This window comes from Medicago truncatula, chromosome 5 (assembly GCF_003473485.1).
Source record: "Medicago truncatula cultivar Jemalong A17 chromosome 5, MtrunA17r5.0-ANR, whole genome shotgun sequence".
Classification (NCBI taxonomy): Eukaryota; Viridiplantae; Streptophyta; class Magnoliopsida; order Fabales; family Fabaceae; genus Medicago; species Medicago truncatula.
This window is the reverse complement of record NC_053046.1, coordinates 17499004-17643182: the sequence shown is the minus strand read 5'-3', so window position 1 is coordinate 17643182 and position 144179 is coordinate 17499004. Positions and strand designations below refer to the sequence as shown.

General features: G+C 34.0%; 9 protein-coding genes and 1 long non-coding RNA gene across 13 annotated transcripts; 5 read left to right on the top strand and 5 right to left on the bottom strand.

The window, feature by feature from the left end:
- Positions 1-6658: 6658 nt before the first annotated feature.
- On the bottom strand, positions 6659-10237 carry LOC11413988 (origin of replication complex subunit 6). The gene is made up of 9 exons (XM_003613694.4): positions 10037-10237; positions 9800-9951; positions 9626-9706; positions 9409-9520; positions 9264-9326; positions 9067-9154; positions 8873-8943; positions 7219-7315; positions 6659-7129 (listed from the first exon to the last, which is right to left on the bottom strand). The coding sequence occupies exons 1-9, from the start codon at positions 10154-10156 to the stop codon at positions 7050-7052; spliced, it is 864 nt and encodes a 287-aa protein (XP_003613742.1). The 5' UTR covers positions 10157-10237; the 3' UTR covers positions 6659-7049.
- A 22802-nt stretch (positions 10238-33039) lies between these two features.
- Positions 33040-35747, top strand: LOC112422055 (uncharacterized). The gene is made up of 3 exons (XM_024784778.1): positions 33040-33088; positions 33294-34517; positions 34630-35747. The coding sequence occupies exons 1-3, from the start codon at positions 33040-33042 to the stop codon at positions 35745-35747; spliced, it is 2391 nt and encodes a 796-aa protein (XP_024640546.1).
- Positions 35748-39125: 3378 nt separating this feature from the next.
- LOC11427751 (cullin-3A) lies at positions 39126-41573 on the top strand. The gene is made up of 3 exons (XM_024784777.1): positions 39126-39253; positions 39882-39947; positions 40643-41573. The coding sequence occupies exons 1-3, from the start codon at positions 39126-39128 to the stop codon at positions 41571-41573; spliced, it is 1125 nt and encodes a 374-aa protein (XP_024640545.1).
- Positions 41574-45828: 4255 nt separating this feature from the next.
- LOC11417557 (cullin-3B) lies at positions 45829-111247 on the top strand. The gene is given in 5 exon segments (XM_039834654.1): positions 45829-46286; positions 47567-48542; positions 49347-49501; positions 57627-57689; positions 110269-111247. Coding segments are annotated over 5 exon segments (2301 nt in total). The 5' UTR covers positions 45829-46158.
- LOC11418046 (DNA polymerase lambda) lies at positions 49704-57127 on the bottom strand. The gene is made up of 14 exons (XM_003613688.4): positions 56967-57127; positions 56738-56875; positions 54329-54679; positions 53996-54074; positions 53762-53892; positions 53258-53320; positions 52847-53026; positions 52697-52750; positions 52192-52280; positions 51494-51584; positions 51025-51105; positions 50549-50616; positions 50156-50240; positions 49704-50070 (listed from the first exon to the last, which is right to left on the bottom strand). Exons 1-14 carry the CDS (start codon positions 57051-57053, stop codon positions 49972-49974), a joined length of 1596 nt encoding a protein of 531 aa, XP_003613736.1. The 5' UTR covers positions 57054-57127; the 3' UTR covers positions 49704-49971.
- On the top strand, positions 73707-79087 carry LOC11411435 (haloacid dehalogenase-like hydrolase domain-containing protein 3). Its single transcript, XM_003613681.4, has 8 exons — positions 73707-74045; positions 76094-76176; positions 77213-77296; positions 77489-77564; positions 77671-77743; positions 77927-78000; positions 78547-78640; positions 78730-79087. Exons 1-8 carry the CDS (start codon positions 73760-73762, stop codon positions 78794-78796), a joined length of 837 nt encoding a protein of 278 aa, XP_003613729.3. The 5' UTR covers positions 73707-73759; the 3' UTR covers positions 78797-79087.
- On the bottom strand, positions 79946-83351 carry LOC11408878 (kinetochore-associated protein KNL-2 homolog). Its single transcript, XM_003613680.4, has 5 exons — positions 83265-83351; positions 82170-82239; positions 81997-82076; positions 81775-81913; positions 79946-80926 (listed from the first exon to the last, which is right to left on the bottom strand). The coding sequence occupies exons 2-5, from the start codon at positions 82236-82238 to the stop codon at positions 80174-80176; spliced, it is 1041 nt and encodes a 346-aa protein (XP_003613728.2). The 5' UTR covers position 82239; positions 83265-83351; the 3' UTR covers positions 79946-80173.
- LOC11422129 (soyasapogenol B glucuronide galactosyltransferase) lies at positions 111240-113294 on the bottom strand. The gene is made up of 2 exons (XM_003613676.4): positions 112647-113294; positions 111240-112240 (listed from the first exon to the last, which is right to left on the bottom strand). The coding sequence occupies exons 1-2, from the start codon at positions 113274-113276 to the stop codon at positions 111362-111364; spliced, it is 1509 nt and encodes a 502-aa protein (XP_003613724.1). The 5' UTR covers positions 113277-113294; the 3' UTR covers positions 111240-111361.
- A 17579-nt stretch (positions 113295-130873) lies between these two features.
- Positions 130874-133488, top strand: LOC120580495 (uncharacterized). 2 transcript variants are annotated; one of them, XR_005646212.1, is made up of 4 exons: positions 130874-131178; positions 131268-131647; positions 132100-132289; positions 132448-133488. It is a non-coding gene; the product is annotated as an uncharacterized lncRNA (long non-coding RNA). The 2 variants fall into 2 exon arrangements; XR_005646211.1 differs by having other exon boundaries at positions 131268-132289.
- A 319-nt stretch (positions 133489-133807) lies between these two features.
- On the bottom strand, positions 133808-139129 carry LOC11418045 (F-box/LRR-repeat protein At4g14103). Of its 3 annotated transcripts, XM_039834838.1 has the most exons (6): positions 138844-139129; positions 137596-138017; positions 137061-137169; positions 136757-136912; positions 136400-136665; positions 133808-134412 (listed from the first exon to the last, which is right to left on the bottom strand). In XM_039834838.1, exons 2-6 carry the CDS (start codon positions 138006-138008, stop codon positions 134409-134411), a joined length of 948 nt encoding a protein of 315 aa, XP_039690772.1. In that variant the 5' UTR covers positions 138009-138017; positions 138844-139129; the 3' UTR covers positions 133808-134408. The 3 variants fall into 3 exon arrangements, 2 of the variants coding, with proteins under 2 accessions (XP_039690772.1, XP_039690770.1); XM_039834836.1 differs by having other exon boundaries at positions 137061-138017; XR_005646453.1 differs by lacking the exon at positions 133808-134412 and having other exon boundaries at positions 136594-136665; positions 136757-136817; positions 137061-138017.
- Positions 139130-144179: the final 5050 nt, after the last annotated feature.

Here is a 144179-nt window from a genome sequence, read left to right as displayed (position 1 = left end):
TAACCAATTGACAATTTTTAATACCTTGTTATCATCAAAACTTAAAAAGGTTCTTTGTGAAACACATTTTGTTCCAACATATACATCCAATAATTTGGAGTTCTTCATCAGCTTATTCATAACATGCAACTTAGTTAAATAACATTTGCCGCATAATCAAATCACATCATGTTCAATAACAGATCATTCTCAACAATTTCTTGATCATTCAATAATAATTCAAGTAAAGGAAATCAATTCATATTTCATTTCATAATCTCTAAACAGTTCATAAAAACTTCACAGTTCACAGTCAATATCTTTAATAGGTCTCATTAGTACCTAAAGTTCCTCTTCTAACCAAACCAAACATCTCAAGTCTCACAATCCTCAAAAGCATTCAGTTCTGGAAGTGCTCGCGAGGCGAGAGCATCAGCTCGCCATGGCGAGTACAAGCCAGAATCCCAACTAAGGTTGTTCTATGTTCAATCTCGTTCTAAATCATTCCCTAATCAATAGTAGGCACCTAAAGGTACTCAAAGGCATCTAAGGTTCAACTCAAAAGTCAAAAACTCAGAAAATGACATGCTCTCTGGTCATGCTCGCTGTGGCGAGTAAGGTTGCTCGTTGTGGCGAGCTACGACATGTAACTCGCGAGGCGAGGGGCTTTGACTCGCGTGGCGAGCGATGAAGTTCATCCCTCGCCGTGGCGAGGATCATTGCTCGGGAGGCGAGCGATGAATGTCGCTACGGGCAGAATGCAGTTTCTACATGAATTTCATCATCTAACATGGTTCTAAGCTTAATTTCACATCCAGAATTCATCCAAAACATATTCTAAGGTTATAGAACGGTTTCTACATCAATCTAAACAATTTTTACCGTTTGATCATCAATTTTAGAGTTTTAACCTAATTCCAAAACTTTTCCAAATCGATCCTAACTTTGTCAATTAATCATCAGAACTACAACAATTAACATTACTGAATTATTAGTCCCACTCTTACCTTGTATGAAGAAAATCGCAGCACTCTCTTGGTGATTCTTCCTTCTATGGCTTTTTCTCCCTTTTTCCAAAAACTGATCGTACGTACGTTATGTTTTTCTAAAACTAGGTTTCCCTATTTATACCTCCTCCAATTATCTTATCTTATTTATCTTTCTCCCCCAAAACTATCTAAAATCTCAAAACAGCCCTCAACATAAATATTTTTATTTTCTTATCAAATCTTATTTTATTTAACAATAAAATAAGTCTCATAATCTTATCAAATCACCAAAACACATCAAATCATCCAAATCGACTTAAATCATCTTAACTCAACAAAACTCACACATATATTATAAAAATATAATATAATCGCTTAAACTCGATTAAATAAATAATTAAACGAAAGTGGGCGTTACATCTACCACTTTCTTTGCTTTTGCCTTAGAACATGAACATTTAGGCCGAGACGGAGGTTGCTTGAACTATGGGCTCAGCAGCACCACTTGCTACTATCTAGCCAACCAAACTCATCATTATCATAGACAACATCAACTTGACCTACACAATATTCATCTCCCTATAACCACTCGCTACTAGCATTAATATCATTCAATATCACCGTATCAATCTTGTCATTACTATTATTGCGTTCTTTCAAAGTTTGGCTATATTTGATGAAAAACAAGTTCTGCAACATCTCATGTTCAAGCCTATTTCTTTTCTTGGATTGAATCTATTACAAATTATAACTTAAATGTTAGTTTAAAATAAATGATAGATAATACATTATGAAACTCTAATTCTAAAGAACATAATATCAAATATGCACATGCTCAAAAGCACTCCAATTCATCTCACGTTCGAATGAGCTACAAGTCAAAATCATTATTTTAATAGCAAGGAGCTGCAGATTTATCGCATTTGATCCATACCTCTTCCACCACTCAGTTGTAATGCAATTAAATTATTTGTAATAACATATAAGAATTATTATGTATCCAATTTTATATGAAGTTGTCATATCTCATAATTTACCTGGATGTGTATCTTTTCTTTGCCTTATTGCTTCACTCAATTTAAAGTGAAGCCAAGAACTATAAAAATTCAATTGACAAAGGATGTAGCTTCTTTAAGTTAGTTGAGGATGATATTACTAATAAAAGGAATTTGAAGATTGAGAAGCAAAAGAGAAATAACATGTAGTTGAAAGATTGAATTTGTAAATACAAGAAAATGGTCGAAGACGTCATTTTGTATGTCCGTTTGGAGATCTCTTTGGTATTCGGAAAAGTGATAATGTGTAAAAGTATATCAATTTGTATTTTGATTTTAATTAAAATTATATGTTTAAATGTTTTGCACTTTCATATAGTAACAAATTATATAGTATTAAACTATGTATTTTTTTTTCTTCAATGACATCAACAAGATAATAAATATAATAAAAATTCTCATCTTTTTAAATGACATCGACAGTATAACATTGTTATAAAAAAATTGTTTAAGATATAATTGAAAGTGAACAAGTCACCCCAATAGAGTATAAAATATATATTTGTTTTTTTGTTTTTAAAATCTCAAATTGATTGAACCAAACTAAATCAATGTGTTCTTTTTTTTTTGGTTACAAAATCAATGTGTTCTTATCTATATAGTTTTACTGAAATATTATGAAAAAGATTGTAAATATCGAACCAAGTCAATTACTTCTTTCGTATTCTACATAAATTAAGATTGCTCACTTATTTTGGAACAATTTGTTTATAAATAAAGAAGAAAGTCATTCTTATTGGTACGTATTTGTGTCTTTTCTAAACCAAATCAAACTAACTAGTTATACCTTTGTCTTTTTGTCGAGTTAAAACAGTGAAAGGTTGTGATTTGTGAGATACAGGGATCTTTAGTAGTTAGGTTTGTAGAGGATTTTTTTGACGTGAGTATTGTATTGTATGCTGGCTAATAATAATGGAATTATATAAAAAAAATAATGGAACTATAAAAAGGATGCCAAGTTTGACCAGGCAAAATGCAAATGGGGCAACTTGATTGAGTTGACAGAGAGAAGTCTCTTAGGTTATTACATACACGTTTCTTCATGGCATGCCTTCTTTGACACGAACAACATGGGTCAATGCAAAAGGAATCAATATTTATCTATTAGGAAAAGTATAATCATCATGTTTTTTAAATATAGTATTAGATTATCTTAAAAAAATTAGAGTTAAATATATTTTTGGTTCATATAAATATGTCAATTTTCCGTTTTAATCCTTTTAAAATTTTCCTTCAACTTTTAATTCCTATAAAATTTTCAATCACTACTTTTGGTCCCTATTTTTAATTTAATTTTTGTATTTTTTAATGAAATTGTGCAGAAATGTGTAAAATATTCTAAAAAAATTCCTAAAAAAAACTAGAATTTTTTAACAAAACACAAATTAAATATGAATTTTTAACCTTAAAATATATAAAAATTCATATTAAATTTATATTTTGTTAAAAAAATCTAATTTTTTTTGGAGTGATTCTTATAATATTTTTAATTTTTTCTGGAAAATTTTATTAAAAAATATGAATTTTACATATGAGTTTACTTTAAAAGAGGGACCAAAAGTGAAGATTGAAAATTTTATAGGGACGAAAAGTTGAAGGAAAAGTTTAGAGGGACTAAAACAAAAAGTTGACATATTTATAGGGACTAAAAACATATTTAACCCAAAAAACTATAGTATTAGATTAGATTAGTATGTTTCTTTAATAAATTTTTAATAAGTTCCTTAATTATCCTTCAAAAAAGGATCTATAGTATTACCTCCGTCCCTAATTATAGAACCTTTTTGAAAAAATTATGGGAATTAAGATAGTGGATATTTGTATTAAATATGTTTCTGATTACTATTGTTTTGACAATTTTATTTTTTAAGAGAGAGATGATGGTTTATGTTTTCAACATGTTATTTATTGTTGATTGAAAAAAAAAAAGATGTATAATAAATAGGGGCATGTATGTAAAGAAATAATTAATGTAGTTGAAAATAGTAAATGAGTCTTATAAGAAGGGACAAAAAAAATTCTCTAAAAGATTTTATAATTAGAGACGGATGTAGTATTAGATAATCTAAAAAAAAAACTAATAGCATTAGATTAGATTAGTATTCTTTTTTACGTATTTTACTCAAAAGTATAGAAGTTTATGTTAACCTGTTAGGGAGGAAACCAAACTTTGATGTCAGTTGTTGATCGATATGACGATAATAGGAAGAAGCTAGCGGGGTGAATAGCTTCTTGGGCTAAAAACGTTTGCAAAAGTGTGGTTTAAAAATTGAATTTTGCAAGAGCTTTAAAGATAATAGAATAAGCAATGAACGAAGATAATTCAATTACGAACGAGATGTTCAACCTTGAATTATTTCGTAGCAAGCAATTAATCAATACACACAACAATTTACTAAACATATCACTATATCAAACCAAACGTACTCTTAAATAAGAAATAACTATAAAAGTAATTACACACTTTGATATATGTGATGAATTAAGCAACAAGTTAATCTCTACTGCAAAGGTGATTAAATCGACAAGCTCTTGAAAAAAAAGTTTTTAGAATTTATTCATCCACAACACAAATAGAAATTAACCTAATTCATCATCATAAATATATATCAAGAATTGATTTGCTGAAATTTAAAGATTTAGGGAAAGAAGAACATCGAGATTTATAAAGGTTTCCCCTTTTTCGTCCTCACTATGGGTATGTCATCTCTTCGTAGAAGAAAACGTCTCTTTTACAGGCCTCTTTTGATTAAAATGTTTACAAGTGTATAATTACAAAGACTCCTTTGATTCCCAATCTTCTATGTTAATCAAGTACACTATATCCAATCTTTAAGGTCTCTTGAAATCAGCCACGAGGTCTTTGAATCTCAAGTTTGCATGCAATCCTTTGATCTTTTACTCCAAGAAATCGTCTTTGCTATGCATCCTCTTGAACCCCCACAATTACCTTTGGAGGTGAAAAGTATCTCCATTTGTCTTAGATCTTTCATGCACCACCAAGATCCTTGAAAGTAACCTAAGCACCCTAACAATCTAGATCTCAAATTCTACAATAGTTCTTAAAAAAAGTGTTTAAACTGAAGAAGGATGTAGAAAAGAAGAGGTTGGAGACTTTATAGTGTTTTTGAAAATTGATTCTATGGGTGAGAAAATGAGTGATGTATATTTAGGTGTGAGTGAAAGGAGAAAGTTTTCCTCAAAATAACACTAAAAATACGAGCTTGAATCAAATCATGCGAAGCATGAACCGATTCAATTAGTGTAAAATTGGAAATCTGGATGCTATGAAGATTGACACGAAGGTCAAGAACATTGAATTGATTCAAGCAAGTTTCAGTTGAAGAATGAATCGATTCAAAACTGCATAGGCATGCTTTTGAATCGAATCATGGCTTCCATATGAAGATCGATCTAATTTAAAGAACTTTGATACGATTCAACAGCTAGAGGCCAAAGACTCGAGGCACTGAATGAATCGAATCAAAATCCTTTTGAATCGATTCAAACCACTTAAACCAAACACCCAGGGTAGAAAATGATTGAAATCATAATTTCCAAGGTATAATTTTAATCGAATTAAGTGTTTGAGACAGAGATTAGCTTGGATGCTCTTAAAAACTTGAGAAAACTTGAATACACACTCCAGCTCGTAACATATTTGTGGATCACATATTCTAAGTGTGTTCATATCATCATATGCTTAAACATGAGTTTAGTGTAAAATCAATCCAAAACAATCTTATCATTATCATTGAATCATTTTCTCAAAGTCTATTTCTAATTAGTTTGAGAAAGAAAAGTACCAACGTACGTTTCTAGTGTGAAAGCAAAAGAATTGTAAACTATGTCGTGGTTGATAATACAGTGTAAGAAACTAATCTAATGTGATCGAGAAGAATAGAGTTGTCTAGAACATTCTGGTAGCTAAAAACTATAGCGGAAAATCTCACACGAAGTATGAGGACTGAACTAGCCTACATTGGGTCTACTAGGATAACCCTCTTGCCCTTATCTTTTATTATTTATCTTAAACACAAATCATGCACAATCACATTAATAACAATTTCATTACACGATCCAGAATGATATGGTCCTTATTAAATTAATTGCATAACATCTATCTAGAACAATCTAGTATTTAGTAAATTATTTGGCTAATATTTATCATTATATTATCTAGAACGCTTTGGTAGTAAATTAACCTAGTATTTATCATTATACTATTCAGAACAATCTGATCCTTAAATTAAGTCTGACCTCTACCAAGAATTTCTTGAGTATATAAGTTTTGTAAGTTGCAAGACTAAATTTGATTGAAACCTCAAAGCAACCAATCTTTCTTTAAATCTCTCTATGCTATCATCTGCATGTCTTTTAATTTTGTACACCCATTTATTACTAATAGACAACATCAGGAGATAGATCAACAAATTCCCATGTGCGGTTTGCATTTAGTGCTTCTACCTCATTTTGCATAGCAGTAATCCATCTAGAATCCTGACTAGCAGCATGAAAACTAGTAGGCTCAACTTTACTAGTGAGAGATAAAACATATGCTTGATGTTTAGAGGATAATGTTGAATAACTGAGAAGTTATTGATGGGATAGCTACAAGTTAGGGTTACAAAAGTCTTGAAGATGAACTGGTGTTAGGCATTCTAGTTGAAAGGTAGCATTATCCCAAACTTTGTTGGATAAATAGAAAAACCCACACACATGAATTTACAGATTCACTATCTAATACGAGTAAATGAACAACTATATGTGACTCATTTTGAAGCCAAATTCCAATGATAAAAAGTAACAGTCTGTACAGAGTTCTTGCTATAGATTAATGCTTTGGCAATTCCCCAAAAGAAAACTAACAAAATTGAGAACATTGTAAGAATAATCAACTAGGCCACTTCTCTTATGTTGCTACATAGATTAATGCCCATCTTCATGCTTTGTGTTATACTGTACTGAACTTCCACTTGAATTAACTTTCATCACAATACGAAGCAAATCAAAGAATACCACCATCTTACATCGCCTCCAACTTCTGGGTCTCAGGAGCTTCCTTGACGAAGTTGAGGCGAGTCTGCTTTGGTTTCTTGCTGGGCACTACAGAGAGTTAAAGCAAAAACAAGATTAACTGTCTAGATCTTTGGTTGAGACATGGTATAAGAAAAGTGCAAGAACTGTCTCAATACCTTCTTTCTTATCTTGTTTATTGGATGTAAGGACTGAAGATTTCCATTTCTCATAATCTTTTGTTTCCATCTGTTTCCTTTTTTTATAACTTGAAACCTGGATATACAGACAAATGACTATTTTATTATTCATATGAATTGGAAAAGCCACTATACATAAAATGTTAACATAAAACTGTAAGAATACAAGGCAACAGAACAACACAATGGTGAAAGTAAAAAATGAATCAAACAGCAGAATATTGTGGTACTGTGTTTTAAACTGACTCCCCATCATCACTTTTTAAACTAAATACAACAAGATTTTATTTGAGAATTTCTATTTAGATCAAAACAGAATGAGTTCAACTGCACTTTCTGCTGCACACATTTAAATCCACTTATCCAAACTATGCACTAGGTTTTTTCCCAGGCTGAATTGAAATTATCATAATTAAGCGGAATTGGTTTACTATGACCCTGCCAAATAGAGGCCACTACAAAGAACAAAACAATGCAACAGCTCATAAACAACTAGTATAACCTTCAAAGAGAAGCAATTGTCACTAAAATGTTGAGACATTATTATGAATACACTATACTTGGTCCAATTATTGAAAATCAATTTAATTACCTTACAAAATTGTTCAACAGAAAAATGCGATGACTGTTAATAAATAAACCAACCATAAAAAAATGCATCAAGGAGAGTACTGTGAACATCTCATTCACATAAAACTGTAAGAAAAATCAACTTCTAGCTTCCTATTATTACACATGAAGCAACTTAAATGCAAGCTTTTTATACATTTACTATTGCAGCTATCAAACTTGCTTTGATACTGTAAATATAGTTTTGCTTTGTAAAATTTAGATCTGACTTTGGATTTAAACAAAAACCATCAATTAGTAAGGATGTGCCACATCAGTGCACAGAACATCACTAGCTCATCAATCTAATAGACCCTGGTGTTTAATAAGCCAGAGTTGTAAAGGGCAATAATGCATTATGCATCCACCAACTTTGCCATTGATGACAAGAATGCATTAGCAAAAAATAAAATAAATGGACCATTTTGGGTATTCTTGCTGTCTGGTCATCAAAGAATTTCTAAAAGGATAAAAGCATTCTAAACTATGACAAAACTCCATATGTAAAGTCGATGTTTTACTCTTCATATTCTGGTTTAATTTACCGCAAACCTTGTGTTGCAGATTTCAACATTGCCTATAATCACTTCACATTAATCTTCATTTGTAGTTTCGTTAATCAAGCCAGTGTATGGATTCAACAGATAATACAAAAAATGTGGGATTTAAGACAGGGCAACAAGGGATGGTCAATAAAAAAGATCAGAAACACATGGAGAACCAACAGATAATACAAGACATGGAATTTTTCCCATAAATTTTTTTCTAAAAATTTAACTGTAAACCTCCAACAATATAGTACAGTAGACATGACCACAAAATTAGTCTATCCGCAATAAAAGAGTTCAACTTGGGTAAAACCAATATGAAATTTGGTCTATAAAGATCAGTTTCATATCCCAGTAAAAAATAACACTGATGAAAAGAACCAATTCATTGTTTTTTACAAATAATTTAACAATGTTACACCAAAACAAATTATAATTAATCATGTAAGCTTCAAAGAGAGAGTAGCCATTGATACCTCTTCCCCATCATCAGACAAATAGCCGCCATCCTCAGCTTTTCTTTTGCTTGGTAAGACATCAAGCAGATCTGCCCAAAGAAGCAGAGAATCAGAAAAGAACACGCTTAATGCAAAAACATGAATCGAAAAGCAATAACTGAATAGAACATGCTATGTTAAGCAATACATAAAACTGAAAAAGGGGTATATACCTCTATTGGTCTTCACTTCTTTAGGGTCTTTCTTTTCTTTAGCAACCCCAAAAACATCATGGCACAAGTCTTTCATAGTAGTAGAAACCTACAACACCAATTCACAATTCATTTAAAGTCATTAACACCGCTCACAAACCTAATAAACCCATCACACATTAGAGATTCATTGTACATTTTGCGTATAAAACACTTACACTAGAAAATTCAGATTCAGATGTACCACAAAGTTCAATCAGCTTAATCTTATCAACTTTTAGCTGCAAATAACAATCATAAATCATATCATTACAATATATAACCACATACTGTGTGTTTGCATTAAGATTATTACAAATGTACCTTATGTTTCTTTGCACATAAATAAAAAGCAACAGCCATAAAAACCGGACGAGTAAAATCAGCACTTGCACGACGAGCAGCCGGCAACGATGAAAGAAACCGTTCCTTATAACTACAAACAACAAGAAACCACTTCATCAAGACATCAACACATTCACATCAGCATTTTATCAAACACGTAACATACGTTATTCAAACAACAAAATCAAGAACTTACAGTTTCAGACCATCGCGAACAAACGGTATAATCCGAACACACCCAAATTGAATCGCCAATTCCCTCACATCAAGCTTCAACCTAAACACAAATTCATCATTAAAAAATTATAAAAAAGAAAACAAAAAAGAAATAATTAAAAATGTAAAAAAAAGGTTAAAAAGATTAATTTACTTGACACCAATTGTATTATGAAGTGAATTATAGGATCTAATATAACCCCTATCAGACATTCCACTAAGCTTCACCGCAGAAGATCGATCGAAAAGAACACCAAGTTTCGTCGCAGCGATTTCCATACAGATAATAGCTTTTGCAACTTCACCCTAAAAAAAAGATTGTAAGAAACGGTTATAAACAAAAATAACTGAAAACGGTTATAGAATTGTAAGTAAACAAAAAGCGACTTACGACGCCGATGATGGAGGAATCAAAGTGAACATCGCAGAGGCGACGGAGTTCAGCGGCTTTACGGATGAGAAGTTTGGAATCGGAGAGTTTGAGTTTCTTAGCGATCTCTGAGATATCCATTTTTGTTTTGTTTTTTTGGAAGTGAAGAAGGGAAATGAGATTGGCATGTTAGTGTTTTTTATTTTACTTTGTTTTTTGGGGTTTTGAATATTCTCGCGCGCTGTGTTTGCCGGGAAATATTTTTCGTTTGCCGCTTATGTAGGTTGTGAAATTTGATTTGGAATTTTAAATGAGATGCACACTTTTTATTATTAACATTAATTTGTTTTCTTCATTATTGTTTTTTCTTTCTAAAAACATATAAAACTCTAATAATAATTGATTAAACTTGACTCTTGATAATGCCTTCGTAAATATGTCTGCAACTTGATCTTGAAGTATGATGGATAATTTTTTTTTTTTGTGGTGGCCAGGATTTGAACTCTGAACCTTGCATATTTTATGCATTGTCCATATCAACTGAGTTATGCTCACGAGGACGTATGATGGATAATTTAACAAGTATACTAAATTTTCTTCAACTAATAATATTTATAAAGTTCGTATCTATAAGGATTGAAGCGTCTACTTAACAATGTCAATTTATATTAGGATGTAAAATAGGGGGATGCACATGCTCAGTTAGAAGCATGGGCGCAAGGAGGATGCACATGCCTAGTATTTATAGTGGAGGATTTCTGTAACACTCCGTTTCCCAATATTTAAAATTTCTTTAAAAGCATAACATTTATCAGAGTAAGCATCAAGCAACGGGATATCACATATAACGTAATCCAACAGTTAAATAATAATTTAACCAATATCTTAAACATTTGCAGCGGAAAATCATAAACATAAATCATAAACGTTTTGGCTCGCAGGCCCAACAAGTATCTCAAAAGAGTTTATCAAAGCATAAATTATCATGGCAGTTCACGTAAAAGAATGAAGCATGTTATAGCATTAACCCCATCCCGTTACGTATCAGAGCGACCTAGACGACACAGTGAAGGCAAGGCCACTCACGACGGCAACTGCACACTAAGCACGATCACCTGCAAGTTACCCATACGAAGGGCAACATTTTCAAGCAGAAGGGGTGAGATTTCATAATAAAATAACATTAATCAATGTAATTGCGAATCATAAATTAACATCATAATCATTCCATTATTAACTTTGCATAAATGCTAAACAGTTATCACGTAATCATATATCCAATCATTATAAACAACATAACATAATCAATGAACACTTATCACGTAATCACATATTCATTCATCATCAACAAGGCATCTTAATCATGACAATGTGACAATGCTCCTAGACTCCTTATATGCATGTGGTACCAATCGTCATCATAAGTATTAATATACTTTAATCGTGCGGAGGACAAAGCTCCTATAAAACGTGCGGAGGACAAAGCTCCTAATATTCGTGGTGAGGACTAAGCTCAATGATATGCTATGCATGGACACATATGAACAAAACATCGTAATCACTTATCAACATGCATCCAATAATTTGGAGCTAAACTTCATCATATAATTATGCACTTAGTTAAATAACGGAAGCAGCATAAACAGGTCACATAACAAGATGATATCATTATATCAAAGCACATAATTTGTATCATTATCACATCTTCTTATCTTGCATGAATATACAATACAATAGTTCATATTCAATTAATATTAATATAACTCAAACAACTCTACAGTCTGCATTAAACGACATCACTAGGTCTCATTACCAGTTAGGGGTTCACTCTTAATCAACAAGTGCGACACAGATCGCATAAACACGTAAACAAGTTCATCCTGGTTGTGCTCGCGAGGCGAGAGTACTTACTCGCCATGGCGAGTACCACTCAACTCCCAAACTAAGGTTGTTCTGGGTTCCCTCTGATCCTACACTCATTCCTAATCAATACTAGGTATGTTCAGGTGCTCAAAGGCATACAAGATTCAACTAAAAAGGTCGAAACACGAAATATGACATGCACTCTGCCTAAGCTCGCGAGGCGAGGAAGGGTTGCTCGCCATGGCGAGTTGCACCAAACAACTTGCGAGGCGAAGGAAAGGGGCTCGCGTGGCGAGCGATGAAGTTCATCACTCGCGAGGCGAGGATCATCCCTCGCCGTGGCGAGCGATGAACAGAAGCACGGGCAGACTAGGGTTTTTCTCAAAAATCCATCACACAACATGGTTCAAAGCCTAATTTTGATTCCAGAATTCATCCTAAACATATTCTAAGGTTAAAGGACGGTTCTTTCATTAATCTAACAAGTTTTACCGTTTGATCATCAATTTTTAGGGTTTTGACCTAATTCCAAAACTTCTCTAAATCAATCCTAACTTTGTCAACTAATCATCAGAATTACAGTAATTAACATTATTGAATTATTAGTCTCACCCTTACCTGGTTATGAAGAAATCACAGCCCTCTCTATGCTCTCTCCCTTCTAAGCTTTTCTCCCTTTTCCAAAAGTTTTCACGTACAATGAGTTTCTAAAATATTAGGTCTTCTCCTATTTATATCTCTTCCAAATTACTTATCTTATCTCACTTTCACCCCCAAAACTATCTAAAATATCAAAACAGCCCTCAACTAAATATTTTATATTATTTTCAAATCTTTATTTTATTTAACAATAAAATAAATTCTCTAATCTTATCAAATCCTCCAAAACTCATAACTTATCACGTCATCAATCAAATCATCAAAATCACCACAAATCATCAAAACATATCAAAATCATGCATATATTATATAATTATAATATAATTGCCTAAACTCGATTAAATAACGATTAAACGAAAGTGGGCGTTACAACTCTCCCCCACTTAAAAGATTTTCGTCCTCGAAAATTTACCTTAAGTAAACAACTCTTGATAAGACTCTAGCATCTTACTCTCAAGCTCCCACGTCAAGCTTTCACCAGTCGCTCCCGACCAAACGACTCTCACGAGAGGTATCTCCTTGCCTCTCAACGTCTTCACTTTACGATCATCAATCCTCAACGGTAAAGTTTCTACCGTAAGGTTGTCTCTAACTTGCACATCGTCACTCTGAATTACATGAGATGGATCCGGAACATACTTTCGAAGTTGCGACACATGGAAAACGTTGTGCAAATTCGAAAGATGCGGCGGTAAACCCACTCGGTAAGCCACCGTTCCAACTCTTTCCAATATCTGATACGGACCAATGAACTTCGGGGTCAACTTCTTTGACTTCAAAGCACGTCCTACACCAGTCATAGGAGTGACTCTCAAAAACACGTGGTCTCCTTCCTGAAATTCAAGGTCTTTTCTACGCTTATCATGATAACTCTTTTGTCGACTCTGCGACGCCTTCATTTTCTCTTGGATCATCTGAACTTTCTCAGTAGTTTGCTGAACAATCTCTGGTCCTAAGACCACTCTTTCTCCTGATTCAAACCAACACAACGGAGTTCTGCATCTCCGACCATACAAAGCCTCGAACGGTGCCATTCCAATACTAGAATGATAGCTATTATTATAAGTGAACTCGATCAACGGAAGATGACTATCCCAAGTTCCTCCTTGCTCAAGAACACAAATTCTCAACAAATCCTCTAGCGACTGAATTGTCCTCTCCGACTGACCATCTGTCTGTGGATGATACGCCGAACTCAATCTCAACTTCGAACCCAAAGCCTCTTGCAAACTTTTCCAAAATCTAGAAGTAAATCTTGGATCTCTATCTGATACAATGCTCGAAGGAACACCATGCAGCTTCACAATCTCTTTGATGTAAATCTCTGCCAACTGGGCAACAGGGAAACTAATATTAATAGGTAGAAAATGAGCTGACTTCGTCAACCTATCAACAATAACCCAAATTGCGTCACTCCCTCTCGGAGTATTCGGCAAACTCGTCACAAAATCCATCGATATACTATCCCATTTCCATTCTGGCACATCTAAAGGTACCATCATCCCAGCAGGTTTCTGATGCTCGACTTTCGACTTCTGACAAACTAAACAGGAATACACAAACTGTGCCACATCTCGTTTCAAACCAGACCACCAGAAAATCTTCTTTAAATCATGATACATCTTCGTAGCTCCCGGATGAATACTCAAGCTACTTCTATGACTCTCTTCAAGAATCATCTTCTTAATCTCTTCATTGTCTGGGATACAAATTCTTCCTCGGAATCTCAACACACCTTGATCATCGATTTTAAAATCACTGTCTTCAGTCTGATCTCTAGCAATCAACAAGTCCACAAACTTTACATCAACTTTCTGTGCTTCCTTGATATTTTTCAGAAATTCACTATCAATCTTCAGCATACCCAGTTTCACACTCTGAGGTGACCATTCGCAAACCAAACTCATATCTCTAAACTGTTCAAGCAATTCGAACTCTCTGACCATCATGGCGGACATATGCAATGTCTTCCTACTCAAGGCATCTGCAGCAACATTAGCTTTACCTGGATGATAATTCAAACCAAAGTCATAATCTTTCAACAATTCGAGCCATCTTCGCTGTCTCATATTCAATTCCTTCTGATCGAACAAATACTTCAAACTCTTGTGATCACTAAACACCTCAAATCTCGAACCATACAAGTAATGTCTCCATATCTTCAATACAAAGACTACGGCCGCCAACTCGAGATCATGCGTAGGATAATTCTTCTCATGAACTCTCAACTGTCTTGAAGCATAAGCTACCACTTTACCTTCTTGCATAAGCACACCTCCTAAACCCAACTTGGACGCATCACAATATACCACAAAAGGTTCATTCGACTTCGGCAAAATTAACACTGGAGCAGTCGTTAAACGCTTCTTCAATTCACCGAAACTTTTCTCACAATGGACGTCCCACACAAAAGTTTTACCTTTACAAGTCAACTGCGTTAGCGGAAGAGCTAACTTAGAAAATCCTTCAATAAACCTTCTATAGTAACCAGCTAAACCCAAGAAACTTCTAATTTCAGTAACGGACTTAGGAGTATCCCATTGCGATACAACTTCGACTTTAGACGGATCCACAGCAATACCATCTCCGGAAATAACATGGCCAAGGAAACTCACTTCATTCAACCAGAATTCACACTTAGACAATTTAGCATAAAGTTTCTTCTCTTTCAACACTTGTAAGACAATCTTCAGATGCTCAGCATGTTCTTCTTCAGTCTTGGAGTAGATCAAAATATCGTCGATAAACACAACCACAAACCGATCCAGAAATGCATGGAAGATGTGATTCATATACTCCATAAACACTCCAGGTGCATTGGTCACACCGAAAGGCATAACTTTATATTTATAGTGACCATAACGCGTTCTGAAAGCTGTCTTCTGCATATCTTCATCCTTTACTTTAATTTGGTGATAACCTGATCTCAAATCAATCTTGCTGAAAACTCGTGCACCCACTAGCTGATCCATCAAATCATCAATTCTCGGAAGTGGATACCTATTCTTGATAGTTACCTTGTTCAACTGTCGATAATCAATACACAACCGCATACTACCATCTTTCTTCTTTACTAGCAAAACCGGCGCTCCCCAAGGTGAAACACTTGGTCTAACAAACTTCTTCTCAAGCAAGTCTTCCAACTGTTTCTTCAACTCAGATAACTCGGAAGCAGACATACGATAAGGTGCCATCGAGACCGGCTTCGTTCCAGGAACAAGATCAATAGAAAACTCAACTTCTCTCTCTGGAGGCACATCAGGAATCTCATCTGGAAAAACTTCAGGAAATTCACACACCACCGGCAACCTATCAATCACTGCTTGATTCTCAACAGATAAAGAAGCCATCAATGAAAACATCAAGATACCATCGCGTTCCAGTTGCTTCAGCTGCTTAGTAGATAAAAACTCTGCACCACTTTCTTCTTCGACGGAAGAGAAATGGACTGACTTGCTAAAACAATTAATAAGAACGTGGTTGTACTCTAACCAGTTCATACCCAGAATCACATCCATACCACTCAAAGGTAGACAAACTAAATCCATTTCAAAATCACGACCAAACATAGACAAAGGACATTTCAAACATACGAGAGAAGTAGTCACCGAACCCTTAGCCGGAGTTTCGACAACCATCTCTCCATTCATATCAGACAAATCAAGACCCAAAGCAGAAACACAATCGAAAGCAATAAAACAATGCGTAGCACCAGTATCAATAATAGCAACTAAAGGAGTATTATTAATATAGCAAGTACCTCTGATCAAACGATCCTCATTCTCTGTCTGAGTCCCAGTCAAAGCGAAAACCCTACTAGTAGTCGGCGCCCTCTTAGGCTGAGTACACTGTGAACTAATGTGACCCTCTCCATTGCAATTAAAGCACACAATGTCTGTACGATTGCAATCAGCTACAACATGACCTTTCTTACCACACCGGACACACTTCTTGATTTCCTCGGGGCAGGCGTTGCTCTTGTGGCTCTTCTCACCACAATTGAAGCACACAATCTCCGCAGCATCCTTCTTCTTAGGCCGCCTAACATCGACCATCTTCTGTTTACCTTTGTCAGCGGGGGCACTGTAAGGCTTAGGACGACTCTGCTGTCCCTTGCCCTTCCTTTCATTCACTACCTTGTAGTGAGCCTTGGTATCCTCCTCATAGATCCTGCAGCTGTTAACCAAATCTTGAAAAACTCTCAGCTGTTGGTATCCAATCGCCCGCTTGATGTCGGGCCTCAGACCATTCTCGAACTTGATGCATCTCGAGAACTCAGCATTCTCAGCGGTATAGTGCGGATAGAACTTAGACAGCTCCACGAACTTGGCAGCATACTCTGTCACGGACATATTTCCTTGTTTCAGCTCAAGGAACTCGATCTCCTTCTTCCCGCGAACATCTTCCGGAAAGTATCTTCTCAGGAACTCTCTCCTGAAAACAGCCCAAGTCACAACAGCTCCCTCCTGCCCAAGGGTAGGCAGAAGAGCAACCCACCAGTCATCAGCTTCCTCGGCTAGCTGATGAGTACCAAACCGCACTTTCTGATCCTCCGTACACTGCATAACCCGGAAAATCCTCTCGATCTCCTTAAGCCACGTCTGGGCTCTATCAGGGTCATAACGTCCTTTGAAAGTCGGAGGGTTCTTCTTCATGAACGTCTCCAACATCCTAGCTTCAGCATTCGCACCGGCATTCACGTTAGGTTGTTGTCCCACAGCTTGGGCAACAGCTTGTAGAGCAGCAGCTAACACATCATCGTTTCTTCCAGCCATTTCCGAGATTCTACAAAAGTAGCAAGAACAACATAAGATAGTAATATAAATATTACTAAGACTCGACACGACTCTCTAATTGACCGGACGGACCAACCTGCTCTGATACCAATTGTAACACCCCGTTTCCCAATATTTAAAATTTCTTTAAAAGCATAACATTTATCAGAGTAAGCATCAAGCAACGGGATATCACATATAACGTAATCCAACAGTTAAATAATAATTTAACCAATATCTTAAACATTTGCAGCGAAAAATCATAAACATAAATCATAAACGTTTTGGCTCGCAGGCCCAACAAGTATCTCAAAAGAGTTTATCAAAGCATAAATTATCATGGCAGTTCACGTAAAAGAATGAAGCATGTTATAGCATTAACCCCATCCCGTTACGTATCAGAGCGACCTAGACGACACAGTGAAGGCAAGGCCACTCACGACGGCAACTGCACACTAAGCACGATCACCTGCAAGTTACCCATACGAAGGGCAACATTTTCAAGCAGAAGGGGTGAGATTTCATAATAAAATAACATTAATCAATGTAATTGCGAATCATAAATTAACATCATAATCATTCCATTATTAACTTTGCATAAATGCTAAACAGTTATCACGTAATCATATATCCAATCATTATAAACAACATAACATAATCAATGAACACTTATCACGTAATCACATATTCATTCATCATCAACAAGGCATCTTAATCATGACAATGTGACAATGCTCCTAGACTCCTTATATGCATGTGGTACCAATCGTCATCATAAGTATTAATATACTTTAATCGTGCGGAGGACAAAGCTCCTATAAAACGTGCGGAGGACAAAGCTCCTAATATTCGTGGTGAGGACTAAGCTCAATGATATGCTATGCATGGACACATATGAACAAAACATCGTAATCACTTATCAACATGCATCCAATAATTTGGAGCTAAACTTCATCATATAATTATGCACTTAGTTAAATAACGGAAGCAGCATAAACAGGTCACATAACAAGATGATATCATTATATCAAAGCACATAATTTGTATCATTATCACATCTTCTTATCTTGCATGAATATACAATACAATAGTTCATATTCAATTAATATTAATATAACTCAAACAACTCTACAGTCTGCATTAAACGACATCACTAGGTCTCATTACCAGTTAGGGGTTCACTCTTGATCAACAAGTGCGACACAGATCGCATAAACACGTAAACAAGTTCATCCTGGTTGTGCTCGCGAGGCGAGTACCACTCAACTCCCAAACTAAGGTTGTTCTGGGTTCCCTCTGATCCTACACTCATTCCTAATCAATACTAGGTATGTTCAGGTGCTCAAAGGCATACAAGATTCAACTAAAAAGGTCGAAACACGAAATATGACATGCACTCTGCCTAAGCTCGCGAGGCGAGGAAGGGTTGCTCGCCATGGCGAGTTGCACCAAACAACTTGCGAGGCGAAGGAAAGGGGCTCGCGTGGCGAGCGATGAAGTTCATCACTCGCGAGGCGAGGATCATCCCTCGCCGTGGCGAGCGATGAACAGAAGCACGGGCAGACTAGGGTTTTTCTCAAAAATCCATCACACAACATGGTTCAAAGCCTAATTTTGATTCCAGAATTCATCCTAAACATATTCTAAGGTTAAAGGACGGTTCTTTCATTAATCTAACAAGTTTTACCGTTTGATCATCAATTTTTAGGGTTTTGACCTAATTCCAAAACTTCTCTAAATCAATCCTAACTTTGTCAACTAATCATCAGAATTACAGTAATTAACATTATTGAATTATTAGTCTCACCCTTACCTGGTTATGAAGAAATCACAGCCCTCTCTATGCTCTCTCCCTTCTAAGCTTTTCTCCCTTTTCCAAAAGTTTTCACGTACAATGAGTTTCTAAAATATTAGGTCTTCTCCTATTTATATCTCTTCCAAATTACTTATCTTATCTCACTTTCACCCCCAAAACTATCTAAAATATCAAAACAGCCCTCAACTAAATATTTTATATTATTTTCAAATCTTTATTTTATTTAACAATAAAATAAATTCTCTAATCTTATCAAATCCTCCAAAACTCATAACTTATCACGTCATCAATCAAATCATCAAAATCACCACAAATCATCAAAACATATCAAAATCATGCATATATTATATAATTATAATATAATTGCCTAAACTCGATTAAATAACGATTAAACGAAAGTGGGCGTTACAACTCTCCCCCACTTAAAAGATTTTCGTCCTCGAAAATTTACCTTAAGTAAACAACTCTTGATAAGACTCTAGCATCTTACTCTCAAGCTCCCACGTCAAGCTTTCACCAGTCGCTCCCGACCAAACGACTCTCACGAGAGGTATCTCCTTGCCTCTCAACGTCTTCACTTTACGATCATCAATCCTCAACGGTAAAGTTTCTACCGTAAGGTTGTCTCTAACTTGCACATCGTCACTCTGAATTACATGAGATGGATCCGGAACATACTTTCGAAGTTGCGACACATGGAAAACGTTGTGCAAATTCGAAAGATGCGGCGGTAAACCCACTCGGTAAGCCACCGTTCCAACTCTTTCCAATATCTGATACGGACCAATGAACTTCGGGGTCAACTTCTTTGACTTCAAAGCACATCCTACACCAGTCATAGGAGTGACTCTCAAAAACACGTGGTCTCCTTCCTGAAATTCAAGGTCTTTTCTACGCTTATCATGATAACTCTTTTGTCGACTCTGCGACGCCTTCATTTTCTCTTGGATCATCTGAACTTTCTCAGTAGTTTGCTGAACAATCTCTGGTCCTAAGACCACTCTTTCTCCTGATTCAAACCAACACAACGGAGTTCTGCATCTCCGACCATACAAAGCCTCGAACGGTGCCATTCCAATACTAGAATGATAGCTATTATTATAAGTGAACTCGATCAACGGAAGATGACTATCCCAAGTTCCTCCTTGCTCAAGAACACAAATTCTCAACAAATCCTCTAGCGACTGAATTGTCCTCTCCGACTGACCATCTGTCTGTGGATGATACGCCGAACTCAATCTCAACTTCGAACCCAAAGCCTCTTGCAAACTTTTCCAAAATCTAGAAGTAAATCTTGGATCTCTATCTGATACAATGCTCGAAGGAACACCATGCAGCTTCACAATCTCTTTGATGTAAATCTCTGCCAACTGGGCAACAGGGAAACTAATATTAATAGGTAGAAAATGAGCTGACTTCGTCAACCTATCAACAATAACCCAAATTGCGTCACTCCCTCTCGGAGTATTCGGCAAACTCGTCACAAAATCCATCGATATACTATCCCATTTCCATTCTGGCACATCTAAAGGTACCATCATCCCAGCAGGTTTCTGATGCTCGACTTTCGACTTCTGACAAACTAAACAGGAATACACAAACTGTGCCACATCTCGTTTCAAACCAGACCACCAGAAAATCTTCTTTAAATCATGATACATCTTCGTAGCTCCCGGATGAATACTCAAGCTACTTCTATGACTCTCTTCAAGAATCATCTTCTTAATCTCTTCATTGTCTGGGATACAAATTCTTCCTCGGAATCTCAACACACCTTGATCATCGATTTTAAAATCACTGTCTTCAGTCTGATCTCTAGCAATCAACAAGTCCACAAACTTTACATCAACTTTCTGTGCTTCCTTGATATTTTTCAGAAATTCACTATCAATCTTCAGCATACCCAGTTTCACACTCTGAGGTGACCATTCGCAAACCAAACTCATATCTCTAAACTGTTCAAGCAATTCGAACTCTCTGACCATCATGGTGGACATATGCAATGTCTTCCTACTCAAGGCATCTGCAGCAACATTAGCTTTACCTGGATGATAATTCAAACCAAAGTCATAATCTTTCAACAATTCGAGCCATCTTCGCTGTCTCATATTCAATTCCTTCTGATCGAACAAATACTTCAAACTCTTGTGATCACTAAACACCTCAAATCTCGAACCATACAAGTAATGTCTCCATATCTTCAATACAAAGACTACGGCCGCCAACTCGAGATCATGCGTAGGATAATTCTTCTCATGAACTCTCAACTGTCTTGAAGCATAAGCTACCACTTTACCTTCTTGCATAAGCACACCTCCTAAACCCAACTTGGACGCATCACAATATACCACAAAAGGTTCATTCGACTTCGGCAAAATTAACACTGGAGCAGTCGTTAAACGCTTCTTCAATTCACCGAAACTTTTCTCACAATGGACGTCCCACACAAAAGTTTTACCTTTACAAGTCAACTGCGTTAGCGGAAGAGCTAACTTAGAAAATCCTTCAATAAACCTTCTATAGTAACCAGCTAAACCCAAGAAACTTCTAATTTCAGTAACGGACTTAGGAGTATCCCATTGCGATACAGCTTCGACTTTAGACGGATCCACAGCAATACCATCTCCGGAAATAACATGGCCAAGGAAACTCACTTCATTCAACCAGAATTCACACTTAGACAATTTAGCATAAAGTTTCTTCTCTTTCAACACTTGTAAGACAATCTTCAGATGCTCAGCATGTTCTTCTTCAGTCTTGGAGTAGATCAAAATATCGTCGATAAACACAACCACAAACCGATCCAGAAATGCATGGAAGATGCGATTCATATACTCCATAAACACTCCAGGTGCATTGGTCACACCGAAAGGCATAACTTTATATTTATAGTGACCATAACGCGTTCTGAAAGCTGTCTTCTGCATATCTTCATCCTTTACTTTAATTTGGTGATAACCTGATCTCAAATCAATCTTGCTGAAAACTCGTGCACCCACTAGCTGATCCATCAAATCATCAATTCTCGGAAGTGGATACCTATTCTTGATAGTTACCTTGTTCAACTGTCGATAATCAATACACAACCGCATACTACCATCTTTCTTCTTTACTAGCAAAACCGGCGCTCCCCAAGGTGAAACACTTGGTCTAACAAACTTCTTCTCAAGCAAGTCTTCCAACTGTTTCTTCAACTCAGATAACTCGGAAGCAGACATACGATAAGGTGCCATCAAGACCGGCTTCGTTCCAGGAACAAGATCAATAGAAAACTCAACTTCTCTCTCTGGAGGCACATCAGGAATCTCATCTGGAAAAACTTCAGGAAATTCACACACCACCGGCAACCTATCAATCACTGCTTGATTCTCAACAGATAAAGAAGCCATCAATGAAAACATCAAGATACCATCGCGTTCCAGTTGCTTCAGCTGCTTAGTAGATAAAAACTCTGCACCACTTTCTTCTTCGACGGAAGAGAAATGGACTGACTTGCTAAAACAATTAATAAGAACGTGGTTGTACTCTAACCAGTTCATACCCAGAATCACATCCATACCACTCAAAGGTAGACAAACTAAATCCATTTCAAAATCACGACCAAACATAGACAAAGGACATTTCAAACATACGAGAGAAGTAGTCACCGAACCCTTAGCCGGAGTTTCGACAACCATCTCTCCATTCATATCAGACAAATCAAGACCCAAAGCAGAAACACAATCGAAAGCAATAAAACAATGCGTAGCACCAGTATCAATAATAGCAACTAAAGGAGTATTATTAATATAGCAAGTACCTCTGATCAAACGATCCTCATTCTCTGTCTGAGTCCCAGTCAAAGCGAAAACCCTACTAGTAGTCGGCGCCCTCTTAGGCTGAGTACACTGTGAACTAATGTGACCCTCTCCATTGCAATTAAAGCACACAATGTCTGTACGATTGCAATCAGCTACAACATGACCTTTCTTACCACACCGGACACACTTCTTGATTTCCTCGGGGCAGGCGTTGCTCTTGTGGCCCTTCTCACCACAATTGAAGCACACAATCTCCGCAGCATCCTTCTTCTTAGGCCGCCTAACATCGACCATCTTCTGTTTACCTTTGTCAGCGGGGGCACTGTAAGGCTTAGGACGACTCTGCTGTCCCTTGCCCTTCCTTTCATTCACTACCTTGTAGTGAGCCTTGGTATCCTCCTCATAGATCCTGCAGCTGTTAACCAAATCTTGAAAAACTCTCAGCTGTTGGTATCCAATCGCCCGCTTGATGTCGGGCCTCAGACCATTCTCGAACTTGATGCATCTCGAGAACTCAGCATTCTCAGCGGTATAGTGCGGATAGAACTTAGACAGCTCCACGAACTTGGCAGCATACTCTGTCACGGACATATTTCCTTGTTTCAGCTCAAGGAACTCGATCTCCTTCTTCCCGCGAACATCTTCCGGAAAGTATCTTCTCAGGAACTCTCTCCTGAAAACAGCCCAAGTCACAACAGCTCCCTCCTGCCCAAGGGTAGGTAGAAGAGCAACCCACCAGTCATCAGCTTCCTCGGCTAGCTGATGAGTACCAAACCGCACTTTCTGATCCTCCGTACACTGCATAACCCGGAAAATCCTCTCGATCTCCTTAAGCCACGTCTGGGCTCTATCAGGGTCATAACGTCCTTTGAAAGTCGGAGGGTTCTTCTTCATGAACGTCTCCAACATCCTAGCTTCAGCATTCGCACCGGCATTCACGTTAGGTTGTTGTCCCACAGCTTGGGCAACAACTTGTAGAGCAGCAGCTAACGCAGCATCGTTTCTTCCAGCCATTTCCGAGATTCTACAAAAGTAGCAAGAACAACATAAGATAGTAATATAAATATTACTAAGACTCGACACGACTCTCTAATTGATCGGACGGACCAACCTGCTCTGATACCAATTGTAACACCCCGTTTCCCAATATTTAAAATTTCTTTAAAAGCATAACATTTATCAGAGTAAGCATCAAGCAACGGGATATCACATATAACGTAATCCAACAGTTAAATAATAATTTAACCAATATCTTAAACATTTGCAGCGGAAAATCATAAACATAAATCATAAACGTTTTGGCTCGCAGGCCCAACAAGTATCTCAAAAGAGTTTATCAAAGCATAAATTATCATGGCAGTTCACGTAAAAGAATGAAGCATGTTATAGCATTAACCCCATCCCGTTACGTATCAGAGCGACCTAGACGACACAGTGAAGGCAAGGCCACTCACGACGGCAACTGCACACTAAGCACGATCACCTGCAAGTTACCCATACGAAGGGCAACATTTTCAAGCAGAAGGGGTGAGATTTCATAATAAAATAACATTAATCAATGTAATTGCGAATCATAAATTAACATCATAATCATTCCATTATTAACTTTGCATAAATGCTAAACAGTTATCACGTAATCATATATCCAATCATTATAAACAACATAACATAATCAATGAACACTTATCACGTAATCACATATTCATTCATCATCAACAAGGCATCTTAATCATGACAATGTGACAATGCTCCTAGACTCCTTATATGCATGTGGTACCAATCGTCATCATAAGTATTAATATACTTTAATCGTGCGGAGGACAAAGCTCCTATAAAACGTGCGGAGGACAAAGCTCCTAATATTCGTGGTGAGGACTAAGCTCAATGATATGCTATGCATGGACACATATGAACAAAACATCGTAATCACTTATCAACATGCATCCAATAATTTGGAGCTAAACTTCATCATATAATTATGCACTTAGTTAAATAACGGAAGCAGCATAAACAGGTCACATAACAAGATGATATCATTATATCAAAGCACATAATTTGTATCATTATCACATCTTCTTATCTTGCATGAATATACAATACAATAGTTCATATTCAATTAATATTAATATAACTCAAACAACTCTACAGTCTGCATTAAACGACATCACTAGGTCTCATTACCAGTTAGGGGTTCACTCTTGATCAACAAGTGCGACACAGATCGCATAAACACATAAACAAGTTCATCCTGGTTGTGCTCGCGAGGCGAGAGTACTTACTCGCCATGGCGAGTACCACTCAACTCCCAAACTAAGGTTGTTCTGGGTTCCCTCTGATCCTACATTCATTCCTAATCAATACTAGGTATGTTCAGGTGCTCAAAGGCATACAAGATTCAACTAAAAAGGTCGAAACACGAAATATGACATGCACTCTGCCTAAGCTCGCGAGGCGAGGAAGGGTTGCTCGCCATGGCGAGTTGCACCAAACAACTTGCGAGGCAAAGGAAAGGGGCTCGCGTGGCGAGCGATGAAGTTCATCACTCGCGAGGCGAGGATCATCCCTCGCCGTGGCGAGCGATGAACAGAAGCACGGGCAGACTAGGGTTTTTCTCAAAAATCCATCACACGACATGGTTCAAAGCCTAATTTTGATTCCAGAATTCATCCTAAACATATTCTAAGGTTAAAGGACGGTTCTTTCATTAATCTAACAAGTTTTACCGTTTGATCATCAATTTTTAGGGTTTTGACCTAATTCCAAAACTTCTCTAAATCAATTCTAACTTTGTCAACTAATCATCAGAATTACAGTAATTAACATTATTGAATTATTAGTCTCACCCTTACCTGGTTATGAAGAAATCGCAGCCCTCTCTATGCTCTTCTCCCTTCTAAGCTTTTCTCCCTTTTCCAAAAGTTTTCATGTACAATGAGTTTCTAAAATATTAGGTCTTCTCCTATTTATATCTCTTCCAAATTACTTATCTTATCTCACTTTCACCCCCAAAACTATCTAAAATATCAAAACAGCCATCAACTAAATATTTTATATTATTTTCAAATCTTTATTTTATTTAACAATAAAATAAATTCTCTAATCTTGTCAAATCCTCCAAAACTCATAACTTATCACGTCATCAATCAAATCATCAAAATCACCACAAATCATCAAAACATATCAAAATCATGCATATATTATATAATTATAATATAATTGCCTAAACTCGAATAACGATTAAACGAAAGTGGGCGTTACAACTTCTAATTGGGTTTGAGCTAAAAACACGGGCTAAACCCACAAAAACGAATAAAATGACAATTTTCACCCCTGCATTTAAGTAGACGTGTCAATCCTTGTTGAATGAGTGTTTGTCTTTTCGCATTTTTAATTGTGCTAACGTGAATAAATTATAAACAGTGTTTTATATAAAATTTTGATTAAAATTTTAAGTACAAATATTTGTGACTTTCAAATTATAACAAATCCGAAAAAATCATGTTTATCTTTTTCAATAACAAGAATAATTTAACAAATATAATATAAATTTTTATCTTTTTTAACACCACCAACAATACAACATTAATATAGAAAAATTTGATTAAGGGTATAATTAAAATTTAAAAAAAATCAGCCCATAATCTCAATACCATTCATGTATAATATTGATAATATTGTTCATATTGTAGTGAGATATTTCATATTTTAATGAGATTTAATTTTTTTAATTAAAATTTAAAATAATATTATTAAAAGATAAAATGGTAAATAAAATAGTTTAAATGAAGGGTAAAGTAGGTAATGAAAAAGCCAGCCTAAACTCATATATTTTTACACTAGCGAAAGACGGACACGACTTTTTATTGCGCTAACCTAACGTTTGAAAATTATGAACGTTATTTTTTTTATAAAATTTTAATTTTAATTTTGATTAAGAGTAAAAATATAAATGTTTTTTTTTTCTTTCAAATTATAATAGATCAAACTAATCATGATTATATATTTCAATGATACTAACAATATAACAAAAAATATAATCTAAATTCTAATTTTTTTAATGACAACAACAACAATCTTTATTCCTTAAAAAAAAAATATTTATTATAGAAAGGCCAAACTACACTTTTCGTCCCCTAAGTTTCAAAATATTGCGATTTTGGCCCCCTATTAAAAAAATAGCAAAAGTAACCCATGTTTAGGAAAATATGCTCTTTTGACCCATAACATAAGGGAAATATACTTTTTGACCCTTTATCTTTACAAAAAGTTGAAATTATGGCCCCTTTTTTGGGATAAGTGGCATGTTCTCAGCAATTTTGGGACGAAATGGATCAAATTTTCATTTTTTTCCAATAGGGGGCTAAAATCGCAAAACTTTGAAACTTAGGGGACGAAAAGTGCAGTTGAACCTTATAGAAAAAGTTGTTGTTTAGGGATATAATTGAGATGATGGAAAAATAAATATAGATACACTCATCAAGTTTGTTACATTTTTTAAATGATAAAGAAATCAACAAATAACAACTAATTTTTGTGGATTTCAAATGTAACAAACTCAACAAAAAATATTAATCTTTTTCAATGACAACAATTATATAACAAATATAACAAAAATATTTATCCTTTTTAAAAACAAAAATTCTTATCTTTTTTAATAACATCAATAATATAACATTGTTATAGTAAAATTTGTTTAAGAGTAGAATTAAAATAACAAAAAAAGTAAACCCAAATTCATGGAAAATTCCTAATACCTTTATATATAGGATGGCTAGTATAGATTAACTTGAATATTTTTATCAACTACTAAAAGAAGACTGGTCGAGGTTATTCGAACCCTAATCAATTTTAGGGTTTTCGCTAGAAACAGAAGATGAATTTTCGAGTCGCAAGTGATCCGGAATATTTTGACAAGAATTGGAACATTCTAAAACATGCAATTCGTGAGATATTCAAATGCTACCACAACGCTAGGCATCTTAGTTTCGGAGAGCTTCACAGGTTCTTTCTCATGATTCCCATTATTGCTTCATCCAAAGCTTTGTCTTCGTTTGATCATAATGTGCTTGTCTTTTAAGATATGTACTTGTAGTAGTTGTCGTTGGATTTTGTTTAGGGTTTTTGAAATTATCGATTAGTGCCTAATAAAGCAAATTTTCAGAAATAATTGGAGTAACATATGGAAATCTATGAAGTGCATGCACACGACAGACATACACACCTACACGTTAACACAACAATTTAATAAAATAGATTAATTGAATATAATTACATATGTCAGCGTCATGTCAGTGTCGTGTCAAACACATGTTAGGTACCCAATAAGCCTTCACTCACAAGCATAGTTACATATTACATGTTTGGTAGTATGAGGATATAAAGCTTCAATACACATCTGTTTGTAGTGCCCGTATTACCTAACTTTTATCCAATAAATGTCTTTCCAACTACGGAAACTACTCAAATACGATCTCTGCTCCGGCACTCAAAATTTCTTAATATTTAAATAGTGCGAAAAAGTGTAAGTATTAAATAGCCAGTTGCAACAAACTAGTGCCCACTTACCACGACATTTTTTATATTCTCTTTTCTTTCATTTTGTTTATCGATGTTAGTTTGCAAGAGATATTCTCTTTCTCTAAACTTGAAAGAGATTTTCTGCAAACTCTATTTGCACCAAAGGTTTTCCTATATCTTTTATCTCCTATTCAACCTCTACTTCACCTACTTATCTCGGTTAGCCTCGAGGAATTATCGGAGAATTTGTGCGAACCAATTCACAAAAGTACCACGAACCGGTACACAAATACTAGTTCATGGTTCATAGCATATGTCAAGATAATTATAAGACTATGATCAGAAGCATCGGAGCTACATAGATGAAAATTGATGATGTTTTGTCCTTGGTTTTCAAATGTTATTCTGTTTAATTTTTTTTTATCATAACTGTGCTTGTCTTATTAGATATGTAGTTGTAGTAGTTGTTGTTAGATTTTTCTTCAGGGGTTTTTGTAATAAAATGGTGCCTAATAAAGAAACTTTTCATAAGCATTTGAAAGAACTTAGGAAAGTTGATGATGATACGGACGCGATAAGGACACGTCAACATTGCTAAGTTGCTAATGTTAAAAAACATAGGACTCCGATACATACATACATTCATATGCACATGTGCGTGCGTCCAGAGACACACATAATTTTCTTGTAGGGCGTGCGCGCACACACAAATGTGTGCAATGTGTGTCGAAGCAAAGAAAATAAAAGTTTTATTAGGACACTCATGAAATTTTTTACATGAAATTTGAGTTAAAATGCTACAAGCTGTGATTGGACATTCATTATTGTCCTAACCTTGATTTACTATCTCACACAATCTGAAATAATGAATCATTTTGGCATATAAGATGATCTTGCCAGCTATATAAACATTTTCCTATGGTACGTTATGTGCATATCAAATGGATGTTGTATTTATTTTTTTACTTTCCATCATTGCATAGCGACAAATTTTATGTTTCTAATATTTCATTGTCTTTATTTTGTGGATACAGACATGCTTATTATATGGTTCTTCACAATTTTGGTGAGAAGCTATACTCTAAGCTGGTTGCTACCATGACTTCTCATGTCAAAGAGATAGCCAAATCTGTTGAAGCCTCTGAAGGAAGTTCCTTTCTTGAAGAATTAAACACGAAATGGAATGATTATTATAAGGCATTAGAAATGATTAGAGACATTCTGATGTACATGGACAGGACTTATATCCCAAGCACCAAAAACAAACCTGTTTATGAACTTGGTTTGAACCTGTGGAGAGAAAATGTTATTTATTCAAACCAGATAAGGACTCGACTGTCGAATACGCTTTTGGAGTTTGTACTTAAAGAGCGTGCCGGGGAAGATGTTAACAGAGAACTGATTAGAAATGTTACAAAGATGCTAATTGATTTAGGTCCTTCTGTTTATGAGCAAGTATTTGAGACTCCTTTTCTGCAAGTTTTAGCTGAATCTTACAAGGCTGAATCCCATAAATATATTGAGTTTGTGTAGTTGCTTTAGTTGGAATCTTATTAAGGAAACATGTTGCAATTTTAAGTGCTTCTCCCTAGTGTGATTCTAGTAAGTTAGAAATAGAAATCATACTTCTTACCATATCTTTAAGCATTTTGTTTTGCCTTTCAACAACACCATTCATAGTAAAAAAAAGTTTGTATAGTGTGTTGTGAGACAATACTGCATTCCTTTGGGAATTTAGCAACTAGTCTTGGGTGTTGTTCACTTGAATTATCGTATATATATATATATTTTTTTTTTTTTATCAAATTGAACCATCATTTATTTTTAAGGAAAAAAAAAATAATGGTTCAATTTGATATCTACCACAATTTCATTTGACACAAGTCTTTCTAGATACTTTAAGAAAATAAATTACATATTTTGATACTATTTTTTTAATAGTACAACTGTTAAGTAGGGAACATTTTCAGTTGCCAGGACAATATAAGGGAGTTTGAAACATCCACAAATTAGAAGGTTTGTAAACCTCGACTAACCGGTATAAGCATGATAAAAAATTATTATGCCACTTTTAGAACAACCGAAAATTAAAACCATTGAAAAATTGTTGAAAATCTTGCAAAATGGACTTGTGATTTTTAAGTTTTTCCGGTGGGTCACTACACCACTTTACGGGGATTTCGATCTACCAAAAATTAAAATAGTCGCAAAATTGTTTAAAATCTTGCAAAAATAGACATGTGATTGTTAATTTATTAATTTTTTAGATTGGTCGTGGCCCACCATATCCCATGAAGGGCTTTGTCGTCGCACATGTGTGGCTAGGTATCAAAGTTTATGTTAACCCCCGAAAAAACCAAATTAAGAAACATATCTTCCTTAGAATGCCACGCATAACAATTAGAGGAATGCTTCTTTTCATGCCCTTAAGCTCCACAAAAGAAAAAACTATCATCATCTGATTCAATCAACTTTTGTTGTCTCTTTTGAGACATTGTATTTGCAGTTTCCTTATTCTTGCACTTTATTGAATTAAAGTTTGTCAAAATCTAGCGTATATATCTTAGACTTTTTGTTCGTGAGTGACAAACCTTTTATCAAAATATCTTAATGAAATCCTTAACTAATAATTATCTTTTCAGATAGTTGGCCCTTGAATCTTCTTCATTATCATCAAGAACGTGCAATTTGACTTCTCTCACCTTTCAATTTTCCTCTTTATTTGAGAGATACTCTAATCCACAAGAGGTAAAGGAAAATCAGACCTTAATGCAATGTCGATAACCATAAATATTTACTTTCTAGAACTTAAAGTTTATGCCATTTAACAAAGTACTTGATGTTGACAGTAATATCCACACGATCATTTATAACTAAATAGAGAACAACAAACAACCACAATATGCTCCAAATAAAATTAATAATAAATTGAAATAAAGGTAATAAATAGGAAAGTACCCCTCCCTGAATTATAAAATCTTGCAAATAACCAAACACCCCCCTCCCAAAAAAAAAAAGAAACGACAAAATACCCGTTAAAATTGTTAAACGTTAATCAATTTGATCCCTCAATAAGTTTTCTCTGTTAGCCAATATGACATGGTTGTTGACTATCTACGCAACACTGCCGTGTGGTCTGACAGGTTATGCAACTTAATAAAAAGCATTTTTTCAACTTTTTTTTTAAAGCAAATTTTTAATTTTAGAGAGAGAGAGAAAAAAAACACAAAGTGGTGGGGTATACATTGGTTCCATCCAATAAAAGAGTGAGGGGTATAGAGTATTCAAAAGTGAGTGTTGCTAGTATTCCTCGTGTGTGTGTATATATATATATATATATACACACACACACACACTCCCTTCCTCCCATTATAAGTGAGCTTTTTGCTCATTTCGCATATATTAAGAAAAAAATGTATAAGTGAAATAGAGAGAAAAATGATTTTTTTTTTGTTGACAAAAATAAACGATATTCATTGAATCAAATTGATAGAGTACATCGATACAAAACAAATCCAAATTCGCTAAAAACAAAAAGGATGAATCTGTGAACAAACTCACAACATCCATGTTAATAGCATAAAACGGCAAAGTACCTATGTCTACAAATATGACTAGTATGACTATATTCATGTCTCTGGAACACTCATTTCTCCGGATCTGCAACATTGACGACGCCAAAGTTATTGTCATTGATCAGATCTGTACTTGCTCAAAGCTAATCTTTCAACCTGAATCAAATAAACGATGCACTAAGACGGGAAATAAAAAACACACCGCGCAAAGACAGGAAATCAAAACAAATATAGTCATTCAGAGACGACGAAATCACAAAAACAAACGAAAGAAAACAGAAAAGATGTGAAATCACTTATTCAATTAGGATAGAAGGAAAAACAATTCGGAGGGGTGATTTTTGGGTCAAAATTGACCCTAAATCACTCATCTGAAAAGAAGAAGAAGAAAAGGGTGACGACTAGGGTTTGAGAAGGAGAGAAGAGAGAGGAAGAAAGGAGATGACTCCACTGAGAGAAAAATGACTTTAATTAGTGTCTTGTCAATTATTGATGCATTTCTCAATATCATAAATGTAAGGTATAATATATTGAATTGAGAGTAATGAAAGTAGTATTAATTAAAGTTATAATTGAAAAAAAAATTAATATTATATTAAAAAGTAAAATGAATAAAAAAAAATTTAGACAATTTTTTTTCTCCAAATAACTTACTTATTATGAAACAACTTGAACTCACAAATATTTCAAGGGGTAATATAATTGACTAAGAGAGTGACAAATTTCAATGGGTGTTTTGTCTGTTAGTTTCTATCATATTTTTATGCCATGAGTTAATTTATCATAATGTATGCATTAATCTGTCGTAAGCATTGTCTCATAGTGTGAGCGTTAATCTTACTAAGTAGTATAAAGTACCTCAAAGTACTATAAGCATTATGGAAAAGGATTATGTCATGTCAAAACATATTGTTCAAAATTCAAATCTTGTTATTAACAAATAACATTTTTTTTTAATGTTTTTCCTATTGTAATTATGTTGCACATGGTCTTATATCAGCTGTGTAAGAAGTGAAGCATGGATTCACACACAAATATTCAGGGGCGTAGCCCTTCGTATAGGAGGGGTAGCCTTTGCTACCAAAAAAAAAAATATTTTTGAAGTGGTTGGTATGTATTTTTATTCGGTTATCTCAAATAATAAATATTGAGCTATCCCAAACAAATTTCGTTGCAAAAATTAGCATAAATAATAAAGTAAAAAATTACTACAAGATTGATAGATTTATTTGTATTTGTTTAATCATTTTTCCACTCATTTCCGCGCTTCAGAGGGTACTCGACCTGGAATTCAAGGTTTAAATTTTTGGAAGTTGTCTTATGCTCAATCAGGTAGTTTAATTCGTCCTTTCTCTCTTGATGAAGTTAAACAGGCTGTGTGGGATTGTGAGAGCTTCAAAAGTCCCGGGCCGGATGGTATTAACCTTGGTTTTATTAAAGACTTTTGGAATGAGTTGAAAGATGATTTTATGAAATTTCTTCTCGATTTTCATCGTAATGGGAAGCTGACGAAGGGTGTCAACTCCACTTTTATTGCTCTAATTCCGAAGGTGGCTAGTCCACAGAAGCTTGGTGATTTCCGACCTATTTCTCTTGTTGGTTGTATGTATAAAGTGTTGGCAAAGGTTCTTGCAAATCGACTACGTTCTACTTTGAGTTATGTGGTGTCTGATAATCAATCCGCTTTTGTGAGAGGCAAACAAATTCTTGATGGCATTCTTATTGCTAATGAGGTAGTCGATGAAGCAAAGCGTCTGAAGAAAGATTTATTACTGTTCAAAGTTGATTTCGAAAAGGCTTATGACTCGATTGATCTCAATTATCTGAATTCTGTGATGCTTAATATGAATTTTCCGACTCTTTGGCGGAAGTGGATAATGGAGTGTGTTGGAACAGCTACTACTTCGGTCCTTGTGAATGGGTGTCGGACAGATGAGTTTCCTATTCAGAGGGGGCTTAGACAGGGGGACCCTTTATCGCCTTTTTTATTTTTACTAGCGGCAGAAGGTTTTGATATATTGATGAAGGCTTCAGTGTCGTCAAATTTATTTAATGCTTATGGTATTGGACCTCAAAGTGAAATTAAAATTTCTCACCTACAGTTTGCTGATGACACTATCATTATTGGAGAAAAATGTTGGTTGAATGTTCATACCATTCGGGCGGTATTATTATTACTTGAAGAGGTGTCCGGGTTGAAGGTAAAATTTAACAAAAGCATGTTGACAGGTGTAAACATTTCTCATAATTGGTTGACGGAAGCGGCTTCGGTGTTGAACTGTAAAACTGGTACAATTCCCTTTATGTACTTAGGATTACCTATAGGCGGAGATAGTAGAAGACTCAGTTTCTGGAAACCGGTAGTGGACCGTATTGTTGCTAGATTGTCATCGTGGAATAATAAATTTCTATCGCTTGGTGGTCGCTTGGTTCTTCTGAAATCTGTCCTATCCTCTCTTCCGGTTTACTTTCTTTCCTTTTTCAAGGCACCTGCAGGTATAATTTCTTCTATTGAATCTATTTTAATTTTTTTTTTGGGGGGGTTGTGAGGTCTCTAAAAAAATTTCTTGGATTAAATGAGATTCTATTTGTTTACCTGTGAATCGAGGTGGTTTGGGGGTGCGGAGGTTAGGTGAATTTAATTTATCTTTGTTAGGGAAATGGTGTTGGAGGTTGTTGATTGACAAAGAAGGCTTGTGGTATCGTGTCTTAAAGGCACGGTACGGGAAGGTTGGTGGTAGAATTCAGGAAGGAGGGAGAGAGGCGTCCGGTTGGTGGAGTATGTTGTGCAAGGTGAGGGATGGAGTAGGATCGGGAGTAGGTAACTGGTTTGATGTTAATGTTAGGAGGGAGGTAGGAAATGGTAGTAGCACTTTCTTTTGGACTGATAAATGGCTAGGTGGAGTACCTTTAAAGATTCAATTTAGTCGTCTTTATGATTTATCGGTGCATAAGGAGTGTTCGGTGGCAGACATAGAGCGTTGGAGGTGGGTTGAGGGCGGCAATGGGTGGGTTTGGAGACAGCGGTTGTTAGCTTGGGAGGAGGAGAGTATGAGGGAGTGTATCACTTTACTGGATAACATTGTTTTGCAGGTTCATATTCAGGACCGTTGGCGGTGGTTACTAGATCCTGTTCATGGTTATAGTGTTGGTGGGACTTATCGCTTTCTCACAAATTCTGAAGAACAGGTGGCTAATGACGTTTTTATTGACGTGTGGCACAAATTGGTCCCGACAAAAGTGTCGCTTTTTGCTTGGCGGTTGCTTCAAGACAGAATTCCTACAAGAGAAAACTTGGTGCGTCGTCTCATTCTTCAACCAAACGACAATTTGTGTGTTGGAGGGTGTGGACTATCCGAAACGACGGGTCATCTCTTCATTGGATGCGAATCTTTTGGAAGTGTTTGGGTTTTACTTGGTCACTGGCTTGGGTTTTCTTTTGTTCCTCCAGGCTCTATTAAGGATCATTACATTCAGTTTACTCATTTGGCGGGTTTGCCTAGATCTACTTATGTGTTTCTTAAGGTTATTTGGCTTGCTTGTGTTTGGGCAATATGGAAGGAGCGAAACAACCGCGTTTTCAATGATACGGTTATTGATCCGTTACATATTGTCGAAAAAGTTAAGTTAAATTCTTTTCTCTGGCTTTCTTCGAATATTGAGCCTATTGCTTTTGGCTTTTACGATTGGTGGAGACATCCCCTTTTTTGTATGGGTGTGATTTAAGTGTTTGGACCTTTTTGTTTAGGTGGTGGCATTTTTTTTTAGGTGTTGTGGTGTTGTAACAGATATTAGAGAATTCATCATTTTAGCACACCTTGTGCGGGATGAATCACTCTGTTTTTGAGTAATATATTCTATTTTGATTTGTTCAAAAAAAAAAAACAATAGAGAAACTTTTTTCAACAATAAAAATTATCAAGACAATAGTCATTGACAAACTAAATGGACAGTGAGTTTCTTGCAAATAACTTATTTATTTACATTTGAAAAAACATTATTAATCTATTATTAAACAGTCAATTATTGATGAAATTGGGTTCTTGAAACGCATTTCGCCCGACGTTTCTAAATAGCGATTTTTATGTTAAGTTTCTAAGATTTGTTAATTTTAGTCCTTAATTTTTTGTTAGAGATTAAATTCAAGACTAAAAATACTTTGTTTTTGTAAAATTTTAAAAAACTGATAAAAATTGAATAATTTTTATTAAGGACTAAACCTAAAAAATTATAATTTATGTGACTAAAAATATATTTTATCCTTAAAAATATATGTTCGTTTTAAAAAAAAATAAATCTTCTTTATAGTTGGCCCCTGCATTTTTGCGAGCTTCGCCGCTGCAAATATTTAAGCTATGTTTTTTAGTTATTTTCTTTGTATTTGGAGATAAATAAGAGGTCGTTTAAAGGAGTTGTCAATGATTTGAGGAATATTTTGTATTGTTTTGAGTCTTTTTAGTGAAAAATCATGTAAAGTAGCAAAACAAGAAATCACATCAAGGTTATGAATAATGAAGATCAATGGTTATTAGAAGGTTTTTGAAGACAATACAAGTTGGGGAAAATTCATCCTAAGTTCCAAGGCATTTCAAGACCGAAGAACGCTCGAAAAAGGGACGAAAACTTTCGAACATGAGCTATTACCCTATGCGCCCTTGCGCATGAGACAACATTAGCTGCTGTCTCATGCGCCTCTGTGTGTGAGTCCATGCTTCCCATGCATGGCTGCGGCCAAAAATTGTTGTTTTGCTTGTTTTCTAAGTTGGATCAATGAAAATGTCCACTATTAATCTCTTAAACCCTAAGTAATGATGCACTATAAATAGAGAGTCTTGCACGCACTTTTATTCATTCAAAAAGTTAGATGTACAAGGCAAGGCTTAAATATCAGAGCTTCAAGGCAAATGATTTCCCTCCTCCTCCTCTGGTTCTTTCTAGGGTATGTTATTCTATTGTTTTGTAATGATGTGTGCTTCCATGTGCAATTAAATTGTTGATCTATCCTATCCTCGATCACCCGATCGGATTGCTTTATGAAGTCGTGAGCCAACCATAATACATTCTCCTCGATCCCAATCACTATCCCCCCGTTTTGTGACACCCTGGCTAGAGCCCCAACCATCCCGTTAAATCTCACCGTTGGCGAATGCGAGAACAGACGCGGTGGCCTTAGGTTGAACCTATGGTTGCCACCTCTCTCTCTCATAGTTTTTGGAAAAAAATTATAAAAAAAAAGTTTTTATGTACCAATATGAGAAAATTGATATGAGTAAATTCTAAAAAACTCATGATTTTTTTTTCTTTCAAAATTATATCACCACTAATTAAAGTAGTGTTTCTATCATTTTTTTTTTCATTTTATATGCAAATCACAATAGATATTTGCACTACATTCGTTGCAAATTTTATGTGTTTGCTGAAACAAATTTTTATATATAAATATGAGAAAGATTTTTTTTTACACAATATGAGAAATTTATGAAAACTGATGCTTTTTTTCAACATGTCAATATTAACGTACAGTTGAGCACATCAACATTAATTAATGTAGTGTCACCATTACGTGCATATATCTGTGAAAGAAAATTTCAGTTTATTGATTTGAGAAAATCAATATAATAAAATTTTAGAAACTCATGATTATTTTTTTAAAATATCAACATTAATGTAGTGTTTATATTAAATATTTTTTTTATTTTATATGTAAAACACTTTTAAATATTTGCATGCACTCGTTGATGAATTTATGTGCTTATATATGTGGAAGAAATTTTTTTATGTATTGATATGAGATAATCATTATGATAAAATTTTAAAAACTCGTAATTATTTTTAAAATATCAACATTAGTATAGTGTTGCTATTAAATATTTATTTATTTTATATTATATGTAAATTACTGAGATTAAGAGATTAAAAGAGATAAAAATAAATTGTTCTTTTGTATCTATATTTATGGTATAAGAGATGAGAATAAATTGTTTTCCTATATTAATGGCATAACAAATTAATTTATTTATTTGGAAAATGGTCATTAGACCCATAAAATTAAAAAATTATAAATTTAATTGAGGTTAATTATAAATATTATCTCGAGGAGATAACTACTTCAGTGTTTATACTCCTTCAGGTTCTCTTAATAAGAAAAATAAAAAAAAAACATTAAAACCAATACAATCAATAATTGTTACCACTTTTAAATAATGTTTTTACAAATATACCCTCGTAAAATTTTATGAAGTAATATATCCACTAGTATTAAAATGATAAACATTGAATGAGGACTAAAGAAAGTCTTTTATGTAATAAATACATCTTAAAAATTGTGACATTTTCTTATAAATAGAAACTTATATATTTTCGGACTTCGGCCCTCTTTGTAATAAAAAAAAAAAAAGAAACTTATATATTTTAACCAAGTTGCTTAGTTTCTAGTGGCAAGGAGCCCCTTCCAAGGACGTACTCGGGGAGTACCGGGTTCAATTCCCAGGAGGAACAACGCTTCGCATGCCTCTACGCATGAGCCAGATTAGTCGTCCGTCTTTTGGTGGGTTGGAAACCGGTGCGAAAGCCAAAAAAGAAAAGAAACTTATATATTTTTTAAAATTTTCTTATATAAAGTACAAGATGGAGTAATAAATAAGTGAAGCAGTCCCCGTGAACTTAGCTCAATTGGCAGGGACACTGCATAATTTATGCAGGGTCGGAGTTCGAACCCCAGACACCGCACTTCTCTACATCTAAATGTGTGAGCTCCGACTACTAGGCTACTATAAAAAAAATAAAAAAAATAAATGAAGGAGTATCTTAGAAATTGTGGCCCACAATTAGACAAGGGACTGACGCGTAACATACATGTTGTCAAATGAGGCCAAACCCTTCTAGTTCTAGGTTATATTCCAGCCCTAACCAAAATACATAAAAAGAAACCCTAAGCACGTTTCGCATAGCTCATCGTTCCTCAACTTCGTCTCTTTCAGTAAATTCTCTAAAACAATAATATTGTTCTTGTTATCAATCTTTGTTACAATCCTTCAATTTGAGGTTTTTTTTGGAATCTGAGTAAGAAGAAAGTTGCGTTCGAGTTTTTGTTAGAAAGAGAAGATGAATTTTCGAGTTGTAAGTGATCCCAAATATTTTGACAAGAATTGGAACATTCTACAACATGCCATTCGTGAGATATTCAAATGCAACGACAACGCTAGGCATTTTAGTTTTGCAGAGCTTCACAGGTTCTTTCTAATGATTCCCATTGTTGCTTCATTGAAAACTGTCTTCGTTTCATCATAATGTGCTTGTCTTTTAAGATATGTACTTGTAGTAGTTGTCATTGGAATTTTGTTTAGGGTTTTTGAAATGATGGAATTGGTGCCTTATAAAGTAAATTTTCAGAAATATTTGGAATATCCTATGGAAATCTATGAAGCACATGCACGAAAACCGGACACACCGACACTAACACGTTGACACTAGTAACGATTTGAGAAATTAGATTAATTTAATATAGGGAAATGTTAACGAGTGCCCCCGGGTACTCTTTAAGCACTTAAAATAGTAGGTTTTTAATGAAAAGTTGTGTAGTAATTGCATTGAAAATTGTAACAGTTGACTTTTTAAGAGAATAATTACTAAATTTAGGATGCTTAAAAGTGCCCGGGGGCACCCGTTAACAAGACCCTTTAATATAATTACATGAGTCGGTGTCGTGTCAATGTCGGACACTAATACATGTTAGACACCAAACACACATTCGATCAGAAGTGTGAGTTCTACATATATGAAAATTGATGATGATATGTCTGTAGTATTCAAACGTTATGATGTTTAATTTTTTAATCATAACTGTGCTTGTCTTTTAAGATATGCAGTTGTAGCAGGGTCTTTTGAAATGATCAAATTGGTGCCTAATAAAGCAACTTTCCACAAGTATTTGGAAGAAAATAGGAAAGTTGATGATGATATAAACATGATAAGGACACGTCGACATTGCTAAGTTGTCAATGTCAAAATACACAGGATACCGATACATACATACATGCACTTTCCACACACACACACAATTTCCTTGTAGCGCGCGAACGCGCAGGCGTGCACACACACACACAGATGTGTGTGCAAGGTGTGTCGAAGCAAATAAAACAAAAGTTTTTTAGGATAGTTTTCTGAATAATCTGACATGTGTCGTGCGGGTGTTATGGGACATGCCTAATTATGGGAGTGTTTGTGCTTCATAGATGATATATATGTCAATAGTTTTCAGCTCATTTGGTAAGTTCTTCCAAATTTTTCATAACTCATAAGGTGCTTTCATATTATGCAGAGTTTACCCTAATTTTCTCTTTGATTAAAGAAGTAAATTAAATATAAGGTCTTATATGATAAACACTGGTTGAATAATTGTTTCATTAAGATAGTTTATCTAAAAGCAACCTTTTCTCTTTTGCTTTTAAGGATTGTTTGAATTACATATTCATGTTCATTGACTGGTGTACATGTTTATCTTGCTGCTTTATCAAGTAGGAAGATAGATATTTATTCAACAGAGTTGCATCAATCTTATGAAGCTTGAGTTAAAATATTATTGTTTCTAATATTTCATTGTCTTTATTTTGTGGATTCAGACATGCTTATTATATGGTTCTTTACAATTTTGGTGAGAAGCTATACTCTGGGCTAGTTGCCACCATGACTTCTCATCTCCAAGAGATAGCTAGATCTCTTGAAGCCACTCAAGTAAGTTCCTTTATGGAAGAATTGAACACAAAGTGGAATGATTATTATAAGTCGTTACCATTTCTTAGCGACATTCTGAGGTACATGGAAAGGACTTATATCCCCAGCACCAAAAAGACACCTGTTTATGAACTTGGTTTGAACCTGTGGAGAGAAAATGTTATTTATTCAAACCAGATAAGGAATCGATTGTCGAATATGCTTTTGGAGTTTGTATTCAAGGAGCGTGCCGGGGAAGATGTTAACAGAGAACTGATTAGAAATGTTACAAAGATGCTAATTGATTTAGGTCCTTCTGTTTATGAGCAAGTATTTGAGACTCCTTTTCTGCAAGTTTTAGCTGAATCTTACAAGGCTGAATCCCAGAAATATATTAAGTGTTTTGACTGTGGGGATTATCTCAAGAAAGTTGAGAGGTGCTTGAATGAGGAAACGGATAGAGTTCATTACTTGGACCCTAAGACTGAAAAGAAAATTATTAATGCGATCGAGAAGGAGATGATTGAAAATCCCATGCCTAGATTAATCAATATGGAGAACTCTGGGTTTGTAAACATGATTTGTGGTACTAAATATGAAGATTTGGAAAGAATGTATAACTTGTTCCGACGTGTTCCTAATGGTCTCTCAAAAATAAAAGACGTGATGATCTCACACATTCGAGTGTCCGTTAACAAGCTTGTTATTGATCCAAAAAGGTTGAAGGATCCTGTTCAATTTTTGTGGAGGCTCTTGGATGATCTCACCATGCTCAGGAGGCTTGCTTCAACCCATATAAAGATTTTCTTAGTCTTAAAACTTGGCCTTCATTTCCTTTGACTACAATCCTTGTGGATTCTCCACATAGATCTCTTCTTCAAGTAAGGTATTTAGAAAAGTAGATTTCACTTATAGTTGAAACATGTTTCACCCTTTTTGTGCAAAAAGAGCTATCAAGGCTTCATGGTTAAGCCTTGTGCATCTCTATTGAGCCATCTTGATTAAGCTTTTTTAATTGACCCGTTTAATTTCAATGATATTTTTTTCCATGTGGACAATCTACAAGCTCCTAAGTATTATTCCTCTCGATAATTTTAATCGTCCTCCATTACCTTGACCAATACTTCTTATTTTGATGCAACATCATAGTTTTCAGGCTCAAGCATGGCCATGTTGCAAGTTATATATAAGTTGTGAATACGGAAAAAAAAACTCACACCAATACTTTGATACGTGGAGCAAAATTAGCAACAACTAAAACTCAAGTGATTAAACAAGCATAAACAATATAATAAGGTAAAAGGAGAAAGAGAAGAAGAACACAACAATATTTGTTTACTTATTTTGGTCTAAATTGACCTACTTTGTGTGAGAGATCAACTCTCTTGGTCCATTAATCGAAGATTTCACAAAGAGATACAAAGGGTTATAAAAAATTAGCCTTAAAAAAGTTCTATACGAAACAAATCTTAATTTGTATCCTTTTCTGAAATCTCTTCCCTTAACCAAGAGACTCATGATTAATTTATCCCCAAGGTGTTTCCCAACCCTAGTTTATATACCATAATGAGAAAAACATTAGCCTCTTGATATCCTGAGGACTCCCCTCACTTTTGCTTTTTTTCGATATCTCTTTTTTTGATATCCTAATGATTCTCCATTTTGCTTAAAAATAAATGAAACACTGTGTATATATATAGGGTTTTGTTAGAAGACACATTTTATAAAGATGTCTTTTAGTAGGTTATTCTATGAGCATTTGCTAAAAGACACCACTAATTTTTATGAAGGTGTCTTTTAGCAAAGTTATAACTAAAAAGTGAAAATCACACCTTAAGGTGTGGATTGCTAAAAGACACCTTAATGGGTGGCTTCTAGCAAAATTCATATATATATATATATGAGGAATGCTACAACACACCCTTCAATTTATATGAAGGTGTGTTAGCATAAAACACCTTTTTGTTAGGACAAAACTAACCAACATTCCTTTTTGAAAATAAGCCAAACTGAAGGGCAAATATGTAATTCAGAGATTATTTTTAATATTATTATTATTATTCCAGTTATTCTCTCCCTTCTCGTCCAAAAAAAAACAAAAATTAACTTCTTCCTCAATCAACGCAGGTGCAAGGAAAGAAAAAAAATTGGGGTTTCTCACCTAGGATCACTGTATTTTAATTCTCTAATCAACACCAAGTTCTCTCATTATTCAATTGTATGTATGCTTTCATTAGACACTTTCCTTTAAACAAAAAAGAAACTATTTTTTTTTTAGTGTTTTCATGGAAGAAAGACCAATCGAACCTAAGAAAAAATATACATAAGATAAGAGAGGTGTTCCTGTTTTGGAGAATTAGACATCAAATTTTTTCTTTAAAATTGTCCTTTTCTTCTATATTCTTTCTCGTTTCTGACTTGTACGTCTGAAACCCATGAGAGCCTAACGGAGTGATGGTGGAGGGTGGAGAGAGAGAGAGAGAGTGAAATTTACTCCAGAGAAGAAGGGACCTTCAAGAGTGGTTGGAATGGAGCAGTTTGTGAAAGCAAAGAATAGAGGAAGAAGATTGAAAAGGAGAATAACCGGTAATAGAAAATGATAATAATAATGTGTAAATTACATATGTGCCCTTCATTTTGGCATGTTTTCAAAAAGAAATGTTGGTTTGCTTTGTCCAAATAATAGTATTGGCCTCCTTATTTCTTTTTAAGTCTAGGCAATGTGGGATTTCTTATATATATATATATATATATATATATATATATATATATATATATATATATATATATATATATATATATATATATATATGTATATTTTCAACTAACACAAACAATTTTCACCTTGATTGAAAATGATACATCTATTTCCATTGTCATATTCCACTTTGTGCCACTCTGACTGGAGCCCCACCCCCTCCCGTTGAATCTCACCGTCGACGAATGCAAGAACCTAGAGCCGCCGCCTCTCTCTCTCTCTCTCATCGTTTTTCGAAAAAAAAATATAAAAAAAGTTTTTATGTACTGATATGAGAAAATCGATATGATAAAATTTTCAAAACTCATGGTTTTTTCTCTTCAAAATATCACCATTAATTAAAATAATGTTTCTATCAATATTTTTTTTTTTCATTTTATATGCAAAAGACCGTAAATATTTGCACCACACTTGTTGCGTATTTTATGTGCTTATATTTATGGATCAAACTGACTGAAAAAGGATATTCAAAGGACCAAAAAGATTTTTTTAAGAGTTATGGGACTAAAATGACAACAACAAATAAATTAGGGGACCAATTAAAGAATAAATTAACCGAACAAGTTTTTATATATAAATATGGAAAAAATATTTTGGACACAATATGATAATGTTTTAAAAACTCATGACTATTTTCAACATGTCAATATTTTTTTTTTTTGAAGGAGAATGTCAATATTAATGTAGAGTTAAACATGTCAGCATTAATTATGTAGTGTCACCATTATGCACATATATATGTGAAAACAAATTTTAGTGTATTGATATGAGAAAATCAATATAATAAAGTTTTAGAAACTCATGATTATTTTTTCAAAATATTACTTTTTTATAAAAAATAAACGATATTCATTCATTCAAAATTATTGAGTACATTGTTACAATATAATTTCAAATTCACTAAAAACAAAAGGGAAGAATCTGTGAATAAACGACTATATTCAAGTTACCAGAATACTCATGTCTCCGGATCTGCAACATTGATGACGTCAAAGTCATTGATCGGATATGCATTTGCTCAAATTTAATCTTTCAATCTGAATCAAATAAACACCGTACTAAGATGGGAAATCAAAAACACACTGCACAAAAACGGGAAATCAAAAGAAACAGAGTCGTGCAGAGACAACGAAATCACAAAAACAAACAAAAGAAAACTGAAAATATGTGAAATAACTTATTCAATTAAGATAGAAGGAAAAACAACTCGGATTGGTGATTTTGGATGACCCTAAATCACCCCTCTAACAAGAAGAAGAAAAAGAAAGGGGTGACGACTAGTTGTACTTGTTTTTTTTTTATTAAATATATATTTTAATTTTATATGTAAAACACTTTTAAACAAATTTGCGGCGCACTCGTTGAGGAGTTTATGTGCTTAAATCTGCGAGAAAGAATTTTTTTTATGTACTAACATGAGAAAGTCGTTGTGATAAAATTTTGAAAACTTGTGATAATTTTTAAAATATCAACATTTTTTTTTGTTACAATATCAACATTAATGCAGTGTTGTTATTAAATATGTATTTATTTTATTTTATATGTAAATTACCGAGATTAAGAAATTAAAAGTGATAAACTATTTTTTTTTGTATCTATATTAATGGTATAAGATATGAGAATAAATTGTTTTCCTATATTAATTGCATACCAAATTAATTTTTTATTTGTAAAAGGTCATTAGACCCACAAAATTAAAAAGATTATAAATTTAATTGAGGTTAATTATAAAATTTTTCTCGAGGAGATACCTACTTCAATGTTTATACTCAATCCGATTTTTAATATAAGAAGAAAAACCAAAAACCATCAAAACCAATAAAATCATTAGTGATCACATGCTCCCACCATCCGATTTTAAACTGATTGAAAAGACCGGGTGCATCATAAGGCATAAGAATAGCAACACCAATCCACCTAAAAATATGATTCCAAACATCCCAAAAACATTACAATGTAATAATAAGTGAGCACATATTTCCACCATCCGATTTTTAATATAAGAAGAAAAACCAAAAAATCAAAACCTATAAAATCATTAGTTATTACAACGTTTTAAATGTTTTTACAAGTATACCTTCATAAAAACATATGAAGTATTAAATGTTTCCACTAGTATTAAAAAGATAACATTAAAGGAGGATTGAAAAAGTCTTTTATATAGTAAATACACCTTAAAAGTTATGACTTTTTTCTTATAAATAAAACCAATTTTTATTTGTTTAAAGTTTGTTATATAAAGGACAGGATGGAGTAATAAATAACTGAAGGAGTATCTTACAAATTGTGGCAACAAAACATGTTGCCAAATCAGGCCAAACCTTGCAAAGACTAATCAGGTCTAGGTTATATTCCAACCCTAACCAAAATGTATAAAAACAAACCCAAAACAACCTTACGCATAGCTCATCGTTCCCCAACTTGGTCTCTTTCAGTAAATTTCTAAAAAAAAAAATATTTTGTTATCAATTATTGTTACAAGACCATCGATCTTTCATTGCTCTTCAATTTGACAATTAACAGGTGATTGATTGAGGCGTAACATAACATGTTATCAGATTTGCAAAGACCAGTCTAGGTTATTCATTCCAACCCTAATCAATTTTAGGGTTTTTTGGAATCTGAGTAAGACGAAAGTTGTGTTCGAGTTTTCGTTAGAAAGAGAAGATGAATTTTCAGGTTGCAAGTGATCCGGAATATTTTGACAAGAATTGGAACATTCTACAACTTGCAATTTGTGAGATATTCAAATGCTACCACAACGCTAGGCATCTTAGTTTCGCAGAGCTTCACAGGTTCTTTCTCATATTCCCATTTAGATATGTACTTGCAGTAGTTGTCGTTGGATTTTGATTAGGGTTTATGAAATGATCAAATTGGTGCCTAACAAAGCAAATTTTCAGAAATATTTGGAATATCTTATGGAAATCAATCAAGCACATGCACGAAAACGAATACACCAACATTGACACGATAATACTTACAATTTGAAAAAAATAGATTAATCCAATGTGATTACATGTGTCGGTGTCGTGTCAATGTCGGACACCGACACCAAACACACATTCGATCAAAAGTGTGAGTTCTATATAGATGAAAATTCATGATGATATGTCTTTAGTTTTCAAATGTTATGCTGTTTAACTTTTTATCATAACTGTGCTTGTCTTTTAAGATATGCAGTTGTAAGTAGGGTTTTTTTGAAGACACGTCGACATTGCTAAGTTGTTAATGTCAAAATACATAGGACACCGATACATACATACATGCGCTTTGCACACACACGCGCACACACACACACAGATGTGTGTGCTAGGTGTGTCAAAGCAAATAAAACAAAAGTTCTTTTAGGATACTTTTCTGAATAATCCGACATGTGTCGTGCGGGTGTTATGAGACATGCCTAACCATGGGAGTGTTTGTGCTTCATAGATGATATATATGTCAATAGTTTTCAGCTCATTTGGTAAGTTCTTCCAAATTTGTCATAACTCATAAGCTGCTTTCATATCATGCAGAGTTTACCCTAATTTTCTCTTTGATTAAAGAAGTAAATTAAATATAAGGTCTTATATGATAAACACTGGTTGAATAATTATTTCATTAAGATAGTTTATCTAAAAGCTCCCTTTTCTCTTTTCCTTTTAAGGATTGGTTGAATTACATTATCATGTTCATTGACTGGTTGTACATGTTTATCTTGCTGCTTTATCAAGTAGGAAGATAGAGATTTATTCAACAGAATTCCATCAATCTATGAAGCTTCAGTTTTGTATGCAATGAAATTGAAGTTTGTTCAAGTCACTCATGTTGAACAAGTTGCTAATTATACCATGGTTTTGCTAATAAAATTAATTAGGAAAGTGTAGTCATCATGTGACAAGAAAAATGTGCAGCTGCTAATAGGGGAAATAAAATAATCTTGTGTACGACGCGATTTTTGACATTTCTTTGCATGAAATTTGAGTTAAAATGTTACAAGCTGTGATTGGACATTTAATCAGAGTTTGTGGCAACTTTCACCTTGATATGTTATTGTTTCTAATGTTTTATTGTCTTTACTTTGTGGATTCAGACATGCTTATTATATGGTTCTTTACAATTTTGGTGAGAAGCTATACTCTGGGCTAGTTGCCACCATGACTTCTCATCTCAGAGAGATAGCTAGATCTCTTGAAGCCACTCAAGGAATTTCGTTCCTGGAAGAATTTAACACGAAATGGAATGATTATAATAAGTCGTTAGCATTTCTTAGGGACATTCTGAGGTACATGGAAAGGACTTATATCCCAAGCACAAAAAAGACTCCTGTTTATGAACTTGGTCTGAACCTGTGGAGAGAAATTGTTATTTATTCAAACCAGATAAGGACTCAACTGTCGAATACGCTTTTGGAGTTTGTATTTAAGGAGTGTGCCGGGGAAGATGTTAACAGAGAACTGATTAGAAATGTTACAAAGATGCTAATTGATTTAGGTCCTTCTGTTTATGAGCAAGAATTTGAGACTCCTTTTCTGCAAGTTTTAGCTGAATCTTACAAGGCTGAATCCGAGAAATATATCGAGTGTTGTGACTGCGGGGATTATCTCAAGAAAGTTGAGAGGTGCCTGAATGAGGAAACGGATAGAATTCATTACTTGGACCCTAAGACTGAAAAGAAAATTATTAATGCGATCGAGAAGGAGATGATTGAAAATCCCATGCTGAGATTAATCAATATGGAGAACTCTGGGTTTGTAAACATGCTTTGTGGTAATAAATATGAAGATTTGGAAAGAATGTATAACTTGTTCCGTCGGGTTCCTGATGGTCTCTCAAAAATACAAGAAGCGATGATCTCACACATTCGAGTGTCCGTTGACAAGCTTGTTACTGATCCAAAGAGGTTGGAGGATCCTGTTGAATTTTTGCAGAGGCTATTGGATGACAAAGATAAATACGACAAGATTATAAACATGGCATTTAGTAATGACAAGTTTTTCCGGAATGCTTTTAATTCCTTATTTGAATTTTTCACTAACTTGAAGTTGGAAAAGTCATTGAAGTTGGAAGCTTTTTAGAAACTTCCTCTACGTCTTGGAGTGTGAACTATCAGAACTGCGAAGTATTTGAAATAAACTAATTGCATACTCAGATTTTTTGAGTTGGTTGGTTGGGGGAGATATAATTTGTACAAGTTTAGTTTTTGAACTTAAACTCAAGTCACAATGGATGATAAATTGATAATGGAAGGTTCAATTATATGTGATGCCAGTTTGTTGATTCTTTTTATGTTCACTCAATTAGATGTTTTTTCTTCTTCAATTTTGTTTATTAAGTTCCTCTACATTTTGTTCTAGTTGTAATGAAGGAAGATGTAATTAACCAAAATATTATAAACCTATTGGGACCATCTTTGAAAACAATATTTAGGCTAACAATAACTTTGAATTGAAGAACTCTCCCTCTCCAACAAATAACCGGCCCTAGTTTTTCCCACCTAACATCTCTCTTCTATTTTCTTTATTGAGATGAGATGGTGTTTGCGGTCTTTGTTGACCCGAAATCACCCCTCTTCATCTTTATCTCATCGTTTAATCTAAATAAACGATTTTCACATAGATCTAGCTTTCTGTATCATAATTTTATCGTCTCAGTGTGACGTTGATTTGTTTGTTGTTTAGGTGCAACATTTTTATACGGTGTTCTTTTGGTTCACGTTGATAGATCAACTTTTATCAATTTCACTAAATCCACAGGAAGAAAAAATCATGAGAAATCTTGGAAAACTACGATAGATAAACCACGGAATAATGAGTCCAATGTTAAGGGTTCATTCAGAACCTGTTACATCAATTTATTCCGCCTTTGTCTAGGGTCTGAAAATCCACTGGAACAACAATTCATATGCCAGCTATATAACTCATGTGATAACAGATTCTGCTGTAAAGGAAGAGCAACCATGGAAAGTGAACATGGAATTTGCAGCAAGGAAAGCTGTTTCTCCCCAAGCTTCTGTAGCTGACGCAACGCGAATTGTAAAATCTGCAGATGTCTTAGTTTACAAAAAATATTAGAACACCATATTGTTGTCGGTTTGTTTTGGATTTCTCGTCCACTCTATACATTTTGTCCTTTCTATTAGAGTGTTTATAATAGTATTTAATTTTGCTTCCACTTATCAAATATTACTTTGTTTAAATCTGTGGCTTAACATTGAGCCTAGGCGAATCCCAAAAGAAAAAAGAAACAGCATTCATATCATTGAGCTATTTGTGTACACAATCTTTTGAAGATGACACCAGAATTGTAAACTTGTATCCTTCCTACATATATATTTACATACAAAGCAACACCCAATGAAAAAAAAATACAGATTGTACCCAGACGAAAAACTTTTGGCTCGACATACCATAGCCTACAATGCGGGCATAACAGACCGTACAAAAATCTTGCAAGAGACCCCTTTCCAACATCAAAAGAGGGTATTGTACCTCGAAATTAGAGATTTCTTTCATGTGGTTCAAGCCAAGGAAAGCCCAAGAATTCAAAAACCTCCTTTTCAGTATACAACTTCATATTTGCAGTACCTTTTGTGCCCTGCAAAATCAAGCATATCAAGACAACATCGTTCTAATCTATTTTGTAATTTAAAAAATATATGAAAACATAAAATACATCATACCCGTTTGCCACCAGAACCCTGAATAGCTGGAAACAATCCTGTATCATCAAGACGGAATCCTTTAGATTCTGCTTGCTGTCTCAACCTGCATTCAAACACCCAAGAGAAAAAGCAACATAACTCAACTATAGATCACAACGAAATCAATGAAATAGATATATATACATGAAATTCCATCAAATCGGTAATCGTAAGTATGGTTATTGAAGCAGCCATTTTTTAAAAGAGGGAAGAGGCAAATGTAGGGGTGACAAAAAGGATGGATTTGGATGGTAATGAACGGATCAAAACAATTCATCAATCCATTAAAAATTATTTTTTAAAAAAAACCAATCCAATCCGTTTCAGCCACAATGATAATGGAAAGTTCAGAGTAAAAGGAAGCGAGCATACCTCCTATTTAATACATCATTTCCGGTCCAAGCTACAAGTCCAAAAGCATATATCTCTCTTGGGTAAACCTGCCAAAACATTAAAATCCATCATATACACGTCTGAGTTGTGCATAGCTAAGAACTATGGATGTTAAAAGTTGGCCAAACAACAAAGTACAACATAAAACGTGAGCAATTGAGAACTGCACTAACATTTTATGACGGTATTCAATGGTTTAGTGCTAAGCATTTGACAATAAGAGAATAATTGAAAAACAATACTAAGGTATGATTGGTCACAGAAATATCGTACAAAAACAAAAATTAAGAAAAATTGAAAAACAATACTAAACTACAACAGTACAATACTATGTCAGAAGTTACGAAATCTACTAAAGAAATTGTTTAAACTCCAATCAGCCGTCATCAGACATTCTATGAAGAATTTTCTTGAAACTTATAATAAAGAAATTTATATACAATGCTATATGTCACCTTTAAATCAATACGATGCCGTAACTCCCGTCCAGGATAGGTACAAAAACCAAAGTATGTATCAACACCAGAATCAGTGCCCTGTGCATACAAGGAAAGGTTATTGCAGAAATATCCACCAGATTGACTTGCACAGAAAAATATTACTAGATATTGAATCAGTAAAATGTATATTTAAGCTATAATAATTTTAAAATTAAAGGAAGATAGCCCTATCTTAAATAAGGATTACATTATGAGATGCTTATAGAATAGGATGATGGTTTATGTCAGATTCTCATGGTGTATAGTACAAAATAACAGATAATAACATGCGCCTTATTTTAAGATTATCAATTTTCAATATGTTAAGACATTCATGTAAGTTCTGAATGCAAGAACACACTTATTTTAGATGTTATCATGAAAGCTTAGTTGGCCAAATAAAATACCATTTGTAACACAGACAATATGAAGAAGCTAACAATACCTCTTCACTGTGAGTACTATAAATCAAATCCTCCCTCAGGAAACTCATATCCTTTAAACGCTTTACAAACTTGGGCAAAAACCCTTTGTGACTGCAAGATATTAACAAATCTAGTGAGCCTCTTAGCTAATGTTCTACAAGTAAATGAGAAGTGCAGAATGATGGCTGACGATCACATTTTCCTAACCACAAGAGCGAAGGGATAGTCATTGCATGGTTTATACATTTTTCCAATAATGGAGATGAAAAGGGACAAGATACATGAAGGAAACTTCAAAATTACAACTTAACTAACCTATTTAACATTTCATAACACGACAACCATTCAATCTATCAGAGCAAAAACTGTATATAAAGCTAGCTTACTTCTAAAGGAATCTTTAAGAATTCTGTGTTACCAAGGGAAATTTCGGCTGCATGGTACCAACAAAATATTACCATATTCTATACTGGTAGTTTGACCTTATAACCTTAAGAGAGGGAGTTCAAATTCGCTCAAGGACGGATGTAAAGTGGTTAGTAGTGTCACGTTAAATAATAATAATTCCTACCGTCCCCAATAGAAAAGAAAAAACAAAAAAAGACAAAAGGACATATATGAGTTGATTGAAAAGCATACTTTCAGTTGAAATTCGAAAACCACTACATTTAACTGCATATTTCTCGGTGAATACACAATATAGAAAACAAAGCAGTACCTTGTTCCATCTGGATGTGTTACAATGATATCAATGTCCCCGCAGGTAGCTTTTCCACGTCTATATGATCCTCCACAAATAATCGTAACCTAAATGAATTAGTAGCAGAGTAACTCGGTTGTCAATGGCACGCTTCATTTCCGGCTGAAGTAGCAACAAATAAAAAGACTTTGGTGTATGACTAATATAAGAATTATCAGAAATTTTTAAGTGAAAGCATGAACTGAAATACGTGAGGCAGTAGATTTTAGAATCTAGGGATCCCAAATATATGAGTAACATAATGTAAATCACAAAAATTGAGAAGTACGATTTCAGACAGAGGGCGGAAGTTTGAGATTGTAGATTTCTTAATAAAGCTTGAACCATTCATCATCTTTTCTATATTATTTGCGTCCCAAATTATGTTTGACATATTTCATATAACAAATTCTAATAAAAAATTCATGACAAGATAGAAAACACATATCAAAACTCAGTTTATCCAAAATTTTGTAGTGCTCACCCCAGGCAAAACATTCCCCCCAACTTTCTGCAAAATCTGTTCCATCTCTTGAACCTATCAAATCAAAAAGAGCATCAGTAATTTAGGGAAAAATAAAACGAGTACGTTTTTTGCGAAATAACAGTGTATAAAAGGTACCACCAGACAGACCTCATGGCGTGGAATTCGATGCCTGATATCATCAAAGTATTTCAACCCTAACTTCTGTGCATTTGTAAGTGAATCATCGTTCCTAAGATCATCTAATGTACGATGTCCTTTCTCATACAACTTCAGTGCTGTGGCTGGACCTATACCCCATACTTCTCCAAATAAGGATATTGTTTGCACCTATTGTTGAATTGAATCAGATTGAAGACAATAAGGCAGCAAGGTTGCAATTAAAATGTCAAAATATACAAGGTTTATTATTTATGGAATATATGCTATTTCCTATTACATATCGAAAACCAATAAAAGATAACATTAAAAAAAATTCAATCAGTAGTACAGTAAGACGTAAGTTATAAAATTAAACAAATATGATGCAAAAGTGTTTAAAAAAGGCCAAGGAAATAGTACCTTTTCATCAGTTTCAAAGTGTTCCAATTTCGATAACTTCCCAGTAGTGATTATCTCCTGAATCTACACAGCAGAAACAATTGTTTGTCTATTACCTGACCCAACAAATCCCTCACTAATTACATAAGCACAAATGTTTATTGAGGACTAAATTCATATGTTTGTATTAACATTGGAGAGTCATTCCCTTTACAATGAATAAAATAAATTTTAAAAAACTGACAAAAGAAAAAAGTAAATAAGAAGCATAATTGAATATTAGAACCAAACAAACATGTCACTATAGCAAACATCGTTTGATAACCTAAAACAAACTTTCTAAAAGTCCGTATCAGACAACAAGGATCATCGGACAGCTAAAAGATATTATTAAACTAAAAATAGCTGAAATTTTAGCCGAGGAGGATCTAATAGAAGAGAAGAACCATTAAGTTATAGCAAATTGTCATTCAAACAAGCATCCACAGAGTCAAGACAGAGTGTTTAGTCACAGAATTCACTTACATGATCCTCCATTGATTTTCCAATTGAAGGGAGGTTTTTTATCTGGTCCGCACTTTCAATTTTAAATGGCAACTTCTCAATCACTGAAATAGCCTTGTAATAGCTAAAGGATCTCCGGTCCTCACCCAATGCTTTCAAACATCATTAGCACAAAAAAACAAGATCATTAGAATAGCCGGAAAAAAGAAAAAAGAAACAACACAGCAACCTGTTGGAGTTATATGAGCCTTATACCTCTATATATGTTCACAAGTTTCCCGAATATCTCTATAATTTTCTTGTTTAGGTCAGGTGGGCAGTACGGCAAGGACGACTGCAGTGAGCTCGCCATGATTGATAGATAAGTTTCAACAAGGAATAAAAATTAGAGTATGAGCTTAAAATAAATAAAATTTCATGAATGCATTATGCATGTGCTTCAAAGCCATTTACATTAATTTCCCTCCAATCTATAAATTATGATTTTTTTTCTTTTCAAGTTTATACTATTCAGAAAAGCTAGAGCAAAGTTTTGGATGAAATATATTTAAAGAAAATAATCTTCAACTGTAGGGATAAAGATCTCACTGCCGCATTTTCAGAATCAAGGTGTTGCGGTCTGCTGTCTACACAATTTAAATGCTCAACTTCACCATGACTGCTTGCCGTGTTTGCTAATGAAAGTGGTGCATTTTCTCTTCTATCTTCATTACTTTTAAGGTTTACAATTTCAGCATCCTCAGAAGATGATTTGATCTTCTTATTTTGTAACTGCTGAGGTTCACTAGAAAGGCTACCATCAATTGGCTCAGGATCCAACGATGTGTCAATTTCATTGATACCTTCACCTTGAGGATCCAACTTCAGTACATACAGATCCTCTGATTCTTTCTCCCCTGATTTTAAGCTGTCTTCCAGCCACTGATAAAGGAGAAGTGACTGCAAAAAGCATCATCAACCAATAAAAATGAAAACATGTAATGTAAAATCCCATTGCGACCCGGACTCCCCAACACTCAATAATTTAGATTATGTGTTATTTGTACATGGCTTCCCTTTACTTTGATTTCAATCACTAAGCTTATTCATTTTCTCAGACTCTCTTTATTTACAAGAGTGAAACCAAGAAATACATTTGGAACATGCTCTGAATTACAAGGTCTTTATTATGAGAGCAACACAATAAGTTTCAATAGTCAATGACGCATAAAACAAATTTTAAAATATGGGTCTTTTTTGTTGGTTGGCCAAATGTAAGGGTATTAGTCATTTTGGTCCTTCTTTTGAAAAAATATAAATCATTTTGGTCCTTGAATGTGTAACGAGTAGTCACAACAATCCCTCAATTAATCGAAATATCAAAATAGTCTCTGATTGTGAACTATGTTAGTCAAAAGAGTCCTTGATGTTAAAACAATCCTTCAATGTTGACACTGACTCTTTTCTTATAGGGACTGATATGGCAATAAGCAGATACTTATAGGGACCAATATGACATTAGATAAGTATACTGAGGGACTAACTTGACAATACTAATGGATCATTACAACGTCAAGGACTACTTTGACTAACAGAGTGCACAATCAAGAACTATTTTAGAATTTTGATACATTGAGAGACTATTGTGTTAGTTTTTTTCCTCTTCCACGTGAGCTTATTTTTTGAGTCAAAAAAGAGTTGTTGTGGATTGCTATTCTTAGGGAAAAATACTTGCTGAGTTAGTCCACTACTTTTCCCACAATCTGATGCACACTCCTATAGTAACTGAATAGTGCTAAAGATCAGCTGATGGGCAAGGCTCTATAAAAGGGAAACGTAGCAATGGTTGGAGGTTAGTATTCTTAATTTGTTTTCGCTTAATGGTTTAAATGTGTTGTTTATGTTGGTTAACATGTTTAAATCGATTAGAAATATTTGCATTTGGTATAGAGCAATTTGCAGATTGAACAGCTGCATAATTCAACAAACATGCTCGTTAACCACAATTGAGACAAAGTAAATAAATTACATAGTTTACCAATGCAAATCACGCTTAAATATATAAATCTAGTGACACAACACCTGCCTGAGGGCTAAAGTTTTAGTCAACTAGATATAATCTATATAATCTGAATCTAATTAGGTAAAACTTTAGCCCACTGGCAGGTGTTATGTCACTAAATTTATATATTTAAGCATGATTTGCATTGGTAAACCATGTTATTTATTTACTTTGTCTCAATTATGGTTAATGAGCATGTTTGTTGAATTATGCAGTTGTTCAATCTGCAAATTGCTCTGATACCAAATGTAAATTAGTTCTAATCGATTTAAGCATGTTAAACAACATAAACAACACATTTAAACTCGTAAGCAGAAGCCAATTAAGAACACTAACCTCCAACCATTCCTAGGAAAGAGCACACTCCTCCTCGAGGTCTCAGGTTCGATTCTCCCTAGTGCCTTTAGCTTCTTCAAAAAAAAAAAAAAAAAAAACTCACTTTTCCATTGTGTAGTTTTCTATAGAGAGAAGAGTACCATGAAACAGAGTGAATGCATTTCCCTTCTAAAGAGCCCTGTCCATCATAGTCTGGAAACGTGGGCTGATCTTTGGCACTATTCAGTTACTAGGAGTGTGCATCAGATTATGGGATAAGTGGGCAAAGGAGTGGACCAACTCAGCAAGTTTTGTCCCCTAGGAATAGAAATCCACGACAACTCATTTTTGACTCAAAATTTTGGCTCACGTGGAAGAGGAAAAATCTAACAATATTCCCTACACATTTAGGGACCAAAATGACTATTAACCCGTCGTTTTAGTAGCCTTACCCTTTTGCCTGACCCTATTTATTATTTATCAGAATTTGGGTTGGACCTAACTCAACCTCGGGCAACAGAATTGCTCTCGCTTATAAACACATTGTAAAGTCTCAATGCTACATATATATATATATATATATATATAAGAACTCAACAGGGAATAAGAATTAGAGAAAGTTAGAAGTTAAAGAAGCGAACCCCTTTGAACCGTGACAAACGTTGGCTATCAAATTCATGTAAAAGAGTATGTGAATCAACAGCAAAAACATGAGTAACCCGTTTTGAAAAGCGGTCCTCTATAACAGCACCCATCTGCACCATTCTCTGCTTCCAAATCTTACAACACACAAAATGAAAGAAATTTGAAAAAAGCTACAAACTTTGAAACTGAAAATGAAAGATAGAAAATGGATTTTGAGAAGAAAACCTGTAATCGACGTGCTTGAACTCCTTTGGAGACAAAGAAGACAACCATACCAGAAAACATTCCATTTTGCTCCGCTTTTTTCTTCATCTGATGCTTCTTCTAAGTGACGACATTGAAGTTGATGTAACTATGTTCTGTTCTAAGTTCTTGTTCCTGTCACACACGTGTGGACACTACATAGAGAATAATAAATTACTCATCGGTTCCAAAATAATTGACTTATTTAAAAAAAAAAATATTTCCTCTCACGGTGAGTGTCGTTTAAAATTTTGACATACTTCCTCCGTCCCTAATTATAAGAATTTTGAGAATTTTTTTTGTCCCTTTTTATAAGACCCTTTTGTTATTTCCAACTACATTAATTATTTCTTTACATACATGCCCCTATTTATTATACATCTTTTTCTTCAATCAACAATAAATAACATGTTGAAAACATAAACTAACCTTCTTTCTTAAAGGATAAAATTGTAAAAACAATAGTGATTACAAACAACTTTAATACAAATATCCACTATCTTAATTCCCGTGATTTTAGCAAAAGGGTCTTATATATAGGGACGGAGGGAGTACATATTAAAAAATGAAATGAAATAATCATTAAACATAACATTTTTATTAAACTGCCCTTACTTTATAATTTTTTTTTAAGTTGTATAGAAAATTGTGTGAGAGAAAAGTTGAAGTATTTATTGAGGATAAAGTTAGACGTAAAAAATTAAAGTTTTATTGAAAACGTAAAGTGACATTCATTTTGAAACAATTTTATTTGACTAAAGTGACACTCATTTTAAAACGGAGGGAGTATTATTTTCAACTCCGCACACTAGTTAATAGTTAACTAGTGATTGCTTGCCTACCAATCAAATTTCAGGGCGCGAGTTATTGACACAGAGGCGTGTCAGTGTGTTTCTGGTTGTGGCCAGGTGGAGGATGCTCGTCATTTGTTTTTGTTGTGTTCGTGCTTCGAGTCACTGTGGCCTTTATAGTGCGGTCTTGGATTGGTTTCGATGGTGTAGACCATGATGATATTTTTGTCCATTTTATTCATTTTACTAATTCTACAAGTGGTTTGAAATCGAGGAGGTCCTTTTCGCAATTAATTTGACTTCTTACTGTTTGGGTTTTATGGAATGAAAGATATGCCAAATTATTTAAACAGAAAGAATGCTCTTTAGTGCAGCTTTTAGACAAAGTAAAATATAACTCTTTGTGGTGGTTGAAAACCAAAAAGGCTACTTTGTTTTTGGTGAACACATGTGGTGGTCTAGTGTCGTGTTTAGGCATTTGATAGATTATATTTTTATGACTTGTGAACTGCTTCTTTTCTAGTGATCTTTACGGCACACCTTATGCTGTGGAGATTACTATTGCAGTGTTAATATAATCAATTTTTGTTTGTTCAAAAAAAATTTGTCTTATTTTTTATATAATTTTTAGTGATAAACACATTATTAAAAAAAATTGATAAATATTTGTTATGTACTTTTACGTGCATAAATTACATATATTAGTGCTTTTTCGTACCGTGGAGAATACTATTGTAGTGTTAATATAATTCATTTTTGCTTGTTCAAACAAAAATTTGTCTTATTTTTTATATAATTATTAGTGATAAACACATTATTAAAAAAAATCTGATAAATATTTGTTTTGTACTTTTACGTGCATAAATTACATATATTAGTGTTTTTTGTACTGTGGAGATTACTATTGTAGTGTTAAGATAATCCATTTTTGCTTGTTCAAAAAAAAATTGTCTTATTTTTTATATAATTATTAGTGATAAACACATTATTAAAAAAAAAAACTGTACTTTTACGTGCATAAATTATGAAATTTATCATTGAAAAATATTTGTCTGACGTTTTCTTGATATTAATCAATGATAAATATTTATCTTATGTTTGTGTAGGTATCAGTGATTAATAGTTGTGTAATATTTTCTTTTTTAATTTTATCAAGGACAAATAATTGTGTAGTGTTTTTTATGTATTAATATAACATATTTGTCTCATGTCTGTTATGTATCAATAACAAATAGTAGTCTAGTGTGTTTTTTTAGATTTTTTAGTGATATATATTTCTTATATATTATATTTTATGTATTACGAACAAATATTTGACCTAGGGTTTTTTCTTTATATGTGAGAAACATATGAATAAAAACATATGTCTCATGTTTTTTATACATAACAGAAAAATATTTGTCCTATTTTTTTATATTTATCAGTGATGAATATTAGTCTTGTGATTTTTTTTATATTTTTTAGAGATTAAAAATTATCTGTTTTTTTTATAAATAAACATTCATCTCTTGTTTTTTTAATGTATCAATGACAAATATTTGTCCAATGAATTTATTTATATTTATTAAGGACAAATATTTAACTCAAATTTTTATATATATCAATGTCAAATATTTGTCCTGTGTTTTTTTATGTATCAACTACTAATATTTGTGCGTTTTTATATATTATTAGTGATAAGTATTTGTCCCGTGTTATTTTAATATTTTCTAGTGACGAATTTAACCGAGGATAATTATGAAATTTTGTTGGAGTACGATTTTTTTATAGTAGTAATAGATTATAATTTAAATGTTCTCGTGAGCTTAGCTCAGTTGATAAGGACGATGCATAATATATATAAGGTTCGGGGTTCGAATCTCGATCACCACCAAAAAAAGATTATAATTTAAATATCAAAAACTGATCCAAGCTAAACCGAATAAAACTAGATCAAATATTTTTTAAGAAATCATCCAAACCGAACCGCAAGTATTTAAATTTTTGGATCTGATGACTTAGGAAGCAAGTAATATTATTATTTTTTTAAACCAAAAAGGGAACCACTACTTTGCCATCATTTTCCACATTTCAGCTGAAGAATCCATTGAAGAACAATTGACAATCTGAGAGAACCAGCTCCAAATGTTCCTTGCATACCAACAATCAAACATAATGTAATTGATTGTTTCTGTAGCCTCGAGGCACAAGCAACAAATTGATGTAATTGAACAACCTCTGAGCATTAAGTATCATCCGTGGGAAGCTTGTTATGCATGAATGACTCTCCACACATTAACATAAATTTTGAGGGATGGATACTAATATTCCAAATTAACAGCCTTTCTTGAATTGTTAACTCATCATTTGTAACCTGAAATCTGAAGCTGAAACTGCACTTGCTCAACTTTCTCTTCAGCTTTTTTGACTTGCTCATGTATATTACCAAAAGAGTTCATGTTCCAAACTTTTAATTCCTTTTTCAACAGTTTCAATTTCTTATTGAAAATAACCATTGGACAACCTATGACATGAGTGTTCCAAAAGTTTTCAATGATAGCGTTACAGTCAGGATGGCTAGACCACATTTTATGAAATTTGAACTGAGAAGCAAAATTAGTTTCCTGAAGTTGAAAGTTTAAAATAATTGGGTCATGATCTGATTTGTGCCGAAAAAGAGTGGAACAAGAGATAGAAGAGCACATATCCATCCATTTCTGTTTGCATATAGCTTTGTCTAGTCTCTTTTCAGTCAGATGTGAACCAAAGATTTGGAGCTAAACTATCTCTATCATCAACATCGAATAACTTTAAATCAACCTTGCAAGCCATCTAGTAGGAAAAGATTTATAGTGCATCCAAGGCTCAACAATCAAAACAAAATTAGGTTTATTTACAGTAATTAACCTTTTCAATGCTAAAGGGAAGTTAGCCAAACCTCTAACATTCCAGAAAAGACACTTCATGGTGGAACAATTTTACTGCCTACCATTGACATGGTACTATAGTTACTTTTCTGAGCTATCTTCTTTTTTTGTGCCTTCTTTGCTGATCTAGACAAAACTTCTTGAAAGCTATCAGTTGTTGAATCATCATTGCTAGTACTTTTGTCTTTGCAAGCTATCTCATCATCTTTTTGTTTCCCTTCCAACTCAGGCATATTCGCTCAAGATTCATTCAAAAAGTCCATATCCTTTTGAACAACATCATAAATGATCTCCTTGTTTAATTGATTAACTTCATTATTTTCTTCCTCAGTATTCTCATTGTCTTCAATTTGTGTGGCATCCACAAACTCAGACTTGTACCATCTGAGTGATTACCATTCTCTGAATGCATAACTGGCCTGTCATCATTCAGATGATCATTTGCATTTTCTGCATTCTTCAACTGTGAATTGTTCTGCCTATCGATCTACTCATCTACTTATTTCTTCAAATTATCATCAATTTCTATAGCTAACGCATTGTATCTAATTACCATATTGTTTAACTCTTACCATGCCTCTTGATGAAATTTGAGCATTTGTTTCCTTTTCAGGCAAGTTATCTAACTCTGCGTTATTTTTGTTTGATGTACCCTCCAACTCCACAATTTCAATAGCTTTTCCCTTTCCTTTTTTTGTTATCAGTAACAATTACATAAGCTTGCTTTGGCTCCTGTCTTGTTGTTCTTCTATTTCTTTGTTTTTGGCTCTCTATCTTGAATTTCCTCTTCATTGAATTGTACTTTCTTACATATTTCCAAATAATGACCCACCATTTTGCAGTGAGTGCAGAAATCTAGAAGGTTATCATAGTCTAGCTCAACAAAAAATGTGAAACCTTTCCTTTCAACTAACACCTTATATCTAATAGGTTGTGTTAAGTCCTTATCCACTAGAACTCTCACATATTGGCCAAAAGTTCGTTCAAAAATTGGTTTACTAGCGACATCATCAGTACATATAGGATTTCCTACGTTGCTCGCTATAGCAAATAGGATTTTTGGGCGCCAATATTCTTGTGATTAGCCACAAAGCTTGTCGCAAACGCAAACTTGCGCTGATGTATTCTTTTGTAAATTTATTAGGATTAAAATCTCTTGACCAAGTGAATAATTTAAGATAACCAGGTTCCAATTTCCATGAATTTATAGATCTTACTCTTCTAACATCTTCAATGTTTGAGAATGAAAATTCATAGAATCCCTTACTAAGAGAGGTGATTCCCCATCTAGCCAAAAACAGTGGTGGTAAAGAGCATCAACATTCACAATCAAAAAGCATAAACATATCAGATGTGCATATATACCCTTAATCCAACAACCCATAAAAGGGGTAAATAAAAGAATCAAACTCTAAAACTTATAAAATATGCTTCCAATTTTATCATTCCAAAGGTCCCCAAATCTCATGACAAATATACCTATATATTTTCAAATGCAAGCTAGGATCAAAATCCTAAAATAATTGTAAACAACTCATCTTTTATAAGGCTAAATTGTATGTTAGATATCTTACTTTTATTTTTAGTTTTAAGTTGGTCGTCTATGTTGAAAAAGATTCAAATTGGTCCCAAGATTAGATAAATTTGAAGGGGAATATATATACTCGAAACCAAGCCAAATTCTCAAGGAAACCCACTTATTCATCACCTAACTTATAATACTAATTTTATTTTTATTTTACTTTTGTTTGGTATAACTTGATATGATCATAATTGGAGTAGCATCATGTACATGTCACATCCATTACTAGATAGCCTCGCACATCATCACATGACATTATTCGAAGAAATCAAAACCAGACATATTTGCAAATTAAAAAGCTGAATTCATTACTTTTCAAGTAAATATCATTGCAACGAAAAGTTGAAGTCTCAATATGCTTAAAACCTAGATCGCAATTTGCACTAAAAAGAGGAAAACAAAGCACTCTAAAAAGACTAAAAAGAGAGGAAGCAGCCATTGAGAAGGAGAGATTAGGGTTTGCTTGCTTGCTTGCAGGAGAAGATTGTTTGTTTGCTTGTTTGGCGGTAGGGAAATCGGAGGCCAGAGATATATATATTTCCTAACTTGGGTAAGTAGAAAGTACTTGCTTGATTAACAAGAAATTAAAGATAATTGTGAATTTCTAGCCATTATTTGACCCAGCAAAATATAATAAAAGATCTTATAAAAAATAAAATAGTAAGAAATTATTATAAAAAGAGAAGTCAATGATAAGGGATTGCTTAAATTTATTTATATAAAAAATTATGGGTTAATATATATATTTTTTAAGGATTATGGGTTAATATATGTATATCCCTATAATATCAGTGGTTTCTAGTTTACTCCCTGCAATATTTTTTGTTAAGATTTCAACATTGTAATTTAAAGATTCTTTGATTTTGGACTTTCATGATATCAAAATTTAAAATTTAAGGTACTTTCGCCCCCTGTAATTTGAGAGAATTTTGGTTTACCCCTCTGCAATATCGTCGATTTTGTACGGTCAAAATTCACAAAGGTCCAAAACTAAAGAACTTCACTTTATACTATAGGGTTGGAATCTAAGCAAAATATTTTACAAGGGGTTAACTAAAAACTAAGAATATTATAGAGGGGTAAACAAATATTAACCCAAAAATTATCATCACGCCACCGTTTGGTTTGAGCTTATTTCGACCTTATGGAAAATAACTTACGTAAATAAATAAGCTTTTATTTTAATTTATAAGCTTTCATAAACGATTTTTTCATAAACTACCTTAAAAACTTATAAATAATACATAAACACCTATTTATTTGCATAAGTTGTTTTATATAAGCTCTAAAATAAGCTAATCCAAAAGGACCCTAAATCTTTATTTGTGAGTTTGTAGGGGAAGGGATGGGAGGAGTTTGAAAGAAAAAAAAGGGAAAATGAGCAAGTGGAAGAAATATATGAGATTGAGTGGGGAAGGCTTTGGAGGTTCATTTTTCTTTATAATACTAAATCCTCCTCATTTGTGGGAACTCAAAAATGGTATGGAGGAGAGTTTTGGGGATTTTGGAGGATTTTGGAGGGTTTACATGAATTCTTCAAATTTAATCTATGTAGTTATAATATTCTTAAAATTGAAAATATATTAAGCATAAGCATTAATTTATCATTCCCTAAAAAATTACTCTTTCAAAAAATGTGAAAGATTTGACCATTTACCACTATATTTCTAAATCTCCAAAGTCTTCCATTCCCCTCCCCTCCAAAGCCTAAGTGAATTTGATAGTGGTCAATTGCTGGAAGAAAAATAGATTTTTCCTTTCAGAATCGAAACTGACAACTGTAACACGAAAATGTGAAACAAAAGAAGATTTTGAGAAACGTTACTTTTGCATGAAAGAGGAAAAGGGATTGTGAAGTTCAATCTGTTGACTGTGAAGTTCGATGATGAAGTTTGATGGATCTGCGATTGTGATGCTCGTTCGGTGAAGATGAAGAAAGGGTGATGCTCGGTGGGTGAAGTGTGAATCTTGACGGTGAAGTGAGAATGCGCGACGATGGAGGAGGTGGTGAAGTGAGAATTGAATGTGTGACACGTAATAATGAGATTGTTGCTCTTCTGTCAATCTCCATTATCACTAACCAAGACCTGAAGAAACGCATACCCGATTTCTCTTTACGATGTTTTATTGTTGCTGTTTGGTTATATGCAATGTGGGTTCAACCTAATTCATGCAAATACCAATGCCATTTTTTCATAACTATTAACAATAGTAAAACCGTAAAATTTTCAACCAAGTATAAGTGTTGACTGTATATCAAGAGAACTTTATTATTCCCATTGCATATAATATTGGATAGTATAATTGATTTGTTGATATTACAAAACTAGCTCTAACTGAAAATTACAATTACAATTAGAACAGTCAAACTGCACATTTAGAAATAACAACAGTAAGCAACCCCTACTATGCTTTCTTCTCCAAGGCATTAAAGTGCCTGTTAAAACCTAAGGCATATGAAGATAGGCTAAGCAACTTACCCGACAGTGTTATCCTTCATATTTTGTCATTTTTAAACACCAAAGAAGTTGTTCGAACTTGCGTTTTGTCTACAAGATGGAAGATACACTTTTGATACTACATTTCGTGAAATCAAGAAGCAAATAAACATGAAGACACTAGTTGCTTCATTTCATGACATCAACCTAAAGACTTTTGCAGCAGGCTTAGCCATCTTCCCCATTTTAATACCTGTTCAAAATCTAAATTCATAAGTAAATTCAATGAAAAATAGATGAAAATAAATTAAAAAAAAAATATCAAATAGAAAAAAAATATATAACATGTTATCAACCATTGATTAAACTATGCCATCGAGATTTATTAAATCATTCCTAAAAAAAGATGCATTCAATTTAATTCAAATAAAAATGACGCTACACCTTGAAATAAAACCAATCAATTCAAAACAAACTATAATAGATGAAGAATATTACATCTTAAATTCATAATTATAATACTTTTAAGACAAAATCATATTTTCATTCATGTGTACCTTCTTTCATATTTAATCAAAGAAATCACACTCGTCGGAAATTAGTTTTGGACATTGTACGAGTGCACGACAAAAACAATGATTTCCATTCGAGTAATCCTGAAATGTTAGTCAATGAATTAGATTTTGTCGCCTTGTTATAGATCTAGTAGAGAACAAAATTGAAAATAAAATCATAAAAAAGAAGCAAACAACAAAAACATAGATATAATCAATGGTAAAAATAGATGAATGCCCTTAGATTGAACATATATATAGAATTGATTTAACTGAAATGAAATCATAAAGAATGTATCTCCCTTACATATCAAAATCAAATCAATGTTGCAAATAATATGTGTGAGAATATTTACGAATGAGAGAAAGTGAAGATGGGTGGAAGCGTCGTTGATCGTTCTATGAAAGTAAACCTAACAACAAATTTATAAGGAGTTCATTGGAACAGATTTTGATATTAGGTTAAGTTTTTAAATTGTAGATTTTAAGGGTCGGCCCATTACAATTGAGGCCCCAGGTAGATTATAAAATAAGGCCTTTTTTTTTTTTTTTTGTCTAGTAGCCTGGTGGCTGGAGCTCACACAATTTAATTGTGGAGAGGTGGAGTATCCGGGGTTCGAACCCTGACCCCTGCATATAATATGCAATATTCCTACCAACTGAGCTAAGCTCACGGGAATAAGGCCTTTTTTGATTAATAGTTATATTTAAATAAAAGATTTTTTTTTTATATTTAAAAAAAATCCACAATCATTAATTCAATTATGATAATTGACCATGGGGGGTTAGCTATAGCGTAATAGGCTATACTCCCTCAAATAGAATTATCTTCAATGGAGGGAAACTATGAGGAACAAAAAAAAATCATTGTACTAGTGTACTACCAAATAAGTTGAAAATTATTCTTCCGCAATGTATCTTAGATAATCACTCAAATTTTGTACCAGGACGGCCGATTCTTGATAATGCCTTGGTAGCAAGTCATCCACCTTATGAAAACTAAGACCCGTGGTCATGAGGGGTGTGTGTCACTGAAACTGGACATCACTAAAACGTATGATCACATGAATTGGGTTTTTTTTTAAGCAGGTAATGATTAAAATGGGTTTTGATAACAAATGGATTCATTGGATGAGCATTTGTGTGTGTGTGTGTGGAGTCTATGGACTATTATGTGTTGGCTAACAATGAAGTCATCTGGCCAGTTATCCCTGGGTGTGGCCTCTGTCAAGGGGACCCTTACATATGAATGAGACAAAGAGAGGATGGATGCAAAGAATGTGTGTGAGTATATATATGATTGAGATAAAGAGAGGATGGGTGCAAATAATGTGTGTGAGTATATATATGAATGAGACTAACAACACATTAACTTATGATTTTCAATGCAAACTTATGATTATAAACTTAAATAATATTGGATAATGATATTCATGCAATTCACAACATGTTCAATCTTAAACTTTATAAAAAACTATAGAGTAAAACATAGTGAATCCTAAGCTTTTCAAGTAACTATTACAGTGAAAAGTTAAAGTCTCTATATTAAGTTAGTCACTATCAAAATCTTATTCTTCTTCTCTACAATCTTGAATCTTGACATTAATCTTCACATCATTGTTACATTCCTGAATAAAGGAGAGAGTGGAGGAGACTAGGGTTTGCGGCCATTATATCTGAAGGTCAACAATTGTGATGTGATGTTCAAGGTTGAGGCTTCTAATGATTGGTATAATTTGAGATTTCTACAATAGAAAATTTGTGGTGGATAATGATAGAAGTTTGGCAAATGTACCAAATATTATCGAAGTAGTAAAAATATCGTTCTCACAAGGACTGATTTTAATCTCAATAATTCAATTACATTGTAAACTAAGATGTATAAAAGTTATTTTGTTTTGCCACTAGGCAGTTGATTGATTTGTTTGCATAAAAGTAAAGACATAAAATAAAGATTGGTTTCAAGAATAAAAGAGAGATGAGATCAGGTCTTTTGAATTATCTATGTTCCCCTAATTGGTATACTGCACCTATTCTATGTATGATTCACTAGTTCCACGATAGTTAACAAAATAGTCATAATCAATCCCTTGAGTTAGGACCCTCTTCTAAGATTACAACCCCTAATTCCTTAGGTGGTCTAATAATCTTTGAAGGTTTAAGCACGTTAACCTAATATCACTAATAAAGGATTATCGATTCCTAGACTAACCATGTTTATTAGAACAATTCAATTAGATCTAAGTCGAAAGCTATGGTCAGTAGTCATTCGTTCTCACTAAATCATGTTTATATTTGATCAGGATATAAAAAGCATTAAGAACAATTGAATTGAATAAAAACTAGATTGTCATTCACAATAAATAGAGTTTCACAGCAACATGGTTCAATTAGGGTTACAAAGAATCATCTCAGACCTAATCTCTAAGAGATTTAGCTACTCATAATTGAGTTTACAAATAGCATAATCAATGAAAGAATTAAAACATACATAAACTGATAAAGAATGGAGGAAATCGCCCCGTTCTTCAGTCTCTAGGTCTACAAATCGCACTTTCACTCTCCAGAATTCGTAACCCTTGTTTTCAGAATAGTCTTCAGCTTAAATAGGCACAGAAATTCACCTAAATCGTGCCACGTTTTTAGTAAATTGTGACACGTTTTTCCTTGTGTAACAAACCACCCAAATTAGGGTTTATGAAATTGTGTCACGTTTTTGCCATCGTGACACATTTTGTTAATGTCGAATCAAACTTCTTTTGGCTTGTTGAAATCGTGTCACGTTTATACCAAATCGTGGCACGTTTTTGGCTTTGCTTCAAATCTTCAATTTTCCTGTTTTTCGCTCTTAATCATGCTCAAAATAGTTGTGAACTCCAAGATACTTCAGAAAATTACATTAAAAATTACGTAATGACGAGATGTCATCAGATAATTTGATTGAAACTAAACTACTAGATTGGTGAAAATATGAAATTGAGAGTTTGTGTTCATCAACACTCATGGTTTTTGAATTCCCTTTCTCTGACACGATAAGGAAGTTTATAAATATTCCAGTCTTATTTTTCCATTCATGATTTGTTATATTGTTCAGTTCAATGCATGCATACTTTGGTTGGAGGGGTTGGCATATGGATTTACACTATATACGTAATGAAGGTATTGTTTTGAAGTTTGCCTTGATTGTTAGAATGCAAATATTGAAATAACAGTTAGAAAAGTAGCATTGACATTTTTCCTCTATTTAATAACTACCTCTAACTTAAAATTACAATTACAATTAGAACATTCAAATTACACATTTAGAAACAACAAAAATGAGCAACCCCTATAATTGCTAAGCATCTCATATGTTCTTGCAGAAATTTCTTACTCTTCTACTATCACATGCTTTCTTTTCCAAGGCATTAAAGACGCTGCTAAAACCTAAAGCCAGAGACACTACTATCAGCATACAAGAGGACAACATCAAGAGACTACTTGCTACATTTCATGACATCGACCTTTGTGTCCTCAGACTTTTGCATTTGTAGTGCCAATTTGTTCGTCGAGAACAAACTCCACCTTAGCAGCGGGCTTAGCCTCTGGCAGTACAGTGTAGCTCCCCTCGATATAATGCAGCCAAACCTGAATGTTGTTACTCCCCACCTGAGAAACTGGCAAGGGGTGTTGAAGCCCTGCAGTTCGACGAGAGAGTTCGTTCAGTGCCACAAAAAGAGCGTTGACCTCTTCTTTAGTGTACCCTTGGCCTCCATTTCCAGTACCAAGTCTTGGACCAGCTCGACCTGTCTGACCTGTTACATGAATACATAATGTAGAAAATTACTCCTTATAAAATTCATTTTCTAAAAAAATTGGAAAAAATTGATGAACATAAATTAAAAAAATATCAAATAGAAAAAATATATAACACGTTTTCAACCATTGATTAAATTATGCCGTCAAGATTTATTAAATCATTCCTAAAAAAAAAATGTATTCAAATAAAAATTATAATACGCCTTGAAATAAAATCAATCAATTCAGATCAATCAATAATAGATGAAGAATATCATATTCTAAGTTCATAATTATTATAATTTAAGACAAAATCATATTTTCATTCATGCGTACCTTTTTCATATTTAATCAAAGAAATCACACTCGTCAGAAATTAGTTTTGGACATTGTATGAGTGCACGACAACATCAATGATTTTCATTCGATTAATCCTGCAATGTTAGTCAAAGAATTAGGTTTTTTTGCCTCGTTATAGATCTAGTAGAGAAAAAAAACTGAAGATAAAACAATAAAAAATAAGCAAACAACAAAAAATTAAGATATAATCAATGGTAAAAATAGATGAATGCCCATAGATTGAACATATATATAGAATTGATTTGATTGAAATGAAATGATAAAGAATGTATCTCCCTTGCATATCAAAATTCAATGTTGCAAATAATGTGTGTGAGAATTTAAATGAAGGAGATAAAGAGAGGATAGATCTGATCCAAGCGCCGCTGATCGTTCTATGAAAGTAAACTTAACAACGGATTTATAAGGAGTTTATAGGAGCAGATTTTGGTATTAGGTTAAGGTTTTAAGTTATAGATTTTCAGGGCTAGCCCATTACAATTTAAGGCCCAAGGTAGATTATAAAATGAGACCGTGTTTTTAATTAATAGTTATATTTAAATAACATTATCATATTTTTCTTAAATTATATTTTTTAGGCTTTTTAAGATCCATAGTCATTTTGGTAAAAAAAAAAAATCCACAATCATTAATTAAATTATTGTGAATGGGCTTTAGTCCTCAAATAGAATTACCATGAATGGAGGGAAACTATGAGGAACGAAAAAAAAATCATTGTCTTAGTCTGCTAGCCAATAAGTTGAAAATTATTCTTCCACAATGCATCTTAGACGATCTCAACTTTTGTATCAAGGCGGCCGATTCATGATAATGTGAAATTCTAGCGCGTTAGCTTTTAAATGTTTTATATGATGTTTCAACACCAGACACAAAATGGATGTTGAGATTAATGTTTAAACATTGTGCTAACAATAACAAACATAGCAAGATAAAAGTAAAGGACATGAAGTAAAATGCATAGGAGTTTGTTAACCCAGTTCGGTGACAAACACACCTACTATGGGGGCTACCAAGCCTGGAAGGAAATTCACTAGTGTTGTCCTTGTTCTAAGTTCTCAGCAAATTCCAAATTCACAACTTATAACCTAGGACCTACCCATATTGACTTCAACCTAGGAACTCCTAGATCTGAGATTCCATCTCACTTCCACTCAATCACACACCCTATGATTCTATGATTACAAACACGATGATGAAGTTACCTTCAAACACAAACTACCTTCGTGCTTCAAAGCTTAGGAGTAGTATACAAACTTACAACTCAATAAAACACAGTCCTTATCATGTATCAAAGTGACACAAGAAAAGCTCACGGTAAACAATGACTCAAAATCCTAAAAGCTCTAATATCAAATGACGGCTTGAATGATGAATTAGGTTTTGCGTCCTTGTATAAATACTCTGAAGCAATATGGGCTGAATAGACTTGTTGAGCTTCAGAAACATTGTAGATCCACGAGCTAATCCGCTCCACAAGAATCAAGAACAATCAGGTCGTCTCCTAAAATGTCGGAACATCTTTAGGAACAACTAATGCACATCCAAAGTTTCCTAAAAAACTGTCACTACTTTAGGAAATAATCACATAGCTGATTCTGGACTAAAAACACGCGTCTTGGCCAACAAGTAAATAGGCGTGGATTCCTTAAATAGATAAAGCACACGTATATCATGGCACATTAACAGGGAACATTGAACTGTGCCAACATGTTGGAACATCGTATCCAACATCATGCATGAATATTTGTTTTAGCAATAATGAAGCCAATATACAAATATCCAACATAATGCCATGGTAGCAAGTCATCCACCATATGAAAACTAAGACTCGTGGTCATGTGGGGTGTGCATCACTGAAACTGGACATCAGAAAGCCGTATGATCATATGAATTGGTTTTTTTTAAGTAGGTAATGATTAAAATGGGCTTTGATGACAAATGGATTCATTGGATGAGCATGTGTCTGGAGTCTGTAGACTATTATGTGTTGGTTAACAATGAAGTTGTTGGGCCAGTTATCCGGGGGCGTGGCGTCGGTCAAGGGGACCCTTACATATGAATGAGACAAAGAGAGGGTGGTTGCAAGCGTCGATGATCATTCTATGAAAGTAAACCAGCTAACAACAAATTTACAAGGAGTTCATAGGAGCATATTTTGGTTTTAGGTTAAGTTTTGAAGTTATGGATTTTTTAGGTCCGACCCATTACATATTGAGGCGCAAGGTAAATTATAAAACAATGCCTTTTGTAATTAATATATTTAAGTAAAATTATCATATTTTTCTTAAATTATATATTTTTTTTGTTTTTAAAGATCCATAGTCATTTTGGTAAAAAAAAAAAAGAAGTCCTTAATCGTTAAAGCAGATATGGCGCAAAAGCAGATATGGTCCGGTATTCCCTTGTTCCCTGTATTGGTTATGTTCTTCATTTCTCGTCTAGCAGAAACTAATCGAGCTTCGTTTGATCTCCCAGAAGCGGAAGCTGAATCAGTTGCAGGCTATAATGTAGAATATGCGCGGGATGCGATCCTTAATAGTCCACTATTGGCGGAAGCCAATGTCCCGGGGTCCCGGGGACTCATTCTGACTGAAACAAGGGGTGGGTCTTTACCAACTGTAAATGACCATTGGGTGTTAGATCTAGGGTTAGGGTAATAGGCTATACTCACACAATGTTGCAAAGTAAGGTATGAATTCCGGCTAAGAGATGAACGCATATTTAGTGTCTGACACCTCTCAAATAAATTTATATTCAATGGAGGAAAACTAAGAGGAAAAAAAGTTATTGTAATGGTTTCATTTCAATCAATAATAAAGTTAATCCATTCATTTTTTATTGAGACAATGTTCATCTTAATTAAAAACGAAAGTTTCTAGTTTTTGTATATATCATTAATTTTAATTTTGAATACCAGTAATGCGAGATCGGGACATAAAATGACAGACATATGTATATTTATGTTCCAAGGAAGGTTGCAACAGGTTAGACACCCGACGATGATCAATGTGAAAATTTACAGAATTTGGCATTGTAATCACAATCCCATCACCGATCAAACTCTTCTCCCAAACATAAATATTTACTCCCGAATCAATCACATTGTGAAAAATAAAGTATATTGCTTTGAAAAATCGCAAGATTAAACGGACTAAGGTTTTTAAAACCCATTCCTCAATCAATCTCAGACTGGTCAACAAGCTTTGACGGGTCAACAACCTGTGACTTTTCAGGCTGTGTAGTCTGAAGTCCCTGAACCATCTCCCAACCTCTTCCCCTCTTTGGGATGTACCCGCTTTGCCTCTCCTTCCGGTGGCTTTGTGTCATCCCACGCCTACCACCAATCATCTTAGATGAATCAATAGTGTCCTGATCGGCCATATCAACACAAAAAATTAAAAAATTAACATCATTTCCATAACCTAGTCAAACACATTAAAACTAAACTAAACATAAACATAATCAAACACATTAAAAGTACAACAATGAACATCATTTTCATAATCTAAAATCATTCAATATAATCATCATTACAATAACATTTATGTCCATCATTTCCATAATAATCTAAATATCATTCAATAATTAACATACACTTAATCATTTTTATACATTTAATCATTTGTGTCCATCATAATTCTCATAACCTAAACTAACTAAAAAATCAATATACACTTAACCAAACTATAATTAACATCATTTCTATCATTTCCATAACCTAAACTAACTAAATAATCAATATAATTTTCATTGAGGCATTTGATCAAACACTTTGTATGCAAAGTATAAAACATATTCAAATTGTGTTCATTTGCCACCATTCAAAACCACATTATGATTTAAACAACATAGGCCACAACTACATTCATTTATCAATAAATAAACTACACATGCAATGATGAAATTGTCAATTCATTTATCAAACCTAACCACATACAAACTACTCAAATTTTTTAAAAAACTTAACCTAAACAAATTAACATTAACATTGCAATGATTAATGGTACTTACCTGTGATAATGTGGGGATGATTGTCTTGCAATTCGTGAAAATGGAATTTGAAGAGAATTTAGAGAGAATTTGAAGAAAAGAGAAACTGCAAAACTAAGTTTATGTTTCTGCATATGTTCAGCACGCCTCGGCAGTTAACTGTAACCGGATTTTTAATTCATCAGCAGTTACCGAAGAAACATTTACGTATTTGCCTCAGCCTTATAAAATATGTGCACATCAATTTTCAATTTTTCGAGGGATTAAACCGGAGAGTTTGTAAATTTACGGAGAGAAAAAAACATATTTTAACCCTTGAAAATAAATCGTATTAATCTTGGTCTACCTAGTACAAAACGAACGAGAATGACAGACAAATGGGTACTTCTAACAACACAGTCATGATGAGATGCTCTCCCAGCAACTCCCTCTTCAAAGCTCTGAAACCCAATTTCCGAAATTCGAATCTTGTTCCCAATTCATCACTTCCATTCTTTTCTTCAACACAGATCAACAAAGGAGCATCAAGGTGCTCTCATAGTCATAGTCATGGTGGTGGGACTGGGAGGGCATATGATGCATTGCTGTTAGATGCTGGAGGCACCCTCTTACAATTGGCCAATCCTGTTGAGGATACTTATGCCACTATTGGATCCAAATTTGGTTCGTTACTCTGTTCACTCATTGCTCGATCAATTATAGCTTATGAAAATAGCTTATAGTTTAGATGAGAACAATTTGATTTATTTTATCTTTTCATATGGACATAACTTATGATGCTATAAGCTACAAATTAAGTTGTTTATCAAATAGGCATAGATAATAGCTGATAAACTTTAGTGAATAATTAAGAGATTAAATTTGAAGTATTTGATAATTGATAAGTTAACATAATGAATTAACTCATAAATATATAGTGAAGACCCAATATGATCGTTCACAATTTTGTCACGGCCAAATTCAGTATTAGACAAAAAATAAACTTAAATTAGTCTCTAACATTTTTATACTGGGGACAAATTAGTCCCTCCGAAATAATGAGTTAGGGACTAATTCAGTAATTTGTCATCGGTACGAAAATATTAGGGACTAATTTGGGTTTGTTTTTTGTCAGTTGGACCACTAGAAAATTGTGAAAGATGAAGGACCCGTTTGGTTGGCTTATTGTTTAGCTTATGCAAATAAATAACCTTTTATGTTAATTCATAAGTTCTCACTAACGAAAATCGTATCTTCATAAGATGTTTTTTCATAAACTACAATGGCAAGCTTATGAATAATACATAAAAGCTTATTTATTTGCATAAGTTCAAAAACAAGTTAATTCAAACGGGTCGCAAATTGTGTTTTCATTCTAAATATAAACCGTCATAAAGTTAGAAAAAATGACATGCTATAGGTTATGACACAATATCTAAAGTAGCATTTAGAACATGTTTTAATCCAGTGAAAAAAATGCTATAAGCTCGTGGGTGAAGCACGAGAGGGGAACTGTGTGGCTAGAGATGTTATCGTATCTATTTTTTGACTGTCATATAGCTTCAATGGTATGGTGTGGAGTAGTGAAATGGTCGGGGGTTATCTCTACATTGCATAGGGGCTGTTGTGAACATTTGGCTCAGTTTGATGGTGAGGAGATTAAGTTGCTGTAATGGAAATGGCTCAAAAGTAAGGTTAAGGGATTCCTTTTGGCTATTAACCAATGGTGTGAAAATCTGCTAGAGTAACTTGGTCTCATGTAAGGTTTTATCGCACAGGAAAGTGTTGCTATGGTTTTATTTGCTTTCATTTGTCAAGAGGTGTTCGATGGATTGCCTGCAGTTGAATGAATTTGGAAAGAAAGGAATGAGTATGCGAAGAACAAAGAAATGAGTGTGAACTGGTTGAGGAGATTAAGTTGCTGTGATGGAAATGGCTCAAAAGTAAGGCTAAGGGATTCCTTTTGCCTATTAACCAATGGTGTGAAAATCTGCTAGAGTAACTTGGTCTCATGTAAGGTTTTTCGCACAGGAAAGTGTCGCTATGATTTTATTTGCTTTCATTTGTCAAGAGGTGTTTGAATATATGGTGTGACTTGGGAGATCTGATGTGCTGTTGTGAACATATATTTGATTCACCAACTAATTTCTACTCGGATAGTGGTTTCAAAAATTCCTGGTGCCCTGTTATATCACATGCAGGTGACATTTTGAGTGAATCAAGAACCTGGAGTTTGCGGGTGCATTTCTGATTTATAGTTGCTTGTGTGATGACTTGTGGTGCATTAATGTGGGCAATATATCATAGTTCATATGCGGCTGCTGGTGTGTTATTTTTTGTTGAATGAATCTTCTTTTGCCTTTGCAAAAAAACAACTTGGTGGTTTGACCTTGCAAACAGAACCTAGTATGAGATAAGAATAGAGTGTTCTGTTGAATGTTCTATTGTTATTATCTCAAATCTGTTATCATTCAAAATAAGATAAGAGAAAATTTATAGAAAATATATGTTTATCATTTGTATAGTTTGTTAGAAAAAACCGGCTTGCAAGGTGAGAGACTCTCCTCGGTTATAAACACGTTTTCAAGTCATATTACATCTAATGTGTGCCTCTTAACAAATATACTCATTAATAAGAGTTGTTATATCGCCACACCCCTTTATTGTCAGCATTTTCCTTCTATTATTATTCTTTTTGGATAAATGTATTCATTTGTTATGTCTGGTTTCAGGTTTGACTGTGAATCCAGCTGAGATAAAGCAGGGATTTAAGAGAGCGTTTTCTGCTCAATGGTCTGAAAAACTACGATATCAGGTCTAAATGCTCTACCATTGTTATATTTTCTTGTAATTTCCGCATGATTGCCCATCGTCATTTTAAACCATTATTTCCTCGTCAATTTTTGTCAGAGCTTATTGTATTATGAGTAATTGACCTGAACCTATAAATTTGGTGTATAGAAAATGTTTTTAATGATGTCAACAGTTCCTATAAGCTTGCTCTTTTCTATAAGTGAAAATAAGAGGTAAATTTTGAAAGTTTATGGTAAGTTGTAGTGTGGTTGTATGTAGACAATATTGGTCGTAATGATACTAGTATGAGGAAGGTTACTGTTTTATTAAATGATAATATGATCAACTCCCAGTGTGTGACGTTGGAGGAATAGTAACCTTCAACTATACCATCCATGACAATGTAGAAGAAAGAGCAGAAGGTTAACAAAGAGATGGAATTGATGTAGGGAAAGAAGAGAAATTCACACCACAAATCATGCATGCGCTCTTCATTTCGCTCCTCTTCCTATATATACCCAATTCAAGTCACTCCTCTTAATTTCATCTCTCAATCGGGAGTTATTTAGCCTTTGGCTCAAGCCTCTCCTAGCTCCCAAGATTTCCAAAAATTTCTCAACTGAGTTTAGATTCCAATACTTATTTTCTTGGTTGTTTTTGCTTCATTTGTCTTTAGGCTTGTCCTAGATGGCAACTTCATTACACCGGCTTATTGTCATTATTGTCATGTTGTACCAGAAAAGATTCATATGATAGCAGGACAAGAAAAATTAATGTTCTCACAGTTTCACCAGAATCACTACAAAGGAATTTAACTATCATGATAGGCAAAGTGATAACTTGCTCAACTTCTGTGTCAACTTGCTCAATTAACTCTCTGGCCAAATTTGGGTTATTAACATTCCAGTATATTCAAGTCGCTGATTTTTCATGTTACATTAGATACTTTCTAACATGAAACTTAGTTACAGTTAATTTCTAACATGAAAACAGATATCTGTTTGGTAAATGGCATTTATTATGGCAATTACATGCACTCTTTGTTGTATTCACTACAGGGTGATGGGAGGCCATTTTGGAAATTTGTAGTTTCTGAAGCCACCGGTTGCGGAGACGAAGACTTTTTTGAGGAAGTTTATGAGGTAACCTTTCTAGTTCTGTTTTATTTGTCATTCGTTCATTTCCAATCTACGAAAATTCAATCAGCTGGAGCTAATTTATCTGTACAATGCTTTGATATTTATGAAGTAAATTGCAATTTCTTTGTTTTTCATCAGCTTCTTTTCAACATAACTAAAATATAAAATGATCTATTGGTTTTGAAATTGTATCAGTACTATGCAAAAGGTGATGCATGGCATCTTCCCAACGGAGCTTTTGACACAATGACTCATCTCAAGGATGCTGGAGGTCAAATAAATTAAATATTTAATTTTTCCTAAGCTATTTACATTACATGTAAGTTTTGTACATTCTTTGAAGTTAGTCCTTGCTAACGTGACAAACAGTGACACAGTTAAGATGGCTGTTGTGTCCAATTTTGACTCTCGCTTAAGGAAGCTATTGAAGGATCTTAACGTTTTACATCTGTGAGCATTAGCCATTCCTTCAATATGATAATACTAACTACATTTCATTATTGGACATTATATTTGCATCTTTGGTGAGGTGTTCATCTAATATTGTTTGTCTAACCGCATACTTTGCAGAAAAGTCTGATGAATGTATCATTACATGGTTTTTAATGTTTCGTTTTTTGGTTTTCATATCAGATTTGATGCTGTCATTATATCATCAGAGGTTGGATATGAAAAACCAGACCAAAGAATATTTCAAGCTGCTCTAGGTATTTCTTAGCTACTGTTGTGCAAACTTCATTTGTCAAAAAATATGTTAACTGTATATGCTCTGTTTCTTCCCCGGGAAGGGAGGGTTGAACCAAAACAAATGTTTCACATATTACCTCCTTTCTTGGCATTCCTTTTTTTTTTCTTTTTCTCTTCTTTAAATCATCACAGCTTGCCTTTCTTCCTGGCATTCCTTAAGCATATATAAAAGTACATTACAGACGTGTCTTGTTTTCTTGTGGAACAATAACAAAATATATTTTTTCTTAATGTTTTCCTCATGTTGTTTTTTAAAGTCTCGCTCTTTCAAGGGTTTCTTTTGGCTTCATTTTGAATCCCCTTAATTTCTGATAATGCCTCAATAACCATGCTTATCCCACTAAGCTGTTTATAATATAAGGATTCAATAAAACAAAAAATGGATCAGATATAAATTAACGGTTATTGGGTAATACTTAAATATTTGCTGATGTGTTCTTGCAAGATTTAATTGTGGCAATAATGCTTCAGTTAGTTAAGTCTCAGTGCCAATGTTTTCTTTGTAGATCAATTAAATGTAGAGGCTGGCAAAGCCTTACACATAGGAGATGATCAAAAGGCAGATAAATTCGGGGCCAATGATGTAGGGATAGATTGCTGGTGAGAGCATTTTCTTGTCTAAAGTGATTATGGCTTTCTAACAAATTTTTATATCTTAATTACGGTTCTAAATTGATATGTCAAAACAGGTTATGGGGCACTGATGTGAAGACATTCTCTGAGATACAAATCCGCATCCTTAATCCAGAGGCATAATTTTACTTATGGCTGTCAACAGACAACAGTATCAAGAGTTTTTGTGCTGAACATTGTGAATGTTGAGCTGAAAAATGAAAGCAATAACCAGAGGAGTCTATGTTATCTGCATTATTTGATCATCTCTTTTGTAATTATTTTTGACAAATCTGTTTAGCCCACACATTCAACTCACAAGTGATGACAGATATCACACAAAGAAGTCAGAATCAAATGGGGGAACTTAGTTGACAATTTGTATCGGTACTATATCTAGTCTATTAAAATATACAGTGCACTAGATTAAATTAACATAAATTGTCTAATAAACTTCTAAGAAAATCTTATCCTTTTGGGGAATCAAACGCACCTAATACTTGTTGATTAAAATCTAATAATTGTGGCAATAATAAGAGTTCCTCAGACCTTGATCGTTATACTAAATGTATTAGGTGCGTTTGATTCGTAAAACAACAAGTATTGGATAGAATAGTACAAAACTCTACTTGGGATTGATAAAAAATAATATCTTTTATGTAGAAAATAAAAAGCGTGTTTTGGTATTTTTGATAGCCTGTACTCTTGGACACAACCAAATGATTGAGATACTAAATGATTGAGATATGTAATCTAGAATGTCTGATCTCAAATCAATGATTGAGATATCTAATTGTGTGAAATTGTGTCACACAACCAAATAACTGGAAAGATGTGTTTTGGAGGCAATGATATTATTATGTTAAGGGTCTGTATGGATTGACTTAATTCAACTTGTTTACTTGCATAAGTTTTATGACACTTTTTGGGAGAATTTTTATTAATAGCTTATGACATTTTTTCATAACCTTTTTTCAAGCTTATTTCATAAGTTGTTCAACATAGCTTATGAAAACAACTTATAGTATATACAAAAGCAATTTAACTTTAATTGTTCATTTACTATAGAATAATAGAAATAGCTTATGAAAGCGTATACTTAAGCACTTATCAAAGTAAGCACTTGTTTTATCAGCTTATCCAAAAAGGTTCTAAGTGATGAAGATAATAAGATAAAACAGGATAGATATTCATTAATAGGTATGAATATGTAACGAACTAGTGCACCATTTAAGAAATGGAAGATTGAAATAGCGGATTCCCAAAACCATAACAGCATCAAAGATCACAAAATCAATAAATATATCAGATGTGCATATATACCCTTAATTCAACAACCCAAAAAAGGAGGTACAAATAAAAGAAGCAAACTCTAAAACTTATGGAATATGCTTCCTCAGGCACCAATTTGAACATTTCAAAGGCCTCCAAATCCTATGAACACTACACCTATATATCTTCAAAAGCAAGCAAATAATTTTTCAGTTAGGATCAAAATCCAACAGAATAATCGTAAACAGCTCATTTTTGATAATTTAGTAGCCTGGTAGATCTTCTAACAGGAGAAGTGAAACATTTTACTGCAGTTTTCCCATCCTTTTTAAGCATCATGTGACTTTTCTTGGCAATGCTTCTTGTCAGCACCCTACTACTACACAATTTACCAGTTTCCTTTACAATCTTCTTCTTGGTACGTTTCTTATCCATGCGGTCACTTGATAATATGTCAAAATCCAATTTCTTTGCGTAAAGTGGAGACCTAAGACTATCAGGCTCATGGGTAGGATCAAATTCAAATACACTCATAAAATATTGACTATTTTCAGCTGCAGCAACACTTGAGACTCCATTTTCACCATTAGAAATCATGTCAACCTGCGGTTGAGACAAATCAAGACTCGCAATGTTGTTATTGCCTTCCGGTTCCATATCTTCCTGCTGAGACAACTTAAGACCCGCAATGTTGTCATTACCTTCAGGTTCTATATCTTCCTGCAAAGTTCCATCAGCTGCTTTTTTGTGGGGTGAAGCATTTGAGAATCCATTTTCACCATTATAAATCACACCAACATGTGGTTGAGACAACCTAAGATTCGCAATATTGTTGTTACCTTCAGCTTCCTGTGAGGTCTCATCAGCTGTTTTTTTGTGGGAAGAAGTATTTGAGTCGTCAAAACCAGTAACTTTATCCACGTTTTCACATTCATTTTCTGAACTATGAGCTGAATAATTTTTCCAATTGTGTGGAAATCCAACCGAGAAACGGCGACATACCTGTTGAAAGACATTCAATATTTCCAGAAAATTAAATGCGTCAATAACAGACACAATCACACACAAGGGTATTTATTCAATCCATTGAAGATTATGTGTATTTTGTTTCGCTAATAGAATTGATTTTGTCAAAAGGTATAGATTTGGGTTCCTGTCAGACAAAATTGTCGGACTCTAAATCTCATGCACGTGTGTGTGCCTCTGCCTAGTTTCACATAAAAAAGTTAGCAAAAATATAGGAGTTTGATTTCTACCAAATAAAAGTGATTGATTGATAAACCTCAATTACGGTGTCTGTGGAACATGAAGCAAACACATGTTGTGATAAAACAGTAAATTTGGCGTAGAATTAAAAATTTGACACAGCTTTTGCATCAAACTTTTTTTAGAAGTACAAACATGTGAACATAAATGAAATTAACTTCAAACTCAATTAAACCAAAACTAATTCTAAAAATTTAAGTGTATGTTTAAATTCACTTTTAAGAGAGGCCTAAAGTGATTCCAGACATGTTTAAAATATTCTTATGTAGAATCACTTATGCCTCCAAAATGAATTCTAACTCGAAGCTGAAATTTATAGCTTTTGCTTCCAAATTTGATTTTTACTCTCAAACTATGATTCAATTCAGTTTTACTTGAATGCATCAAAAGTCAAAACACACAATGTTTTACATACAACTCAATTTTAATAAAAAATCAATTCATTTAAAATCAAATTATATCAAAGGACTTACAGCAAAACCAAACACACTAGTTATATTCAAAATCAACTCTGTTAGAAGCTAGTGCAATCAAACGAGCCTAGAGAAGGGTCAAGAGGAGTGAGAAAGAAAAGGGTAACCCACCTCAGAAGAAAAACCATTTTGAGATGTACGTGAAGCGTTGATCAAACCGTGAAACATTACAGTGATGCCATCTTGAGTCTCTACAACATTGGGTTCATGTCTCTCTACAATCACTGAAGAAAAAAACATTCTTTCTCTCCTGCATGCACCAATAGTCACAATAAGTAATTACTCAAACAGAGAACCAATCAGAAACCTAAAAATGAAAGTAAAAAAAATTACTCCATTGAAGCAATGCCAGCAAGCGCTAAACCCTTGCATTGGTTTGGAGGTTTCACAAGCCACCATTCATGTAAGAAAATCTACAAAAACAAGCAAGTAGCTTCATGAGTGTGTATACTGTGAATAATTTCGTGAAGAATAAGAAACAAGAGAGAAGACTGAATGGCAAATACGTGTTTAGATTTGAAGATTGAGTTGGAGAGGGGTGTAGTGGTGGATCGTATTGGGGTCTTGGAAGCCATTCTGATTTTCTTGTCGAGGAGCAGTTTTCTTTCCGTTATCTCTCTTTTATTTTTGCTTAGCTTCTCGCCTTCCCTTTTGTAGGAAAATTTTGCTCCTAAACATGTTCAACCATATTTTCATTTCATAATTAAACAATAAATAAATCTTATAATTTGATTGATAAAAAAAAAACATAATTATGAAATATTACTCCCGCCATCTCACAATAATTGACATATTTGCTTATTTCGCACATATTATGAAGGTATCATGGCTTATGTATATTTGACATTTGAAGTGACACTCGATATATTATAGTGTACACTTGAAATGTGTATAAATGCAAATGTAATATATAGAATAACTAAACGATGCCCAAAACAAGCTTTAACAATTGACGCACATGTACTATTTACATAGTCTTAGACACAAATCATGACAACTTGTGCCACTGAGTTCATGAGATTAAGCATTGATACATGTTCATATCGGCACAAAAGAACAAGTATTACGAAACTCAAAGAAATGGGAACAAATGAGATAATGGTGTTTTAATAGACATCATATGACATGATGAGAATTGAAACAACTCAAGTTGTGTGTCCCATTAACTAGAGAATCAAAATCTGGTATCACTAATACAAAATTAAAACATAGTGCTGGTAATGTATTTTTTTTTTAAAACTCGGTATCCGGATCAATTTTGAGACCTTGAGAGGATCACACTCCAAGGTCCCAAGCTAACATTACCGGGCCAACTCAAATGGGTTGCAGATGTAACTAAAAAACATTAAACTCTCCTTTGCCCAAAATTGGAATTATAATATTTCTGATCATTTTTACAGTCACAAATATAACAGCAGCAAAAGAAAAACGCAGAATATGCTAAATTGAAACAGTTGTATTATCAGAATTTGAACAAATTCTATGAGGACTTTCAACAAACATGATAAGTGCATAAAAAAAAAAAGGAACGGGGAATCTGAAAATGAATCAGTTTAAACAGAAGACATGGGTTCAATTACGAAACTAAAATTAAGAATTACCTTGTGTTATTTATTGTTGTTTCGGAGGCTTGTGATCTTGAAACTCTATGAATGAATGGAAAAGAGACCCCAATTGCGTTTGGGTAATATATGTAGGGAGCGGAAAAGAAGAAAATAATAAAAGCGGGAAAATACGACTAGTTCTCCTAGTTTTTGTTATTTAGGGAGAGAAACCGATTTAGGATCCATCAAAAAAACTAAAATAGTCAATTACCCTCCTGAAATAGTAAGTTTCGTCAATTACCCTCTTGAAATTAACAAAACTTCAATTACCCTCTTGAAATTGCACAACGTTGATCAATTTACCCCCTCCGTCAAATTTTTCTGTTAGTTAACATGACGTTTTGCAAATACCCCCCTGAAGTTTTGTACTTATGTGCAAAATGCCTCCTGAACTTAAAAATTTATATATTTTTTTCTTATCCTTAAAAGTGACTGCATTATCACTAAATTGTGGAGCATATTAGCTAAGTTTTGATGGTATACAACCATATATGTTCCTTTAAACAATCAAACATTAACCATGTATTAGAGTCTAACGATATGAAAGTCAGCATAGTAAAGTACAACCACACTTGTCAGATGGAAAACTAATACATGTCAAACATAATGAAGCACATAAATAATATATGATTGACATAACCAAGAATTAACAAGATGTCAGAGTATATGGCCTTGCTATTGCTAATTTTAACCACACCAAAAATTTCACTTCCTTTATATTGTGAGCGGTGCACACCATCAACACACTTCTCTCACTTTCAAGAAAAAATACATAAACTTGTTACTTCTCTCACTTTATAAAGAATCTTGAAGGAATCATGGTCTTCTTCTCCCGTTAGGATTCAAAGAAATGGTAATAATATTATATTATGTATATTTCATTATGTTTTTTTAAGAGAATAAAAAAACATGATAGCCATCATCCTTTTGATCTCTAATGGGGTTAAGGACAACTTGAAAAGGAAAAAACAACATCTGATGTTGGAACAAAGAAATACTTTTATGTTTGTTTTATAAATATTTTTGAGTTTTGAACATTATTGTAGGGTTTACCAAATACTGCCTATTTCTTCTACAATACTGTCAATATATGGTTGTATATCGTCAAAACTTAGCTAATATGCTCCACAATTCAGTGATAATGCAGTCACTTTTAAGGATAAGAAAAAAATATATAAATTTTCAAGTTCAGGGGGCATTTTGCACATAAGTGCAAAACTTTAGGGGGGTATTTGCAAAACGTCATGTTAACTAACAGAAAAATTTGACGGAGGGGGTAAATTGATCAACATTGTACAATTTCAGGGGGGTAATTGAAGTTTTGTTAATTTCAGGGGGGGTAATTGACGAAACTTACAATTTCAAGGGGATAATTGACTATTTACTCAAAAAATAAAGAAACCAATTTAGGGAACCAATTATCGTAAAGTGATACTCCGCTCCAGTCTTATTTATAAAAAAAAAAAAATTGATCAACAAAAGTTGTGTTGAATTGTTTAATCAGATGCATGAAAAAAAAAATCCAATAAGTCCAATAAATAATTCTTCAAAAAAAAATCCAATAAAAAAAATAAAAAAAAGTCCCTAACAAAAACTGGAAAATATTGAAAAAAAACTAATATAAAAAATTGGAAAAAAATCAATATAAAAAACAGGAAAAAATAAAAACATAAATATAAATTAGACACAGGCATCTTCGGACCACCCCTATCACCGGACCTTCGCTACTCACCATCGACGGACCACCATCGTGCACCGCTGCCCGATCACTAGAGCTTCATTGTGGCTAGCCGGAAAATTGACCGGAGCTCCACATTTGCCGCCGCGGAGCTCCATCGTGGTCAACGTCGGCGATTCCGTTGACCACCAACAACCACCACCCTTACATTTATCTTTATTTAAATTAATATATATTATTCAATATTTTTTAATATTAAAATTATTGGGCTTGGCTGTGTCAAAAAATCAGCATTTAGCTTGGAAAATTGCTTTTCTGACATAGAATACTTCCTGTTGACACAAGTAAATGACCAAATTACCCCCAGCGGTAGTTAACTTTTTATTATGATTTTACGTGTTTTAGTAGAAAAATCAAAATAAATCGAAAGTTATTCAGAATTCTACGAAAACTTTATAGAAACCTCTATAAAAATACATATAGATGATCTGAAAAGTTTCGTAACATTCCGAATAAGTCTCGATTTTTTTTTTCCGACCGAAACACGCAAAATCGCAATTGAAAAAATAAAAAAAAATCAACATTTATTCGGAATGTTACGAAACTTTGCACATAATCTATATGTATTTATATAGAGGTGTCTATAAAGTTTCGTAGCATTTCGACTAAGTGTCGATTTATTTTGATTTTTCGACCGAACCATGCAAAATCGCAATTTTTTCAAGTGCGAGTCCGAAAAATTGTCCTAAAGGTTAAACTTTTTTACTCTTTTTTGCACTCATGTTTAGAACAAAAAAATAATATCTCCCACAAAAAATTTGAATTTTTCGACAAGGGACGGATTAAATATGAATTTTTAACGTGCCTAAAATTTAAGATACGAAAACATCAACCTAAAAATTGAATTTTGAGTTGTTTTTTTGCAGACACCTCTATAAAAATACATATAGGGTGTGTTTGGTAAAATTAGCTATAAGCTAGCTGGTAGCTGATAGCTGAAAAGTTAGCTGATAGCTGGAAGCTTATGGCTGAAAAGCTAGTTGATTGAAATTAAAGTGTTTGGTAAAATTAACGTTTAAAATGACTGATAAATATAAAATGATAGAAAATTACACATAAGTTTAATATGTTTTTTTAAGGACATATATTTAATATGTTATGAACTATATTTATAAACATTTTAAACTAATATATTTATTATAACAATTTTAATTTATTTCAAAGTATTTTTTGTCTTTAAAATGATAAATGTGATATATAAATTTAACTAAGATTATATTTAATAAAATTTGTATATTATTACAAAAATATTTGAATGAGACCGTATAAAAAAATATAAACCTCAAAACATATTTTAACAAACAGGAACGTTAAAAAAACATCAAATAGAAAGAAAAAAAAAGTGAATAACGCAACCGTAAAAAAAAAATAAACACAACGTGGGTAGTTTTGTTTTCTTCAGTGGGTAGTTTTCTAAAATAAAAGATGATATAAAGGACAAAAATGGAAGAAAATATAAAAAGCTACCAGCTATAAGTTAAAAAGATACTTGAATTAGCTTCTCAAAAAACGTTATAAGCTCATGAGAAAAGCTTGTTACCAAACACGTCACGTTTTCATCCAACGAACTTATAAGCTAATCTAACAAGCTATAAGCTAGCTTATTTATGTTACCAAACACAGCCATAGAGGATCTGCAAATTTTCTTAGTATTTTGAGTAATCCTCAATTTATTTTGATTTTTTTACTGAAACGCGTAAAATTGCAATATTTTTCTAACTGCACACCCGTAAAAGTTATATAGAGTTTGAATTTTTTTCATTATTTTTTGTACACATATTAAGAACTTAAAAAAAACATTTCCCGCAAGAAAAATTAGAATTTTTCGATAACGGATGGATTAAATATGAATTTTTAATGCGCCTATAACTCTAGAAACCAAAACATCAAAACGTCGACCTTGAAATTGAATTTTGATCTGGTTTTTTGCCGATAGCTCTAAAAAAATATATATAGAGAGGGTCTGTAAAGTTTCGTAGAATTCTGAATAAGTTTCGATTTATTTTGATTTTTCGACTGAAACGCGTAGAATCATAATAAAAAGCAGCAAAGGCAGCGGCAGTTAACTGCTTCTGGAGGAGCCAGCGGCAGTTAACTGTCGGCGCATATGCCAGAGGCAGTTAACTACCGACGGGGGTAATTTGATCATTTACTTGTGTCAATAGGAAGTATTCTATGTCAAAAAAGCAACTTTCTTGAGCTTGGGTTACCAAAAAATTGGGCTTGGTTGTGTAAAAAAATCAATATGAATTGTGCTCATTACCGAAATGGATTCGCTCATTCCCAAAGTAAATGTCCAAAATACCCCTACGCATGTTAATTCACGCAATAAAAGTTAACTCACGCTAGTGTTAAATTTACATGAGTTAACTCACGCTGCGTGACTTAAATCACGCAGAAAAATCACACACTAAAACCCGACGTGAGTCACGTTGGTTTTGTTTATCCAACTTAACAATTGTTTTCCAACGGGGTTTGCTTGTAGAATAATAGAAAAGAAGAAATAGATTTCTTTTTTGGGGTTTGCTTTGTAACTCTATGATCTTTTGCTCAAGTAATTCAGTTCGATATATTATACTGTGAATGTGAATAGTTGTTTTCAATAAATGTTGGCCTCATAGTTTTAAAACTCGACTCGGTCATCGATTCGGTAGGGGTATCGGGTCACTGGGTCAATGGTCGAACCACTGGATCAATGGTCGAACCACATGACTGAATCGGATTAAATCGGATAACTCGGTTAAATGACTCGGTCTTAAGATTAAATATTTATAGGTATTTAACTAGATTAAAATACATATCAAACTAGATTTATACTTTATAAAAAATTAATGTTAACTTGTAATTGTCAAAAACATTACATTGCCTTTTAAAAAATATAAATATATAATTATTCACAAATATATAAATAAATAACATTGCTTTATATTTTTGGTTAGACACTTTTGTAATTGCAGGTTCTTAGAAACATTACAATTGGGCTTATTTGAGTAGCCCATTATACACCACAAAGTGAAAACCTAAAGATATAGCTATAACACAAACCATGAACATTAGCTGCCGCATGGCATAACATAGCAACAATACAACTTTTCTTTCTCATTCCATTCTATGCTTGTTTGAGTCTTCAATGGAGCTTTCAACAAAAATCTGCAAGGGAATTCGTATGCGGTTTCAGTTACTTCTCTCTTTCCAATCGCAGCTTAAGACCAAAATCCCCAAACCTTTCTTCTTCCTTTTTTTTTTTTCTTTTTTTTTTTCTGAGAATGTTAAACATTGGACCGGCCGGTTCTTTAAACCGACTGAGTCATCGGTTTTGATCGGTTTTTATCGAGTCTGATTGCATGACCGATCCAATGAGAAGCTCGAACCGGACACCTCACCAGTTCACGGTCGGACCGGCCGGTCCGGTCCGGTTTTTAAAACTATGGTTGGCCTTCTATATCTATCTATATCTATATACTAATAAGAAAATAAATGTCCCTTGAATTTATCATTTTGCCCTTATAAGGGGCAATTTGGTAATCTATTTATTGGTTGAGTTTTTTTTTTTTTTGAACAATGACCTATGAATTTTCATTTTTGCCCCTAACCAATTTTTTTTAATTATTTTCTAATTTTTATATTTTTAACTTTTTCAATTTTTTTTTATCTCAAATTCAGTTGTTTCTACATTGCCGTTGTGGGAGATTAAGATATCGTTTGACCCGACATTTTTCAAACTTCTCTACATTTTTAAGGAGAAGTTAGGTCAAACACAATATCAATTAAGTACTTACTAAAAAAAGTACTTTTCTTGAACGCATAAAATTGAATGGAATGAGCTTTGACCAGAAGATGTTCAATGTTACTTTAAAAAACTACTTCTCGACAATTTATTTCACAAACACCTCTTTTCAACTTATGCCGGGAACCTTTTCTTTATTTTTTAATATTATATATATATTTGTTGAACAATGGCCTATGAATTTTCATTTTTGCCCCTAACCAATTTTTTTTAATTATTTTCTAATTTTTATATTTTTAATAACTTTTAATTATTTTCCAATTTTTATATTTTTAACTTTTTCAATTTTTTCTCCCAAATTCAGTTGCTTCTACATTGCTGTGCTCCCTGATTTTCGGATATCAAACCATTAATTGATTTGAATCGTCAATCTTTGAACTCTCAATTTTTATTCGTGGGAATGGAAAAAATGAGTAAAAACCCTTATCGAGACTTTGGATTCGGGGGTTGGTTTCGAATAGGGAAGGTATTAAGCACCCTAAACGACTTCGGTACTCCGAAGGAACCGTTTACCTAGATTATCTTGTGCTAAATTCATTCGCTTACTTGAAAAATTATTACCTAAAAATCTAAGTGAAAGAATGGAAGGAGAAGAAGTATGTTTTTGGTTATTTTTATTTGATTTGGAAGGACAAGTCCTCTGCCTACGTACCCTTTTGGGAAAGGGATCAAAACCGACGTAGTTCCACTCAAAAATTTCTTTGGTGGGTTAGGTTGATTTTAAGATTTTTGAAAATGGTTTTAAGAAGAGAAAGAGGCCTCAAGGCATGAGATAAAAGAAATGAGTGAGGTTGATTGATTTTAAATTTTGAAAATGATTGAAGTTGAATTAAAATTGATTGAGAGTTTGATTAAGAAAATAAAGGAAAAATGTTATTAAGAAAATGATTTTGAAGTTTTGCATATTTGATTTTTTGATAAAATGATTTTTCTAAACTAAAGGTGAAAACTAACGTAACATCGTAGAAAAACGAGCGGAAAGCGGTAAATAAATTGTGGTAGTGTCGGTGCTTGTGTTACCTACATTATTACATCAATTCCTAAATACAACCCTAAGGCCTTTATGCCAAAATAAAATGCAAGAAATAAAACTTACATCAATTTCCTATTTATACACACTAAGTCAATGACAAAATAAAATGATGAGAAAATTAAATGTGCATGCTATGATTCAAAACAAAGATTAAATCGTTAGTGAGCATAAGAAAATATTGAGATGAAATGAGCAAAAATTAAAATGAACATGTGGAAACAAATAATAGACAAGAAATTAAGAGATGACATGTAAAACTAGCTAGTAACAAATAAAAATAGAGTAAATAGTCAATTACCCCCCTGAAATTGTAACTTTCGTCAAAAACCCCCCTGAATTTTGCAAAATGTCAAAAACCCCCCTGAAAATCCCTCCGTTAATTTCCTCCATCCAACATGCTGATGTGGCCATTAACTGCCACGTGGCACTGACACATGGTCAAAAAAGTCATGCCACGTCATAGGGGGGTAATTGACTATATTTATTTTTTTTTTGAAAAAAATCTGATTTTTTTTTTTGAAAAAAATCTGATATATATATTTTTTTTTAAATCTGATTTTTTTTTTCTTTTCATAATTAACATTTGTGCCACCCACTGAACATGCAAATACCCCCTGAAATTAAACATTTATGTGCAAATACCACCCTCAAATTTAAAATTTATGTAGCAAATATCCCCTCAAATTTATAACTTATATGCAAACATCCTTTCCAAATGTAAAACTTATATGCAAATTACACCTTGAATCATAAAACTTTAATGGTTAAGTAAAACTTATTCTTAATCTATAATTTACTATATCTCTAATAACAATAAAAAAGAAAAAAAAATCACATCTTTAAAATAAAACAAAGGGGGAGAGGTTATTGGTGCATGAATGGATGGTTGTGTGTAGGCTCACGTAGAATTGTTTTTTGGCCAAGAGCTTGGGAATATTTCTAGCTATGCTCCTTCAGGGGTTCCCACGCAACACACCACTAGTTCTCTATCTGTTAAGGCCTAAGGGTGTTGCTTGAAATGATGACAAATTATTGCCATTACACTTTTGTTGTTGGAGAAAATTTAACTTCCCGCTGTAATTACACTTTGCCATAACTACCAAATTTACCTTCATATATTATATATATGTCTTGGTCAAATCCTTGTTAATTTTTTTTTCTGTAGGATCTGCAATTATTTGCTCTCAAAACACAACATTTTGATGCATATGCATCTCTGTTTCCATGTTATTTTAAAGATGTAATTTTTTTCTTTTTTTATTGTTATTAGAGATATATTAAATTATAGATTAAGAATAAGTTTTACTTAACCATTAAAGTTTTATGATTCAAGGTGTAATTTGCATATAAGTTTTACATTTGGAGAGGATGTTTGCATATAAGTTATAAATTTGAGAGGATATTTGCTACATAAATTTTAAATTTGAGGGTGGTATTTGCACATAAATGTTTAATTTCAGGGGGGGTATTTGCATGTTCAGTGGGTGGCACAAATGTTAATTATGAAAAGAAAAAAAAAATCAGATTTCATTCAAAAAAAATAAATATAGTCAATTACCCCCTATGACGTGGCATGACTTTTTTGACCATGTGTCAGTGCCACGTGGCAGTTAACGGCCACATCAGCATGTTGGATGAAGGAAATTAACGGAGGGGGGTAATTGACAGACGCTTGACAATTTCAGGGGGGTTTTTGACATTTTACCAAATTCAGGGGGATTTTTGACGAAAGTTACAATTTCAGGGGGGTAATTGACTATTTACTCAATAAAAATATCATATATAAAGACACAATAAGCAAGAATTAAGAAACAAGGGAAGGAATGAGCCAAGAAAAAACAAGTAAAATGGATTTTAAGACTTGGAGGTTAAAATGATGGAAAAACATTTTTTAGAATTTTGAAGTGTTAAAATATGAAGAAAATAGAGTAAAAGTATTAAAAAAAAAAGGGTTAATTAAGTTTTTAGTCCCTATAAATATACACAGTTTTGTTTTTAGTCCCTACAAAATAAAATCGCAATTTTTAGTCCCTGCGACATTTTCCTTAAGCATTTTAGGGACCAAAATTGTTGATGGAAATTTTTTACATGGACCAAAAGTACTGATGGAAAATTTTATAGGGACTAAAAATGATGATGGAAAATTTTATAAGGACTAAATAGTGTGATTTTATTTTGTAGGGACTAAAAACAAAATTGTAAATATTTATAGGTATTAAAAACTTAATTAACCCAAAAAAAAAATGAAAAGACAAATAAAAACAAAGTTTGGCTCAGCATGATTAATTCTGGACCGTTGGATTAATCCAGTGGTTCAGATTCAGTCACTGGATTCATCACAGCCACTGGATCTAAGATCCAACGGTTAAACAAAACAGAACACAGAAGGCTGTAAACAAAGAACACGCGTGTGATCTAACAGAATTATCACTGACCGTCAGATACGAGATCAAATAGTCTAGATCTGAAGATGTACAAATATCACCATGGATCACACATACAGGACCGTTAGATTAAAAGAGGAGGAAAGATCTAAGGGTTCAGAAAGAAGGGAAGGAGGAACCAGATGGACCGGTTCGGTTCAGATGAACCAGACCGGTTCGCATATGCTTATAAAAAATTTTTGAACCGGTTTCCTTCATTTCTTCCTTTCTCCCTCTCTCTAAACAAACTTAGTGAGAGAAGGTCTGCAAGTGCAGCCTTCTTCTCCGACGAGTTGCTTGAAAGCCGGCACGGCGGCGCCACCGCGCCGGGAAATCCAAACACCTCTGTTTAAAAAAAAAAAAAACTTCAGATCTAGATATCCTTTTTCTTCCTCTTTCCAAAAATCTACTTAGTTTTCACAAACAAACAACCTAAACTTTTAGATCTAAGTTACAAGTTTCGAAAATTTTTGTTAAAAGAAGGAGGAAGAGAAAGGATCACTACCTCAATATTTCTGGAGGCCGAATCGGTTCCTCTTCACTCGCGGTTCAGATCGGTTTGTTACTTGCCTCTTCGCGATCTGGTTCAGATTGCTGCTTGAACGGTCCGATCTAGCTTAGTCCTTCCATTGTTGATGATATACGAGCCGAAGCTTGATGTTGATGTTGTTGTTGGATTCGTGAATCAGTGTTTACTGGATTCACGATCTGAAATGTTTGTGTACGAAGGTTTTATGGCATTTTCACAGATCTGGAGATATTCCAGTGTTGTTCTTTGGTTTGATCTGAAAAGAAACGAGAGAGAATTGGATTTTGGTGTTTGCTGGAATTTTATGGGTGAACATTCATGAAATGTTCATGATGTGTTCATGAGTTTTTTATTTTATTTTTGGCTTTTGATTCGGAAAAGTGGAAAGAGAAAGGATTTTTGTGTTTGTGTAATATTTGCCGCATAATTTCTGACTGATTCTGTACAGTGATTGATTGGTGACGTTTTTTTTCTCTCTCAACAGTGCAGCAGTAAATGCTGCTATTTATATCTGACACATGTAGGGTTCTGGATCAAATTGACTACTAAGCTTCTGACACGTGGACATGGACCAAATGACTTTCAAGAGGACTAAATTGGACTTTGTAGAGACTTAATAAAAAATAATATGAAATAGAAAACTTGATTTTGAAAAAACGTGACTTAATCAAAAAACGAAAAGAAAAAGAAAAGGAAAAAACTAAAGAATATAAAACAATAAAGAAATTAGATAAGTGGAATTAAAAATAATAAAGATAAAGTGAATGAATTAACAAAAAGTAAAATTGTCCCTTTCGGAAACCAAATGAGGTACTTCAAAGTAACCTCTCTGTCGAAATTTCGTTTGAAATGATTAAAAAGACGCGACTTCTAAAATACGATTAGACCTTTTAAAATGACTTGACTGTTATGACTAAAAAGACTATAAAATGCGTTATAAAAATGCAGATGAAGTGATTCTAATTGTTGTAAAAATGCAAGCGGGGACTTAAATGCAAGATAAAAGTTTTTAAATGATTAAAGACGAAAAACACGAGTTCTAAATGGTAAAAAAAAACGAATACAAGAGAAAGTGGACTATTTTAAAATATGGACAAAAAAGATTTTAAACGATCCAAATTTGGGGTATGACAATTGCCGTTGTGGAAGATTAAGGTATCGTTTGACCTGATATTTTTCAAACTTCTCTACATTTTTAAGGAGAAGTTAGGTCAAACACAATATCCATTAAGTACTTACTAAAAAAAGTACTTTTAGAACAAATAGGTTAAATCTAGGGTTAATATTGCATCACCGATTAACATTTAGAAATAAGAGATGTCATTTTGCACAAATTAAATCTAGGGTTAATATAATTTGTTTAGTAAAATTAAAGAGAAAAATTAGGAGCGATTTGTTTATTTTGATTTCCCTAACAATTAACGTTAACATTTTGATCAAATTAAACAGGGTTAATTAAATAGGGTTAATAAGTAAAATTAAGCAAAGAAGTTAGGTTAATTCAATGGCAAAATTTTGCGTCCGGGTTAACTTTAAGAAATAAATTAAAATAGGTTAAGTATAGCAAGACGGGTTAACATTTATAAGTAAGAGATTAAGTTAAGTATAGCGAGACGGGTTAACGGTTATTCCTTTCCAAAAAAACAGCATATAATTGGGAACATACTTTTATTTTACTTTAGATAAACATTAAATGCAAAAGTGTGGAGGGAAAAATTAGGTTAAAATTAGAGATGACATTTTGCATAAATTAAATCTAGGGTTAATATAGTAAAGTCACACGAAAAAATAGGTTAAATCTAGGGTTAATTTTGCATCACGGGTTAACATTTAGAAATAAGAGATGACATTTTGCATAAATTAAGTCTAGGGTTAATATAGTAAAGTCACACGAAAAAATTAGGTTAAATCTAGGGTTAATATTGCGTCACGGGTTAACATTTAAAAATAAGAGATAAGAGATGACATTTTGCATAAATTAAATCTAGGGTTAATATAGTAAAGTCACACGAAAAAAATAGGTTAAATCTAGGGTTAATATTGCGTCACGGGTTAACGTTTATAAATAAGAGATGACATTTTGCATAAATTAAATCTAGGGTTAATATAACTTGTTTAGTAAAATTAAGGAGAAAAATTAGAAGCGATTTGTTTATTTTGATTTCCCGAACAATTAACATTAACATTTTGATTAAATTAAATAGGGTTAATACAGTAAAATTAAGCAAAGAAGTTATGTTAAATCTTGGGCAAAATTTTGCATTCGGGTTAACTTTAAGGAATAAGATATTATAATAGTTGTCATGTTATTTTTTATGTAGTGTTTTAGGCTCTATGTTGCAAAATTTTGGTTTACGCAGCTTTGATTTTCACATTTATAAAGGACAATAATTTTCTGTAATTTATAAGATTTCTCATTCGAAACTATATTTTAAAAAAATACGTTATTCAACCCGTGCTTAACTAGTTTTGACAGGAAAGAAAAAAAAAACAACACGTAGAAGAATAACAAATTATTTTAAAATGATATAGTTAGTATATATGTTAGTGGCGGTTAGTTTGTGGAGGTAACAATACATCATTTTCAAAGAAATAGATTCACATTTTCGTAGAATCAAAGAAATCAACATGGAAACAATCGTTAAGTTGGATAAACAAAACCAGGGTGAGTTAACTCACGTTGGGTTTCAATGTGTTTTTTTCGGCTTGACTTCGTGAGTTAACTCACGTTTCCATTTACATTAGCGTGAGTTAACATGTGTAGGGGTATTTCAATCATTTATTTTGGGAATGAGCGAATCCATTTAGGTAATGAGCAGAATTCAATCAATATTGGTCATGGTAAAATAGAAAATAGGGGCTTTCATCACACAAAAAAACAATCTATTTGTAACAAAAAAGTGTTAAAAATAAGAAAAAAATAATTTAAGAAAAAAAAAGAATTTATATTTTAATACATGGATCGGATGGGTATCTTATCCATTGACAATATAATAATGGATGGATTAGATTTTTAAAAGATATTTAGTATATTGTTAATGATTTTTTTTTTTAATCTATCAATTACAATCTAATTAGTAACTGGTGAAATAAACTGAAAGCGAGTGAACCCTAGCAGTAATTACTTAGGACGTGACATAACTAATATTGAGTAAAATCTGCTGAAATCAGGATATAACTAGTTAATAATTAAGGAAACAAGTGACTTCACGACTTAAATCTGCCCGGTAACTCTATTCTCCTCACACCTTGGTAAGGTAGATGCTGATCGCGCTGCCCATTTGTAGAACTACCGAGAGAGAGAGAGAGTGTGTGCTATGTACTCCTAAGATTCATAGATGGTAAAACCTTTAGGAACACCGGTCATTATACCTTCGGAAATTTAGGAACGTCAACTTAAGTTTATGTTTCAATTATCCCTGAGGTATTAAGACCCCACACGTAAGGATCACCGTGTGACCAACAAGTGCAACTCAATAGGCGGAGGAATAGACCAAATTCAACCAAGAGAGTAAGACCCCACATATAAGGATCGTCGTGCGACCACCAGGTGCAACTTGACAAACTGATTAGGTTACCACGTACCGACGGACTCATCACTTAGATAGTCTACTTAGAATAACTAAACGCAACTTGACTGTTATTTAATTCCAACAAATGATGGGGGGGATTCAAAGAATGATAACCGCGGCTAACATTTCTGCAACCAAAACAGGTAATATGTTGTATTGCAAACAGATAAAAATTACAAATCTCTTAACCTTCAAATCTTTTATATTATTTTGTTCTAAAATAAGTAACACGAATTGTTTGGACGAACCAACAATTTATGTGGATATGATAAATATCACTTTATTACATCGTAAGCGATTTGGTATACTTGCCTTATCCGACCATCACAGAACTCATGAGAGATAATTCCTACTTCATCACAAAGAGGATGTGTACCTTTAGTGGTTATGACTTTGCTGGTTATTGCAAAAAGATTTTATAAATAATTTTGCGCCTTCTATTAAAGAACATAGCTATTAGATGACCATCAATTGAAACAAAAAAGACATCTTTCATTCATAAACAAAATCCAATAACATATACATAAATGTAATGTGCTCCTTAGTGGCGCAAAGTTCTAGGAGCAATAATTGTTCGAGACCTCAAAATATCATAGACATACTTTTTAGAAGGTATCAATAATACAAAATTTATTTATAGTTTTTCTGTCAACTAACAAGGTTTCCAATTCAAAACAATATTATTCTTTGAAGCATCAAATATGTAAAGAGATGGCATTACCTCTAATTTTTATTTCATGTGAAAACTCATAAATAGTAAAGATTATAATCGTAAATCATAATAATAGAATTTTATTATCTTCACATGTTCAAAGTTTAGATGAATGAAAATATCTACTATATCATTTACCATAAACACAACATCGATTATACAAAACATATAGTATGGACCATTCAATCTAAAAATAAAGTTTAATTTATCATGCGAGGTTTCATTACAATTAATGACTACTCTTATGTTCAATCATAAATATATATGATTGATCTTTCAAAATATTCTTTGATATTATTCTAATTTTTACTCAATTTAACTACTTTAGGAGCACGTTCAAGAGGCATAATTAATTTTTATTTTATTTGTTTTGGTAGAACATATACTAAGATCTAATAGATCTTATATATTTGAATTGTGGTTAAGAACTCAACCACAAACCTCTATATATCAACAATGAGCAAGGAAAATTATAATTTTTGCAATCCTTTAAAGATATTAAATTTTAGTTCTTCAATAACTATATCTTAAATCATCATAAATTGTGATAAAAAAAACATTTGTTGTTTGAACGATCCTTCAAGGATGCTTCAAAAAATAATTAGTTCTTCAAGATCTGTATTACACAAGATCTTCAAATCATCAAGAGCAGTTCATTCTTTACACAATCTTTGAGGGACTTTGGATATTAATTCATTTTTTATTTATTCTTTAAAGCTACTTAAATTGGTTGTTTTTAATTGGAGTCACATGATTATTTTATTTTATTTTATTTTAGAATGACTTTCCCCAAGAAAATTAAGATGATTAAATAATCTAGGAACATTTTTAGTACTTGAACAATTCATTAATATTTTAATCACAATTGATTTAACCAATGAACAATCCAAATTATTAGTAGTAGTTCTATGAAAACACACAATAATAATGATTAAAAGTGGAGTATATGCCAGCCACATTTCGGGAATGACTCTCAAAAAAAATCAAACAGTGAAACCAGTGAATATATCTATATATGAGAGGCAAGTATAAATCATTTGGATTAGTGAGCAAAAAGAATTAAGAAAAATTCTTCTAGACCTTTATCAATTTTTCCTATTGCTTTGAGCATGACAGTTGAGGTAAGTAAATAATTCCTTAGCATATGAAGTGACAAATACATATAAAGTGACAAAAAAGAGGTACTAGGTAGGAAATTAACATAATGAGAGAGAAGAGAGTGGCGATCAGTTTACTATTCACCATCATCTTCATCTAGCCTTTCCTTCATCGCAGGTAACCTCTTAACCTCAAACCAACCCCAGTTTTTCTTCTTAGTTTCACAATGCAAACTTATATTCATTCTTGGAAATGTCTTGCAAACATAGATCCACCGATTGATTCATCCAAAACCCTTGATAAATCTGACCCATTTGTTCAAATCCCTAGACCTGAAACTCAAATTAACAACCATGAGTCAGTGACTCTCAACCGTAGCCTACATGTGAACCAAAACAAAACTACCCCATCAAACAAGCCGACCCAAACATTTGTCCAACCCAAAACTTTTGCCCAGGCTCTGTCAAACAATCATCTTTGTGATATTCCCTCATCACAACTACCTCAGCCTGTCATCAAAGGAGACAATCTATCCATTTCAATCCCAGAAGAAGAATATGAAGCAGGTATGGCATCTTGCAAACTCAACCTTCATGCCAGGGTCATATGGCCCAAAGGGGCAACCCCTCTTACTGTTTTTGCTTTGAGAAATTGTCTGTTGTCTGTTTGGAAGAATTTAGGTAAGTGGGGGGTTTCCTCAATAGGAAGAGGATACTATGAATTTGTTTTTTCCAGCTTGGAGGATGTAAAGAGAGTTAGATCAGTTCCTTTTTGGAATCTTAATCCAGGTGTCTTAAAGCTTTTTGCTTGGTCTCAAGATTTTAAACCTAATTTACAAAACAATTCCACTGCACAAGTATGGGTTAGGTTACACGGCCTTCCACAGGAATATTGGAGACCAAGGATTTTCTTTGCTATTGCAAATAGTGTTGGAACACCTATTTGCACAGACTCAGCCTCAACCAAGCCAATGATAGACAGAACATTTGGCCAATATGCTAGAGTTTTGGTTGATATGGATATTACAAAGGATCTAAGATACAATGTTTTGGTAGAAAGAAAGGGTTATGCTTTCTTTGTGGAATTAGAATACGAAAATTTACCTGATTATTGTGTTCACTGCAAGAAAATAGGACATGATGTGGAAATTTGCAGATTTGCTATTAAAACTGTACAGGCCAGGACAGCTTCAAAGCTAATTAACAATGAACAAAAAAAGGTTCATGTTATAGCTAGAGATGGGAGAAAAAATCAGGGCAAGAATGTTGAGAATCCCATAATTGTTGAAGAAGCAGCTTTGAAAGAGGTAGAGGTAATCAACAAAAACAAGGACAAACAAAAGGATCCTGCTGCCGAAGAGGGAACTAGTGGAGTAAAAAACATGGGTATACTGCTGCAAAAGAATCAATTTCAAATTCTACAAGTTAACGAAGATCCAATCAGTCCAAGAGCCGTAATGAGAAGTCAAGATCAGAATTTAGAAAAAGAGATCAATGATGAATTGGAGGAAAGAGTAGTTAATGAATCAGTGCAAGACTCAAGCTCTCAAGGCTCTGAGTTTGTTGATGCTACACAATTTCAAATTCTCAACAATGATGTCAATGATCAAGAAGATGTTGAAACTAAACTTCCAACTCCTGAAAGAGTTCAAAATGACATGGAATTTCTCAAACAGTCATGGGCCAATATAGTGGATGATACAGCCGCTGAAGACAGACTCTCAGAGGAACTAGAGCAGCGACAAGCTGCAGTTGAAGAGGAGCAACAACATATTTTTGCTGAAGACTTTCAGCTAGTTACAACAAGAAGTCAGAAAAAAACAGCCAAAAAGAAGCAGAATCTGAAGACTGTTCAGCATCAAGCCAGAGCCAATAAGGTTTTTTATCAAAAACCTTTCAAATGAAGTGTTTGTTCTGGAATGTTAGGGGTATAGCTAATCACCCCTCAAGATTAGCCTTAAAAAGACTAATTATTTTGCATAAGCCTGACATTGTAATTATTTCTGAACCCTGGATGTGCTTCAATACTTTCCCTAATAGATGGCATTCTAACCTTAACCTAAAACTTTTTGCCATGAATTCTAGACCTAATCATCTCCCTAATCTCTGGTGCTTTTGTAAATCCAACCTTGACCCTATCCTTCTTGCTACTGATGATCAACAGGTTACCTTCTCTTTAACTATAGATTCCAAAGTAGTGGCCTTTACAGCTATCTATGCATCAACCAGTTACATCAAAAGAAGACAATTATGGTCCTCTTTGAATTCCCTTCAATCACAACATTCTATTCCCTGGTGTTTTATTGGGGACTTTAATGTTGTTATTGGATCCCATGAATATAGAGGTTCTTATCCTCCTGCCAGACTTCCAATGGAGGAGTTTCTTGGATGGTCAGAAGCTAATAATCTCTATCACATTCCCACTAGAGGTTCAGAGTTTACTTGGTCAAATGGGAGGAGAGGAAATAGAAGCACTGAAAAAAGATTGGACAGATCTATCTGCAATCAATAATGGTTAGATTTGTGTTGTTCCCTTTCTTGTTCAACTTTAACAAAACACAAATCAGATCACCATCCCCTTTTACTTGAGTTCCAAGTGACCCCAGTCAGTTTTGCTTCCCAATTCAAATTCCAACAAATGTGGGCCCTTCACCCCGATTGTAAAGACATTATCACCTGTAGTTGGAATTCAAACATTATAGGCTCCCCTATGTACATTCTTAATTCCAAGCTGAAGAACCTCAAAACCATTTTGAAAGTGTGGAATAAGGAAGTCTTTGGAGATGTGCACGCTGCTGTGCAAACTGCAGAAGATAATTTGAATCAAATTCAGAATGATATCAACTTGCAAGGTCCCTTTGACACCCTTCTAGATGCTGAGAAATTAGCCCAAACCAACCTCGAACTTTGCTTGAAACAACAAGAAACCTTTTGGAAAGAGAAAGCTAAAATCAATTGGCACTTAGAGGGTGACAGAAACACAAAATATTTCCACAAAATAGCCAAAATCAAATCAACCAGTAAACTGATCACCACTCTGCAAGATGGAGAGAATACACTTACAGATACTCAACAAATTGCAAATCATATTGTTAATTATTATAAGTCTTTATTTTGTACTAACTTTGTTTTGCAGGACCAGTTACTTGTAGACGAAGTAATCCCTAAACTAATCACAGATGACATAAATGCAGTTCTCACCACTCTCCCTTCATCATTGGAGATCAAGGCAGCAGTTTTTGGTCTAAACAAGGATAGCGCTCCTGGTCCTGATGGGTTCGGTGCTTTCTTCTTTCAAAATTATTGGCAGATTGTCAACAAGGAGGTTGAAAATGCAGTATTGGAGTTCTTCACAAAAGGATGGATTCTTCCAGGTTTCAATTCTAATATCATTGCTCTGCTTCCAAAAAATCCAAATGCCACTTCAGTAGATCATTATAGACCAATAGCTATGGCAAATTTTAAATTCAAAATCATTTCTAAGATTTTAGCAGATAGATTAGCTCAGCTTATGCCAAAGATCATCTCTAAAGAGCAAAAAGGTTTTATTCAAAATAGAGACATTAGAGACTGCCTATGCATTGCCTCAGAAGCTGCTAATTTATTACATAACAAATCTTATGGGGGTAACATTATGCTAAAGATAGACATATCCAAAGCTTTTGACACTTTAGAATGGCCCTTCTTAATTCATGTTCTGAGAGCTTTTGGTTTTAATGAAACCTTCTGCAACTGGATTGAAGTTATTTTAAAGTCTGCATATCTTTCAATTTCTGTCAATGGAAAAGCACAAGGTTATTTCAACTGTACTAGAGGGGTGAGACAGGGAGACCCTTTATCCCCTCTTTTATTCTGCCTGGCTGAAGATGTTTTGAGTAGAGCGATTTCTAAATTAGTTGTTGATGGAAAGCTTGAACTCATTAAAGGAACTAGACATGTTAATGTTCCTTCCCACACTTTTTATGCTGATGATTTGATGATATTTTGTAAAGCCAAAAATGCAGGTATCTCAAATCTTAGAGATTTATTTATCAAATATGCATTGGAATCTGGTCAAGTGGTGAATTGTGCAAAATCAACAATGTATCCTGGCTCCATTGCAGTTTCTAGGATTCAACAACTCTCCACAATGTTAAACTTCAATATAGGATCTTTACCTTTCAATTATTTGGGGGTGCCTATTTTCAGAGGGAAACCAAAAGTTTCTCATCTTCAACCAGTAGCTGACAAAATCAAAGCAAAACTATCTGCTTGGAAGGCCTCCCTTCTCTCTATGGCTGGTAGAATTCAACTCGTTAGATCAGTAATTCAAAGTATGTTGATGTATAGTATTTCAATATACTCTTGGCCCATGTCTCTGATCAAGGATGTTGAAAAATGGTCAAGGAATTTCATTTGGAGTGGAGATGTGGATAAGAGAAAGCTTGTTACAGTTGCCTGGAAGAAAGTCTGCTTGCCTTTCTCTCAGGGTGGTTTAAGTCTGAGGTCCATTAAAACTCTCAACACATCAACAAACCTTAATCTTCTCTGGAAGATGTTGCATTCAACAGATGATTGGGCAATCTTGTTGAGATCTAGAGTTTTGAGGTGCAGAAAACCAATTCAATACCACATTTACTCCTCATTATGGAATAGCATCAAAGAGGAATTCAGTGATATCAACAATAACTCTATTTGGCTCCTTGGTAATGGTCAAAATATCAGTTTCTGGAATGATAGCTGGTGTGGAGCACCCCTTTCTCAAGCCTTAAGCATTCCTGATGCAATATCAGTTCATTTATCTTCAACTGTTAGTGATTACATTGTTAATGGTGAATGGAGTATTCCTGAAACTCTTTGTCAAATGTTTCCTCTTCTCAGTCAACTTGTGCAACAAGCTACTATCCCACTGGAAGATAAAGATGATCAATTAATTTGGAAGCATTCAGCTAATGGTTTCTTGGACCTCAAGCAAGCTTATGTTTTCAAGAGAAATAATAATGAAGATCTGAAGTGGCCAAAGTTAATTTGGAATAAGGATATTCCTCCCTCAAAGTCTCTTATGGTCTGGAGGCTGATGCAAGGGAAGATTCCTACTGATGATAGATTGATGGATAGAGGCTGCCAGCTGGTTTCCATGTGTAACCTCTGTTGTAAGAATTCTGACTCTTTTATGCATCTCTTCTTTTTCTGCCCTTTTGCTTTAAAATTGTGGTCCTGGTTATCTGCATCTTTAAGTATGAATATGCAATTTAGAGACATGGATGACATTTGGAACTTTTGTGAAAGAGCTTGGTCCACACAATGTAAAATTGTTATCATAGCTGCTCTGATCAATTTACTTAACACAATTTGGTTTGTGAGGAATGAAGCCAGATTCAACAACAAGTTAATTCACTGGAAGTCAGCCATTTCAATCATTATTGCTAACACATCTCTCTCTGGTAACTTCACTAGCAAGGCATCTAACAATTCTATCAGAGACTTCATAATTTTAAAAACTTTCAATGTCACAATTCGTCATCCAAACGCTCCTACAATCACAGAAGTAATCTGGAAGCCTCCTTTGTTTCATTGGGTTAAGTGCAATACAGATGGAGCATCATTGGGAAATCCTGGTTTAGCCTCTTGTGGTGGTGTTTTCAGAGATTTTGAAGGTACCTGTATGGGTTGTTTTGCTGAAAGTTTAGGTATTCTCACTTCTTATCAGGCTGAATTATGTGGGGCCATGAGAGCTATAGAAGTGGCGTATCAGAAACATTGGAACTTTCTTTGGTTAGAGACAGATTCTATGTTGGTGGTTCAAGCTTTTAAGAATTCCACTCTAGTGCCTTGGCAAGTCAGAAACAGATGGAACAATGTTCAACTTAAATTAACTAATATGAATTGTATAGTTACTCACATTTTCAGGGAAGGAAACCAAGTAGCTGATTCCCTCGCAAACTTTGGGCTGTCTCTGGATCACTTTGATTTTTTGGATCATATACCTTTGTTTGTTAGGGAATCCTATGTTAGGAACAAAATTGGTTTACCTGAATTTAGGTTTTCTTCCTGAGGGAGTTTTTTGGTTTGGTCCCCTCCCTCTTCTTTGTTTCCTTTTCTCTTTTAATCTATCCTTTGTGGGTTGCTAAAAAAAAAAAAAAATACATATAAATTTTGAGCAGAAAAGAATGAATTTTTGGATCGGAAGAACAGAACAACGACATGATGATGAAAGTTAAAGGTTGTATATTTTCAATTAAAGATTTGAATTCATTTTCATGTATTTAAAGTTTAGAATCAATAAATTATATCACAAACATGTATACAACACAACAAATAATATCAAGAAGAACAAGTAAGAATCAATATTACCTCATATTGTTAGAGTTTGGTGCTGATAACGTGATATGAAACTAATCTAAAGTATAATTTGATATTGTAAAGTATAGAAGAATAGAGAGAAAGGAATAAAGAGAGAACTCAGTATATTGTATTACTTCACAAGTGTGTCATTACACTAAAATATAAGTCATATTTATTGGACACAAATGAGCAAATAAATGATCAAAATATTTAAGGACCACTAACCATATATTCACTTATTAAGTTTATAGGAAGGTGAAAGATCAAAGACGGACTTCCACTAAATTTATTATAACAAATTCATAACAATATGAACCATATCAAACACTTTAAAGAACTACCAAAGTAACAAAAAAAAAAAAACACTTTAAAGAACTTTTTTTTGGTGGCAAACCTAAAACCTTACATATATTATACATTGTCCGTACCAATTGAACTATGCTCACGCGGATTTAAGGAACTTATTTTGATTTTGATTTTTTATTTTTAAAATAGATATCAATCATTGAATATAGGATGAAGCTTTTGAATGGCTGAGATTTCAGGTAATGTGATTCACTAGAATTCTATTTTTTAAACATATAGAGTGATTTAAAAAATTCAATTGATTTTGGAATCACATTTAATAAAGGGTATTTTTGACATTGTTGGAAAAATTATATGACCCAACATGTCAATTTTTTTTTCTTCTAAGGACTAAAAACAATATTCGGTATATTTATTGGGACTAAAAACTTATTCAACCTTCCTCTCTATTGACCATTCAACTAATAATATTTGGATTGTGTGGAACGAACACAATGGTATACTTATTGTTATTAGAAAAAGTATTGTTTACAAATTTAGAAAATATCATTCCACAGTTATTAGAAAAAGTAAAGTTTTTGTTGTTATTGTGGCTTAAAGTTAATAAGGTCAATTTTGTTTATGGCTCGTGGTTGAACCCGTTTAGGTGCTTGGGTATCAATTAACCTTTTTGTGTATTCCTGGATTGACAGCTTATAATTATATGTGGTTTCCTTTATACACTTTGTGCTAAGGAGATTACCCTGTCATTGCTAATATAAGTTATTGTTAAAAAACCTAATAATATTCAATCATTTAAAAAAAAAAAACTCACATTCAATCTACAGTAAAAACGTTAATATATTTTCAACTACCACTCATTATATAAAGTCATTATATTAATGTCTTATTGTTGAACAAGTTGGAAAATATTGTCTATATACTCTAGGTGGAAAAATATTATTTTATTTAAGAAGGAAATCACAAAATTGACTCTAAAATTATTTAAGAGTTGTGTTATTTGAACATCCATTTATATGACAACTTTTGAGACAACCAAAATTTTATAAAGAAAATGAGGTATTGACACAAAAACAATAGAGAGAGAAAATAAAAAATTAATGTAAACATGAGAGAGAAAATTGTCACAATAATTATCAAAAAATAGTTGTTTAAATATTATTTCTCATTACTTAAATACAACTAACATGCAGGTAACTCCCTAAAAAAAAATAGTGATATTTGAACATCCATTTGAGACAAACAACTTCTTTTCTCTCTCCTTTCATTAGTAAAAATAATGGAGAGAGAAAAAGAAAGAGTGAGAATAAGAGTATAACGTGAGTATGAGAGAGAATGTTGTCAAAAAGTTATCATAAAGTGGTTGTAGAAATACACCATCTGATCACTATTATAAGCAAAAATCAACGTTTTAGATACATTCATTAAATGATGTATGTAGTCTGTATTATAAACCGCATACATCATTTAATGAATGAATCTAAAATGTAGATTTTTCTTATAATAGTGACCGGAGGATGCATCATTTCTAAAAAAAAATAAAAAATGCAACACTAGTATCTATTGTGCCAACCACCAACAAACACATGTCAATTTAGTTGTTAAAAAAAAAAAAAAAAACCTTTTATATGATCTCCTATAGTAAGGGATCTATTGCCCTCTCCTACCGTAAACGCCGCCTAATAACATTATATAGCTTTAAAATGGTTATCTTTTCTTATTTCAGTGACCAAAATTTGAAGTAATTTATTTTTCTTATATTAGTTACTAGCGTATTTTTGTTGATTTTACCATTTTCTCCTTGGTTTCTATTAAATATAATTTTTTTTAGGAGAATATTGAATAAGAAAAAAAAAAAAAAAAAAGGAAAAAACAAGAAAAGTGAAGGAACTAAGCCCTTACAACCATAATATCATCATTACCATGCTACCGCTGCCAACTCCTTTCTATATGAGAGGGTGTCACACCCCAAACCTCATTTTGAAATATAATTGAAAATATCACAATTTTAGAGCATAAATACACATCGGTAACCAGAAATAAATAAAACTTGATTAACTTTAATTTGTTTTCAAAGCTGAAGCTCAACGGTGCCACATTTTACACTCTTATATAATCACTGGAGATCGAAATCGCCTAAGTCACAAAATGGAACTATGGCCTAAGCCAAGTGATATCCTAACAAATTAAATAAAATATAATCTTATAACAAAGTTGTCAAAATCGAGACTTTGTTTAAGGTCAAAAGAGAATAGCAAAATCGTAAAATCGCAATCAAAATCAAAAGATTTTACTCAACTACTTTTGTTAAATCAATATAGGGTACCAAAATAAAAAATCGTAATCAAAATCGATGGATTCTATGGAAAGTGGGAAAATTTTTTAAATCCTTTCGTCGCTCAAATTTCATGCAAAACAACAACACTGTGTTACGAGATTGTTTTATATTCATTATTAGGTCCCTACCACTATTTTCAGTTATTACGAAAAAACATCCAAAACATCAGGAATACAAAAATAAATTGAATGCTTCCTTTCCAAATCAAATTCTGATTTTTTTGTTGTATAGCAAATAAAATATGCATTATTTCAAATTTTAATAATTTACAAAGGATCGTCCTCGTGAGCATATGTAAGTTGGTAGGGACATTGTATTACATAGCTTAGTTGGTAGCTTATTGACAACGTTTGTGTGAATTATAAGTTATTTTAGGACGGAGGGAAAATGACAAAAATTAGAAACAATGTCTGTAAGACATATATAATGAAGCTCACAATGCCAAAGATTATTAGGCATGACATTTGCTAGAGTTACCTGAAGTTTTTTTTTTTTTTAAGAAGAGTTACATGAAGTTGAATTCATGATCTCTAGTGTGTGAATTTTTAGCTGCCTTTTGCCACTTCGTCTACAAATTAAAAAGAAGAATTATAAACATTAACTAATTTCTCTAGTAAATTTATAAAAACAATATCAATTGTTAACAATACTACATAATTTTAATGATTTCTGTGATTGAGAAGAGACGGCGGGTGAAGTGTTATTGCCAATGGTAGGGATGGTGGGTGATAATTGAGCAATGAATCACAATTAGAGGAAAATCAAACCACTTCCGATGGAGGAAATGTTATGGGCAGTGGCGGCAAATGGATGGATCAAAGGAGAAGAAGACGATGCACATGAGGGAGGAAACAAGAAAGGGATATCAAACACCACAAAGGGGAGAAGAAACAAATCCATTTTATGGTCTAGTCGCACGAATTATGATCTCACATATGCGAAGTTTTCACATCCTCGCACACGTGCAAGAAATGTGTTTTTTGAGTACGCATGTGCGGATGTTTATGATTCCCATGTAAAGTGATTTCATTTCGCGCCGCGAAGCTTAATATTGTGGGGTTTTTTGAAGTGTTGGGACAGATTCAATCCCATTTATTTTCATTATAATTTCCAAAAGAATATCTTCATCAAACTCTAACTTTCATTCTCTAATTTTCACACCTTTGAAACCACTGTTGTTCTTGATCAAACTCTTGCCGTAGGAAACTATCTAATGGTCAAATACACTAATCACATTATCTATTATACCTCATATCGTCCATTGATAAAATTTATCCCGTCTCTTTGAATTTCACGTTATTGAATATCACCCGTTTTATGAATCTGAATCATGCCTTTTGTGTTCAAAGATTCCATGAGGCAAGGATTATGTCTAGGAAGGTCAATCCATTCACCAATACATGTAGCTTTGAACTTCAAGAAGAATTTAGAAGCAATTAAATCCTCATTATGAAAGATAATTCAAAATACGACATTTTTATAGTATAAATACAATGCGGGTTTGGCATGTTTGTGGGCATTGGATATAGATGTTTCTAATTATTACCCTTTGGTGTTGAGATATTCTTGTCAGATTTGGGGCCTAAAACCTTTAGCTTCAATAATGTAATGTTTGGTTGGATCATCCTGGGTTTTCTGAGATTGTTGCTCGGAGTTGGGGTTTTAGAGGGTCAGTAGGATGGATGGTTGTTATCTTGAGAAAAAAATTCAAGAGACTCAAATTCGAGATGAAAAGGTGGAATGTCGAGGTTTTTGGTTATTTGTGGTTTAGGAATTAACAGTTGGTGGATCAGATTAAGATCCTAGATCTAAAGGTTGAGGAGGAGGTTCATATTTTGGAGGAAGCAAATTGTAGGATTAAATCATGTTCTGATTTAAGGGTTTTATTAAAGGTCAATGATGCTCAGGTGTTTCAAAGATCAAGAGCTTGTTGGTTGAAGGAGGGAGATAGGAATTGTATTTATAGGTTGATTTTCAAGTGGGTTTGGGTTGAAAAACTGGGCTTTTTCACCAAATCCGCAACCACAAAACAACCAAAAAGTTGGAAAGTTTTACTCTATACCCATACATTTATGCCCTAATATGGGCTGGGGACAGGGGCGGGGGCGGGGGCGGGGACGGGTGCATGGAAGTGGGGGCGGGGACGAGGATGAGGATGCTTAAACCCAGCCCCACCCTGTTGCCATGTCTACCTTTTAGTCTCGATAAATGGTGATTTAGTGTTTCACTTTTAAATATAAATATAGAATACCCACATATCGGCAAAATATATTGGATTGACACCAAAATTAAAAAATAAATAAAATGATATTTCAGAAACATATACAATCACAACACTAATGATCTCAATTTTGAAGAGCTTCACAGGTTCTTTCTCATCATTTCCGTTGTGTTGTTGCCTTTTGGAAAAATTTGTGTTCATGGTCTTTTAAGACATGTAGTAGTTGCGGTAGTTATCATTGGATTTTTTTAGGGTTTTTTTTAAATGATCAAATTGGTGCCTAATAAAACAAATTTTCATAAGTATTTGAAATCACTTATGAAAATTGATAATGATGCTTGATATGTCTATAGTTGCTTACTTTCATAATTAAGGCCTCCAATCAGACTTAGTCATTAGCTTATTTGAGTTCAAATGTAACTACTTTCATTATTGTCCTCCCCCTTGTTTACAAGTTTCAGCTGAGTTCTACAGGGCCAGCTGAGTTCTACAGGGCAGAAACTCAGAAATTTATTGGATGTTGTGATTGTGGGGATTATCTCAAGAAAGCTGAGAGGCGGCTGAATGAGGAATTGGATAGAGTGAACCATTATTTGGATCCTAGGACCAAAGAGACTATTGCTAATATGGTGGTGAAGGAGATTATTGAAAATGACATGCTTAGATTAATCCATATGGAAAATTCTGGGTTAGTAAACATGATTTGTGGTGATAAATATGAAGACTTGGGTAGAATGTATAACTTGTTCCGTCGTGTTCCTGATGTTCTCTAAAAAATATGTGACGTGATGACTTCACACATTCCAGAAAGGTTGAAGGATCCTGTTGAATATGTGCAGAAGCTCTTAGATGAGAAAGATAAATACGAGAAGATTATAAACATGGCATTTAGCAACGACAAACGCTTTGAAAGGGTCTAAGGGGGGTTTGCGAGGATGATTTGGTGATTACTCTTGACAAGGTGATGATGCTATTCCAATACTTGCAAGAAAAAGACTTGTTTGAGAAGTATTACAAACTGCATCTGGCAATGCGGATTTTGTCTGGAAAAACAGTTTCTGATGACGCTGAGAGGAGTCTCATCATTAAGCTCAAGACAGAATGTGGATACCATTTTACCTCAAAATTAGAGGGCATGTTTACAGATATGAAAACTTCTCTAGACACAATGAAGGACTTTTATGCCGACCACCCTAAGTTAGGTAGTGGTCCTTCACTTACTGTGCAGGTTCTAACAACAGATATGTCGGCACTTAGTGAGAAATTTCGGTCGTATTACCGCAGCAATCATACTGGAAGGAGACTATATTGGCAAACTAATATGGGCACAGCAGTCTTAAATGCTACTTTTGGGAAAGGTCAGAGACATGTGTTAAATGTCTCCACCTATCAAATGTGTGTACTCATGCTGTTTAATAATGCTGATAGACTAAGCTACAAGGAAATTGAGCAAGCAACTGAAATTCCAGCTTCAGATTTGAAGAGGTGCCTGCAATCTTTGGCTTTGGTTAAGGGAAGAAATGTCCTGAGGAAGGAGCCTACGAGTAAAGATGTTAGCGAGGATGACGCATTCTATGTTAATGACAAGTTCAGTAGCAAACTGTATAAGATAAAAATAGGAACTGTAGTTACTCAAAAGGAATCTGAACCGGAGAAACTAAAAACTCGACAAAGAGTTAAGGAGGAGCGGAAGCCGCAGACTGAGGCAGCAGTAGTGAGGATTATGAAATCTAGATAGAAACTAGATCAGAACAATCTTATAGCTGAGGTCACAAAGCAGTTGCGGTCGCGATTCCTTGCAAATCCAACAGAGGTAAAAAAACAGATTGAGTCTCTCATTGAGAGGGACTTTTTGGAGAGAGATAACAGTAACAGAAAACTGTATCGGTATCTTGCTTAGAGTTGGTAAGCTTGTTTATTCAGTATGCTTTTTTTTTTGTCATTAAGATTATTTATTACAGTGATACAAATAACTGCATTTTAACTGATCCATTCATTCCTATAGTGGAAATTTCTATTGGCCTAATAAAACACCATTTAGTCTTTGATGTTTGAGCGACTTAAGCTCATGAATTAGTTGCATCAAATTGGCATGAGAAGACCCACCAACAAGTATAGCTTTCTTTGCATCCTCACTCAAAGCTTTGGATCTTGATCTCATCTCCTCAGATTCTTTTCCATTTTCCATCACTAAAGCAATAGCCTTTTCAATTTCTTCCCTTTTCACAACCTCACTCCCAAACTCATTCCAATTTCTCCATTCTTTAGCCCCAACAGAAACCCCAATTCTCAACACATCAATAATAATCTTCTCATTAAAAAATTGATCAGCAAACAAAGGCCAACTCACCATAGGTAACCCAACTTTAATGCTTTCCATTATTGTGCTCCAACCACAATGAGTCACAATTCCTCCAATAGCTTTATTTTCAAGTATCAACATTTGTGGGGCCCAACCCCATATCAAATAACCCTTGTTGTTTTCTTTCATTCTTTTCTCAAACTCCTCCATAAAACCTTCATCACCTTCTTTTTCATTAATATTCTTACGAACAACCCAAATGAAATTATGGCTTGAAGCTTCAAGTGCATGAGCTATTTCAATGAGTTGAGATGGTGGGAACTTGTTTAAGCTGCCAAAACTTACATAGATAACAGAATTCTCTTTCTTGGAGTGCAGCCATTTAAGCAAGTCACTATTTCCTTCTTCTACTTTTGCCTCTCCTCTTTCTTCCTTATCAGAAACATCTTGATTTGCCCATAATGAAACTGGTCCTATGCCCCAGCACTTTGTTCCAAATGCATTCTTGTAATGCTCCTCATAAGCACCCTCGAAATCGGAAAAACTATTAAATATTGCACCATAGCTTCTTCTTGCTGAATCATTGAGCGCCTTCATAACAAAAAAAATTGAGTGATCAATTAGCACAATGTCGCATTATATAATCATTCTCCTTGCATTTTTTGTTGCAAAACCATTCATGATTCTTTCATAAGGTTCATTAAAAATTATTTTTAATTGAAATCAAAACAGTAATATTTAATATAATCTATTGTAAGACATAGTAGATCACAGATAAGATTTTAACACAACAAATAACAACTTGCATTTATATATCAAATAAAAATATTCTTTGAATATATTTCCTAAAAACACTATTAAATAAAATTTCAAATTAAGTGATCACCTTCACTAGACATGGTTGGTTTTTTCAAATAACAACTACCAACTTGCATTTATTCAAATAAAAGTTATTCTTTGTATGAAAGTATATTAAAATTTCAAGGTAAGTGATCACCTTGATTATCATTCCATACATGGATGGCTTTTTCATCCAATCTGGTAACTGTGATCTAGACATCTCAAACTTATGTGGAAACCCTACGATTGTGAACTTATCATAATCAGATTCCACTTCGTTGTGAGCTCTATGTTTTTCAAACAAGAGCTCGGCACAGCGAGAGAAAATGCTCGCAGGAGAGAAAACAATTCTTGGAATACCTAACTTGCTTGCAACTTCCACAGTCCAAGGATGACACAAGTCACTAACTATGCAATCAACTTCTAACTCCCCCAACAAGTAATTCTCTATTAGCGACTGTAGCATTACGAACCCCTCTTGGAATTTCGCAGCTTCTGTAAGAGGAGTATCAGTGTTGAAGGTTTCTGTTACAACTGAAAGGTTGACTTGCTTGGCTGGAAACTCCAGAACATGTGTTTTTATGGGTCGACCGCGATTGAAATCATGGTCGATAGACTTTTGAAAAATCCCAGCATTGCCTGCAGTGGTGACTATGGTGGAGTCTACGCCATGCATGGCAAATAGCCTTGCCATTTCAACCAATGGGATGATGTGACTTGTAGCTGAGAAGGGAATGAAAATAACCTTTAGGTTTTTGGCTTCGGCTTCGTGAGACTGTATCGCCATTTTATCTCTTTGGAGGTTGGAGATACTGCTTCTGATGTATATGATGAAGGTGAAAAACACAAGAAGGGGGGGGTTGAATTGTGTTTTCTTTTTCTCTTAAAAAAAAAGGATTCTTCTTCTGATAAAACTTCAGAAGCAGTTTGATTGCTTCTGATGAAATGATCAGAGTCAGATTGCAGCGGAAAAGAACAGAGCAGAGAAAAGAAAGACAAAGACACAGGCAGTTATACTGGTTCCTTCCACAACACGGAAGTAGTCCAGTCCCCCTTGCACTTCCAAGGAGATTTCACTATAATCACAAGATTACAACTGCTCAATACTTTCAAAGTATGAGACTTCACAAAACAATGCTCAAGCACACACGCAAGAGTCTTCCAATGCTCAAGCACTAAGCAAGAGACTTCTAATGCTCAAGCACGCAGGCAAGAGACTTCTAATCAAACAAAAATACAGAGAATTGAGTTTGAATTGAACACTTGATATACAATCAGTGGTGTTCACAATACAATACAGAAAAGACTCTAGACTTTGAATTTCTAAGATGTATCAAATCAGTGCAGAAATTCAGTGTGCTTTGTAGAATCAAATTGACAGAGTTTTGGCGCTTTTGAACTTGTGTATCTCTATCAAATCTTCAAGTCTTCACTCCTTTATATAGAGGTGTGAAAGAGACGTTGAGATAATCAGCACGTCTAAAGAGTCGTTTGAAATCCTTTGATTATCCACCAGTGATCCTTTGCCTGATTTGGGTGTAGTCCTTTGAAGGATAAACTTCAAATTCATTCCCATCTTGAGTGTACAAATTCTGCAGGCATGGCTGTTGTTTTGTCTTGTAGCGTAGACAGAAAACAGAGTAGTGGAGGTAGTGGTTGTACACTTGTACTTTGTCAACTCTATTAATGAGAGACAAGTGCAGAGTGCTTTCCATATATCCGTTGATACCTCCCTTTCAATTCTTCGTTCTTCTTTGATAAGACTGAATTGAGAATCAGCAACTTTCTCTTCAGTTTGATTAAAGGATCAAATTTAGCTTCTGGTGAAAATATTGCTTCTGATGACTTTCTGCTTCTGATGACGTCATCTCTTCAGGAGCAGTTTAGCTTCAGGAGCAGTTGAGCTTCAGGAGCAGTTTTCTTCAGATGCTCAGAATTTCTTTTTCTTTCCATTGTTCTTCCAGGACCTATCAAAATAACTTGAGTAGCTTTTGGTCCTGTACACTTGAACAATTATTAGTAATAACCAATTGACAATTTTTAATACCTTGTTATCATCAAAACTTAAGAAGGTTCTTTGTGAAACACATTTTGTTCCAACAATCTCCCCCTTTTTGATGATGACAAACAATAGTATTTAAAATGTTCAATTGTTGTTGATCTAATTAATAAGTTGACTTCTTGGGACAGAGGTTTGTAAGCTCCCCCTGAGTCCAATAGATCTTTAAGGTGAGGTTTGTAAGCTCCCCCTAAGTTCTATTCTTATTAATTAAATTTCAATAAAATACTCATAAAAATCAAATCAGAGGTATTTAAAAGAAATTTAGAAGTGGTTATAGTAGGGCTCAGTGCCTTAACAAATACTATACATTTACTCCCCCTTTTGTCATCAACAAAAAGAGTAGAAACAAAAGAAAGAGTATCAGAGCAAAACAAAACAAAAGAATAAACATATAACTTTTAAAGATAGTATTTCAGAGCAAGCAGCATTGAAAACAGTAAATATCATCAGAATTAAAGCTTGTAAAACATATTGAAGGTGAAAAAGCACAAGATTCAGAAACAATGACAATATATATATAGAAAGAAGGATTAAGATACAAAGACACAGCTACTAAGAACAAAAGTAAAAAACAAGCTAGAGTTGGGTGTGCAACTAAGGTTGGGCTTGCTTATACAACTGTTCTAAGAGATACTTGATCTGATCATCCTTCTTCTGAAGTAGCTCATCCTTTTCTCTCATTCTTCTTTTGTATCCAGCCTGAATTCTAGCAGCCCTAGTGATGTACTCTTCTTCTGGATAGAAAGGAGTGATGTCCAGCAGAGGCACAAAACTCAGCTCTTTCTCCTTAGCTGCTTCATGCATATCATCCAAAAGCTTCTTCAGCATAGCAGAGTGAGATGACACACATTTAGTTCTAAGCTGATCCAGCAGCTCATCAAAGCTTTTCTGTAGATCCATCCACTGATCATAATAGTGAATAGGAGGTGCAGGAACTGTTCTGCGAAGAATCAGTGCCTGAATCTCATCACTAAGTCTGATCAGTTGTTCCTCTATATACTCAGACTCCAGGATATGGTCAGGGATGGGTGAAGGTTCAGTTTGAGTTGTATGTGATGTGGAAGGTTTGTCAGAGGTTAAGTCTATTATAGTGGGTGAGTCTGGTTGTTGTTGTTGTTCTGTTGTTTGGTCAGAAGTTGTTTGGTCAGGAGCAACTTGTTCAGAGGCAGTTTGCTCCTGAACAGTTTGCTCAGGAATGGTTTGGGTTTCTGTTTGGGTTTCCAAGACAGTCTTTTCAGGAACTGTCTTAGAGGCCTTAGTGGGTGTTGGTTGCATTTCACCACCTAGATGTTTTTCTAAGTTGTGAAGGGTTGAGTATTCTTGGTGTTGGGGGGTTTCTGAAGTAGTTGCATCTGAAGCTACTTCAGAGGCTTTTTGTGTGGTTGAGTTTGTTGTAGGTTCTGGGTTGGGTTGAGTTTGTTGTACACTAACAGGTTCAGGATTATCTGGATAGAGTGGATGAGTAGGAGGCAAATTGAATTTCTCACAAAGTTTAATTCTATTCTTAGAAAATTCTATTTGAGTTTGCTCCCAGTCAAGTGTTCCTAAATCTGTTAGTTTGGTAGGTTTGGTTTTTAGAAGCTTGTCTATGTGTTGGCTAAGGGGTTGGTCATCTGATTCTGTTGATGATGAAGAGGGTGAAGAGGGTAGAGATGGAATCTGAGTATTAGTTGGAGCGTTAGATGGATTACCTGAAGACTGAGCTTCTGGATGAACTGCTTCTGGAGCTTTTGAAACTGGATCTGATGAAGTTGCTCCTGAAGCTTGTTTATTCTTCAAGGCTTGAGAAAGCAGAGTTGCTCCATACTGAACTGTTTCTAACTCCGATGCTAAAGCAGCAATGTCAGGAGTAGGCACATACCCTGCAGCCTTGAGACGTTCATCCCTTTCTTTCTCAAACACTTCCTTCAACCTTTTCTTTTCTGCTATCTTGGATGCAGAAACCTCTCTAGCGTACTGCCTCATTTCTTCAGTCATTTCAAAACTGGGCATGACTATGGGTTCAGAAGTTGCAGTCCTTTTTGCCTTCTTAGGGCTTGAGTCTTCATCCCAGTTCTCTTTCAGTTCTTCCAGCATTTGTGCCCTTCTTCCTTCAGCTGTCTTCAGATTTCTTGTTAAATTAGACCTTTTCCTTTTGATGGTCTGAAGAGCAGCTTCTCTTTTATTTTTGGGACTTGGAGGCTTTTCAGAAGCAGCTTGATCAGAAGCAGCTTGTTCTAAACCAGCTTGTTCAGAAGCAGGCTGTTCTGCTGTTTCTTGAGTACTCCTTGTCCTTTTCTTGATAAGAGGGACATCATCCAAATCCTCCACTTCCTCAAGAATGGTGGACATAGCAGATTTTACCTTCTTAGCTTTCTTATGCTTCTGAGCACCCACCTCAGTAGCATTTTCAGCAAGGTATTCTTCCTTGGTGATCTGCTTCTTCTTAGATTTTCTGCTTTTGGCCACAGGCAGCTCACCACCATACATTTGGTCAGGAACATCCTTCAAGCTGATTTTCTGGTTATAGGTTTTGTAGTGATCCATGATATATGCCCTTTGAACCTCCAAGGGATCTTGTTTGCAGATGGGAGGAAAGTCTGGGATAAGATCTGATTTGGCATCAGAAGGTTTCAAGTCAGTAGGACTCTTCTTCACATCTTTTGCTTTAATCAGATGCATAGCCCTTAGAGTCTCACCATTGATAATCTTTCCTCTAACAGTTCCCAACTGTTCATCTGTGAAGATCTGAGCTTCTTTCAGCATCTCAATAATTCCTCCCTGATGGAAAATCTCAGAGAGTAGTCTTCCATAGGGTACCCAAGACCTTTTATTCAGTTGACTCTCTCTGAGTTGATGAACCATATGTCTGAATATGTATCTGGGAATATTTGCCTCTACACCCTTTAAGACAAAGTGTAAGAGGATTTTATGTTCCAGAGAGGGCTGATCACCACCACCACCTTTTGGTAGTAGGTTTTCGTTCTGAATCTTCAACATAATCTTTGTCTTGGTGTTCATGTCAGCATAGGCAAAGTCCTTTACCTTGTTGTAGAGAGTTTTGTTAACAATAGCATTCCAGGGGCTGTCCTTTGGCTTTGAAATCCCAGCCTCATGTTCTCCTTCTGCTGGTCTTCTGATGACAAAGGCAATAGTGTCCTCAGTGATCCAGACACGAATTCCCATGATGCTTGATCTTATCTGGGTTTTGGAGAAAGTTTCCAAGCCCATTTCCGCTCTAGACTTCCCTTTGAGTTCAGGATTGAGAAGAACTTTTTCATCTTCTTCAATCTTGGCGGCTTCTCTGTCGTAGATGCTGGCTCTAACCCAGAAATGACGAACCAGTGTTTGATAAGTTGGTCCATTTAGAAGATTGAAGTACCTTCCCAGACCTTGTTTCTCGTAGTACTTGCCAATGTCACAGTCGTGAGCGGCCAAAGAATCAAAATCCACCGGACTTTCTGATTGAATGTTTAATTCCCATTCCTCCAAGGACATGGTTCTTCCCTTTATCTCATAAGCAGGAGCTTCTCCTTGTTGTTCGTTTGATGATGAACCAGATGCAGAACTTGAAGAAGCCATTGATATGAAGTGGTTTTAGGGTTCTAAAGAGTTTTTGAGAGGATGAGAGAATGTGCTTACTTACACAGAGGGTTGAGAAGAAATTAGAAAGTGTTTGTTGTGAAGTGAGAAGTGTGTGAAATGACTTAGTGTTTTTTATTAAAACGTTTGTAATTCAGAAGGGACAAACAAACACAGCATTAATGACAAATTGGGGGCGCGTGTAAGTATGTTAAAAAGCGAATAAAAACATCATTGCCCTTTTTGTTATACTCCAGTACAAATAAACCACGTCAGAGACTCTTCAGAAAACTACCTTTTGGGTAATGAGACAGCTGTTACATAAAGTAACTTCCAACGTTCCCACTAACCAAGCTATTCAGAAGCAAAGAATAACACTTCTGAAGTTTTAGTGCTGACGTCATCTTCAGAAGCACATTTTCCTCAGAACCTCAGTTAAGAGCTTCTGATGAACCAAAATGCTCCTGAATAAACTTCAGAACCAAACTTCTTATTCAGAGGCAAGCAATTTTTCAATCAGACACAAAATGCATGTTCAAATTTTTCTTAATAAAATCAAATCTTTCAACAGACAAAGGTTTTGTAAATATATCAGCCCATTGATGTTCAGTATCAATGAATTGTATATCTAAAATTCCTTTTTGAACATAGTCTCTGATAAAATGGTGTTTGATTTCAATATGCTTGGCTCTTGAATGTAGAATTGGATTCTTTGACAAACAAATAGCAGCAGTATTATCACAATAAATGGGAATACTGTTAGCATTGATCTGATAGTCTTCCAACTGATGTTTCATCCAAAGTAGTTGTGTGCAACAACTTGCAGCTGAAATGTATTCTGCTTCTGCTGTAGACATAGCAATAGTTGCTTGTCTTTTGCTTGCCCAGGATATCAGATTCTCTCCCAGGAATTGACAATTTCCACTGGTTGATTTTCTTTCAATCCTATCACCAGCATAATCAGCATCACAGAATCCAATCAACTTATAATCTAGGGATTTCCTATACAGGAGTCCAAGATTAGTTGTTCCTTTCAGATACCTGAAGATTCTCTTAACTGCAGTTAAATGAGATTCTCTAGGATCTGATTGAAATCTTGCACACAAGCATACACTGAATAAAATATCAGGTCTAGATGCAGTGAGGTATAACAGAGAACCAATCATACCTCTGTAAAGCTTCTGGTCTACTACTGTTCCAGTATCTTCTTTGCTTAAGGTGCAGGTTGGATGCATTGGAGTGTTCATCATTTTACAGTCTTCTAGCTTGAACTTCTTCAGAAGCTCCTTTGTATATTTTGTTTGATGAACATATACTCCTTCTTTACTTTGGTTGATTTGAATTCCCAGAAAGAATTTCAATTCTCCCATCATACTCATTTCAAATTCATCCTGCATTAACTTAGAAAATTCTTTGCAAAGAGATGCATTAGTAGAACCAAATATTATATCATCAACATATATTTGCACAATCAAAATATCTTTCTTAAGAGTCTTTCTGAAGAGTGTTGTGTCAACTTGTCCTCTTTCAAAATCATTTTTAATTAAGAAATTACTTAGTCTATCATACCAAGCTCTGGGAGCTTGTTTCAAGCCATATAGTGATTTCTTAAGTTTATAAACATGGTCAGGATGCTTAAGATCCTCAAACCCAGGAGGTTGTTTAACATACACTTCTTCTTCAATGACTCCATTAAGAAAGGCACTTTTGACATCCATTTGATATAATATTATGCCATGATTAATTGCGTAGGATAGAAGTAACCTGATTGCTTCCAATCTTGCAACTGGAGCAAATGTTTCAGTGTAATCAATGCCTTCTTGTTGACTGTAGCCTTGAGCAACAAGTCTGGCTTTGTTTCTGGTTACTTCTCCTTGTTCATTCAGCTTGTTTCTGAATACCCATTTTGTTCCAATAATGTTCTTCTGAAAAGGTTTGGGTACCAGATCCCACACGTCATTCCTTTGGAATTGATTTAGCTCTTCTTGCATAGCTAATATCCATCCATCATCTGAGAGAGCTTCTTCAACAGTTTTAGGCTCAATTATTGAAAGCAGTCCTATCAATGATTCTTCTTGTCTAAAATGTGATCTTGTTCTTCTAGGACTATCTTTGCTTCCAATGATTAGCTCCTCAGGATGTGAAGATTTGTGCTTGAATTTAGGTTGAATAACCTGCTGAGTGTTATCTTGAAAGTCCTCAGAAGCACTTTCATTCTGTACTTTTGGGCTAGGTTCTGCTTCTGAATTAGACTCAGCTTCTGGAGTGATTTCAGCTTCTGGACAAGATTCAACTTCTGTATACTTTTCAGAATCAGAAGGTTGATCAGATTCTGATGCATCTTCAGAATCAGTTGTACCTGCATTACTTTCACTTTGCTCTGAAGTTTTACTTCCAGGCTCTCTATCATCAAATTTTACATGCATAGATTCTTCAACACATTGTGTTTCTGAATTATACACTCTGTATGCCTTTGACCTTTCAGAGTAACCTAAAAAGATTCCTCTTTGAGCCTTGGCATCAAATTTCTTCAGATAGTCTTTAGTGTTTAAGATGTAACAAGTACATCCAAACTGATGAAAGTAAGAGATATTGGGTCTTCTTCCTTTAAAGAGTTCATATGCTGTTTTCTCCAACATAGGTCTGATATAGATCCTATTTTGAATATAACATGAAGTATTGACTGCTTCTGCCCAAAAATGTTTAGCTAAGTTGTTTTCATGGATCATGGTTCTGGCCATTTCTTGTAAGGTTCTGTTCTTCCTTTCTACAACCCCATTTTGTTGTGGAGTTCTAGGAGAAGAAAACTCATGGAGAATCCCATGTTTTTCACAAAAAAGTTCAAATGGCTCATTTTCAAATTCTCCACCATGATCACTTCTGACTTTCAAAATTTTCAATTCTTTTTCAGATTGTATTTGAGTGCAGAAGCTGCTAAACACTTCACATGCATAGTCTTTACTTTTAATGAATTTTACCCAAGTCCATCTGCTGTAATCATCAACAATGACTAATCCGTATTTACTTCCATATAAAGATGCAGTGTTAACTGGACCAAAAAGATCAATATGGAGTAATTCTAAGGGTCTGGAGGTTGATACAATGTCTTTAGATTTGAAAGAACTTTTCACAATTTTCCCTTTCTGACATGCACCACAAAGTGCATCTGAATGATAATCAATGTTAGGCAATCCTTTGACCAGTTGTAACTTGCTAATTTTAGAAATTAATCTCCAATTAGCATGTCCCAACCTTTTATGCCATACCCATTTTTTATCATTCATTGACAGAAGGCAAACTACCTTCTGATCAGCCAGATCAGAGAAATTTATTTTATAGACATTCTCAACTCTCTTTCCCTTGAATGTAATGGATTTGTCATCCTTGTTGACTAGTGTGCAGTTGGTCTTACTGAACGTTACATCATACCCATTGTCACAAAATTGACTAATGCTCAATAGGTTATGCTTCAGACCATCTACTAGCCACACATTATTAATTGAGATGGAGGAATTACCAATAGTACCTGTACCAATGATCCTTCCAGTTTGGTTGCCACCAAACTTCACTTCTCCTCCATCTTTCATTGTAAGGGTAAGGAACAAAGCTTTCTCTCCAGTCATGTGCCTTGAACATCCGCTGTCTAGGTACCATGACCTTTGTTTCTCTCTTGCCCTTAAGCACACCTGCATTTTTGGCCAATTCAGATTTAGGTACCCATATCTTCATGGGTCCTTTTGGGTTAGTTTTGGAGGTTTTACTTTTCCTCCCTTGTACCTTAGGGTGAATGCTGAGTGGCTTCTGATCATTCAATACTTTAGGTTTGACACCTTTTGGTATTGTTTTCTCAGAAGCAGTAGCTGCTTTGTTCTTCTGATCCTTTTGTTTTGGAATTTTAGATTCTGGTTTAATCAGATTCTGATGAACAGGTTCTGATCTTTTCAGAATTTTAATCTTTTGACTCTTAGGATCAGATTTTGTCATTACCTTGATCTTAAGATTCTCTGGCTTTGATGTGATCTTAGCCTGTGAACCTGAAGCTTCAGGTTTTGACTGAACAGCAGTTATAGCATTTGTACCTTCAGGCACAAAGGTGGATTTCAATCCATCCTTGATACAATCACAGTAGCTCTTGAGACTGTATTCTTTGGATTTCTCCTCAGAATATCCAATCCCTTTGCCTTTGTTCTTGTATGTGCTGTAGATCATAGAAGCAACTTTGCTTCTGTCTATTCCAGCCATAATAAAATCATCCAAGGCAATCTCATGTTTATTGCCTGAACCTTTATCACATTTTTCTTGTAGCTTCTGACAAAGACTCTTGAGTCTATCTTCATATGTTGTTGATATGAGGTTAAACCCTTTGAGTTCTTCTTCAGAAGCTTTCAGTTCCAATAGAGTTGATTTTTGTTGTTTCATCAAATCAACATATTTTTCTTTTAAATCTGTCAACTCATTGGTTCTGTGTTCAAACAGTGATAAAAGTTCTTTTAGAGAATCAACAAGTTCTTGTCTAGGGATTTTGGAATATACCTCATTTTCATCTTCTGAATCTGATTCAGCTTCTGATACTGCTTCTGATGATACTGTTGCCACTAACCCAACGGCTGCCTTAGTATCATCATCAGCTTCTTCTTTATCAGAACCAGATTCACTATCCAAATCTTCCCAGGTCGCCATCAAGCTCTTTTTGATTTGCTTTCTGAATTTACTGGAGTTGAAGCTTGATTTCTTGGATTTGCCTTTAAACTTCTCCTTCTGAAGATCAGGGCAATCAGCAATGAAATGACCAGGCTTCTTACAATTGAAGCATCCCTTCTGATCTTCTTTCTTGAAGTTCTTGTAGCTACCTCTCTTGCTCAAAAATTTCTTCTGCTTCCTTGCCAGATACTCAAGCTTGTTGGACAGCATAGCCATCTTTACAGATTGATCTTCATCAGAATCTCCATCAGGTGATTCTTCTTCAGATTCACTGGCTTTGTAGGCTTTGGAAGACTTTGAGGTCTTTCCTTTAGATGGTAAAGCAATGGATTTACTCTTCTTAGAGGTTTCATGCTCATTTAAACTCATTTCATGCACTTTGAGTGAGCTAACAAGATCTTCAACACTTAAAGTATTTAGATCCTTAGCTTCCTCAATAGCAGTTACTTTGGGTCTCCATCTTGAAGGTAAGCTTCTCAAAATCTTACTAACATGATCAGAAGCAACATAGCTTTTCTTCAGTATCTGCAATCCAGAAACTAAAGTTTGAAATCTTGAGTACATTTCTTCTATACTCTCATCATCCTTCATTCTGAAAAGTTCATACTGATGAACTAGCATCAAAGCTTTAGCCTCTTTCACCTTCTTGCTGCCTTCAAAGTTGGCACATAGTGACGCAAACATAGCCTTCGCAGTAGATTTGTCACTCATCTTCATGTATTCAGTGCGAGGTATAGAAGCCACAATAATCCCTCTGATTTTGTGGTGCTTCTTGTAAAGCTTCTTCTGAGCAGGAGTATGTATTTTTCTATCTATAGCAGCTCCTTCTTCATCTAAATCCAGGTCATCAACTCCATCTTCCAGTATGTCCCATAACTCTTCATCTAATCCCATGATAAAGCTGTACATATTGGTTTTCCACCAAGAAAACTCTTCTGGATCTCCATTAAACCTTGGAGCTTTTCCAGAGTCTGTTTTCTTGTCAGCAGTATCATAGTCATGCTTGACACTTGTGTATTTTGGAGTAACTGATTCCTCATCTCCAGACATGTTTTTCTAATAGATCTTGAACTGTAACACGGTTAAGTGCTGTGATAACAGAGCAAGCTCTGATACCAATTGAAGGTGAAAAACACAAGAAGGGGGGGGGTTGAATTGTGTTTTCTTTTTCTCTTAAAAAAAAAGGATTCTTCTTCTGATAAAACTTCAGAAGCAGTTTGATTGCTTCTGATGAAATGATCAGAGTCAGATTGCAGCGGAAAAGAACAGAGCAGAGAAAAGAAAGACAAAGACACAGGCAGTTATACTGGTTCCTTCCACAACACGGAAGTAGTCCAGTCCCCCTTGCACTTCCAAGGAGATTTCACTATAATCACAAGATTACAACTGCTCAATACTTTCAAAGTATGAGACTTCACAAAACAATGCTCAAGCACACACGCAAGAGTCTTCCAATGCTCAAGCACTAAGCAAGAGACTTCTAATGCTCAAGCACGCAGGCAAGAGACTTCTAATCAAACAAAAATACAGAGAATTGAGTTTGAATTGAACACTTGATATACAATCAGTGGTGTTCACAATACAATACAGAAAAGACTCTAGACTTTGAATTTCTAAGATGTATCAAATCAGTGCAGAAATTCAGTGTGCTTTGTAGAATCAAATTGACAGAGTTTTGGCGCTTTTGAACTTGTGTATCTCTATCAAATCTTCAAGTCTTCACTCCTTTATATAGAGGTGTGAAAGAGACGTTGAGATAATCAGCACGTCTAAAGAGTCGTTTGAAATCCTTTGATTATCCACCAGTGATCCTTTGCCTGATTTGGGTGTAGTCCTTTGAAGGATAAACTTCAAATTCATTCCCATCTTGAGTGTACAAATTCTGCAGGCATGGCTGTTGTTTTGTCTTGTAGCGTAGACAGAAAACAGAGTAGTGGAGGTAGTGGTTGTACACTTGTACTTTGTCAACTCTATTAATGAGAGACAAGTGCAGAGTGCTTTCCATATATCCGTTGATACCTCCCTTTCAATTCTTCGTTCTTCTTTGATAAGACTGAATTGAGAATCAGCAACTTTCTCTTCAGTTTGATTAAAGGATCAAATTTAGCTTCTGGTGAAAATATTGCTTCTGATGACTTTCTGCTTCTGATGACGTCATCTCTTCAGGAGCAGTTTAGCTTCAGGAGCAGTTGAGCTTCAGGAGCAGTTTTCTTCAGATGCTCAGAATTTCTTTTTCTTTCCATTGTTCTTCCAGGACCTATCAAAATAACTTGAGTAGCTTTTGGTCCTGTACACTTGAACAATTATTAGTAATAACCAATTGACAATTTTTAATACCTTGTTATCATCAAAACTTAAGAAGGTTCTTTGTGAAACACATTTTGTTCCAACATATGAATGAATGAATTTAAAGAGTAAGAATATGAATGAATGTGAAGAGTAAGAACGTAGAGAAACTAATTCCCATAATAAAATTATTTTTCTGAGTTTTTTTTAAGAGAAATGTTGCACATGATTTCTATTAAATTAGGAAGTGTATAATAGTAACACATCCACGTGATGGAGAAGCTTTTGACCTGTTCTTACATTTTTTTAAATGTGTATGAAGATGGATGAAGGTGAAGAAGAGTCTATTTTGTTGGTTGATAAGAACACTTATAGTTAGTCTATTTTGGTGCTTGTGATGAAGAAGAGAAACTTCATTTTTTGGTGGTTCACTGTTAGATTCAATAGTCTTATTACATGATATAAGAGTCTATTTTGTTTCAAAATAATCAAAAGGTTAAAATTAAATAAATTAATAAGATCTAATGTAGGAAACCTACAATGTTAGTATACCTTGGACATTTTTAGTTAAAATTAACAATGTGTTGTCCGACGGAAAGCATATTTGAAGGACTAAAACGAAACTTTTAATAATTACGAGACCAAAACGAAATTTAAGATTCTTTTTACAATACAAAATTAACTACATTTCTTAAGATATGTAAAAATATCAAAACGACTTATAATAAAATGAAATGCTAAAAAGTGTCCTTAAGGCACTGCATAAGAGGATATAGATTTTTTTTTTTAAGAAGGATAAAATAAAAATATTGCATTGAAAAGCAATGAAAAATAATGAATTTAACTTTTTAAAAGTTAAAATATTATTGAATTCAATACAAATCTATAATAAAATAGTTAGAGTATGCAATACATACGTTATGGTTAACAAGAACATTTATAGTTATAGACGGACCTTTCTTCAACCTCGAGAAACTTGGTTCCAGACCCAACAACCAAAGACCTTTCTTAAAAAGAAAAAAATTATAGTAAGACTTGGTACCATATGAATATGAAACATAAATAAAAGCAGATTCTCAGAACCAGATTTCACTGTATAAGATTCGGCCAATCAGAAATTTATTTTTTTTGTTCAAGGTCAATGAGAAATTTTGTACTACCTAGATTTATTGATTATTTAATGTTGCATGCGACCCACGTTAGTACATTTTATATTTCTGAGGTACTTAATTAATGCTTTCCTTCTTCTTTATCTCCAAAAAGAAAATAAAATACTTGTTTGAGGAGTTTTTCGAAACAGAGGATTCGTCAACAAAACAATTTTTATAAGCAAAATAATGTTCCATGCTGATCGATGTGTCTATAGTTTTTAGCTTATTAATTTTCATAAGATTCATGTGCTTGGAGTACTTGTTAAAGAGAAAATATATGATGAGTTTTAAGTTAAAAGTTGTTTTCAAAGTTTTAGTGTGTTGAATACATAATTTCTAAGATAAAATGTCTTTTTTAAACGTTTTAGCAAGTGTCCTGGCGTCATTTGTTATGCTTTTAGTTAATATATATAGGGATTTGTTAGAACATACCTACTAGTTTTTATGTAGGAGTGTTTTAGCAAGTTATAACTAAAAATTTAATAAATACATCTTAAGGTATATGTTGCTATAACACACCTTCTAAAAAAACAAGTGGGTGTGTTCTAGCAAATCCTATAGGCATTTGCTGGAATACACCCACTTATTTTTTAGAAGGAGTATTTTAACAAGTAAATAACTAAAAAGTGGTTAAATACACCTTAAGTGTAGCTTTGCTAAAAGACTCCCACATAAAAACTAGTGGGTGTGTTCTAGCAAACCCCATATATATATATATATATATATATATATATATATATATATATATATATATTATAAAATAAACTCAAAAGTAGAAGATTAAAAAAGAAAAAGATGAAAGTTTTTGTATTATTCTCTTCACAAGTGTGCATTTACACTACAATATGAGCCCTATTTATAGGACACTACAATATGAGTCCTATTTATAAGATACAAAATGAATAGCTGAGTGATCAAAATAATTAAGGTCCACTAACTATATATTCACTCACTAATGGGGGTTATAGGAAGGTGGAAGACTAAGGATGGACATCCACTAAAGTCATTTATTCATAACACTCCCCTTTGCATGTCCAACATGATATGCCTCATTAAAACTTTACTAGAAAAAAAACTGAATGGAAAAAAATTCTAGTGAAGGAAAAAGAATACAATATCCTTTTAATGATACACTGATTTCTCCCCCTCAACAATACAACCATCTCTGAGTCGACGAAGACCACTTTTTTGTATCAGTTGTTCAAAAACTCTGCTTGGGACTGACTTTGTGAAAATATCTGCAAGATTATTACAAGAACGAATTTGTTGAATGCTTATATCACCATTCTTCTAAAGATCATGCGTGAAAAAGAACTTAGGAGAAATATGTTTTGTTCGATCTCCTTTAATGTAACCTTTCAACTGAGCAATGCATGCAATATTATCTTCATAAATAATTGTTGCATATGTTCTCCCGATAGATAAACCACAACTCTCTTGTATGTGTGGAATTAGAGACCTTAACAAATACATTCTCGACTCGCCTCATGTAGTGCTAAGAGTTCAGCATGATTTGATGATGTTGTTATGGTTTGTTTCACGGATCTCCATGAAATGGTTGTACCTCCACAGGTAAACAAGTTACCTATTTGTTATATTCCATTATGAGGACCTGACAAATAACCTGCATCTGCATAACCTGTTAATTCAAATTTTGGTACTTTTGAATAAAACAAACCCATGTCTATTGTACCTCTAAGGTAACGAAATATATGCTTGACTCTGTTCCAATACCTTGATAGTAGATTGACAGATATCAGGACGTGTATAATTAACAAGGTACACTAGTGCTCCAATTGCACTTAGATATGGTACTTCAGGACCAAGTATTTCTTCACCCTCTTCTTGTGGTATGAAAGGATCTTTCTCCACATCCAGTGATCTAACAAACATTGGAGTAGACAATAGATGGGATTTGTCCATAAAGAAACGTTTTAATACTTTTGCAACATAAACTTCTTGATGCACAAATATTCCATTATTCAAATGCTCAATTTGTAATCCCAAACAAAATTTTGTCCTTCCCAAGCCCTTCACCTCAAACTCTTTCTTTAAACAATCTATAGTCATTTGTATATTCCCTCTTTAATCAAATATTCACTGACGTGATTATACCACATGCGCCCTGATTATTTTAGCCCATATAAATACTTATTCAAGTTGATGGAATAGTCTTCTCGAGATCTAAGACAATGTGTCTCAGGCAAATTAAATCGTTCTCGGAGTTTCATGTAAATGTCACTATCAAGTGATCCATATAAATAAGCTGTAACAACATCCATCATGTGCAATTTGAGCCCTTCATGTGCTACAAGACTAATTAAGTACCGAAAAGTACATTCATCCACTAGAGATGAATATGTCTCATCAAAATCAATTCTAGGTCTTTGTGAAAATCCTTGGGCAACAAGCCGAGTTATGTATCTCATAATTTCACCATTCTCATTTTGTTTTCTCACAAAAACTCATCTATATCCAACGGGTTTAACACCTTCAGGTCTTCAGACTACAGGTCCAAAAAACTTTTCGCTTGTGAAGCGTGATTAATACGATTTAGCAGCAAAACGAAAGGTTAGGACGCGTGGAGCAAAATTACGAGAAGATTTCGAAAGAGATTGGTACGTAGATCGAGGTTGCACAATGCAATGAACAAAACATTACTCCGACAACGTCGCGGACACTATGTTCGTTTTAACGAAGTAACCACGAAATAGGGATAAGCATCCAGGTGATTCTGAAGAAGGAAGCAATAGCTGGTCCCCTTCTCATCGCGGTCGTAGAGAGGCTCCACTACCGCGGCTAAGCCGTAGATCCTCCCCGCCATAATCATCGAAGACACGAAAAGTATTATCTTGAGTGGCGTCGTTGTCACCACAAACTTGTCCCATTTACGAGAAGGATAGTAAATTTCTCATACCACGTGTCATCGAGAAGTCACCAAAACTACAATTTTATGATTGATCAGGTGATCGCGACAAACATGTAGAACATTTGACACCGTCCTCAATTATCATCAGGCGCTGGGACCGATCAAGTGTAAACACTTTGTGCTCACACTGAAAGGTGTTGCGATGACTTTCTTAGAATTGACGAACTAATATTTATTTATTTTTTGGGTAAGATTATTTATTACTGTGATACAAATATTGTGTCCGGTGAAGTATGTAAAGAATAATTGATCAAGGTTTACATGGTTTTTAGACATCAAATCCCAAATCGAATAAACCTGAAGTCAATTTCAATTTGCAACAAGTTAACTCCTTGATTGTAAGCAAAAATACACCCTACAAATTATTGAGATTTACATTCAAATCACTTACTTATTCAAAAAGAACAAAGAACATGCTTATTGGCCTTATTAATTACCGTTAAGCCTTTGAAGTTTGAGCGACTTAAGCTCATGAATTAGTTGCATCAAATTGGCATGAGAAGACCCACCAACAATTATAGCTTTCAATTCTTCTTATAAGATATCTCAATTTCATACATCAAGTCATGAAACTCGGCTTCAAAGGAGGTGGTGTTATGCATATTGACCGCAACCTAAATTTAAGCATCCTCATCCCTAAAAATCCCACTACAAGTTGCAGGTCGGAAACAACCCTTAATAGAACCATCAATATTACACTTGACCCAACTAAGGATGGGGGATACCATAAAACCGCCTTGATGCGAGAAGCATTAGGCGCATGATCCTAGACAAAGAAAACTCTTAAAATCTCAAATTCCTACATGTTAGAATAAGAATGTGCATTGGTATGATCCCAGACAATAAAGTGTTAGAACACCCTAAGTTAGCAGTGGTCTTCGAATTAACTTTGAAACCATTAAATAATTGCTTGTTTCTACATTACCATATGATATTTATCACATTGATAATGGCTGAATGACCACCACTTCACATTACGATGACCAAGATTTATTACAAAGCTCATTCACAGTATACATGTTACCGGTGTCCGTATGCATGTTGAAAAGGTAAATAATCTAACATGAAAATTGACCTGCAAAATCACAATCGAAAAAACAAATGATTGTTAGATTCTTCATGCTTGCAACGCGAGCAAGCAACACATGGGGTTGTAACCTTTAACCGTTAAATTATCATCAATAGGAACTTTGTAATGAAACAGCCTCCAAAATAAAAGAGATTTAGAAGGAGGAATAGAAGAACTCCATATATTCTTAGCCCAAGACACCTCGGTCACCAGAGGCTTTTGAAATAGATAGACATCCTTGAAGCACATCTCTTGTTGTGTAGCAAATGGAAGTTAAAAATTTCGCATTGCTTAGAAAAATAGAGTTTGGGCACTCTCAATGCCTTAAAGTTTCGAGTAAAAATTTGGTGTCCAAATCACTGGTATGGTTATTATGGGCCTAACGCGTGGATGATCCCTCGAGCTCTCCTTGTGACCCAACAATGGTATCAGACCGATGTTCAATAAAGTTTCAACCACCTCCTTGTTTCAAAAATCTTCTTGACAAGGTGTTTGTTGGTGCCTTTGACAATGGCGGTGCAAGAGTAAGTCTACACAGATGAAAAAGCTTCCACTTGAGGGGTGAGCAAGATGAATGAATGGACTCTTACTTTAGAGAAGATTGTTGTTAGAAAGGATGAGTAAGTCTATGAATGGATGGACTCTTTCTTTATAGTTTCTACCAGTTGAAAGCCAATAGTCAACTCTGTATGTGCTCTTTGAATGGTCAACCATATTGCTCTCTGTTCATTTTGCATTCTTCTAAAGTGCCTCATGTCTTTAACAATTCCATCTTTAAGGTTTCCTATATCCCTTGTCCACCATGCTTCTTTCATGACAACCAAGGTATTCCCCAGTTCCCTTCTATTGGAATTCTAATCCCAAAGGGATTAAGATTGTTCGCACCGAGTTGCTTCCTTAGATTACTCAGTGCATTGTCAAGATACTTCAGTAAGTGTTGTAGAGTCACAAGTTTCCGTTTTTTTTTTTTGTTATCATTTAGAAATGATAGCTAACCCATTTCTTATTTTTCCAATTAGCATAAAAAATGCCTACCAAGCTCAAGAGATCCAACCTAACTAGCCTTCTTGCTAAGGCTGTAAGGACAAAGAAGTTTCCTGCCAACTTGAAGAATTAGTGTGATGTAGCTGAGAATGACGCTCCTATTGCTGCTTAGAATAGGTAGGAGAAGAAGCGAGATGTTGTTGTCGAGGTGATTGGAATTTCTATTTTAGTTTTTGAAATGAAAAAAGACAAAGCAGGTCCAAGATATTTTTGTTTTTACTAATAAGGTCCAGGACATGGAAACACGTATTATATTGTAAACGCCTGATCAATAATTGATTTTTTTCAAATGAAAGGTATTATGTACGTATACCGCGCCTAACTCATTCTTCTCTTCAAGGAACCGGCTTATAAGGTGAATAATGTTACTTTTTATAAACGTTAATTAGACTATTTTACAATACACTTCTTCATGCCCGGATCTATTGGGTTCGATATGTGTATACAAAAGGTAAGGTGGTCTGATGGATAATCAATGAGGGACATAGTTTTTTTCCAATAAACGGCCAGTTAAAGACTGTGTTAAAAAGTTTTTAGAATTAACACAAAAAAAAGTTTTTAGGATCAATTTCATATAAACGAAGACTTCTTTTCGATGTGATCCCAAATTCCACAATGCCAAGGAAAACATAAATAATTGGCATTGCAGACTTTCGGGTTCACATCAATAGTGTAAAATACATCAACATTCTCGGCAAGTTAGCTTTGGCTTTTATAATATCAATGGCTAGTAGTAGCATCCAAAGTGTCTCTTCACCCGGTGCTTTCAGTAGTTGATGAAAATATCTGAATGTATTGAACTATCAGGACAAACTGTTCTACCTATTTTCTATGACGGGAGTCCATCTGAGGTACGAAAGAAAAACGGAAATTATGAAAAAGCTTTTCAGAAGCATGAATCAATGAAGCAAGATTCAAAGAAAATTTAGAGGATTTGCAAATATGGAGGGGTGCCTTAACTCAAGTAGCCAATCCCTGGCTGGAATATAAAGGATCAGTAAGTTGTATTTTCTATGTTAGCAACAAGATAATCAACACTTTTAAGTTTATTACTAAAACCTTACACTGTTTTGTTGAACTGCTTTATCATTTTGTAGTTTTTGTTTGGGGTTGTCATGTCATGATTTGGTACTATTTCTCTCCTGTTGTCTTTAGGCTACAATATGCAGATTGGAGAAATCATTAGAGTTAGAAAAGCTATTTTGGACTCAGACAATGATGTTCGAGCTGTAGGGATTTGTGGAATGAGTTGAATAGGGAAGGCTACTCTTGTTAATGCTTTGTATGCTAGAATCTGTAATCAATTTGTTGCTTGTGCTTTATCGACGATGTAAGTAAAATTTATGGAGACTATGGCCCAACCGAAGTGCAAAAGAAACTTCTTTGTCAAACTCTAAATGAAGAAAATCTTCAGATATGCAATCTTTCTATGGGATCTAATTTGATTCGAACTACGCTATGTCAAATAAAATCTCTTACTGTTCTTGATAATGTTCATCAAGTTGAACAACTGGAAAAATTGGCCATGAAATGAGAATGGCTGGCTAGGCACAAGAAGTAGAATCATCGTAATATCTAGAGATAGCCATATCTTCAGAGAGCATGGAGTAGATGAAGTTTACAAAGTTCGACTCATAAATCATAATGATGCCCTTCAATTGTTTTGTAGGAAAGCTTTAAAAATTGACGATGTCATGAGCGGTTACATAAACTCGACAGATGATGTACTCGAATATGCCAAAGGTCTTGCATATTAGCAATTAAAGTGTTGGGATCATTTTTGTAGGAGAAGTGTATTGGCAAGATTAAGAGAGAATCCAAGGGCAGATATTATGGATGTACTTTTAATTAGTTTTGAAGGACTAAAGGATACAGAAAAGGATATATTTCTAGATATTGCTTGTTTCTTCCATCAAAGCATGGAGACATAAGTGAAGAAGTTTTTACTATACTTTAACCACTTTTTTTTATGCCTCTAAATTCCCCCCTTGTCACACTCATGTTTGTTGGCTTCTCTATCACTCCTCCTAATGACACTACTCTATTGTCTTCATTAAATTCTTTTAGTGAAATGAAGTCTTGCCAACACTTTTAGTGGCAAATTTTAAGAGTTAGAGATGATATTGTTTTAAAGAGAAAAATACACTGACATCTAATTGTTTTATTTTTGGAGTTGTATTTTTTGTTAAATCATAACCAAGAATTCTTTGGAATTTATTTATAACTTCAATAATATGATGTTTTTTTGGCTGTCAATATCCTAATGTATATTTTCACAAATGTTGGTTGTTTATTTTATTCTTAGAAAGAATTTAACATATGACATCTTTATTAGTCTCCAACTCTAATGAGTTATGTCCTTTATCTCAAACGACCAAGCTTATCAAGCAAGTGCCAAAACAGTCATGCAATCCTAACCAGATTCAATTTAAAAATGGGAAATGTATATTCCATTTTGCACTCACTCTGTTCCTCATGTGTTTCATGCAAGTAACATCACTTTATGTGAAACCTATTCCCAAAAGTCGTTGGACTCAATAGAAGATGTGTGTGACAGAATCGTCAAACATAACTACTAACGACTTATTGAAGATAAAGCTTGCAAATCTGTACTTAACTTACATCAGCTTGCAACACCTCAATTCAGTAGAAGTTCAAAAATAACTAAAAGAATATTTAACAATAGCACAGAACAACAAAATCAAATTAAAAAAAGAAACAGGTATGCAATTTCTAAAGTAAGAGTCAAAACTAGCCTTCTATATGCAGCAAGACTGATAGGAACAGGTTTATAATTCATATACATCAATTGAATCCTTACTTTCCACCTTCAATGTAATAGTTCTCCTAGTAAGAGTCTTCGCATATATTTTCATTACCACCACGAACCAGCAAAACCATATTATAATGAGTATAACCATCTTGAAGCTGCTTTCTAGCAACTATAAACTTAGTGGAATACCCACTTTCTCCTGAATATTGAATTCACATAACCTATTGTATCTGAACTCTCTCCATCAGCACCAAATGAAGTGTAGATTCTGTTTGAATGTTGTAATCCGCAAGCGTACGATCGTTCTCCAATTGCTTTTCTGTCAATATTTTCACAAAGATTTTCATCTGCTCAAATTGAAACACCAAAATGTTAGAAACAGATCACACACATCAAGACAACACTAATTAAATCACAAACAATAATCCATCGAATTCAGAACAAGCTGGGACCAAAGCTTTTTGCAAAAATTCTACTCATGAGATTAAATTCATCAATTGACAGATTATATCACAAGATATTCCACGATAGCCAAGGTTATCAATCGCTGATTGCAGAAACAATAGTTTATTCAGCAGAACTATAACAACTGATATAATTAGACAACATTTTATACTAAATAACGTACAACAGGACCATATCAATTATATCATATTCGACAGCAGTCGGTATTTGACAACCAATACATGCCCAGCGTCACTATATGATAGAAAGGCGTCAATTATGATCTCTATAGTACCGACATTTCTGAACGTGTCAGATATCCGACACCAACACAAAACCGTCACATTCAACCAAAACTAGGCCTCTGCAAACCAAAAAGACTCCCACCTACCCACAAACACAGAAACACCGTAGCCAAAAAACGCAAGAACAACTGACAGCTTCTACACCCCCACCCCCAAATCACTCCAAGCACTTACAAGGATCCCAACACCATCCGTAGAGGAGGCAATTATAAGATTTCTTCCCGCTCAATCGCCATCTACAAGAAAAGACTTCGATTTCTTTCGCCAACTCCAAGGGATCCTTCCGTATCTAAGAGAAAATAAGTCCATTTATTGCCTTCCAAATTGACCACACCGTTGCATGCCAAATTAACCAAAAAACCTTCCTTAATGGCTTACATCACGCAGCCCCACTAAAACATTCAAAGTGGACAGAAAAATTTGGTGGCAACACCAAAAATAACCAAAGCCACTGAAACACACTAAACCAAACCATTGCTGCAAACTTGCAGTGAAGAAACAGAAGCACTGATGTTTCCACCTTCCCCACACAAACTCCACAGTCAATCGAACCCCCCACTAGGATAACAGCCCTAACTGTCATATTGTCTTTTGACAAGACACGATTGTGCAGTAACTTCCACAAAAAAGCTGCAACTTTTGAGGGTGCAGCAGAATTCCAAATACTACCAAGTACCAAACACATGAGAATCAGAAGTGTCCAAACTGATTTCATTAAGAAAAACTGGAGCCAATAAATGATAACCGAAAAAGAGCCACCCGAACAACCTCCTCCGTGGACAAACACTACTAAACACATTTGGACCCCAAACCCAAACATCCTCCTCCATGGATAAATGCACTGCCTGCAGTAAAGACAATAAGACCTGCAAAATTCTCATTCTCCCATTCAAACAACCTCCTATGCCAAGTGAACGACCACCTCCAAACCTCACCTTCCCTCATTCTCACCTCGCTCACTGTACCCTTCATTTGCTCCAAAATAGAAAACAACCGTTGAAAATTCTCGCTTAACAGAACCAAACCTGTCCACACATCTAACCAAAATCTAGTGAAACAAGTGCTCCCTTGCCATCATATCTACCCCTCGAATATCTTTCCACCAGCACGAAGAACAATACAGAAAAGCTTCCTCTCCCCAGATTCCTCTCTACAAAATCTCTTTCCCGTATTTCTCTATAGAATCTCTTTCCTGTATTTCTCCACTAATGCCTCTAGCTGACTTAATAGAAACGACATGTTTTTTTCTTAACATTTCACAAAATTGTTGCCGACTTGGGAATACAAATTTATATTGATGATTATAGTGAGGCTTAACTGTTGAACAATCAATCTAGGTGATAATTCTTACAACTTCGTAAATCATTAGAAGATTTTAACTCTACAGAACGTTATCTGCTGTTATGTGTATTTCAAATGATATATACTCAATTCATTCACAAAGTGAAAGTTCTATAAACTAGTATTGGTAGTCTGACTAGTTGAAGTTATTTCATTTAACCACAATCTAAGTTTGGTGATGCAGTTAGATGAGAAATTCAATCCATTCTCACAAAAATAAATAAATAAAGGAAAGAAGATTTACCGAAACTTAATGACACATCGCCCCTGGCATAAATGTTGCAATTGGTTCCTGACATCAGCAAGCTTCTCCAAATTTTTTGATAATAACTCCGAACAGGATATGTTGATCTCCCCTAAGACTGTGGCATTTTCTAACAAAAACTTTACAGCTTCGATATCAGGTTCAATTCCAAGAAAATCTGAAATAGAACATACTTTGAGAGAAGATGTGAAACACCAAGGAAATGAATTTGATGGCCATCCTTCATCCAAGAATAAGAAAAATCCCTACACAAGAATCAATAAACAAGTCAATGAACAGAAATAATTTTACTATTAGCCGTGAAACATGGTAGAAGAAGCAAGATACGTGATGTACCTTAGAAATGTGAAGAACTTCCAGATTAGGAGTCTTGTGGAAAATGCCTGCTAATACTTCACTGGTGGGGTAAAAATACCCCAAGGGCACATCAAGATGCGTCAAATTGAAGAACGGAGGCAAAAGATGAAGAGTGTCTTTTGCATAGTTAAGACACTAGTAAGGGAAACAAAAATAGATACATCATTGTAATACATAAAGAATAAGCAATGGAAACAACCACATAACCCAAGCAACATTGTCAATAAATTATCTTATACAACATTTAGAAAAATGAAGATCATAAGTGAGCAGTAAAACATACCTGAAGAGTATCATTGGATATTGTGAGAGATTTGACACTACCAAGTCGACTCAATAGCTCAATTGCAAATTGCGTAGTATTTTGCTGTTGATTTTGGAGATCATAACACCTAAGATCAATACATGCATCAACTATGGAGGTAGGGTTAACAAGGACAAATTTTATAATTGGATGGGCTGTGTAGCTTAAAGATAAAAGATTCGCAACATCAAATTTGATTGTAAAACTGCGAATACGCAAATCACTTGGATCAAAATGATTTAACTCGATGGTCAACTTCCTTAGTGTGGAAATTGCAACATTGATCTGTTCTATGTTCAACCAAAAAAATTTATACAAGGTCAACTCTTGTAGGACAGGGCACCCAGACAAAAGCCGTTGAGCCGACTTCTCATTTGCGAAGGAAAGATGTGAAAGATATAACGTCTTCAAGTTAGGGAAACGTATACCATCAGGTATATATAGAATGAAACCAAATTCTAAACACAACTTATTCAATGATTGGGATGCTGAGAAATTATTGGGTAACACAAACCTAGCAAATGTATGGTCTAGGGAAAGTTTAAGATCAAGGAGTTTGTGCATCAATGCTGAAGATAACAAAGAATTAGCTTTATCTCCATCAATATCAGCTTTTTGTACTTGAACGCAAAGTCTTTCTACATGGTTAGATGTGTGAAGTAGTTTGTCCACCCAATCTATGAGGCAATTTTCCGACTCCTGTTCTGGCTTTGATACATCCGGATTACAAGAAACTTGAAAATCAAAGATGGATAAATGTGTCCACAAGTATTTCCACTTTGTAGCTAATATGGAAGTTCTTACAGCATCTTTAGTAGGGAGTAAAGAAAGAATATGAAGAAGAACAGCCTCGGGTAATTCACTAATCATATCTTCCATATCACCTATATCATGTCTTTGGAGCTTATGTAAATTTGATGATGACATTGTAGCAGCCTGTTCAAAATAAAAAATAATGACACTCTATTGTAAAAAAGTACAATACAACCAAACAATAATTCTTAGACATTTTCACAAACATTTACAACGCACTCATGAACTATGAAGCACGGATACAAACACGGACACGACACGCCCATTGAAACCGCTAATAATTTGAGAAAATCACGTAATTCAGTGTAATTATATATGTTGGTGGTGTGTCAGCACGTGTCCAACACCGGGACACGCTTAATCCGAGGAGTGTCCGTACTTCATAGCTAATGAACTTCTCATTTGTATCAAAGTAATAAATAAAAAGAACATCAATCTGAAGACAGTTAAATCGAAAAAGAAACAAACATGGTGAGTATTAAATAAAAATCATTGAAGGCTGATTTGAATTGGCTTATTTTTTAGCTTATTAAAAACAAATTATCCAAATAAATAAGATTTTATTTATTATTCATAAACTTGTTTATGAAAAAACAGCTTATGAAGATTCGTTACTGAGAGAACTTAATTAAGATAAAAGCTTATTTACTTGCAGAAATTATTTTTTATAAGGTCAAAAATAAGCCAATTCAAACGAGCTCCGATTCACATGCGTAGAAGGAGACGATAAGCTTATTGGAAAAAATAAGCTACCTCAACTTAAACAAAGTTAACAAAAATTCATAGGCATTTTCACAAACAGTTGTTACGCACTTATGAAAAAAAAAATATCGATGAGATAAACGCAGAAAATAAAGCCAAACAAAGGTTGAAAGAAGGCATTGGAAAAACAGCATAAACGAAGATTGTGGATTTGACAAAAGGAGAGAAAAGGGAATAAAGCGATTACCTTGTTAACAGCATAAACGAAGATTGTGGATTTTCAGTTATTTCTTTTTCTCGTCATTGGGAAAACATGCTCTGACTGATTTATTGTTTTCTCAATGATTTCATCCTCTCCTTATTGCTATTTCTCTTTCTTAAGTGATGAGTTTTGTGAATTCTAAAACATGAAAAATACAACTTCTTAATCTCAGAGGCACTTTGAAAAACTTGAAGCATCAAGGTTGAAGATCTCCTTGGAGGACAGGTTGTGAAATGACAATTTTTGCTATCTGTCTCAGTGGTGTAGACTGTAGAGTGGGAAACACTAATGTATATCTTATATACTCGCTCCGTTGTTATTTCCAACTACATTAATTATTTCTTTACATACATGTCCCTATTTATTATACATATTTTTCTTCAATCAGCAATAAATAGCATATGGAAAACATAAACTAATTCTCTCTCTTAAAGATAAAATTGTAAAAACAATAGTGATTACAAACAACTTTAATACAAATATCCACTTTCTTAATTCCCGTGATTTTAACAAAAGTGTCCTATAATTAGAAACGGAGGGAGTATTATATATTTGTAACTATATACAAAAGAAAATATAAAAGTTTGAATTGACTTTTTCTCTATCTAATTTTACCTTTCATTGAAATAATTTTGTTTACCATTTTATTCTTTTTAAAATATTACATAAATTATTAATTAAAAAATATTTAAATCTCATTAAAATAAGAACAATCTCACTGTGTGAGAATAATATTATTTGTAACAATGTGTAAAAAATAAGAGGTTTTCGGTTAGATTATTTATTATTTCAATTATATCATTAAACAAATTTCCTATAATAATTTTATATTATTTGTGTCATTGAAAATATTAAAATTTTATGTTATACTTCTTCATTTCCTTTTTAAATGTCGTTTTGGAAGAGTAACACTAATTTAATGAAGAAGTGCATTTTAATTCATCAATAAATTTCTATTTTTTGCGAAACACTTTCTTTTTCCAATAAATTTGATGTGTTATTTTTCTCTATAACAAACAATTGTTATTTACTCTCTTTTCCTTCAACAAATTCTTTTTTTTTAACACACTTTATCTCTCTACCATAAGAAAGAATTATCAATAATCTAAACATTGTACACATATTTTTTAATAATTGTCAAACAAAATAAAAATTATTCCAACTTCACGTTAATCTAAGAAAAAAATAATTTTCCTCCAATTCCTTCTATCAAATAGATTTCGACTATAGTTTCAACTAATACTAGATTAATACTATGTGACATAGATTTGAATGTTGAAAATAACGAAAAATAAAATTTTATTTTATAAAATAAAACTGTTTTAAAAAAAAAACCCAAATTTCTTTAAAAATAAATAACAAACTTTAGTTTTCCAAATTGATAACATTATTAGTTTTATTGAAAAAGATAAGAGTAATTAAGAAATGGTATAAATGACAAATCATACCCTTAAATAAATAGAATGATAGTTAAATAAGAATGGTAAATCCGTAGTCAAACGACACTTAAAAAGGAATGAAATGAGTATTTGTTATACGATTGATGTAATTTAAAAAGATAAAAATGTTGTTGCAATTTGAAATCGCAAACATCGATACCTATAATTTTAATCAAAATTTAACTAATTTCATTAAATATATTGTTCATAATTACGGTGGGATTTAGCATGGGAAAGACTATTTTTTCCACCATGGGAAAGTTGTTTTTGAACCATTTGATTTAAGAGGAACATTGATCTTATAATAGTCTCTTCAAACTTGATTTTTTTCTTCCCCAACCATTCTCTCTCCCACATGTCTCTTCCACCCACTATCACCCTTCTCTCTCATCCATGCCACCCACCACCAGCAACATCACCCACAACCACTTTCACCACTATCATGTGAAATCTATGGCAGAGAAAGGGGAAAAACGTGAAGGAAATTATGTTTTTAAAAATTCAAATGTAAAATTATTGTTAGCTAGGAATCAACTTTCAATTATCATGTAAAAATTGATGTTGAAATACTATGCAAAACAAATGGCTTAACATTCTAGATATGAGAAGAAAATCGGTGCCATAATTTTATGGATGAGCTTTATAATTGACCATCATGAATAAGCTTTATAATTTTTGAAATTTTCTGGAATATCATTTAACAGCTTTAAACAACATCAATAAAGATAAAAGATACAAGCGTGTGAGCTTTTATTTTAAGAAACTGATGGTGGCATTCATGGAGATTTGACAAGATTGAGGCATGTCTGTCGACGGTGACTTTTCAGACGAATGTTCCGGCGGAGTTTGTTACGAATGTGCTGCCGTTGCAGTCGACAACAACGTCATTTGCGGCGGAGAGGGTTGATTCATCGTAGGGAGGGGAGGTGGCATTTAGGATGGGAAAAGGAAAGGGAAAGAGTGAAGAAAAAAATCAAGTGTGAAGAGATTATCATAAGATCAATGTTCCTCTTAAATCAAATGGTTCAAAAACATCTTTCCCATGGTAGGAAAAAATAGTCTTTCTCATGTTAAACCCCGCCCATAATTACATGTGTTAGAGAAATAGGAACTAACCTTTCCTTCCGCCCTCAAACCCCAAAATCCAAACTTTCAATTTTAAGATGTAGCTTTCAGTTGCGGTGGTGTGACGAGAACATTGGTTCTCCCCACCTTCTTTCTCCATATCGTCGTCGAGTTCAATGGGCTTTGGAGCCGTGAACTTTGGGTGGTTCGTCGTCGAGTTGCTGTTCAGATCTCGCTGTCTTTCATCTCTCTTCAGCCTGGGTTCCATCTGTCTTCTTTTGCTCGTCGATTTTTGGAGTTTGTTTGGGTTTGCGCCACCTCCTATTTGGTGGTCGAACTCCTACTTTTTGTTGCCCAGATCTGCCATTAGTTTGGATGACTCCATGATTTGTGGTTCTTTCGTCGTTGGTGCTTCTTTGGATTGCCATGTCGAAGTTGTTACTTTCCACATAGGTTATTCAACTCTATTTTGTTCCTGAACCGGTTGGATTTGAGGCGATTTTAGTTTCTATTTTTGTATGATCACTTTTCGTATTGTTTATGTTCTTGTTTTTATTTTTGTTTTTATGTTCTTGTTCAGGGCTTGGGGGGTTGCAGATGAGACCTTTTGCGATGATTTGGTTTTGTAAACCCGAAAGGGTATGATTCTCTTAACCCGAAAGGGTCTGTGGTTACTTACGTGTTGACTCATCCCTCGATCTAGGTCAACACGTTGACACTGGTTTAATTGGTTTTCATGTGGTTGATTCTCTGATGTTCCAGGTCTGTTGAGATCTGCAGGTCTCAATGTGTCAGGTCTACCTATAATCTGGTATCGTCTTCTTATCCGTCTCAGTTCATATGGTCTGTTTCAGACGTTTGCTGGAAACAGTTTTATGCCTACCGCACTGCTCAGAGGTTGTTGGTATGTGGATCTTATTACCATCTTGGCGGGAGATCCATTCGCCAACTTCGGACCCTTATTGGTCTCTACAAATGTCCACTCTTCATCTTTTTTTGTAACTTGGTTTCGCACCCGTACGCGGGTTCGCTAAGTTGTGCTTGTGAGGAGTGTTTGTTTGATGAAGATTGATTAGGGTGGGTTCACCTTGTTTGATTTTACCACATATATGGGTCAGGGCTAATGCCCCCCCGCCTCTGTAACTCATGTTTATTTTTATTTTATCTACTTCATTTTTTGCCTAAAAAAATGTGTTAGAGAAATAAAAGAGTGAACAGATGTACCTGTGGGACACTAGTTATATATAAAGGAAATATGTTGTTTTGAGTGACTTGTTCACTTTCAGTTATACCATTGAAACAAATTTGTCTATAACAATGTTTTATTGTTGGTGTCATACGTTCAAAACGATTTGGCCCCCTCTAAGAAAAGGCTCTGCTCAACCACCATTGGGTTCACCTTTGGATCGAGTGTTGTAGGGATTGAGTTTGTTGATTTGTTTCTTCTACTTCTTCGCCCGATAAGGTATAAAAGGGACATCAACACCTTTACTTTGAATAAGATATTTGCGAACAAGATCAAGTTCTTTCTCATTGGGATCGTTCGCTGTTGTCAATGCTTGTTGTATAATCTCAAGACCCCTTGTTACTATCGGACACATTTAGGGAGTAACAAGAGCAAAAAGGTGTTGCATCGGCTTTTCATCAAATATTTTTTCAACCATATTTTTCTCTAACAAGTTTTGTGGCGGAGTCAAGAATTTTTTTATGTAGGGGCCATATTTTTAAGATATATGTTTTATCAAGTGGTTGGGCCATAATGAGCACTAGAACTGAAGAAATTGCAAGGAGAAATTTTTTAAAAAGTAGTAGAGTGAAATGTTAAAGTGAGAAACATGTCAATGGGTTGGTTACACATATCTTAAACTTGAACAAATTTATTATCTATCTATAGATTTACACATATATGAGAAAAGGAAGATAAAAAACATATACTCTTCAAACATATATTGATTTCATTCACTACAAAACTTTGTTATAGATAATGAATGTGTGTTGTGTTGTATTGTATAAACGTTCAAATTGGCTGAGTGTATTTTTGTGAGTCCACCTCATCTCTTATTCATGTGTGAACAGAGCTTTGGAATGAGGACCAACTATGTTCCAATTGAATACCAATAGGGTTTTGAGTATCTCCCATAACGTGGCGAACCAATGTCTGAATCTCGACTGGGAGAGGTATCCTCATTTTAGTGTTGACATGAAGTAAATAAGATTACCTCCAATGGTGGGAACCTAAAAAAAAACCAAAATAAAAATTGAGTTATCCCACTACCATGCTTTTGCAAATAATTATATATATATATATATATATATATATATATATATATATATATATATATATATATATATATATATATATATATATATATTTGATATTTACTTTTCTTTTTGGTTTTGTTTTGTTTATACCAATTTAAGTATATGAGAACTAAGTTTGGAAACAATGACTATTTCATTTTCAAGTAAATAGTCAATTTTCCCTCTAAAATTGTAAGTTTTATCAATTATCCCTCTGAAATTAACAAAACTTTAATTATCCCCTGAAATTTCACAACGTTAGTCAATTTACCCCCTCCGTCAAATTTTTCTGTTAGTGAACATGACGTTTTGCAAATACCCCTCTGAAGTTTTGCACTTATGTGCAAAATGCCCCCCAAACTTAATAATTTATATTATTTTTTTCTTAAAAACAAACAATTAATAGTTAAATATTAATGCTAACTATTAATTTTGGAGTTTGGAAAAACTACATACATATATACATCAAAATAGGGAAAAATGTGTATTTTTAAAGTGACAATAATGATTATTTCT

What these genes read in the sequence shown, in the direction of transcription:
- LOC11408878 (XM_003613680.4), bottom strand. Translation starts at nt 82,238, where the DNA reads ATGGCTTCCAAGACCCCAATACGATCCACCACTACACCCCTCTCCAAC. An exon ending in CAATCTTCAAATCTAAACAC is followed by an intron (nt 82,077 to 82,169) that starts GTATTTGCCATT and finishes TTGTTTTTGTAG; the next exon opens with ATTTTCTTACATGAATGGTG. An exon ending in GCTGGCATTGCTTCAATGGA is followed by an intron (nt 81,914 to 81,996) that starts GTAATTTTTTTT and finishes TGGTGCATGCAG; the next exon opens with GAGAGAAAGAATGTTTTTTT.
- LOC11422129 (XM_003613676.4), bottom strand. Translation starts at nt 113,276, where the DNA reads ATGGCGATACAGTCTCACGAAGCCGAAGCCAAAAACCTAAAGGTTATT. An exon ending in TGTATGGAATGATAATCAAG is followed by an intron (nt 112,241 to 112,646) that starts GTGATCACTTAC and finishes TTTGTTATGAAG; the next exon opens with GCGCTCAATGATTCAGCAAG.
- LOC11427751 (XM_024784777.1), top strand. Translation starts at nt 39,126, where the DNA reads ATGAATTTTCGAGTTGTAAGTGATCCCAAATATTTTGACAAGAATTGG. An exon ending in AGTTTTGCAGAGCTTCACAG is followed by an intron (nt 39,254 to 39,881) that starts GTTCTTTCTAAT and finishes TTGTCTTTTAAG; the next exon opens with ATATGCAGTTGTAGCAGGGT. An exon ending in AATAAAGCAACTTTCCACAA is followed by an intron (nt 39,948 to 40,642) that starts GTATTTGGAAGA and finishes TTGTGGATTCAG; the next exon opens with ACATGCTTATTATATGGTTC.
- LOC11413988 (XM_003613694.4), bottom strand. Translation starts at nt 10,156, where the DNA reads ATGGATATCTCAGAGATCGCTAAGAAACTCAAACTCTCCGATTCCAAA. An exon ending in GTTCGCGATGGTCTGAAACT is followed by an intron (nt 9,521 to 9,625) that starts GTAAGTTCTTGA and finishes TGTTGTTTGTAG; the next exon opens with TTATAAGGAACGGTTTCTTT. An exon ending in TGTCTGATGATGGGGAAGAG is followed by an intron (nt 7,316 to 8,872) that starts GTATCAATGGCT and finishes CTGTATATCCAG; the next exon opens with GTTTCAAGTTATAAAAAAAG.
- LOC112422055 (XM_024784778.1), top strand. Translation starts at nt 33,040, where the DNA reads ATGGATTCACACACAAATATTCAGGGGCGTAGCCCTTCGTATAGGAGG. An exon ending in TAGCCCTTCGTATAGGAGGG is followed by an intron (nt 33,089 to 33,293) that starts GTAGCCTTTGCT and finishes TCCGCGCTTCAG; the next exon opens with AGGGTACTCGACCTGGAATT. An exon ending in CTTTTTCAAGGCACCTGCAG is followed by an intron (nt 34,518 to 34,629) that starts GTATAATTTCTT and finishes CTGTGAATCGAG; the next exon opens with GTGGTTTGGGGGTGCGGAGG.
- LOC11411435 (XM_003613681.4), top strand. Translation starts at nt 73,760, where the DNA reads ATGGGTACTTCTAACAACACAGTCATGATGAGATGCTCTCCCAGCAAC. An exon ending in CTGAAAAACTACGATATCAG is followed by an intron (nt 76,177 to 77,212) that starts GTCTAAATGCTC and finishes TATTCACTACAG; the next exon opens with GGTGATGGGAGGCCATTTTG. An exon ending in GATCTTAACGTTTTACATCT is followed by an intron (nt 77,744 to 77,926) that starts GTGAGCATTAGC and finishes TTTTCATATCAG; the next exon opens with ATTTGATGCTGTCATTATAT.
- LOC11418046 (XM_003613688.4), bottom strand. Translation starts at nt 57,053, where the DNA reads ATGAAGAAAAAAGCGGAGCAAAATGGAATGTTTTCTGGTATGGTTGTC. An exon ending in ACTTTGAAACTGATGAAAAG is followed by an intron (nt 53,027 to 53,257) that starts GTACTATTTCCT and finishes ATTCAACAATAG; the next exon opens with GTGCAAACAATATCCTTATT. An exon ending in ATCGAATTCCACGCCATGAG is followed by an intron (nt 52,751 to 52,846) that starts GTCTGTCTGGTG and finishes TTGATTTGATAG; the next exon opens with GTTCAAGAGATGGAACAGAT.
- LOC11418045 (XM_039834836.1), bottom strand. Translation starts at nt 138,008, where the DNA reads ATGTCATCATCAAATTTACATAAGCTCCAAAGACATGATATAGGTGAT. An exon ending in TATCCAATGATACTCTTCAG is followed by an intron (nt 136,913 to 137,060) that starts GTATGTTTTACT and finishes TTCCCTTACTAG; the next exon opens with TGTCTTAACTATGCAAAAGA. An exon ending in AAGTTCTTCACATTTCTAAG is followed by an intron (nt 136,666 to 136,756) that starts GTACATCACGTA and finishes ATTCTTGTGTAG; the next exon opens with GGATTTTTCTTATTCTTGGA.